The 144,179-nt window shown below is 28.2% G+C and overlaps 3 protein-coding genes across 9 annotated transcripts; 2 read left to right on the forward strand and 1 right to left on the reverse strand.

Moving 5' to 3' along the window:
• Positions 1 to 760: 760 nt before the first annotated feature.
• Positions 761 to 12,580, forward strand: LOC107436637 (acylphosphatase-2). The gene is made up of 4 exons (XM_016048409.5): positions 761 to 906; positions 3,708 to 3,724; positions 5,460 to 5,569; positions 12,367 to 12,580. The coding sequence occupies exons 1-4, from the start codon at positions 843 to 845 to the stop codon at positions 12,479 to 12,481; spliced, it is 306 nt and encodes a 101-aa protein (XP_015903895.1). The 5' UTR covers positions 761 to 842; the 3' UTR covers positions 12,482 to 12,580.
• A 4,153-nt stretch (positions 12,581 to 16,733) lies between these two features.
• CRMP (Collapsin Response Mediator Protein) lies at positions 16,734 to 106,217 on the forward strand. Of its 7 annotated transcripts, XM_016048419.4 has the most exons (16): positions 16,734 to 16,872; positions 20,361 to 20,561; positions 80,623 to 80,717; positions 83,370 to 83,443; positions 84,209 to 84,319; positions 86,976 to 87,137; positions 87,261 to 87,400; positions 88,320 to 88,388; positions 92,831 to 92,951; positions 94,933 to 95,089; positions 96,455 to 96,596; positions 97,994 to 98,077; positions 98,155 to 98,334; positions 100,725 to 100,808; positions 102,806 to 102,995; positions 104,532 to 106,217. In XM_016048419.4, exons 2-16 carry the CDS (start codon positions 20,397 to 20,399, stop codon positions 104,615 to 104,617), a joined length of 1,860 nt encoding a protein of 619 aa, XP_015903905.1. In that variant the 5' UTR covers positions 16,734 to 16,872; positions 20,361 to 20,396; the 3' UTR covers positions 104,618 to 106,217. The 7 variants fall into 7 exon arrangements, with proteins under 7 accessions (XP_015903905.1, XP_015903907.1, XP_042896229.1 ...); XM_016048421.3 differs by lacking the exons at positions 16,734 to 16,872; positions 20,361 to 20,561 and adding an exon at positions 39,628 to 39,785; XM_043040295.1 differs by lacking the exons at positions 16,734 to 16,872; positions 20,361 to 20,561 and adding an exon at positions 40,227 to 40,256.
• Positions 106,218 to 124,459: 18,242 nt separating this feature from the next.
• Positions 124,460 to 127,009, reverse strand: heca (hdc homolog, cell cycle regulator). The gene has a single exon (XM_071188294.2). The coding sequence runs from the start codon at positions 126,394 to 126,396 to the stop codon at positions 125,158 to 125,160; it is 1,239 nt and encodes a 412-aa protein (XP_071044395.1). The 5' UTR covers positions 126,397 to 127,009; the 3' UTR covers positions 124,460 to 125,157.
• Between the last annotated feature and the right edge of the window lie 17,170 nt (positions 127,010 to 144,179).

Genomic DNA, 144,179 nt, shown 5'->3' on the forward strand with positions numbered 1-144,179 from the left:
GCTCGTGTCGATCAAATTTCACTGAGAAAATTTATGATTGAAACAAGTTAGAGCCTAAATTTCGAATTCAAAACATGATGTAAGTTTTTGCTGCTTTGGAACAAAAACATTAAAACCATACTGAAAAATATTTGACAATAAGAAAAAATTTCTTTAAAAATTATTACAGATTGTTATTAAAAAATTAAGAATAGTAATATTATGCGTAAAATAATTTTAATAACTACCAACTACAATTCTAAGCAACAATAATACTTAAATTTTGTTGCATTGAAGCTGATGTGCAAAATAATCATAATTATTTGTTAAAAAAAATTATTAAATAGTTTTTTTTAAAATACCACTTACATATAAGTGACAATCATAGAATTATCTAGTTAAATTATTAATAAATCATCCAAAATTCCTAATTTTTCTCTAAATAGAAAATAGCTTTTATTGGAATGTAAAAATGGAAATAACTTTAAATATTTTTTGGGAGGAGGAGAAAATTTTCCCAAACTGCCCTTACATAAAAATGATTAATCATAAAATTATTTCTATGAAAAATTAATTAATTTTCATTAAATAAAAAATATATCTATTATAGGATTTAAAAAAAAATTAGTTTAATTTTTTTTAGGTATTGAAATATTATAAAAGGGGAGGCACGTGCATTTTAATTAAGTGGAGTCAACTGAATCAAAACAAAAGAATTATTTCTTAGAGTGGGATCGTGACCTAAATTTTATTGTGAGACGAGATCGCGAATTCATCTGTTTTATTTTTAACAATGCCGACTGTTGCCCCTTTCTCTTTCATCCTTTGTTTTTAATTAGAAGGAAGTTAACCATTCAACTAAAATGACTTCAACAAAGGGTCCAGTATTGGTACAAGTGGAATTTGAAGTTTTTGGTGGAATTCAAGGTAAGCGATGAATGCTTTTTTTAGAACTATATATAAATTTTAAGGCTTGTTAGAGAAAAACTATTGAAAAATGATTTTATTAACATTTATTAGTTTAATACAGCATTTAATAAAATATAGTATGCTTTAATGTCTCCGAAGGACAAGTTTTGCTGGGGGAAAAAATAAATAAAATGTCTTCACTTGCATCAAATAAGGCAAAAAAAAATTAACCTGCAATATCAATTTTATTTCAACTCATCACTCTATTGGATTTAGATCCTTCAGATGTTATAAAAAGTGTAACTTTTGAAACGAATCCGAAACGCTATTGGATGGATTTAGAGTGTATTGGACACATTCTATTGGATTTAGATCTTTCTGATGTTATAAAAAGTGTAACTTTTGAAACGAATCGGAAACGCTATTGGATGGATTTAGAGTGTATTGGACGCATTCTATTGGATTTAGATCTTTCTGATGTTATAAAAAGTGTAACTTTTAAAACGAATCGGAAACGCTATTGGATGGATTTAGAGTGTATTGGACGCATTCTAATAGATTTAGAACTTTTTGGTTTTGTAAAAAGATGTAACTTTTAAAACGAATCGGAAACGTTATTAAAGAAACAAAAAGAAATATGTTGATGTTTGAGCCTTTTAATTTATCAGTGCAAACGTAATTTTTATATTTAAGTCAAAAACGAACAAATATGTAAAACTTTAAATATGCTATCACTCATTTATTAAAATAAACTCATAGCATTTTATTTTTCCTAAGTAATTTTTCGCATGAATATAATGTTTTATATGAATGAAACAGCGCATTTAATTCAATGGCTTAGCTAAAGGGGGGCAAGAGGAATATCTGTCTCTGGGCACAATCTTAGAGGGGTGCCAAATTCATGAAAAATATTTAAAATGAAAAAATTAAAAATTTCAGAATACAATGTTTTTTCTCTCGTTCAAATATCCTTAGTTGAGCCGCGATGGCTCAGGGGATAGAGCGTTCGCCTTCCAATGAGGTAAACCGGGTTCAAATCCCAGTCGATACGAATTCCGCATCCAGCTTGCACCAACTACAGTGCTGAAATGAAATATCCTCAGTGATAGATGGATCATGGGTTAGAGTCCCCTTGCCATCAAGCTAACCGTGGGAGGTTCTCGTGGTCTTCCTCTCCATGTAACACAAATGCGGGTTAGCTCCATCAAAAAGTCCTCCACGAAGGCAAATTTCTCTCAATACTCGATCCAGGAGTTCCCTTGTCTTCTGAATTGGGTTCAAAATTACAAGGCTATGGAGTTGAACATAGTGGTAAATCCAAAGATTGGGTCGGCTGTTCAACGACGGTTATAAAAAATATCCTTAGTTTGATTAGCTCGTTACAAGCCTGATAACTTACCAAATTTTTATCCAATTTTCCTAAATGTTGAATAAAATGTTTACTATAATTGCAGGCTGCTTTAGATGAAGGTTATTTGAAAACGTATTTTTAGCAAATTGGCCACATATTGAACGAAAAATGTCATTAGTATAAATGCTTATCTTACTCGGAAATTTTACTCTGTAAGTCTGACGGCAAGGAGAGTCTAACCCGTGATCCATCAACTACTGAGGATATTTTACTTCAGCACTGTAGTTGGTGCGAGCCGGGTGCGGAATTCGTATCTATCAGCCATCGCTGGGATTCGAATCCTGTTCACCTCGTTGGAAGGCGAACGCTCTATTCCCCGAGCCACCACGGTTCTCGAAATAATAAACCGGGATAGTCTAGTTGGTAAAGCGTTTGGTCCATGTCCAAGAGGTCGTGAGTTTGATCCTCACCGGTTGAAGACTTCCCGTGACAAAATGGTGTTTGGTGCATGATAAATCTATTGGGGTCACAAAGTCCATTAAGTTTCCATAACAAATCAATACCTCTGGGGTACTAATCGGATATTAATCACTCTCTGGTTGGTTCAGGTCAAAATTACGATCTGAGGATGAATGGATAACGTGTGATTCAAGTACTGAAATTTTTTTTCTTCTAAATATCAAAACAAAAATCAATTATGAGAAAATAACTTAGGATTACAAAATCGAGAAGTTCTCTTCCAATAATTTGTTGACATTTTGATATTTTAAATTTTTTTCTTCAGGAATTGAAACTTCATAGATTACTCTAGGTTTGCCTGAATTCACTTTTTCTATTTTTCAAATTTTAAATTGTCCCGCAGTGGACTGATCGTTAAGACACGGTTCCCAGCAGATCACTGAAGTCAAGCATCACTGGCTGCGGTCAGTGTGCGGGTGGGTGACCACTTGGATCAGTCTGCTTAGGGACCGAAGGTGTGCGGTATTGGTCCTCGGTAAACTATTCTACCGTAAAGTGCTCAACTTTGAGGGCAAGTCGTCGGGCTACCGAAGCGGAGGTGTCATCCCCACTGCAGAGAATCAAAATTGTGATGGTATGTCTTCGGATCATCCTCATGGATGTTTCCCACACCGTTACTAATAGCCCATTGTACAGCTCTAGTGCGACGTGAACGAACTACAAACAAACAATCAATTGCAACTAAATCTTCAAACAAATTGTAAGTTACCAACACTAAAAATATGTGAATGATAGTGCTATCGTTGTTATATATCGTTGTTATAAAGCAATCATGAACAAAGCAAGTTTTGCGACTTCCTATTACTTTATTTGGTTATTTTTGAATACTTTTTACGAAATAAATTTCGAGCAATGATAGTAATAAAAGATTAGTGTGTGAAAAATTTGTATTTTCATTGTCGTAAATAAAGCTTAAATTAGAAATAATGGTTGGTATTTTATTTTTCAGGTGTTAACTTTTCTAAGGTGAGTTATTAGAAAATTAGTAAGATTTAATTAAAGTCTCAAGAAAACAAGAAAAGGGAAATGATGATTTGTTTCTTCATAAGTATATTTTTCCTTGTTGATTAATTAATTTCGATTTCAATTTTCTACTGTCTGATTTTATGTTGAATATATTGCAATAAACAATAAAGCTTTTACTATTTTGAAGAATAAATTGCATGCAACTGAAAGAAGTTTAATATTAGATAATAAATTATGTAAAATAAATTCAAACTTAATGCATAAGAATTTGATAAAATCATGTGCTACTGAATTTATTCCAAAATATCTTTTCGTGCAGAAAACATTTCATAATCATTTATTTATTTATATTATAAAAATCATATTTCTTAATGTGTTAACTTTATAAAAAGTTTACAATTATTGAAATGTACAGGTTGTACCGTAATGACCACTCTTACTATATATTTTTAAAAAAGTTGTCAAAACATAAGTGAAAGAAAGTATACAACTTAAGGGACAACAAATTTAAAACAAAAATGCTATCAAAATCTAATGAATTACTACTGGTGAGAGCGGGACTGAAAATATCAAAACTTGTAATATTGCCAGATGAAACAAAGAGGAGTTGAGGGGCAATAATGAGAAGCACTTCATTAGGCAGTTAAACTGGTTTTCCTGCTTTTCATCTAGTCTTACTTACTAATGATTCGATAAGTTTTGACAGAATTTTTTTTCATTTAAATATTATTATTTTTTTTTTGCGACCTTCAATATCTGTATTTTTTTATTTTATATTTTTGTCGAGGATTCTAAAAATACGTATTAGGGTGGTAATTACGGAACACCTTCCATAATAATTTCATTAACGAAATATTTCTTTTTGTATTAATATGTTTATCACTTTTTTGAAATATGTTATAATTTAATAAGAAATATGTGTTACTACGTGAAAGGGACAATTTTGTTAATGAACTTATTAAGCTTTCGTTGTTATAAAAAAGTAATTTTCTTTCACTTTACATTCATAAGATAGCCAGTAAATAAAATTATTCATTTCGAAATTTTTTGTTGTATAAATTTGAACAAATATAAAACCATCAACATAACAATATAATTATCATATATCAATTATGAGCCGTTGTGTCTCAGGGGATAGAGCTCGCCTTAAAATGAGGTAAACCGGGCTCGTATCCCAGAAATGGCTGGTTGATACAAATTCCGCACTCTGATCGCACCGACCACAGCGCAGACGTAAAATATCCTCAGTGGTAGACGGATCATGGGTTACAGTCCCATTGCCGTTAGGCTAACAGTGGGAGGTTTCCGTGGTTTTCTTCTCCATGTAACGCAAATGCGTTAATTCCTATCAAAATGCTCTCCGCGAAGGCAAATTTCTCCTAAATCCAGAAGTTCCCTTGTCTTCTGGATTGGGCTCAAAATTACAAGGCTACGGAATTGAGCATTAGTTGTCGTAAATCCTAAATTGGCTCGGCTGTTCAATGACGGTTATAAAAATATATTAATTATACTAATTAATGTATTAATTATGCAAAGCTTTTTATCAATTACACACTTCAAAATATCTGTCATGTTTATAAATGTCTATAATGTTTTCATTGTGAAATCAATTTATAGATAATCGAAAATTAAGTATTTTCCTATTTAGGCAGGTGTTAAAAAAAGTACATTACATTTTTTTCTTACTTCATGTAAAAGCCATTTTGTAAAAATTGCTCCCGTTTTTGTTTTACAGTATTGCAAGCAAATGTGTGATAGATTTGATTTAAAAGGATGGACAAAACCTTCACCCTATGGAACTGTTTTGGGTATTATCCAAGGAGAAAGGGCAAATGTTGACGAAATGTAAGATCATTTTTCGTTTTTATAGCATTAAATGAGAATTGAAAAGATCAAATTAAGCACCCTATGGAACTGTTTTGTGTATTATTAAAGGAGAAAGAGCAAATGTTGACGAAATGTAAGATCATTTTTCGTTTTTATAACATTAAATGAGAATTGAATAGATTAAATTAAGAAGCATTTTAGTTCGTATAAGGAAATGAACTGAATAACTTTTGATCTAATGATTAGATCTTCGCGTTCTAGGACTCATTCTTAATGGTTTGAGGGGTTGACCTCAAATATGCTAATTAATTAGTGATGACGATATTCTAAGTTACGAAATCAGACACAAAAACGTACTTTCTCTAAATAAACATAGCTTTTTTTCGCCGTGATTAGCTTTTTTTCGCAACGGATTTTGATTTCTGACCCCCCAATTATTGGTAAAATATAAATAACTAGTATTAAAATGTAAATTATAGTTTGGTCAAGAGAGCTGTCCAAAGTTTGGCCCCAATGTTAATCTATTTTTTACGTATTTTGCTATAACTCGCGAACTTTTTAAGTGAATTGAAAAAAAATTGCATTTAATTATAAAATTTGTTTATCCAAAGCTAGTCTTTGTATGCCAAGATTCAAAGATAATTCCATGCAAAAAATGACTTTTTGTAAATATTTACTATTTTATTTAATAATAGTTGAAAAAATTTTGGATTGCAAGATATACGATTTTTTACATTATTTTGAAGAATATAATTATAAATGGCAACATACAAAATTTGAGCGAAATTGGTTGAATAGTTCCTGGAAAATCTAATTTTAAAAATACGACATTTTTAAAATTCGATTTCTCCTTTGCTTTTCGACCGATTTGGCTCAAATTTTTTATTTTCTGCATTGTAAATTTTGTATTGTAGGCTGTTTTTTGAAAGCTCTCTGGTCATATGCAGTTAACGCTTTTTAGGGAAACATTTGCTATTTTTATAGTAGATGTTAGTTTATAATAGTTTCGCATGACTATTAGGTTAAGATTTGTCAATCTTTTTACCAGCACCAACTATGCTAAAGATAAAAATGACAAAAAATGACATTTTGTAGAAATGAAAAGCGTTTGTTTTCTATTTTTTCAATATTTGAAGAGCTGCTTCAGCGTTGCATTGTTTGGGCCTATAAAAGTAAGCATAAATTGAAAATTAATCATTGGTTTTAATAAGCTTGATTTAAAAGAAAAATTCCACTAAATTGGTGGATATTTCAATAATATTTTTTTTCTCAATATTTAGGTTAACATTCCATTTTTTACATATTTCGTTTTAATTTCCCTTCATTTCTATTCAGTGAAGCCGTGGTGGTTCAGGGGATAGAGCATTTGCCTTCCAATGAGGTGAACTGGGTTCGAATCCCATCGATAGCTGGTCAGTACGAATTTCGCACCCGGCTCGCAACGACCACAGTGCTGATGTAAAATATCCTCATTAGGCTAACCAGGGGAGGTTTTTAAGGTTTTCCTCTCCATGTAACGCAAAGTCAGGTTAGTTCCATCAAAAAGACCTCCATGAAGACAGATTACCTCCAATACTTGATCCGGGAGTTTCCTTGTCTTCTGGATTGAGCTCAAAATTACAAGCTTGCGGAGTTTGAGCATTAGTTGTCGTAAACCGGAAAATTGGGTCGGCTATTCAGCGAATGTTGTAAAAATATTTATAAAAAGCATTCGTACTGGGGATCGAGCGATTATAGTATATGTCTCATTTTTATAATTCGGTGCCATTTTACAAAGACTTTTACTGAAGATGCTAGAAGTTTTGCATGATTTTTCTTTATTACACAGACATTAGTTGACACTCTTAAGAACAAAATAAATAAATAAAAGAAATTATGCCATATTATTTCAAAAAGTAATGGTACTTCAAAGAAACCAGTTGAGAGAACTAAGTATATCGCCATTCTATACATAAAATATTTTTCTTATATTCTCTTTCCAGAAACGAAAATTTATGCTCTGTTATATTTTACAATTTCATTAAATATTCTAAATTTCATTCCTAAAAATATATGTAAGCTTTTGCTTAACTAAGTACAGTTGATGTCTGTCTGTTACCATATCTTTATTAATCTTTTTAAGACTGCACAATTAGAATTTATGAATGGTAACCCATGTTCACCAGTAAGGCAGTCTAGAAAAGAAAAATGAGTAACCAGTAAAATGTTTTTTTTTATGTTAACCATTTGAAACCATTTGGTAGCACTTTTTTGTTTGATGAAAAAGGAATTTTATAGTGTTAAGTACTGTTTTACCTTGTCTGTTATCAGAATTAGTTCTATAAAAAACATTTATTTATTTCTTCAACTGGATAATCTAGTTTATTAGGTTCTTAATCTACATCAAATATAATTTTAACATTTAATTTAGACTTACATTATTTTGCTGAAATTTGAGGGATTAAATGTTAGAAAAATGTCTGTTCACAGACTTGACAATTTTCATTGTACTTAAAATATCATTAAAAAAGGTCTGAAGGAAAAACCTTCAATTAGCATAAGAGATATGGGTGTGTATAGTTATATTTGAGAAATATTCACTTATAGTTGTAGTGTTTTATTTACGTCACACATTACGTCACTGGCTGCACAATGGGATATTGGCGACGGGCCGGGAAGCAGCCCTGAGGATGTTCCCAAAACATGGAATTACAATTTTTATCCTGTGTAGAGAGGAGTGCCCCCCACGCTTTGGTAGCCTGCGTTTGAAGTCCAGCACTTTACGGAAGAACAGTTTAACGAGAACTGATACCATGCACCCTTGGCTCCTTCACAGGGTGATCAAAGTGGTCACACACCCCACTCACTGACTCCCCGGTGATGCTTGACCACTGGGAACCGTGTCTTATTATGGGACATTTATCTGACATTAAAAAATAAAGAAAAATCCTTCTTCAATTTTCATATGACACTAAATTATAAAAAGGACCCATTTAATTGAATGATTTAGTGGAAGAACATGCTAAACAACATATTGAAACACTCAAAGTTCAAGGTCAAAGGGCACTTTCAATTTAAGAGAAACTAATTTCAAAAGCTTTAAACTTATATCAAAGCTTTAATTCTCAGCTTTATATATACTGCATCTAGCTGAATAGAATTTCATTTTTATTACCGACTGGTTAGAGCCGACCCACTTTTGGGTTTACAGCTATCAATGTTCAACTCGGTTCATTTTTAACCCAATTCAGAGGGCATGGAAACTCCTGAATCAAGTAATGGGACCAACTTACCTCCGGGGAAGAGTTTTTGATGAAACTAACTCGCACTTGCATTACATGGAGAGGAAAACCACGAAAACCTTTCATGGTTAGCCGGAAGGCGAGTGAATTCCAACCCATATAATCTGTATACCACTGAGGATACTTTAACGTCAGCACTGTAGTCAGTGCGGACCGAAGCAGAATTCGTATAGACAAACTATTTCGGGAGTTCGAACCTGGGTCATCTTATTGGGAGGCAACTCCTATACAAAATATACACAAATATACACAGATACTCATATGCGACACATATTACCATTCAAAATAAATTTTGTTCTCATGATCAGATTTTAATCCTTTGGCACAGAGGGAACAACGATGTATGTTTTAAATATTTTTTTCTGACTCTCTAATTTAACTCTCTAATATTTTGGAATTTTTTAATTATAAAAAACAGTTGAGGCGAACCGGGCTCGAATCCCAGTCGATACGAATTCCGCATCCGGCTTGCACCGACTACAGTACTGATGTGAAATATCCTCAGTGGTAGACGGATCTTGGGTTAGAGTCCCCTTGCCGTCAGGCTAACCGTGGGAGGTTCTCGTGGTCTTCCTTTCCATGTAAAGCAAATGCGGGTTAGCTCCATCAAAAAGTCCTCCACGAAGGCAAATTTCTCCCAATAGTCGATCCAGGAGTTCCCTTGTCTTCTAGATTGGGTTCAAAGTTACAAGGCTACGGAGATGAACATTAGTAGTCGTAAACCCATAAAATTCGGTCTGCTGTTCAACGACGGTTATAAAATATAAAATATAAAAAACATTCCAATAGTTTCTGAAAGAAATCCACTGTATTACCGGAATTATATTTGTTCTAAAATATGAAGTAAAGAAAAGTAGTTTGAATTATTTAATTTAATTTAAAAATTATTAATTTAAAAAAAATTATCAACAATTGACTTTGCGAATTAAAGAAGTTTCAAAGTCGAATTATTGTTCATCTTAGATCAAAACAACTGCAAATAATTGCAAATTTGAAAAATATATTGTTTGAAAGGGAACCATGTTTGGGAAATTTTTACCATCAACGCAAAAAGAGACACCAGTGTACGCTGTTGTGTTTTATAAACAAAAAAACTATTAAAATGCTAATGTAATATTTTTCGTCTATTCTGTTCTAAATTATTACAAAATACTGAAAAAAGTATGAGAAATATGTTTAAGGAAATCTGCGTGTCTAACCCTTTATATCTCAACAACTCTGATTTTAATAAAAATTACTCATACATTAGAATACATCATTCTAAGCATGTAAAAAATAATAAAAAAAATTTACAACATAAAATAAAAAAAATTATTTGAAAAAAATTGGTTGTTGCATTTCTGCAAGCTTATGCAAAATGACAAAAAAGTGCTTGCTGCATTCCTGCAACATTGTGAAAAATGGCACTAAGATTGAGAGATTCAAAAATTTTAATTCATATGAAAATTTTTAAAACAGTTGTTACTTTCGTTGTAACAAAGTCCTACACCACATTTCTCACAAATAGTTTGTGTAAATCCTTTGCATTTTGGGTATTTGCATCTGATTCTTTTGTTAGCCCAATTAAGCCAGTGCCTTAGCCCAATTAAGCCAGTGCCAATTTCATCTTGGCGCACTAGTTTTGGCCGACAATCGCCGAAATCGTCCTTCAAAGTTTGTTGGGGCAAAGTCATAGGCCTTTTATGTATGTTGCAGATATGCAAGGTGATATAAAGGGCTAAGAGTTAAGTACTATTTAAAGGGGCTTCTGGGAATTCAATGATGAGCTGCATCAATTTTTAAAGATGGAATTCTTACCTAAAACTATTCCTTAGTATTGTTTCCAAATACATTCTTTATGAGATTCTGTGATTTGAAATAGATATCTGCGCAAAACACATAAGCGGGGGCAGATCAATCTCCAGAACTGTTTGAAAATGCGGTTTATCATTTATATTGCTCCAAGATCTTCAATTCCAAGAAGCAATCGTAATGATTTTAGAACTAATTATGAACTTCGATCGTTAGATCAAAAGTTCTCCAGGGTATAGAATTTTTATTGCGAGCACTGTAGCATCGTAGTATGTGAATTTTAATCACTAGATCAAAAGTTCTTCTGGGTATAGGGTAAACTAACCAGTGAAGGAACACTTAAGCATCGCTTGCCTTTTAAAAAATCATATTAATTTCAAAATTCGTAATTTTAGTTAAATGACAGTGTCAACATATTTGTTACTAATTGGAAATTATGTAAAAAAATTTTAGAGAACTTACATAATATTGTTTTAAAGTTTTGGAGGTTCAAATAACAAGTAGTAAGAAGACCCAGTGAAGGAACAGCTTTTACCAGTGAATGAACACCCAGTAAAGGAACACTTAATTTTGGTTATTTTTTAATGCTCTTTATGAATTTATAAGCCATACAAATATTTAAAAAACAAGCTTATTCTTGAAATTATAACATATAAATACTTGGAAAATGTTAACTTTTTTTTGTAATCATGAATTGAAAATTAACATACTCGTATACATACTGTTCATTCACTGGGAAATCTATGCCCAGTAAAGGAAGATGCCTGTTCCCTCACTGGTTAGAAGTTGTTTTTCGTATTTTTAACATACTTTTGATGCGGAACATCACTAAAGGTACAAGAAAATTAAAGTTTATCTTTTATTTTCATTAACCAGTAAAGGAACACTTGTTCCCTCACTGGTTTTTCATCGTTTGGTGATCCAGTGAATAAACACCCCCTTATCTCAGTACTTTATTATGCTATGATGCTTTAAAAAAAATAAAACGTAACTTCAATAACTATATTTTGAATTCTCTTTTTCACAGTGAGAAAAATAAAACTATTACATGCAATTAATTCCACTTCAAACATATAAATACAAACACTCGCCTTATAATTTTTTCAAAGAAACAAGGTGTTGCAGAGATGATAACAAATTCAAAAATTTTTCCAGAGAAGTCTATTTGACCAGGTAATCCAAAACATTGCTAAATGACTTCCTATTGTTTGGCAGTAAGCTATTGTTACCAATCAATCTAAAGAAAAACTTTCAGATTCTTATTTTTAATCAATATATATGAAATGTTTCTTCACTGGGTAATGTTCCCTCAATGGTTGGTTTACCCTAATTTTTTTTTTTATCGTGAGCACTCGTAGTGTGTGAATTTCGATCATTGGATCGAAAGTTCTCCAAGGTGTAAAATTTTTTACCGCGAGCACTGTAGCAACGTAGTATGTGAATTTCGATCTCTAGATCGAAATTTCTCCAAGGTGTAAAATTTTTTACCGCGAGCACTGTAGCATCGTAGTATGTGAATTTCGATCTCTAGATCGAAAGTTCTCCAAGGTGTAAAATTTTTTACCGCGAGCACTGTAGCATCGTAGTATGTGAATTTCGATATCCTGATCGAAAGTTCTTCAGGGTATGAAAATTTTTTATTGTGAGCACTGTAATCAAGTTATATGCATTTAAAAAAAATCCAATTTTTTTAAAAAAACTTTTATGTATGATTTAGAATTATAAATTGTTTATGTTTTTTAGGGCTATGTGGTTACAGCATCAAGGTAGTCCTGGATCTCGTATAGAACACTGCGATTTGAGAAACTGGCAAATATTGGATAAACTAGATTATCGAAATTTTAATGTCCGTTTTTAATTTTACATGCTGTGCATGATGTCATTATCTATTAAGTACTCTGTTATCCTTTGTATTAAAAGTGAGATTCCATCAATAAATTTGATATTTTTATCGTAATTATATTTATTCAATTGAATTTGTAAAAGAAAATGTTTCAAAAATCAGTTAATGAAACAACATATGTGTAGTCTTTTTATTGCTGTAAATATCAAAACCGTTATGATAATATAAGAATGTTATCTATTAAATTAATTCCTAAGGTATCCGACTTGGTGAAAACTATCAACTTCGACGGAAATTTCGATTTTTTTTTTACTGTCTGTATTTGAACTTTTATTCATTTAATCGCTTAAATTGATTAAATTCATGTAATTGCCTTTTCAAATCGCTTTGAATGGAGAATGAGTGTTATGATTCTTATTATTTTGTTCATATAATATAAGTTGTTTTAATATTTTTTTGGCAATTAATTACTGTAAATGCATTTTTTTTTCTTCGGAAAACGTTCGTTTTGAGCCATTCTCTTCACGCTAACACACATTACAAAAACATTTATAATACAATTATTTGAAGTTTTGAAACTGTAATGTTTTTGTTATGCTTTCAGTATTTAATTTTTATATTTAAATAAATTATATGTTTAAGACAAATGTAATTCACTTTCAGAAATTAATTTTTTAACAATTATTTATTGATTTTTTGTCAAAGTTTTCGTGCATTTTCTTGCCTTTTCTAAAAAATGTTATTTTGAGAAAATTTCTTTACGCTAACACGCGTTACAAAAAGAGTTTACAATAGAATTCTTTGAAACTTTGTATGCAGATTTTATATAATGTTAGCTATGATTTGAACAAAAAGCTAAGGTCTAGGGTTTGAATTTATTATTTTTATCACGCTTTCAGTACGAAAGTTTTGAATTTAAAGAAAAATCAGCATTGAAACATGTATTTTGATCTATTTAATGTACAGTTCAAAACACAATGTACGGTATTTAATGTGCAGTATTTAGCTTAAAACACAGGTAGCTATATTTTAGAAAAAAAAATTTTGATTGTAAAGCTGTTAATGTAACATAAAAAAATTTGTAGTTTTTATGTTCAAATTTTCCCTCCTTTGGAAAAAAATATTATTAAAATTTTCAATGTTTACTAGTTAATGTTTAAGTTTAAAGTAGGTTAAGTTTAAGTTTAAGCTAAGATTTATTATATTGGAACCCCTGCTTACAGAAAATAAAATAAAAATTTTAAAGGATTTTTTAAAAAAAAAATTTAGTAGTACCTAGTCGGATTCCTTAAGGGAATGAAATGTTTTAACAGGTTAATAATTTTGTGGGGAAAAACTGCTAAATCGACTGCTAAACTTTTATTGTGTGTGTGATTTATTTATTTATTTGATTACCTTGTTATGGAATACATTTTAACACAGGGGATTGGAAATATTCCGTCGTTTCTTTTATACAAAGATATAAAGTAAACGCTATATCGCTCTTTGTAGTTTTTTCTAGAAAGTTTTTAATGATTTTCCAACAAAAAAAATACATTTTATTAAAAAAAAATTGTTGGATTGTATTATTTACATTTAAAGCTGTTGGATTGTGTTATTTTATTTCGACAAACCTCTCAAGTTTTAATTTCAATTTCAAATTTTAGAATTCCCAAATTTTCATTTAAAAAAACGTTGAGTTAAAGCATTATGAAAAAGTGAAAGATTTACCATGTAAAAAGTTTCTGAAAATTTATTCTGTATCTGATATAGTAAACATGAGAACTTGATCAGAATCTGAAACTGAAATCTAATTTAATGGAGAGAAATTTTATTTTTCATTGAAGGAATATTGAGAAATTTTTTTATTTGACCATGCCAAATTAAGTTTTCTGTAAATTTGATTAAAAGAAAATCTGAAAGTCATTATTTAAATAGTGTCCCAAAATAAAACTACCCGTTTCCAAAAAATGCACCACTGTGTCTTTTTTTTAATCCATAAACAAACGTTTGAAACAGAAATTAAAAAGCAAATTTTATAACAAACTATATGTCTTACACTGTTTGAGATGAAAAAGTGTTTTTTTATTTTAATTATTTTTGAAGAAAGTCATAAAATTTTTTTGTTTTAAATTAATCATTAAATGCTTGTAAGTTGTACGTATTTTGAAAACCAATTTTAATATATTCCCAAAAAAATTGTTTCTAGGAGGAATATGAAGTTTTGAATTTCTATATGTTAAGATTAAGGGATAATTATACTTTTACCATTAAAACTTACCTTTTGAATATGTTAAAAATAATTACCATTTGATGCACTCTTTAATCAAAAGTTACTGATTTTTTAATTAATTAAGCTTTTATAAACTCGAGTTTCTCCTGATTCAATTAAGCGCAAAAAGAACAAACCTTCTTCACAAATATTAAGGTGCTAGGTTTTAAAGGTAGAGTCATGTTTTGTGTAATATTTTTTAATATAATAAAATAAATAATTAATTATTTTTAACTTTAAGCATATGAAAGATAAGGATTTGAACAACATTTCATAAAGCTTTCATATAAAAGTTTTGAAAATGTCATATAAATAATTGATTTTCGGAGAACCCTTAGAAAAGAAAAATTTTCGGGGTGAATGCAAAATCTAAAAAGCTAATGCATACTTAAATACTACACACTTCTTTTTTAGATAGAATTACCGAAGCATAGAAAACGAAATAGAAATTTGAATTTTTGGAAGAAAAAAATGCTAATTGTTGCTTTAATGAATTACGGGGAAAAAGAGTTTTACTCTAGTTGACATGAAAGTTAGGAAAAATATTCTTAACATGTTGTACTATAAGATAAATGTTTTAAAAAATGGATATTTTGAGTACTCAATACCTATCTAACCCATTAGAACAGTTATGTTCAACCAGCTAAAATATATTTAGCCACTGAAATATTTCTTTAGAATGAATTCTATTTATAAAGAAATGAGGATTTTATGTCGGAATACATATGTATAAGAAAAAGAACAAAAAAACTTTATTACACAAAAACTTTACTTGCTCTCGTGTTTTAAATCTTCTTCAATTAAGAAACTTCAAAAGCGCAGTCTTGATTTAAAAAAAAAACTAATAACTAACAAGTTTTAAAGCTTTCCTTAAAATTGTGTTTTTTTTTCTACGTGGAAAATTACCAACCTTCTGAACATGTAAGAGAAATTGAACTGTTTGATTTTCGTAATTAAGAGTTCAAAGAATATTAAAAATCGTTTGGAATTATTTTATTTAGAAAAAATCCAATCTCTTCTCACTTGATTTTTTCAACAATAAATAAATAAATAATAGTTAAATATATTTACTCAAAAATTTTTTATACTTCAAACGATTTTCAAATTGCTTAGTTTAAAAAACGATAACATTTAAAGGCATCGAAAAATAAGAGTTCCAAAGCAAACGATATTAAAGCTATTTAATTTTAATTTTTCTCTTAGGAAAAAATAAAAATATCGAACTTTTGATGCAATTAGCTCAAGTTCAAATCCAGGATATGATTTATTAATTCAAACGGTTATCACAGATTATTACTCATAAATTTAATAGTAAGTATTACTAATGTTGTTTGTGTTGCACTTAGGATGTTTATAAAATTAATTTCAAAAAATTGAGAAGTATATAACAAAAAATGGCAACAAAAAAATTCCAGAAAGAAGAAGTCAGAATTTAATCATTTTAAAGAGCAACACCATAAAAATTGTCTTTTATTTAAATAATAATGTTTATTTTTCTGTTCACCTTAGAAACACATATATTTGCTTTAACATTAATCTACACTTTTTGGACTCAATTTAAACTAGTTATTAAAGTAAATTATGCGAAATGAAATACGCAATATAGCCGATAGTTCAAAATTTCTTTTAAAAAATATCAGAAAACAGAAGATACGGTAACTAAATCAATCCTAATATGCAACGATAACTACTGAGTTCTACTCTCAAATTACTTTAAAGCAGTCATTATAAAAAATTCTAGAAATACATTTGTTCTCTAGATTTTATTCTTATTCAAGATCAGGTTAATCTAAGTTCTTTTATTCGTTTCGCACAATTGTTATCGATTATAACGTTTCTTCTCTGGAACCTTATTAAGCGACCTTGAAAATATTAACAAAAAATGCTGGGGCAGTCCTAAAATAAAATCTCATTACATTACCGTTATGTGTAAAAGAAATTTTGCCCCCTGAAGGGTTGCCACACCGTAACAAAGTTTAGAGTCATCGAACCCAGAGTACTAGACAGAAGAAATTTGCGCCATTGCGCCAAAGACCAATCCGTAAAGCAATCCATACGGTCACTGCAAAGTGACGTCATTTTCTAACATCGTCTGCTGGTCGCCTCTGTTTGGGTACGAGTGTTTGAGTTTACTTTGTGAGCAATAACTGTGGAAGTAAGTTACTTTTACGTCTTTCGTCATTAAGTAACCGGTATTTTATTTTCAATTGTTTACTTTTAAAATATGTTTGGAATTTCGTCATTGTTTATGTAATTTGACCGGTAAATTTGAAAAGTTATTTAAATAAAATGAGTTAATTTCGTAATGAAAAAAAAAGTTTTGGTATATTTTATTTTTATTCTTTTTTTATTAACGCACTAAACATTTAAAATTTTCTGTTAACATTTAAAAAGTTTTCCATTTTCACGTATATTATTTCTTTGGAATTATATTTAACTTATTAATTCCATAACTTGCGAAAAAGACGAACGATTTAAATAATAACAACGAACTTTAAAAACGAAACTAACACTGTTTTTGTTTATTCTTTTTTAATACATTTTATGCGTGATTTTAAATGCACATATTGTTAAATGTTTTTCGAATAAAGACGCATTCTCAATTTATAATGGAACATGATTCAATATACCGGCATTTAGAGGTGTAGGGGAAAAATCTATTTTTTATGCTTTACAATTTCTAAAAAGAAGTTAATTTAATAATGACTAATGAGACCACCTTCAAATCATGTTATTTTCATGTGATGTTATTCGGGTATTTTTTTTAATGTAATATTTTTGCGATCCTAGAAATCACTTTTACTTGCAGCCACGTGCCTAACTTAGTGGTTTGGGGAGTAGAAACCAGTGCTGTGGAGTCGGAGTCAAAAAATATGCTAGACTCCGACTCCGGTTAGTTAAAAGTTAAGTTCATGTTGAAAGAAGAAACGAAGTTATTAATAATATCAATATTATTAAAAAAAATATTTATTATTGCATTTTCTGAAAAGATATTAATTTAATTATGACTAATGAGACCACCTTCAAATCATGTCATTTTCATGTGATGTTATTCGGACTTTTTTTTAATGTAAAATTTTTGCAATCCTATAAATAACTTTTACTTGCAGCTATGTGCCTAACTTAGTGGTTTGGGGAGTAGAAACCGGAGCTGTGGAGTCGGAGTCGTAGTCGCTCGTCTCCGACTTCGATTAGTTAAAAGTTAGGTCCAGGTTAAAAGAAGAAAATAAGTTTTTAATAATATAAAAATTATTCAATAAAATATTCATTATTGTATTTTCTGAAAAGATGTTAATTTAATTATGACTAATGAGACCACCTTCAAATCATGTCGTTTTCATGTGATGTTATTCGGACATTTTCTTAATGTAATATTTTTGCGATCTTAGAAATCACTTTTACTTGCAGCTACGTGCCTAACCAAGAAGTGGTTTGGGGAATAGAAACCAGTGATGTGGAGTCGGAGTCAAAAAATATGCTAGACTCCGACTCCGGTTAGTTAAAAGTTAGGTCAAGGTTAAAAGAAGAAAAGAAGTTTTTAATCTTACGAAAATTATTCAGACAAATATTTATTATTACGTAAACTAAAAAAAAATGACTCGGTTGCGTATTATGGCAATCATTTCAATTATAATTTATTACCAAATCAATTGATTACATTTGAACATTTTTGAACCTATATGTGATTTAACTATTGAAAAAGAAAGAGGAAAATTATGGAAAGTATTGAAAAATCGAAATTTCGAATGTAAAGGGCTATATAAGGTTGCACTTTATCAGCACCCTCGGCTTTCATGGGGTTGTTGATGTCTAATTCTTTGTTGTAAGTCCCCAAATTTCTAAGGCTTCCTACAAGGAACCTCTAATATTTATGTAGGTAAAATTGATTTTTGTAATTTCATAAAAGTGTATTAGATATTTTCAAAAGTAATGCTTTAAAATTTTCTTTTAAAATAAATTATGAGAATTTGGAAAAAAAAGGGAGGGAAAAAACCATATTTTGGTCATGTTGTTCCCTCCTATCTTTTATCGAACTACCTAATTTCACACAATATCATTTTGTGCTTGGTTTTTTGTAACTGTCTTCTAAATACTTAATACAGTATACTTTCGATATCACAAAGTTGATGGGACGCTAAAAAAAATTCGAGATAGCGAGTTTTCGAGATACAAATTCAGAACTAAATATGTTCTTAAAAGTAGGAAAACATATTCTAAAATATTACCCTAAAAAGTGGAATCATGAAACATAAGATTACTACTATTAATTACGTATGTAATGATAGTTGACTGTAAGTCTAAATACAACGATGATAATTTTATTTTTAAAAGTAAGACAAAAATAATTATGCATTAAATAAAAAATAATTGGTTTTGCAATGAACTTACATTGTGATTTTTGTGAGAAAAATTCGTTTTCTATTTCGAAAAAAAATTCGACATAGCAAGGTTTTGAGAAGAAACCCTTTGACCTAGAAATTCAAATTAACATTAGGTGAATACGTATTGCCAAGGGGAAAACATATTTTTGTTGACATAACGAGGTTTTCGAGGTATCGAAGTTCGAAATATCGAGAGTATACTGTATTTTCTGGGGTTGCTTGGTGGGCAAAAATGTAAAACGTTTAGTTAAAAACGAAAATTTTAATTTGTTTCTTTCGATTTTTAAAATTTGTGTGTTCGGTAGTTCGTAATACTACTTAACATTTATAATTTCATACAGGATATTTTTGCTCATATAGAGAATGAATCGTAATTAAATGTTTCAGTAAAACATACTCGACTGGAAATTAATTTCATAAAATGTTTCTGATAGGTTTATATTTTTAAATATCGCTTTGTTTAGCAAATTCAGCATAAGTAAATCCCCAAGTTACACATAAGCCCCATGTCCCACCATATCTTACTTACCCCTAGCAACAGTAAATATAGATTCTACTCAATGGTTTACCTAGCTAGACTTCTGTAAATTATTGCGAAATTTATATTGTTCATGCCAAGACAAATAACTTAAGTTGTATGTGTGTGTGCATGTTATTTTTAAGCAAAGTGAATAACAGGAGATTTTTTAAATCGTTGTCATATTTCCATTTGAATTTCAGCTTCTCGAATAATAGAATACGTTTTTATTTTTATATATTTATTTATTTTTGAAAACTTTAAATAGAATCAATTGCTTCAAATTTCGATTAGGCGTTTAAATTAAAATTACATTTTATATCAAACCTAATTAATTTAGTAATTTAATTAAGTTTGTAAGCAAATTAGTTAAGTAGTAGTAAGTGATAATTTAAATAATTATCATAATATTCATTATGGCTATAGTTTTGTACACTTCATTGTTAATGTTTATGTAATTAATTTGCATAAAATCAAAAATTTATTTTCCTTATTTTTACACATGTAGGACCTAAACTTATAACTTACCAGAGTCAAAATCGATTACTATTATCGCAAAATTACTCTCGAATTTACAGACTCAAAACATTCTTTTCTTGAAATGCAAAGTAAATTCACGCTAAAAAAACCAAACCCAATTCTTATGAACATTGAACTTTTATCTGAAAGATAGCAATAAAATATGAGATAATGACTTTTCTTAGGATTTATGAGATTCTGTTATGTTTATTTAACCCTCCACAGGTACAGCTCGGAATACTTTGATCTTCATTATCTCTCATGTCTGTCTGTAATGGTGATGTAATTGAAAGCCCAGTTTCGGATACTAGTAGCAAAAGAAAAGGAGGTGTTCGATTTGGTTCTCAAGACATGGAAGACGATATAGTTAGCGTACGTTCCTTAGCCATTACTGAGGCTAGACCATTTAATGACAGTTCTTCGAATGTAAGTGATCTATTTCTTAGTTTTAAGCTTCAATACTACCTTACTGTCTAGCTAACCGTGGGAGTTTTTCGTAGTTTTTTTTTTCTTTATGTAGCGCAAATGACTTTTATTCCCGCCAAAAGTCCACCACGGAGGCAAGCTTGGCCCAATTCTTAATCCAGGAGTTCCCTTGTCTTCTATGTAAACACTGTGGGCCAGAAGACCATGATCTTTGGCCAAATGTCAAAAATTAAATTTTCAATTAAAATATGTGTATGCAGTTTTAATATAGCCCAAATTAAGTATTCATAATCATTCCAAACGTTATAATTTACTTTTTGGACCGACGAGAGTACAATGTAATGAAAAGTATGGTAAAAAAATTTTTTTTAAATGTAACTTTTAAATTTTTATATCAGAAATATATATAGGAATTTCACCTTACTGTTACATTTTTATCAGAGTAATTAGTCTGAAATTATATTACAATTTTTCAATTTGTTGGATTAGTTAATACTCTTGACAAACTTATAGTTTATATCTTATCATTTGACATTTTACAATGTTTGAATGACTTTCGAAACTTAGTTTCAAAAAGTTTCACGAGGTAATTAGCTAAACTTTTTTTTTTGTTGTCTTCCTTGATGTTTCTTCTTTCGAAAAAACCTGCCCCATTTTACCCGTATTGCAAAGGTGGACTAAATATACCGAAATACAAAAATTGTGTTTTTTTTCTCTTCATGTTTTCGCGTTATTTTGTAATATTACTTCGGAAATGTAATTTGCTTTTCATTTTTAATGTGAAATTATGAAAATTATTATATTTTCATTGCTGTATTTAATTATTTAAACGTACTATATTATTTTTTTATTTTTGCTCGCCATATTTCAACCGCCATTTTGTTTTGTTTTTTTTGGGTATTTTTAGTGTATTTCAAAATTTCAACTATGAATTCAATTTACCTGCACATAAAAACCCCCAAATTATGAAACAAATTTTATCGAAATACTAATTTTGGCCACGAAACCTTGGATGCTGGCCCACTGGTAAGGTTCAAATTAGAAGGCTACGGAGTTGAACATTGACAGCTGTTCCGCTCCGTTATGAAAAAAGAAAAGAAAAAAGTTAATAAATAAAACAACTTGTGAGAAGCGTTTGCTCAGATGTTAGACCTTTCAATGAGGGGACGTCGAGCAGTGGACAGCTTGTTCAGACAGGATTCCCGGGAGAACACCGAAGTCAAGCATCATTGGTTGCGGTCAGTGAGCCGGTGGGTGACCACTTTCATCAGCCTGAGATGGGACAGAGGGTGCACAGTAATGGTTCTCGATAAACTGCTCTTCTGAACTGTTAAGTTCTTAACTTCGCTCGTAGGGTCATCGGGCTACTTAAGCAGGGGAGCAATCTCCTGTGCAGATGATCAAAATTGTGATGGCATGAGCGCTAGCCCCCCAATTCGCATGTTTTCTTTCCTTATACAATCATATTTCGGTGTATGAACGTTCATTATTAAGTATTGTCATTCATTATTTAGTTTTGTCTTTTGATAAAAAATAATATTTGTAGAAAACCCCTTATCATTTTGAGTTTCTTTTAAAAAGTACAAAAACTACTTAGAAAATTGCGTGAAATTTTTAAATTTTTTAAGATATTTAAATCGAATTTTTTTTCTTCAGTTGCCAAATACGATTAACTGGAAAATTTAAAAGAAAAAGTCCTGCTGTGGACTGATCGTTGAGACACGGTTCCCAGCAGATCTACGAAGTCAAGCATCACTGGCTTCGGTCAGTGTGCGGATGGGTGACCACTTGAATCAGTTTGCGTAGGGACCGAGGGTGTGCGGTATGGGTTCTCGTTAAACTGTTCTATCGTAAAGTGCTTGACTTCTCGTGCTGGTCGTTGGGCTATCGAAGCGGGGGTGCCATCCCCTCTGCAGAGGATCAAAATTGTGATGGCATGTCTTCGGATCCTCCTCAGGGATGTTTCCCAGACCGTCGCCAATAGCTCATTGTGCATCTCTAGTGCTACGTAAATGAACTGCAACAACTGCAACAACAAAAAGAAAAAAATTATTATTAAATTTTTTCCGTGCATGCGCAGTTAAGAAGAACTACTTTAATTGTTTATATATTGCACCTTTTTCGAAGATTTTTTCTTTCTTCAAATTTTAAAGTAATAATTTTGTAATGAATTTTAAATTGCTCTAAAAATTTTGTTTCATTTTATTGAATATTTTTAAAGTTATAGCAAAAAAAAAAGAAAGAAAAGCAGAAAAATAAGTTGTTCATAAAAATGTCCATATCTCCATGAATATTTAAGCTAAGCTTACGAAATTTTCTGTAATTATTGTACACAATATCCAAAATAACTGTCATTAGCTACAAATCTATTGCTGTAGGTTTTGGTGTTCAAGAACACTATTTCCCGTTTGTAATTTATTGTCGGTCCCTCAATCCTCTAAAAGCTTTTAACTTCATGGATAAGTATGAGAAATCGCATGATCTAAAATATCATGAAGTTACAAAATTATTTTCTTATTATTTCTTGAGAAATATGAAAAATTTTATTAGCAGAGAAGTGTTTCCATTATTTTGTCCACCCCCTGTATATGCCTTATTATTCTAATGCAATAAAATAGAATAAAATAAAAAGACTTGAACTGTTATGGAACGAAAATAAAAATACAACGTCCTATTTTTTATCAAATAGGAAAAATAACACAAGCATAATGCAATAAGACAGCTATTGAGTAAATAAAAAGAAGTATGAGAATTAATAAAGTCATTATTTAGAAGATTTATTGGTAATTTTCTTATGCTTCATTCCCACAGAATTAATCTAATGTCTTAATTAATGTAAACGTAGTTGTTGTGTATAGATATTAAAGCATCAATTAATCAATTAATTTAGTATGAAGCAGTTGGCCTTTAGTTCCGATGAATTGAAAGAGGAATTAAGAAGCATATATTTTTGAAATAATTTTTTTAAAAGAAATTTGAATTGAAATTTATCAAATTTCGAATTGAAGTTTGAAAGAAACTTTTACTGAAATTGGAAGAAATTCGGTTTAAAATTTGGAAAAAAATTTGAATTGTAATTTGAAAGAAATTTGAATAAAAATTTGAAAGAATTTCCTGAATGAATTTTGAAATAGAGAAACGAAGATAAAGTGTTTGCAAATTTTAAAAAACAAAATTAACTGATAAAGGCAATGAGAGGAAAAAAGAAAAAAAAAGCCCAATTTTCTTCTACTCCATTGAAATTAATATCGAAAGTATCCTTTGTATCCTAACAATTTAAGTCTCTTTTTTGCCTAAAATAATTAAGCATTCATTTGCTATTTTTGTAAAAATTTATTATTCAAATACTTAGTGTATACCTATATTTTAACGAATGACGCACGTGGAAATTATTACTGTCCTAAAAATTCAGTCTTGGCGGTACAAATTTATGGAAATAATTTCTAAATTTTTTGTATTCTTGCTATTTTAGTCGCTTTCAGACACGCACATTCGAATGTCATTTTTTTGAAAAAAGTTACTAATTTTTTGCTAAATCTTTGGTATCATTTTCAAGAATGATGCACGTATTTGAAAAATAGAAAATGATTTCAACTAGCATTTTTACAATATAAAATTACAACTTGAATGCTAAATTAATGGATCTATTTTAATGGTTTACATACTTAATTATTTATATCCTAAATATGGTCTATAGAGGTATAAATTTGTAAAATTAATTTTTAATGTGTATGCATTTTTTTAATTTTAGTCGCATTTTCTACCTATTTGACCTGTTGCTATAATATGTTATATCTATATGTCTATATTTGTTATTACTCTCTATAAATAAATATCAATTCAAGATAAGATTTATGTTTTTTTTTAAATTCTGCAAAATTTTTTTTATTTTAAACTTCTTTTGCGATCTCTGAGATTTATCTTAAGTGGAATTCAACATTATTTAACAGGCTTTGTCAGATTTTAATAACATTATTATTTATTCAATTATTCATTTGTGACTCTTATAAGTAGGCCAATGGCTTTCCATCACAGATTTTAAAATTATGTTAAGGGTGGTGATTTTGGAACACCATAAATTTAATATCAGTAAAAATCTACACCTGGTACGAATTTAAATATGATCTGGAATGATAATTTCCAGTAGCTAATGTGGAAGATATTTTATTAATTTGGATAATTTGGAGCATAAGCATTAATGCATTGGATAATTTGGAGTATAAGGAATGGATAATAAGGAGGCATTGGATAATTTTGTCCGTTTCGCTACATTTCGAATATGATTCCAGTGCTATATGAATGCTCCTATTAGTCCTAAATAAATTAAAATTAACATTCTGGATGGAATAAATCCAAAATAACGTAATCCTCCAAATCATAGGATAAAAAAGGATAAGCATACAAAAACTTTTTCCCGTTTTTTTCAGAAAAAGAAATTAGATGTAGAAATAAAGGAAAAAAACATTTGTTATTAATTATTATTATTAACACATCTTTATTATTATTCATTATTTATATTTATTTATTATTATTATTAAATTGTTATTATTGATTATTATTATTATTTCACATTTAATATTATTATTACATTGTTATTATTTATTATTATTATTTCACATTTATTATTATTTATTATTATTATTACACATTTATTATTACTTATATTTATTTATTATTATTGTTACACATTTATTATTACTTATATTTTTTTATTAATATTATTACATTTGTTATTATTTATTATTATTATTACATATTTGTTATTATTTTTCATTATTATTACACATTTATTTTTATTTATCATTATTATTACTCATTTATTATTATTTATATTTATTTATTTATTATTATTACATTTGTTATTAATTATTATAAAAATTATTGCTTTTAAATATAATCGAGTTTTAAATTTTCAAAATAATAAATTTTTTACATGATATTTTTTAATATTTTTATTCAAAGAACCAGTACGCGCCGTAAATTTGATCGTCTTATATTGAAATCGAATGGTATATGAAGCAATTGAAAATGACACATAAAGCTATAGAAAATGATGTATGAAACAATAGAGGATATGATCACAAATTTCTTTACACAAAATAAAATCTTTTTTTTTTTAATTAAAAAAATATTTCAGATTAACTATTTGTGATTTCAACTTTTCAAGTTATTTTTACGTTTTTAAGTACTGGTTTAAAATTTGGGAAATTTGAATAACTGGGTATGCAAAACTTTTAAGAACTTGTATGCACGTACCGGTGTCCGGTGTGTATCTACTGAATCGTATCACTTTTAATAAAATACACAACCGCATGAAAAGGGGGAATAATCAAATCGTCTTTTGCACTACTGAAAACAACTCAACCGATAAACGAACTCCGGATATCTTGTCACGCTTGAATATATCACAATATGAACGTTATTCAAAAACGTCATTTTTATTAAAGAATTGTGTACATAACCTATACCTTTTGCTTCCTATATAAACATGAATTTAAAAAGCATTTTACCTAGTGTATTTAAAAACAGCTTTATTAAGTATTTATATAAACATTTATTCGATGAACGAAAGAATCATTATACTGAATTGTTATTAATCTGATGATTTTCTGAATCTAACGTACGCACTGTTGTGATATTTACAAAATAAGTATAGAGGGAATCTTGTATGAATTTGAACTAATTATTTTTCATGCAGGAAGTAAAAATTCAAAAAACTCTGGTACTTTGGGGAAAATTATAATTTTTTATGAATGAATTCTGCCATACAATTCAGAAAAAAAAAATTTTTTTTAATGAAACAAAATCAGTCCTAGGTACTACATATGTAATACTATAGATACAAAATATTAAAGATTCTGATATTAAAGACGCAGATATTGCATGCTTATAGGTGCAACATGGAGAATATTATAGATACAACATGTTTAAAGTACTAATATTAAACATACAAACATTGCATGTTTTTAATGTTTCTAGAAATTTTTAACGAGTTAAAAATTTCTATCCTTTTCGCAATTAAAATTTTTTTTTCCACCAGGGAGCATTTTTCTGTTGTTTTTATTAGTCAATATTATTAGACAAAATGCAAAATTGGAAATAAATTTATTTATTTCTGTCATTAATACCAAACCAAAGTAAAAACTAACATGTGTGAGAGACCATCGGCTAAGTTATACTCCTCGTTGAAAAGGAAAAATTCTTCAGCTACTTTTAAGAATTTTCTCGCACTCTTCAAAAGAATGCCCCTTATTTTCCTTCTGTACATCTTGCTTTTGAAATCAAAATACAGTGTAATGATGTCAAAAGCAATTGCATTTCATTTCATTTTTTCCCCTGCCAATTGTATAAACTCTCGGTCCAATTTGCAATCTGTATTCAAAAGCAGTTTAATTTAAATATTTTTTTAAATCAAAATACTAATTAATTTTAATTATAGTAATTATATAGTAATTATAATAATTTATTTTATCTTTTAGTCTATTTATTTGTTTATAAGGAGAACCACCTTTAACGACAATTTCCTCTGCCACTTTGAATTATTATATCCGACCTTTACTATATGAAGTCGAATGTAATAAAAATCTAGTTTATCTTCATTGTTATTTTAGATGATCTTTTCTAATGAGTTGAGTCTATTTATTTGCTTATAACGGTAAGTTTATTATAAGGACGATTTCGTTTGCTATTATGAATTGTTTTATCAAACGTTTCTATATGAATGTGGTCGAATGTAATGAAAATCTAGTTTATCTTCATATTTATTCTAGATGATCTTTCCTAATGAGTTGAGTCTATTTATTTGCTTATAACGATAAGTTTATTATAAGGACGATTTCGTTTGCGATTATGAATTGTTTTATCCAACGTTTCAATATGAATGTGGTTGAATGTAATGAAAATCTAGTTTATCTAGTTATTCTAGATGATCTTTCCTAATGAGTTGAGTCTATTTATTTGCTTACAACGATAAGTTTGTTATAAGGACGATTTCGTTTGCGATTATGAATTGTTTTATCCAACGTTTTTATATGAATGTGGTTGAATGTAATGAAAATCTAGTTTATCTTCATAGTTATTCTAGATGATCTTTCCTAATGAGTTGAGTCTATTTATTTGCTTGTAACGATAAGTTTATTATAAGGACGATTTCGTTTGCTATTATGAATTGTTTTATCAAACGTTTCTATATGAATGTGGTCGAATGTAATGAAAATCTAGTTTATCTTCATAGTTATTGTAGATGATCTTTCCTAATGAGTTGAGTCTATTTATTTGCTTATAACGATAAGTTTATTATAAGGACGATTTCGTTTGCGATTATGAATTGTTTTATCCAACGTTTCAATATGAATGTGGTTGAATGTAATGAAAATCTAGTTTATCTAGTTATTCTAGATGATCTTTCCTAATGAGTTGAGTCTATTTATTTGCTTACAACGATAAGTTTGTTATAAGGACGATTCCGTTTGCGATTATGAATTGTTTTATCCAACGTTTTTATATGAATGTGGTTGAATGTAATGAAAATCTAGTTTATCTTCATAGTTATTCTAGATGATCTTTCCTAATGAGTTTAGTCTATTTACTTGCTTATAACGATAAGTTTATTATAAGGACGATTCCGTTTGATATTATAAATTGTTTTATCCAACGTTTCTATGTGAATATGGTCGAATGTAATGAAAACCTAGCTTATCTTCATAGTTATCCTACATGATCTTTCCTAATGAGTAGTTTAGTTTTATTTATTTGCTTATAACGATAAGATCTCTATAACGACAATTCCATTTGATGATATGAATTGTTTAATCCGATTTTTTCCTATATTTATGTGGTCGAATGCAATAAAAATCTAATTTATCTTCCTAGTAATCATAGCTGATCTTTCCGAATGAGTTTAAATGAGTTGATAAGAGTTAAAAATACTATACATTGAAAGGAAAGAAATTTCCCTCTCATTATGAAAAAATAGTAACGTAATCCCTAAAAGAGGGATAATTGACCTTTTTTACTACAAGTAACTTGTTGTTTCCTTTTTCTCTGCTTACATCTGATTCACTTGTAAGCAGATGTTGAACATCTCTCTGTCAGCCATTAGTGAAACATCCTGACCTTGATGACAGAGATGTTAACAGGATCGACACACAATTATCAATTTTAAAACAAACATTATTCAACATGTATATCGTAGTATATGATTTTAGGGGATGGTAAAAAAAAGAAAGTTTGTAAATAAACTGTTCGGTATTTTTATCACTTGTTAAAAATAAAAAAAAATGTGAGTATGTTTTGTATGTTCTCTTGAGACCCAGCGTCCAATATATCTGGCTGGATATGGTGCAGCGTCCAATATATTGGACTAGATATGGTGCAGCGTCCAATATATGGACTAGATATGGTTCAATTTTATCACACACGCAAAAAAAAGTCTTACTTTTTTTTTTTTTTTTTTTTAAATCCTAGCGAGGCAGTTGTTTATGTAAAAGTATGATTGAATTTACCCTCGATGATCGAAAATTTTAAATAAAATGAAAAAATTATAAAAGAAAAAGATTAGAAATTCTATTCACCTTTTGGATAGTCTTGTGACTTATTAGTATTTTATTATTTGAGTCTAGTGGTATATTCTCTTGAGACCCATCGTACAATATATCTGGCTAGATATGATGCAGCGTCCAATATATCTAGCTGGATATGGTGCAGCGTCCAATATATTGAACTAGATATGGTTTAATTTTATCACACAAGCAAAAAAAAAAAAAAAAAAAAAAAAAAAAAAAAAAAAAGCGTCTTAATTTTTTTTTTTGTATTTTAAAGCCTAGCGAAGCAGTTGTCTATGTAAAAGTATGATTGAATTTACCCACGATGATCGAAAATTTTAATCAAAATGAAAAAATTAAAAAAAAATTAGAAATTCTATTCACCTTTTGGATAGTCTTGTGTGACTTAGTAGTATTTTATTATTTGAGTCTAGTGGATTTTGTTTTATAACCTAAATGAGAAGAATTACACTATAAAAATATCTAACAATATGCAAAAAATTCAACAAATTAAAATTTATCAATTTTTATGTAATAATTATAAATAACTAAAAAAAAAGCTAATTTAGTACAATTAATTGCATTAAAATATTTTATCGCATTTATACGTTAACTTTCTTCGAAGCTGTAAATTTCTACACAAAAATCGAATTTTCTACCATTATTTAAAGCTGGTCTAATAATAAACAAAAAAATTCCAAATCAAATGCATGTATTTTGTCTAATCATTATCCAAAATGAATTAGTTAAATAATGTATGTGTTTTAAGTATAAACATATAAATTTTAAGGCAACTTCATATATTTTGTTTTTTCATCATCACAATATGACAGTCTACATGGAGGATATCCGGGTCTTAATCTAATGCCTTGTGTAGTGTATCTACCACTACAAAAATATAATTCCAATTCAATAGTGTATAAGACATGTTAACTCGATTCTATGGTGGGGTTCCTTTACATAGACGAAGCAGACGTCGATACATTGTCGATAACAACTCACTCTCCCCATTGGTGACCCGGACGTGATCACGCCTACCTTGACAGAAACTCCCACTTCGAATTGAACATGCCTTCTTTGATGGATTCTCCACATTGAACAGTTGACTTGCTACTTGTGACTGCGACATTATCCTCCTCCTCACGCTGTTGCTACTCAGTCTCGATCACACATAACGTCGACAAGTGTTCACTCGACTGCTAAAGGCAACACAGGTGCGAGCACGATCGTGAACTTAATACAGCTCTCACGAACAGCACTCAAAAAGTACGGTAGTCTTAATACAGCTCTCCCGTCTTCTCACAAAACAGCAATGAATCAACTAGTGGTATCCGTTCATCGAATTCTATCATCGTATTCTATAATTCTGGTGGGGGAGTACTGTAGCGTATCTACCACTACAAAAATATAATTCCAATTCAATAGTGTGTAAGACATGTTAACTCGATAATTGGTTCCTTTACATAGACGAAGGTTGACATTGTCGATAACAACTCACTCCGCACACTTTGCAATTTTATAATTTTTATTAAACCCAGAAAAGAAATGAATTGCTGATTCGAATATCGCATAGAACTTACCTGTGTGTAGGACATTTCTATTTACCATACGCAATAAAGAAAAAAAAAACATTTGAAACTTCCATGGTTAGTTCAACGGCAATGACCATAATTCCCTTTCCTGACATATACAAAGTGTATATTTTTAGAATCTTTGAAAAATTGAAGCATATTCATTAAAAATCGCAAATTAATATTTTAATTAAGAAACACTGAAACTTTATTGAAATTTAATGAATCACAGCTGAAGACGAAATAAAAACATTAAATCCAGTTTGATTGTGTGATGAAGTGTTACTAATAATTGCTTTTCAACTCATCTAGTTCTTCCGGTAAACAAACAGGTTTTAATATTTTCAGTCCCGCTTTCCTCAGTAATGTTTCGTTAAATTTTGATAGCTTTTTCATTTTTCTTCACTTAAATATTAATTTCAGACCTATTTAATGTATAGTTGCTTTAGTCTATCCTTAACAAGATATTTTATTTATTTATATGGAATGCAAGTGCATATTTTTTGTGTGACTTAATTAAATGTAAAAAAAGTTATTAATTTAACTTAAATACAACCATGCGTAATTTTTTTAATCTTATTTTCGATGCTGAAGGGACATTCTATTCGACTTAATATCATTTATTTATCTTTTTTTTAAATTTTACTTATTTTTTTTATTTTTTATTAATTCATTTATTAGTTTATTTTTATTTATTTTATTTATTAGTTTATTTTTATTTATTTTATTTATTAGTTTATTATTATTTATTTTATTTATTTTATTTATTTTATTTTATTTTTTTTTTTTAAATTTTATTTAATTTAATTATTTATTTAATTTTATTTTATTTTATTTATTGATTTATTTTTTTAGGGCGAAAACGAAGCAATTAAAACTTTCAATACAAATTTCAAAGACGGATGAATGTAATATAACGGACGGATATAATGTTTTAATATACGGTTTAAAAAATAACATTATTTTAATCGGCGCCATCAAACATAAGATATTTGCCATGATTTTAACAAAAATGCCTTTAAAAAGTGTAATAAACTAAACTACTTATTATAATATTTATACAACATTTTGAGAAATCAACGATATTCAAAGCATTTTTATTTCATCGAAACTGGTTCAGAAGGTAATTTAAAATAAATAAGAAGTCCAAATAAGAAAGAAAAAAATCGACATCTTACACAAACTATTCTAACCTATTAATTTTGAACATGAAAACTTAAATGTTCTAAAAACTCAGTACTTTATTACTCGCTAAGAGTAATCCAATTGCTGCTGACATCTATGAAAAGAAATGTAAATGAATTTCACCAAATCATTCTCTCTTTTTAGTTCTGAAGAAATTCAGTTCTTTTAAAATGTTTTTTTGTTAGTACGTACATCAATTAAATTTTCAAAAATTAATATTATTATTTAATTATAAATTAATATTAATATATAATTAATATTATATATAATTATTTATATTATTAATTATTTATATTATTAATTATTTATATTATAAATTAGTAAATAATATTAATTAATATTATTTATTAATTTATTGCTCATTTGTTTTTACTCTACTACTAGACAACAAGTTAAATTTTGTTTAAAAATTTTTTTTTACTAGTCGAAACTATAAATTGTTTTATTAGTCGAAAATATTGACTTTTTGGCTGACATTTTCACGCTTTTTTCAAAATGTTGTTTCTATACTCGCTCACAAGATAACACCTTTAATTTTTAACTGTAAATTTTGCATAAACATTAAAATAAGTAACATTAATGTATTTTTATTACGAGACATAATTTTTGCGACAGATATAGTAATCTGAATTAGTTAAATTCTCAGCATATTTTGACTCCAGCCCCTTCACCAAGAGGGTCCAGGTTGGGCTCAACATCACGTAGCAGAGACATTTGCGCCCCCCCCCCCACATTTTCGTAGAATATTTTCAACAAAAATAATGTTTTATGAAATAAAGTCAACTCTCTCATCAATTCCCACAATTATTAAGATTATTTTTTATTTCTTACGAGAAACATCATAATTTCATCTAAATTAAAAACTAATCAATTGAAAATCCCAAAATGTTTTATTACTTTAACACATATTTATTTCACTGATTTATTTCAGTATTCTATGAGATATAAATTTATACCTAATTATTTTCTAGTTTACCCTTGAAACGATTTCCTTTTTACGATTTCCTATTTAAATTAATTATTTTATTTTTGGTTGTCACGAAAACTCGTTAAATGTTTTTTACCAATGAGATAGCTTTGTAATTTTGCTAAAAGTTAATTAAAAGTAATGTTTCATAACAACTTCGTAAGCATTACTGTAATTTCATGTTATGACTAGACGAAGTTTACACAAAGCTTATAATAAAAATAAGTAATTTATTTTCTGTTTAATAAATTGCGAAGGTTTATAAGTTTAGATGTTTATTACATAAACTGTTACGTAGTAAAATAATGTCATAGTCATACGATTTAATAATAATGAAACACTTCTTCGTGTTTTGTTCGTATTTGGTTTAATAATCCAGTTCAAAAGCATAATAATAGAAAATATTAAGAAAAGATCATAAATTAAAATTACATTTAAATAAATACTTTTCCATAAGAAATATAAAATATATTTCACAAGCTAACACATTTATGATTTGTATTAATTTTATCCTAGCGATAACCAAAGGAACTGAATCTTGTGAAGAAAAAAAACTGCTTCAAATCATGCAATTTATCTGTCCAAACATTATACAATGACCTGCCATCGTTTTCTCTTGATATTGATACTTATAGTAATGCTAATTTTTATATTTATTTATGACAATAGTCAAAAAACGAATATAGATGATGTATTAAATATATAAGCACATCTATATTGAAAATCTATGATTTAAAAGATATCTGATATCACCTCTATTAATGATGCTTGCAAAAACAGGATTTCCACTTGAACAGAAATTCTGACTACGGGCCAGTTCAACTGGAATACCGCAAGAAATTTATACTTTACGATTCAAGAAATTGATGAATTATTAGTTTTATGAATAATATTTTACTTTCATAAATATAATTCATAAGTACGTTGATAATCTTTAGTATAAATCGTAATTACTTAAAAAGAAAAAAAAAAAACTCTACAGTACAAAGTATACAGGAAGTTAAAGACATGACGATACAAACCCCCCAAAAAAGTGTGTAGAAGTTAGAAATTTTCACTAAATGTAGTAGTTTGCAAAAAAGAGTAGAAAAATTTAGCCTGATTAAATTAAACATTAATAGTTATGTTGTTAGTGAGAATACAAGATAATAGTACAAATTTGTACCTTTTGTCGTTACCATGCTAATATAGTTGTAGTTTCCAATTCTATGACATTCAATTCGTGAAAACTATAATTGAAACTATGAAGATTTGAATCCAACAATTTGTAAGCAATTGAAACAATCTTTCCACAATTGACACAGTTTTTTTAATTTTTGGCACTTGTGGAAAGATTATTTCAATTGCCTCCAAATTGTTGGATTCAAATCTTTAGGCAGTCTAGAAAATTAATCGGTATTTGATATCAAGAAGTTTTACACAGTTTTTTTTTTTAGTTTTTTTTTTAAATTTTCTCGAAAGTGCAGATTTGTAACGTACCCCTATTTAACATTGATCGCTTCAATTAAAAAGTGTATAATGTTGAGTATTTGAATTTGGTTATACAAGGTGTTCTGTAATCATCGCCCTTACTTTATATGTATTTTCAAAATCATTGTCAAAAATAAGGTAAAAAAATATACATAGTATAGCTTTTTAATTAATATTTAAGTTAGGGAAGAACAAAATCAAAACTGAGAAATCGAGATTAAAATCGTCTAACACTATTTCATTGCCAGAGAAAACAAAGCAAAGATGAAGCGTGATAACCTTAACACCTTAACCAGCATTGAACACCTTAAAACCGCAATCAAACAGGCTTAGATGTTTTTAAATACCACCTTTCTCGATAATGAAGCGTCAGACTTTGATATTATATTCGTTTTGTATTTTTCTCTTCACTCAGACATTAATTCACGAAACTTAATATGTATTTTCAAATTTTTTTGGCAAAAATTCTAAAAATATAAAAATACACATAAGAACCTCTGGGAAAAAACAACCTGGATACCCTGGATAATATTCAATAAATTATGAAACTAAGATAATACTTATTTGTACTTAAAAACTAAGATGCAAAGTTATATTTTAATAGTTTGAATCAGATTTCTGCAATGTGTAGTGCTAAATAGTGAAGACGACTAATTAGTAAAGTACAAAATTAGACGCAAAAGATTAAGTTCTCTGAATAAACATCCTTTTTCTCTTAAACAGATTAGGAGTACAAGAACTTACTTTCTCTGAATAAACATCCCTTTTCTCTTAAGCAGATTAAGAGTTGAATTAGAACTCGGTCAAAACTCAGACCTCCTTAATATGTACTATTTTCAAGTTTTACTTTTTTATTTTCAATATCTGTAAAACTGACTGAAAAATCGCCCGAATTGAAAGAATTTTGCACACAATTATAAAACTTGCCAATCCCACAGTAATTTTCTGCAAAATATGAATATGAATAATTATTTAGAAAAATTATTAATTTTCGTAAATATTTATTATTTTATTTAATAATAGTCGAAAAATTTTGAATTGTAAGGTATACAATTTTTTACGAAGTAAGTACATTGCAAAATACAAAATTTGAGCGAAATCGATTGAAAAGCTCCTGAGAAATTTAATTTTAAGTAAACCGTGCTTTTAAAATTCGATATCTCAGAAACTAGTCAAACGATTTCGCTCAAATTTTGTATCTTGCAATGTAAAATTACATTCTTTAAAGTGATATAAAAAATTTTATACCTTACAGTTAAAAACTTTTTCGACTATTATTTAACAAAATAATAAAAAATGACAAATATTTATTAAAATTTATTTTTTGCTTGGAATTATCTTTGGATAAACTAATTTTATAATTGCGTGCAAAGATTTTTCAATTCGCTTAAATAGTTTTCGAGATATGGTGTAACACGGATAAAATAAAGCTAACATTAAGGGGTTCAAACTCCTGACCAAACTACGGGGATCACATTTCTCAGATTGCGGCTACCCCCTATATTTTGGGGGTTAGAAATTCGAATCAGTTGAAAGAAAGGTATATTTATTCAGAGAAAGTACGTTTTTGTGTCTGATTTCGTAATTTGAAATATCGTCTGCAACAATTGATTAGCATATTTGAGGTTACCCTCTTGAATATTAAGATTGTGTCCTAAAACGTGAAGATTCAATCATAATTTATTCGAGGTGGTTCATTGTTTTTTGTTGTTGATACATTTATTAAAACAGCAAGCTTTACATTATAACTGCACTTTTATGCTGTGCATTTATAAAAAAAGCAAGCGATTTCTCAGAGCATCTCCTCGAGCAATTTTTTGTACATCAATTACATCGTTTTCTTTTGAGCAATTTCTTTGTACAGTGCACAAAATAAAAAATGAACCACCCTTAATAACTTTTGATCTAATGATTGGATCTTCACAATCGTAATAACTCGAGGGGCTGACCTCAAATATGCTAATTAATAAGTGCAGACGATATTTTAAGTTACGAAATCAGACGCAAAACCGTACTTTCTCTGAATAAACATACTTTTTTTTCAACGGATTTGGATTTCTGACCCCCAAAATATAGGGGGCAGCCGCAATCTGGGAAATATGATTCCCATAGTTTGGTCAGGAAGGCGCTCCTAAGTTTGGACCCCTTAATGTTAATTTTTCTTTTTGCGCATTTTGCTATATCTCGATGACATTTTAAGCGAATTGAAAAAAATTTGTACATAATTATGAAATTCTTTTATCAAAAAAGAATTCCATGCAAAAAACAAGTTTCAGTAAATATTAACCCTTTTCTATTATTTTATTTAATATTAAATGAAAATAATTTGAATTGTAAGGTATATAAGTTTTTTCATCATTTTAAAAAATATAATTTTTTATAGCAAAATATAATATTTGAGAAAAATGACTCTTTAGAAATTCGAATCAAATTCTCTCAAATGTTGCATTTTGCCATGTTAGCATTATTCTTTAAAATAATGAAAAAAAATCGTATACCTTATACTTAAATTTTTTTAAGGGAGGTCCGTTTTTTATTTTGCTCACTGTTCATCAATAATATTAACGTGAATAAAATGTTTTCTGAATCTCATTCTTGTGTTAATTCTTTAAATATAACATTGAAAAACTTCCCTTTAACTTCTCACTGATTGGGTTTGCGATCATACATTCCATGACGAGGATGATCTCATAGAAAAATGTGATTGTCTTGCTCGTGAGTTCTATCACCCAGTAAAGTTTCACCTTCTTCAAAATGCCGTCTGTATATAGGCTTCCTCTAGCATTCTATGACGAGGATGATCTCATAGAAAAATATGATTGTCTTACTCGTGAGTTCTATCACCCAGTAAAGTTTCACCTTCTTTAAAATGCCGTCTGTATATAGGTTTCCTCTAGCATTCTATGACGAGGATGATCTCATAGAAAAATATTATTGTCTTACTCGTGAGTTCTATCACCCAGTAAAGTTTCACCTGCTTTAAAATGCCGTCTGTATATAGGTTTCATCTAGCATTCTATGACGAGGATGATCTCATAGAAAAATATGATTGTCTTACTCGTGAGTTCTATCACCCAGTAAAGTTTCACCTTCTTTAAAATGCCGTCTGTATATAGGTTTCCTCTAGCATTCTATGACGAGGATGATCTCATAGAAAAATATTATTGTCTTACTCGTGAGTTCTATCACCCAGTAAAGTTTCACCTGCTTTAAAATGCCGTCTGTATATAGGTTTCATCTAGCATTCTACGACGAGCATGATCTCATAGAAAAATGTGATGGTCCTGCTCGTGAGTTCTAGCACCCAGTAAAGTTTCACCTTCTTTAAAATGCCGTTTGCATATAAGTTTCATCTAGCAATATTTTGGAGTGTGCATATTGTCGAAATATCTAAAAATGTAAAAATATTTTTTTTTCAAAAACTTCTTAGTTGTGAACTGAGGGAACTTCTTAGTTCTCTCAAAATAGGAAGAATAAAAAACGAAAACTAACATTTCATTTTATTAATCCATCGTAAATAAAAAGGAGATAAATTAGGATTCTTTTTGGTGAAAATAAATCTAAGGAGCTTTCGTAAATCGTTCTTTTGTTAATTTTGTTAAAATAAGTTTGCCAACTACCACTACGTTAAAACAAGATTATGCATCATATGAATTTCTCTGCTTTCGAATATAAAAAAAAGATTTTTAAAAGTGTTTTAAGTTTGATATTAAATCGTAAAAAATGAACAGACATAATTAAAAAATGTTTAAATGGATCTAATAATATTTAGAGCAACGTCGTCTGTGAACGAGTTTTTTGTTGGACCACCATTAAATTATTTTATTGCTTATTGATCATTATTAAATAATTATAATAAAAATTTGTAGCATTAGTAAAATATTATTAAAACAAATTTATTTCGAATCAGTTTCGGGTTTGAGTTTGAAAACTTAAAGCTTAAAGAGCAAAAATAGAATTAAAAAAGATAAAATGTGACGGATGCAATATTTTTACTAAATATGATGTAAATAAGATTCTTACAATTTTATTACATTTCAAAGCATTTTTTCCACTTTCAAAATCCGAAGCAAGTCAGGCAAAAACTGTTTTAACCAATTTTTCCTGTTAAAAATATGCCATAAATAAATAAATAAAATATTTGAGGAAATAGGCCATCTAAAGCTATTTAAAATATATGTGAAGAAGGCAGTAAAAGAACAAAAGCCTACTATTGGCTGTAGTACTACTACTGGTAGTAGAAAAATAACTTTATTGGGTTTTTATGCTCATCATTGGAGTGTATATCTTGTCATGTTTTACTTATTTTTCTGGCATGAAATTGTCTATTAGTAGCCATGATCCAAGATTATGATTACAATTGGCGCTTACTTATTAAATATATTTTGGTACTATATTGGTACTAATCTGCATTAAAATATATTTTCTTGATTTAGGAGAGTTGTTAACATTGTAATTTTTTGACAAAACATTTCAGCACTTTCTAGTTTTGATTTAAATGAGAAATAAAAACAATATGAAATAATGAGAAATAAAAACAATAATGAACATCATAATAATTGTTATGCTCTAATCATAATTTTAAAAAGAGTGTTTTGAATTAATTTTTTTTCCTACTATTTTCATTGCTAAATTTCTCTTAACGAGGTAAAAATAAATAAATAAAAAATATTAGGTGCAATATATTTTTGTATCATAATTTGTACAAGATTACCGAAACATAGTTGTTATAAATTTACTAGAAATAATGCAAACAATTTTTGAAAAAGTTGAATAAATTATAAAGCACTATTTTCATTGCTAAATTTCACTTAACGAGGTAAAAATAAATAAATAAAAAATCTTAGATGCAATATATTTTTGTATCATAATTTGTACAAGATCAGCTAAACATAGTTGCTATAAATTTACCAGAAATAATGCAAACAATTTTCGAAAAAGTTGAATGAATTTTAAAACAAGAAATAAGAAGTTTCAATTTTCAAAATCAATAGCAAAACTGTCAAAATATGTTCCACAAATATTAAAAAAAAAAAAAAAAAATACGAATAAATAAATAAAGCGGGACTTTTTGTACTGATCTGTATGACAACTTGATGACAAAAATAAATCATTTTTTTCCAAACATAGAAAGAACAAACAAAAAGGATAAATGTTCTCGTTTTTTTTTTCTCGTAAAAATTTCAAATAAAAAAATAATAAATTTTAAATCAGTAGCACCTTTTCAGTCACTTTTAAATGACGTTGAAGAAAATACGCGACAGAGCATCTACCTCAAGTTAAACTTTATTGTCTAGGAGTAAGTAAGTAACTTGGCAAAGTTTTACAGCGTTTGAGCCAAAAAACAGTTAACTTAAAAGTAAGTCTGCTGAATCTTAAGATTGGTCCTACGAATTCTCTTTTAAGACAGAAGATTTTTTAAGACTTTATCACTTCATTTAATTCTCACCACTCATTTATCCTTACATCATTTATGAAAAAGATAATGGTAAGTGAAAATTTTTAAACATTTTAGTGAGATTATCTTGTTAATGTTTTGAGTCATAGATTCAAAACTCGATTGATGAGTACAAAGTAACAGTGCTGAAATATCGTTTTTCGTTCACCACTCATTTATTCTTACATCATTTATGAAAAAGATAATGGTAAATGAACATTTTTAAACATTTTACTGAGATTATCTTGTTAATGTTTTGAATCATGGATTTAAAATTCGATTGATGAGTACAAAGTAACCATGCTTCAATATCGTTTTTCGTTCACCACTCATTTATTCTTACATCATTTATGAAAAAGATAATGGTAAATGAAAATTTTAAAACATTTTAGTGAGATTATCTTGTTAATGTTTTGAGTCATAGATTCAAAATTCGATTGATGAGTACAAAGTAACCGTGCTGAAATATCGTTTTTCGTTCACCACTCATTTATCCTTACATCATTTATGAAAAAGATAATGGTAAGTGAACATTTTTAAACATTTTAGTGAGATTATCTTGTTAATGTTTTGAGTCATAGATTCAAAATTCGACTGATGAGTACAAAGTAACCGTGCTGAAATATCGTTTTTCGTTCACCACTCATTTATTCTCACATCATTTATGAAAAAGATAATGGTAAATGAACATTTTTAAACATTTTAGTGAGATTATCTTGTTAATGTTATGAGTCATAGATTTAAAATTCGATTGATGAGTACAAAGTAACCGTGCTGAAATATCGTTTTTCGTTCACCACTCATTTATTCTTACATCATTTATGAAAAAGATAATGGTAAATGAAAATTTTTAAACATTTTAGTGAGATTATCTTGTTAATGTTTTGAGTCATAGATTCAAAATTCGATTGATGAGTACAAAGTAACCGTGCTGAAATATCGTTTTGGTTCAATTTTTAAATTTTTATTTACAATATTTATAATAAAAGTAATGAGAAATGGTAATCAAGATCGTAGTATATGCTAAATATTCCTAAATCTACGAAATATATTTTAGAATTAAAATCTTGCTATTATCTTAACACTAAACATACCAACACGGAATATATACCTATTTCTACCATAGCCAATCAAATGACCAGAATTTTTGTTTTTTGATTGAATGTATGAAATATGGATGTTAGGAAGGAAATAAGCTAATAAAACTTTATTATAATTAAACAAAATTGTATATTGTCAATTTTTATGTATTACAAATACAAAGAATAAGAATTTTCAATTCTTTGCTCAACGTATTTTTTACATACATATTTCCATTGTACATTTTCCGCAAACATATTTCTTCTAATTATTATTATTTCTATAATTATTATAATTACTCTTATAATTATAAGAGTATATAAGAAATATAATTTTTATAATAAATATTATTTTTTCTAAGAACTTGTGCTGTCTTGATTGTTTCGACATTTTTCTGGGTAAAAACTAACAGTTAGTTAAAAATGAAGTAAAGCTATCAAAATAGAATGTAAGCTACTTACCAAAACATTTAATTTTTGTACTTTTCCGTACAAAAAAAATGCAAAGCTAAAATTTTAGGTACTTTCTTGAAATTTGAATTCACAGTTATTCTGATTGAACTAACTACGCAACCGTCTTTGTATAAATATACAACTAATCGAATGCAATACGTTGAACACGCATTATATCGTAATTTCTGATCTGATAACCATATAAAGCAGTAAATTGTTCTCCCTGTTAAATTACCGGTTGCGGTAAAAATAGGTATACTACAAGTATTATTCGAAAACAACAAAATACAAAAAACATAATGATAATAGAATATCAACTGTATATAATTGTTAGAAAAAGTCATGAAGTCAAATGTGCAAATACGATAAGCGCATTTTCAATGCAATGTTTTTATTTTGAGTCATTAGCCTCTAAATTAAATCATTGACTTCTAACTCATTTCATTCAATCATATAATTTTAATTCATAATATTTATTACGATAACATAAAAGAAAAACTTGATATTGTTTTGTTAGTTTTATCAGGAATCAAAATTGATTTACGAGATAATTAATGTTTAATATAGTTTTCGACTTGTCATAAAATTTTGATTTACAATATTTATAATAATTTCGGAAAGTGAAATTTTTGTATTATTATAGTGATTTTATTTTGATATTCTTTTGAGAAATCGACTCAAATTTGTGTGAACTAAGGTTAAATATCGCTCATTTGACTTTAATTTATAATATTTATTAGAATAATGGAAAGTAAAACTTTTTGTAACGGTATTTTATTGATATTATTTAGTAACTGTTTTGAGTCATAAACTCAGAATTGAATCACTGAGTTCTAACTAACTGGGAAAAAATATCATTTTGGTCTATTCATATAATTTTAATTCATAATATTTATAACGATAAAATGTAACGAAAACCTTTTTTTTTTTGTAAATTGTAATTATTTTGTAATTGTTTTGAGTCGTAGAAATCGAAATTAAATCAAGAGATAACTGATGAATACTGTTTTCGATTTGCAGAAAATTTTGATATTCAATATTTATGACGACATTGGAGAATGAAAATTTTGTAAATGTATTTTAGTGATTTTATTTTGATGTTCTTTTGAGTAAATGACTCAAATTTGGATCAGTGAGATTTAGGTAACTGAGGTGAAATATCGCTTTTGTTAACTCATTGAATTTTAATTTATAATATTTATTACAATAAAAGGCAAAAAATAAAACTCTTTGTAAATGTACTTTGTTGGCATTATTTAGTTATTGTTTTGAGTCATAGACTCAGAAATGAATCACTTAGGGGAAGAAATATCGTTTTCGTTTACTCTTGCAATTTTAATTCTTAATATTAATTATGATAATAGAAAGTAAAAATTATTGTAAATTAACATTATTTTGTTATTTTTTAGTTATAGAATGAAAGTTGGTTAGGTCAGGTTTATTGTTCTGTAACATGTTCTGGTAAAAATAGAATTTACGGTAAAAGGTACCGACACCCTGAGTGCTGGTATTTTTTACCGTAATTTAATCCGAAATTTTTTGCAGTGTGGGTGTACAGGGAGGATGATGGTAAGAAATGTGTCTTGTTATACCTTTCATTAAAATAATTTCAAACTTAGAAACCGTCCTTAAACCTCTCAACTTTGAATTCGTTTATCATTTTTAATTTGATTATTTTTCTTAATTTTGATAAAATATATTCAAGAATTAATTGTAAGAATTAATTTTAATAATTTGCTCACAACTATATATATTTTGTAATGAGTTATCAAAAGACATTGTGAAAAGATTGTTTGATTCTTGAACAATGACTATTTTTTGTCAATTCGATTACGAATATTAATCAATTTCAATTTATTGTGTTTGCTTAACGCCATACATGGCAATACTTTTACTTTCGTTACTTGTAACGAAAGTAAAAGTAAAAAGTACGTACTTATACTTGTATTTACTTTGCTTTTTAAATTTAGTACTTTTACTTGTTTTTTCGTTACTTTTTTCGGAAAAAGTGCAAGTATTTGTAACAAGAATGTCTAAAGAAATCATTACTTTTTTTGGAAAAAGTTCAAGTATTTGTAACAAGAATGTCTAAAGAAATCGTTACTTTTTTTGGAAAAAGTTCAAGTATTTGTAACGAGAATGTTGGAAGAAATCGTTTCTTTTTTCTGAAATTTTTAAAACATTTTCCTTTTCAAAAAAGTTTTTTTTTAAATTTTTAAATTAATTTTTTTAATTTATAAATTTAATGTATTATATATTCTTTAACATCTAACTTCTTTTTTCAAACATCTTTAAGGATTGCAATTTCCCGAAAGGGAGAGGGCGGCTGGTGGGAGGGACCGTGAAACCTTTAATGGTTTTTACCTGTATATGAATACAATTTTTTTACCTATTTCTTTAAACAAAAATCATAATTTTATCGAATTTTTTCAGCAAATTAATTTGTTACAAAAAATTAAGAACAAAAAAAACAAAATTTCTGAAGATTTAATTGTTTTAAAATGAACATAATTTGAAAATTCCTTTCCACATGCAAACATTGAATTTTGATTTCTCGTTTGGTTTCTTTCAACGTGCACTATTTCTATAGAAATTTGTAACATTTTCCTTCATTTTAATGTTTTATACCTTTAAATTAAAATTTAATACATTTTAAATAAATTTTTTTAATGAAATTTACGGTTACTTAATGTAATTTAAAATCGTTACTTTTTTTTGTTTCGTACTTGTTCTCTTTTCTTGTTACTTTCAAAAATCAAGACTTTTTACTATCGTTACTCTTGCTTAAAGTACTTATACTTTTACTCGTTACTTTTAAAAAGTAACTTACTCATATATGCTTAACACATTTATTAAAATAACTGTTACTCTTAAACTGTTTCTTAACAGATTTAATAGAACATCGGAAAAAAGGATCTTATTTTTGAGTTCAAGTGCAACTTCCTCATCACTCAAAATGCTAAAAATAAAAGTGCTTAAAGTGGAATCTTTCGTTTTTTATTTACCTATTTCTATTAGTGTTCCAAAATAAATAAAGGGTTTTTCTTTTCTTTCTTTTAACAAATTTTCGCTGCTAAATTAAAACATTTTGAAATCGATAGCTTTATAATTATTAAACTGGGAATCTGATATTCTCATTTCGTTTAAATTTAAATTGACTTAATTGTAATAATTTAATTGTTTCAATTTAAATGATTTAGTGATTATCAAATATTTATTTCATTTTTAAATCTTAAGTATTCTATTCAAACCATGAAGACTACAATCTAGAACACAAAAGTCCAATTATTAAATCAGAAATTATTATGTTGTTCGTTGATTTTTAATATTTCCTTGTAGGTAGACTTTTTTCTGTTGACATGATTAAGAACATTATTAGTTGTTAACTTTTAATGAGTAGTAGTTTTTTGCTCAAATAAAAGATAAATAGTAATTAACTCTTATTAATTAGTTGTAATTGTTAGATTTGATTATTAATGGTAGAAATTAACTCAAATGAATAGAAAACAAAATGATGAATAATTTTCTAATTATTAATAATTTAAAATTATTAACTATCTAGAGCAATTGTTTAAGGGTAATTTATTTTTTTATCCATAGATCGAATTGTTGTATGCATTATTTCTAAGTTGGCAGTTTTCAAATTCCTTAATTACTTTAATTTGAGCCACGATGGCTCAGGGGACAGAGCATTCGCCTTCCAATGAGGTGAACCGGGTTCGATCCCGGCGATGACTGATCGATACGAATTCCGCATCCGGCTTGCACCGACCACAGTGCTGACGTGAAATATCCTCAGTGGTAGACAGATCATAGGCTAGAGTCCCCTTGCCGTCAGGCCAACCGTGGGAGGTTCTCGCGGTCTTCCTCTCCATGTAACGCAAATGCGGATTAGTTCCATCAGTAAGTCCTCCACGAAGGCAAATTTCTCCCAATACTTGATCCAGTAGTTCCCTTGTCTTCTGGATTGGGTTCAAAATTACAAGGCTATGGAGTTGAACATTAGTAGTCGTAGAACCAAAAATTGGCTCGGCTGTTAAACGACGGTTATAAAATATAATAAAATAAAATAACTTTAAGTTGAGCCGTGGTTGCTCAGGGGATAGTGTGTTCGCCTCCCAATGAGAGGACTCAGGTTCTAATTCCAGTGGTAGCTGGTTGATACGAAATCTCCTGGCTCGCATAGACCGCAGTACTAACCTAAAATATCCTCAGTGGTTGACGGATCATGGGTTAGAATCTCCCATTGCCGTCGGGTTAACCGTGGGAGGCTTCTGTGATTTTTTCCCTCTCCATATGAAACAAATACTGATTAGTCCTATCAAAAGGTCATCCATGAAGCCTAGTTTCTCCCAATGCTTGATCCAAGAGATTCCTTGTCTTCTGGACTGGGTTCAAAATAACAAACCTACGGAGTTGAACATTAGTAGTCGGAAACTCTGAATTGGATTGACTGTTTAACTGTTATCAAATGAAATTACCACAAGGAATAGAAGTTAATGAAACTGCCCTTCAATTTCGGTGATTTTTATTTCAAATTTTTACTGTCTATTCTTTCTTCTCTTTCAATTCAATACCTTAAGTATTCAGCTCAAATCATGAAGATTGCAATCTAGTACTTCAAAATCCATAGATTAGAAAAGTAATTCATTTGTTCGTAGATTTTAATGTTTTCTTGTGGATTACGGTTTTTTGTGATATTGTTACATTATGTAATTAGTAATGACTTTATTTAATGAGTATCAGTTTTTAATTTTAAGATTAATAATTGTTATTAACTCTAATTAATGATTTGTAAATACTTGTTTTAAGTAATAATAGTATTTATTAACTCTAAACACTCAACTGTTCTATCTTTAATTGCTCGACTTCACGCGTAGGTCATAATAAATTATCACAACTGTTACTGTAAATGACCAAAATTGGTGGTTGTTGACTTGCAACGGTGAATATTAACAATCACATAGTCGCTTTGGTAAATGTCCGAAATATATACTAGATCTAGTTAAGTGCCACTGTCTCGTATGCATTTGCCCGGTATGCCCTACATCAATGTTTTTAAAAGCCAATTGCCACTGCCCAGTATGCATTTAATCAGTACTCCAAACACTGATGTTTCTCCAAATCTATCATCAGCAAATGTTAAAATATCGAATAAATATAGTAATATCAACGAATAAATTAGTATCAGATCGGATACTACAAATATTTCGGACATTCACCAGTGAAAGTCGACATTCTCTTGATTTCTATCATTCACGATAACACTACTACTCAAAATGCTATATCTTATACAATTAATTATAAATAAATAAATTTTAGATCTTCTTCCAAACTTTTTCCGATGGATTCGGATTTCTCACAATTATAAAATTCCTTTATCCAAAGATAGTCCCATGTAAAATGTAAGTTTTAGTAATTATTTATTATTTTATTTAATGATGGTCGATAAGTTTTTGAATAGTAAAGTATACAGTTTCATTTTAAGGGATGTAATTTTAGATGGCAAAATACAAAATTTGAGCGAAATCTCAGTTCCTCATCAGACAGTTCCTAAGAAATCGAATTTAAAAAATATGACTTTTTCAAAATCTCTTGATTTTTCAGGAACTATTTAACCGATTTTGCTCAAATTTTGTATTTTGCCATTTAAAATTTCAATCTTTAAAATTATGTAAAAATTGTATATTTAACAATTCAAAATTATTTGACTGTTATTAAATAAAATAATAAAAAATAATAGATATTTACTAAAAGCTATATTTTGCATGGGATTATCTTAGGATAAACGTGTTTAATATTTGTGCGCAAATTTTTTTCAATTCGTTTGAAAAATTCGCGAGATACCGCGAAATACGTAAAAAGTAAAATTAACATTAAGGGGTCCAAAATTTAGACCGTTCGAAAAATTCGCGAGATACCGCGAAATACGTAAAAAGTAAAATTAACATAAAGGGGTCCATAATTTAGACCGTTCGAAAAATTCGCGAGATACCGCGAAATACGTAAAAAGTAAAATTAACATGAAGGGGTCCAAAATTTAGACCGTTCGAAAAATTCGCGAGATATCGCGAAATACGTAAAAAGTAAAATTAACATTAAGGGGTCCAAAATTTAGACCGTTCGAAAAATTCGCGAGATACCGCGAAATACGTAAAAAGTAAAATTAACATGAAGGGGTCCAAAATTTAGACCGTTCGAAAAATTCGCGAGATACCGCGAAATACGTAAAAAGTAAAATTAACATTAAGGGGTCCAAAATTTAGACCGTTCGAAAAATTCGCGAGATACGTGAAAAGTAAAATTAACATTAAGGGGTCCAAAATTTAGACCGTTCTCCTGAACAAACTATAGTGACTATATTTCCCAGATTAAAGCTACTCCCTATATTTTGAGGGTTAGAAATCCGAACCCGTTAGAAAAAAAGGAATGTTTATTCAGAGAAAGTACGTTTTCGTTTCTGATTTCGTTACTTAAAATAACGTCTGCGGTAAATAATTAGCATATTTCAAGTCACCCCCTCGAGCCTTTAAGATTGAGTTCTAAAACGTGAAGATCTAATCATTAAATCAAAAATTATTCAGGGTGGTCCGTTTTTTATTTTGCGCTCTGTAAAAACTTAAATCTAAAAGCAATGCTACGGACTAAAAGTTTATTACCTTAGAATTGATTTTTTTGTCAGTTATTTTAATATCTGTGGTTTTTCCCATTTCGTGAGATGATTCATTTGAGGTGCGTGAGTAGATAACAAAATAAATTAAGAAAATAAGCCTTTTTGACCAAATCAATATTTTGAGTCATTTTCAAAACCCAAAAGAGTATCTGTTTCATTTGAATTTGAATAGTGTTCACATTTGTTAAAAAAAGTTCTTGAATTGTATTTATCAATTTGACGCCGGTTTTTTATGAAGCATATTTAAAAATATGTTTCATAAAAAATCGGAAAAATATCGGAATATAAGGAAAAATCTGAAAAAAATTAAACATATTTAAAAATATGTTTCATAAAAAATCGGAAAATATGGAAAAATATCGGAATATACCGAAAAATCGGAAAAATATGAAACATATTTAAAAATATGTTTCATAAAAAATCGGAAAAATATCGGAATATACGGAAAAATCGGAAAAATATGACACATATTTGAAAATATGTTTTATAAAAAATCGGGAAAAAGTATTAAAATACTTTTTTCATTATTTTTTATTAATTTAGTTCAAAATAAGTGAAAAATATTATATTTAGCATTTTAATAATTTACGATTATAAAATACATCATGAAACACCTATGTCTTTTTCTGCGTTAAAGGTAAAAGTTTCCAAACACGGCTCACAGCCAAAGAATAATTTTTCAAATTTGCACTTATTTACTGTTATTTATTTCTAAAACAACAGTTAGTCAATATCAAAATGTCTTTAATTTACAAAACCAATTGTAGATAAATTTTAAATCTACATGAAAAAAAGAAAAACATTTATCAAACTACTTTTTTGAATTTTATATTTTAGCAAAAATACAATTCCAAAAATCTAGCAGCGGTTTTTTTTTCTGCTGTGGAACCCTAAATGATCGACCTTCTTTTGGCGGAACCCCGATAATTAAGGAATAAATTTCATTAGCAATTGCGGAGAACTGTGGTGGCTCTGGGGATAGAGCGTTCGCCTTCCAGTGAGGTGTACCGGGTTCGAATCCCAGCCATGGCGGGTCGATATGAATTGCGCACCGGGATCTCACCGACTACAGTGCTGACGTAAATTATCCTCAGTGGTAGAGGGATCATAGATTAGAGTTCCCTTACCATCAGGCTAACTGTGGGAGGTTTTCGTGATTTTCCTCTTCCTGTAACGCAATTGCGGGTTAGTTCCATCAAAAAAGTCCTCCACGAAGGCAAATTTCTTCCACTACTTGATCCACGAGTTCCCTTGTCTTCTAAATTGGGTTCAAAATTACAAGGCTACGGAGTTGAGCATTAGTAGCCGTAAACGGAAAATTCGATCGGCTGTTCAACGACGGTTATAAAAATGATGAAAATAGAGGAAAGGTAAAATTTTCAGAAGTATTAAGTATAGTGGAATAGAGAAATATTAGGTTATTTTGTGATAAGATTGTTGGATTAAAAATTATTTCAGAATTCTATTTTTTTTTATCTATTTAAACTGTACGTTAATTAATAACGTTCATTTTGGTTTTATTAACCAAAATTATGTTTTTTTAACCAAAAATGTCATTACCTCACAGTACTGTAACTTTACCAGAATTTTTTTCTCCCTTTAGATTTTCATTATGGACTTTTTAATACTTACAATCGAAGTAAAATTCAAATGTTTCGAACATGTTCGAACAACTTAAAATAGGTATAATATTCACAAAAATCAAAATATCATGCTAATTATTTATATTATAATTCCATAATTAATATCGTCATACTCTTTTTACGCGGAATAAACAGGTTTAAAAAAAATTTCATTCGATAAAAATCGTGATATAACCTTTCAAAAAAATCTTTTTTTCGATAAAAGTGCTTTTAAAATTTGCCAAAATTTATTCAAGAGACGCACTGATGAAGATGCATTTTATGTATGTGCATGTTCAATCATGTATACAAATATTTAAACTTAAAAAAAAAATTTTTAAATAATCAGCTTAAAAAATGATCATCGATGTTTTACTCACTATCTTAAACCTCTGATTTTCTAAACGTAGCTTTGCAAGAGGTATTAGCTTTCCCATATAGTTAAGAAAAACTGTGTGTGCATTATTTTAACCTTATCTGTATGCATAATACATTTAAATAATAAAGATAAATATAAAGAACTTGATGAATTAATATGTGATCAATAGAGATCAAAGAAAAAGAGTTACTAAAGGTTACATTTGCTAGCAGTAAAAATATATCATGCACAAACAAATAGAAAGATCAATGGATAAATTGCAATAACAATAGAACAATGAAATGTGATATCAGTGAAAATGCTTTCAAACTAATAAATATCTTAAATTAAATATAACATGTTTCAAGGATTGACCTTTTGAAAAAACATGTTAGCTAATTTGGGAAAGGGAAAGAAATTAATATCATTGTTTGCAGAACAACGTGAACTTTAAACGTCAATGAAGGCAAAATTTTGAAGCAAAAATAGTCCCAGGATATTGTTACTGAATTATTTCACTTTAATTAAAACAAAGATGCAAAAATGAATACAAATATGTTTTCAAACTTATAAACTTCGTAACTGGAATCTAAGTTAAATATAACTAAAAAACACTTATTGACAATGGAAAAAGTTACTCGATATTGCTACTGAACTTATTTTAATCTGCTAGGTAGAAGAGGAATACGCGAAAAAGTTACAAATAAGTTTCAAAACTAATAAATATCATAAATGAAATATAAATTAAGTATAACATGTTGCAAAGATGGACCTTTCAAGAAAATCTGAGTGAGAGTTTTCTTTTTAAAGAAAAGATCGAAACATTAGTAACATTATAACAAAACAACATGATCTTTTAGTCATGTCAGTGTAGGTTGGAACTGATAATTAAAAAACTTGCACGATGTGTGTATTAAACTCATACTGTTAGAAATTTCACGGAAAAATTAGTTTAACAAGTTTATTTGTTATTTTATCATATTCCACCAAAGCAGTCAAATAACCGTAAAAAGATGGAATTCAAACTGTTTACGGTGAGAAAAAAAATTTTATTGACTGTTTTTTATCTAATACAATTAAATAACCATCATTTTATCAACGTCAGCAAGGCTCAGAGATAAAGTGAATTGAGCTCACATTCTTCGAAAGCTGGAAGCTAAGCCATGTGATAAGGATTGCGAATTCACATTTTTTCCCACCATCAGATGCTTAACATAACAGCGGATGCCAAATAATCTTATTGTTATAAGTGTGTGGTGGGCAACTTACGAAGCCACTTAGTTCCTTGTTTCTGGGTTCATACTTTAGCCAAGAAGGCTTATCTATCAATCCCATGGCCGACTGATCAGGGGTTTAAATTCCAGGGATGACACCACGGTATTTTTTATTCCTTACACATGAGGATTTTCAATGTCCTGTACTCATTTGGTGACCCAGGACTTTTGAAAAACGAAACTTTCTTTCGCGCATGAATGGCTGTACCTCAGTGCTTCTTTTGCACAAAAAGTCTAGTATTTTTCATTTCTCTCGATAAATGGAGCCACTAGATAAACAAATTAAGCTCCCTTCCACGATTCACTTGACAAAACACAACTCAACCACAACCTAACTACAATGTCCATTGCCTAACGAGAAGTCTAACGTGACCCAAATCCAATATTCAGTTAAATTTCCTTTTTGCGATTTTAAATCATGCTAGTTGCAAACAATTACGAAACCGTTTAATTTTGAATTCACGTTTTTCTCCTTATTATTATTACCTAAAATTTTTTCACCTTTACGGGTGTTACCAAACCCGTAAAGATAAAGAAATGTTCCTAACCATAAACTTGATTGTTGAATGGATGGAAAACTGCTGCCGGTTGTTTTACCTTAATGTTTTCTTGAACTTTCTAACAGTGCAGAGAGCAAACAAAGGTGCGATAAATAATTTAAATAAGTTTTCAAACTATTAAATAAATTAAGTCAAAGCTAAATCAAATATAGCGTGCTCCCAAGATTGACCTTTTGAGAAAATCTGTTCGCGAAATTAATGAAGGGGGAGAAATTAGCACCATTTTGTTGCACTGTAACATGAACTTACAGAGGTCAATAAAGGTATTATACGATATTGCTGCCAAATATATTTTACTCTGAACTCTCAGGTAGTAAGCGAAAATGCGAAAAAAATAATACAAATACATTATTAAGTGAATAAGTATAATAAGTCGAACCTAAATTAAATGAAACATGTTTCCAAGATTGACCCTAAGATGAAATTCCTGTGTAAAACCAAATAAAAGAAAGAAATTAGCACTATTTAGTACAGAGAGCTTACTCGAACTTTCAGAGGTCAATGCAGGTAAAGAACTGTCAATTATCAAAAGAAGATGCTGAAAGAAAATCCGGCAAGTGTTTAAACTACTAAACATCAAAAGTCAAAGATAAATTAAACATAGCATGTTCACAAAATTGAGCTTTTTTGACTTTTTCACGAAAATCTATGCATGAAAAAAAGGAAAAGAAAGAAATTAGCATCGTTTGTTGCAGAGCAGCATGGACTTTAAAAGGCCGATGAATGCAAAATTTGGTGATAAAAAAAATTTTACGATTCTTCTACCACATTTATTTTTACTCTGATCGATCAGGTAGCAAACAAAGATGAAAAATAAATACAAATAAGTTTTAAAACTAATAAACATAATAGGTCAAACCTAAATGCAATGTATTTTGTTTCCAAAATTGACCTTAAAGAGAAAATCTCTGTGGGTAACCAAGAAAAGGGAAGTAACCAAGAAAAAGGAAGTAGCTAAGAAAAAGGAAGTGACCAAGAAAAGTAGGTAACCCCAGAGGTTAATGCTAATAAAATTTGTTTATAAAAAAGTTGTGCAATTTTGTTGCTAAATTCATTTTATAAACTAATAAACACAATTCGGAAATAGATTAAAAGCAGCACGTTCCCAAGATTAACTTTTAGCGAAATCGCTGTGCAAAACTAAAAATTAAAAAAAAAAAATAAAAAGGGAAGAAATTTGCATCATTTGTTGCAGAGCATTTGTTGTGAACTTTCAAAGGTCATGGAAGGAAAAAAAAATTTATAAAAAAAGTTGCACAATTTTGCTGCTGAATTCATCTTACAAACTTATAAACACAAGTCGAAACTAAATTAAAAGCAGCATGTTCCCAAGATTAACTTTTAGCAAAATCGTTGTATGAAACCAAGAAAAGGGAAGAAATTAGCATCATTTGTTGCAAAGCAACATGAACTTTCGGAGGTCAAGGAAAGTGAAATTTATTTATAAAAAAGTTGCTTAATGTTGCTGCTAAATTTATTTTACTGCTAAATTTATTTTACTGCTAAATTTATTTTACTGCTAAATTTATTTTACAAACTAGTAATCATAAATAAAAACTAAATTAAATGCAACATATTCCCAAGATAGACATTTAACGTAATCGCTGTGTGAAATCAAGAAAAGGGAAGAAATTAACATCATTTATTACAAAGCAACATGAACTTTCAGAGGTCAAAACAGGTAAAATTTGTTAATAAAAAAAGTTATACAATGTTGCTGCGAAATTTATATTACTCTAATCTATCAAGTAGCAAACAATGATGCAAAAAATCCTTAGATTACTACATATATAACATTATTTCCTCCACCTTGATTGAAATGATAAAATTCTTTTCTTCTATGCATTAAATCAAACATATCATTTGGAAGAAACTCTTCCGCTTTTGGTTCAACCTTTTCCGCTACATTTACCTCAGATATGCTGTTTTCGGAGCTTCCCAAACTTATTTTGAATTATGAATTTTCCCTAAAGTTACACTTTACCGAGCAGAATCAACCGAACTACCCATCTGTATCAGAAAACTCCCAGTTGAACACTTTCTTGCACTTCTCACACATGGGAAGGCATAATTTCGTTTTGTATATCTTGAGAGAAAAAAGAAAAAGGCCGCTAGTACCTGTTAGTGTCAATCGTAATGCAGTCAGCCGAGCGAATCCAAAAACGGGAAAAGAAAAAAAAAGAAAAGTGCTCATCTTCATGCGTTTCATTCATAACACAGTCCATCACAGATTATCATCAAGTAAAGAACAATAACAATGAACTTTATAGTCGATCGTCAACGAGTATTTGAGTACATCGTAACATAGCATTGTTTTTCACTGAAGGAATCTATTCAAGAATATAAAGTAGAATTTGTTGCTTTGTGTGAAAATTTTACTCAAAGATTTTGTTGCTAAAACCATAAAATTTTGGTTGATATGAGAGAAAATATGCATAGGAATAACGGAAATAAGATTGAGGTAAGTTAATACGATTTTAAGTTTTATTGCTGTTTTGATTTTAAGTTAAGGACCAGAAAAAAAACATTTCACTGCTTAAAGTAAATTAACTTTACTACTACTTTAAGAATAAACATTTTACTACTTAAGGAATTAGAATTTAGTAAAAATAGAATTTAGTAATTAGTAGAAAATTAGAAACAAAACTTGTTGCTTGATGTGAAAAATTTACTATATTTGGCAAAGGTTTTGTTATTAAAACTATACATTTTGGTTGATGAGAGAAAATATGCATAGGAAAAGCAGAAATAAAATTGAGGTAAGCTTGCACGATTTTTAGTTTTATTATTGTTTTGATTTTATATTAGGGACTAGAAAAAATAACATTTTACTACATGAAGTAGAAAAATTGTATTTAGTAATTAGTTGTAAATTTAAAGTAGAATTTGTTGCTTTTTGTAAAGAATTTACTGAATCCTGCAAAGACTTTGTTGCTAAAACCGTACATTTTTGGTTTATATGATAGAAAATATGCATAGGAATAACAGAAATAAGATTGAGGTAAGTTAATACGATCTTAAGTTTTATTGTTACTTTGATCTTATGTTAAGAACTGGAAAGAAGAAAAACATTATACTACTTAAAGTAAATTTATTTTACTTCTACTTTAAGAATAAAATTTTACTGCTTAAAGAATTAGAATTTAGTAATTAGTAGGAAATTAGAAACAAAACTTGTTGCTTGATGTGAAAAATTTACTATATTTGGCAAAGATTTTGTTACTAAAACTATATATTTTGGTTGATGAGAGAAAATATGCATAGGAAAAACAGAAATAAGATTGAGGTAAGCTTATACGATTTTTAGTTTTATTATTGTTTTGATTTCATGTAAAGGACTAGAAAAATAACATTTTACTACATAAAGAAGAAAATTTGAATTTAGTAATTAGTTGTAAATTAAAAGTAGATTTGTTGCTTTTTGTAAAACATTTACTCATTCTGGCAAATATTTTGTTGATAAAACCATAAATTTTTGGTTGATTTGAGAGAAAATATGCATAGGAATAACAGAAATAAGATTTAGGTAAGTTAATAAGTTTCATTGTTGTTTTGATTTTATGTAAAGGACTAGAAGAAAAACACATTTTGCTACTTAAAGTCAATTAATTTTACTACTACTTTAAGAATAAACATTTACTATAAACATTTTACTACCTAAAGAATTATAATTTAGTAATTAGTAAAATTAGAATTTAGTAAAAATATAATTTAGTAATTAGTAAAATTAGAATTTAGTAAAAATATAATTTAGTAATTAGTAAAATTAGAATTTAGTAAAAGTATAATTTAGTAATTAGTGGGAAATAAGAAATAAAACTTGTTCCTTCATGTGAAAATATTTGTCAAAGATTTTGTTACTGAAACAATACATTTTGGTTGAGGAGAGAAGATATGCATAGGAATAACAGAAATAAGATTGAGGAAAGCTTATACGATTTTTAGTTTTATTGTTGTCTTGATTTTATGTTAGAGAGTAGAAAAATAATATTTTACTACATAAAGTAGAAAAATTGAATTAAGTAATTAGTTGAAAATTAATAGTAGAATTTGTTTCTTTTTGTAAAAAATTTACTCGATTTCGCAAATTATTTTGTTATTAAAAACGTAATTTTCGGTTTATATGAGAGAAAATATGCTTAGGAATAACGGAAGTAAAATTGAGGTAAGTTATACAGTTTTACGTTTTATTATTGTTTTAATTTAATGTTAGGGACTAGAAAAATAAAATTTTACTACTGAAAGTGAATTCGAATTTAGTGATTAACAGGAAATTAGAAGTAGAATTTATTGCTTTGTGGGAAAAATTTACAACATTTCGCAAAGTTTTTGTTACTAAAACCATAATTTTTGGTTGATATGAGAGAAAATATGTCTATGAATAACGGAAATAAAATTGTGGTAAGTTATAAAATTTTACATTTTATTATTGCTTTGATTTAATGTTAGCGACTAAAAAAATAAAAATTTTCTACGGCTACTAAATGTAAAATAAAGAGATAGTTTTTATTATTACTTATCAAGTCTAACGAGCAATTATTTTACACCATTCATTATATTATTCGACATAAATGGAAGAAAATATGCATATTGATGCATTTTTTATTTTTATTGCTCCTATAAGAAATAATAGGAATAAAATTTAACTAAAACTATGCAAAATAAGGTTTGGTTATAATTTTTTGTTGGTGTTTTTGTTTTGATTATCATGGTGATAAAGTTCTGAGAAAATGATACATTATTGTTACTAATAAGTACATAATATAAAGTTACAATTATTATGAATGAAAATTTTTGTCTCCAAAAATTTCTATTTTCGATTGATACGAAAAAAATAAGCACGCAGAAATAATTTTCCATGCCAGTTCGTTTTGTTATATTTAGTGGAGCATCGTTTATACGACGCCGAAGGGACCACCGAAAAACGTCGTATAAACGATAACGTCGTATAATCGATTTTTACTTCTAAAACTGAAACTAACTCTGTTTTCAGCTAATTTTAATGTTTAACGTGCTGATTTACATAAATTTCTAAATTAGACAAAGCAAAACAAACAAATAACCAAAGGAGAAAAATTGCAGTGAGCCATTTGAATGTATGTTACCTTCAATTATATTTTCTTGCTATTATTCTCTACAATGCTTTGAATAGCGAGTTGAAGTTACTGCTTTCTATGATGCAATTTTAAATTTCTAATCACGGCCAAATCTAATGGCTGAAGCGCACTTGTGCAATTTGCAGGAAAAAAGAGAGCTTTTACATTTTCCAAAATAATTAGTATCGATGGGTGCGCTGGACATGGGTCGATGATAGCAAAATTTTCGTTTTTTCCTCTTCATAACATTGTCTAGTTTTTTCAGTCATCTAGTAAAAATTACGGTCGTCATCCAAGCATTCTTGTTGACACCCTTTTCTGTATCATTCATGTTGGCAAATTCCGCCCTTTTTTAAAATACACAAGAAAAAAAAAAAAATTAGATAAAGAACAAAATCTAAAAATCGACGTATAACCGATTCTGTGCGTCGTATAAACGATATATTTTTACATTAAAAAGAATAGGAATGATTTGGGAAAACACTAAAACGTCGTATAAATGTAAACGTCGTATAAGTGATCGTCGTATAAACGATGCTCCACTATTTAGTTTGCTTTCGGTAGCTTTATGCAACAGGCTACATTGTTGAAGATTCGAGAGTATGTTGAATTAATAATATCTTTCAATTTTGCTGCAACTTATAATATGGCGCTAAATTAAACCATATTATCTTACGTCTTTTAACTTAATTTTTCCATATTGTGTTTCAAATTAAAATGGAAACGTGGCTTAATTTACCATCTTTATTGAGGTTGAAGCAAATTCACACCGATTTTTTTGTTCAAGGTATACTGAAAAAATTAGGGTAAAAAAGACTGACACTCACACTCTGAGTGCAGCATCCATATAATTGCCTTAAAATCTATATGTCCCTTAAAATCCCTTAAAATCTATTCCTAGTATAAAATCAATTTTTACCTTATAACTTATTTTTTATCAAAAAATTTTACACGCAATTTTTACAGTAATATTTATTTAATTACAGTGGTGATTTTACAGTAAATATTACTGTATATAAAAATGTTGGTATATCAGATTTTTTTGACCCGTAAAATTTTACGGTAAAAATGGATTTTTACTGGAATTTTCATCCGGAATTATTTTTACAGTAGCGATATGGTTCAAGGTTAAACTGATTTTTCTGAATGTATAGAAAAAGAAGAGTTTATTGTCCCTTATAAATGTAAAATTTAAGAACTTATTATGATTTTATAGTAAGTCAGACGCGTAAAGGTTTTGTTCTAAAAGTCAGTATGCATATATGACCAAACTAATGGAAAATATCCTTAGAAATGGAAGAAAAGCTGTTTTAAGTATTTTTTTGATTTCATATTTCTTAAGAGATTTATCATTATTTTTTATTTAATTTTTATTTTAGAGATACGTTTGCATAGATATATTCAAATACATAGTGGTTATACTTAATTTTATAAACGGCGTTGAACATAAGACCCAGTTTTGAGTTAACTACTATCAATGTACAACGCTATAGCCTTATAATTTCTTACCCAACCCAAATGACAACGGAACTCCTGGATCAAGCATTGAGATAAACTAACCGTCGTGGATGATTTCTTGATGGAACTAGCCTGCATTTGAGTTGCATGGATAGGAAAACCACGAAATCTACCCATGGTTAACCCTACGGAAAGGTGATTCGAACCCATGATCCATCTACCACTGAGAATAGTTTATTTAAGCTCTGTGGTCGGTGCGAGAAGGGTGCGGATTTTGTATCCATCGACCTTCGCTGGATTTTGAACTAACGTCATCTCAGTGGGAGGCGAACGCTCTATTCCCTGAACCACCGAGGTTTATACATAGTGGTTTTTTATTTTTTATTTTATAACCACCGTTGAACAGTAGACCCAATTTTAAGTTTATGATTACCAATGTTCATCTTCGTAACCTTATAATTTTGAACCCAATCCAGAAGACAAGGGAACTCCTGGATCTAGTATTGGGAGAAGTTTCCCTTCGTGGAGGACTTTTTGATAGAATTAACCCGCTTTTGCATAACACAAAGAAGAAAACTTTGAAAACCACCCAAGGTTAGCCTGGTGGTAAGAGGACTCTAACCCATGATTCGTCTACCACTGAGGATATTTTACGTCAGCACTGCTGTCAGTGCGAGCCGGGTGCGGAATTCGTATCGACCAGTCATTGCTAAGATTCAAACCTGACCACCTCATCGGGTGGCGAGCCCTCGCGAACCCGGGTAATAAAAATGATGGAGCACATAAATTTTAAACATTCAGAAATGTCTGCTGCAAAAATGGTAGACTTTGGCATGTTGTCAATAATTAAAAATATTTTCTTTTTACATTCATTAATTAAAATTTTAAGGAATTTTGTCATAATCAGACTTAAATTATTAAACTTTTAATTATTTCTATTTATTCTATTTATTTATTCTATTTTTTCGCACCCACCACAGTGTTAACATAAAATATCACTAGTGGTAAAAGAATTATGGATTGCTAATCCCATACTTTTGAGCTAATCGTGGGAGGATTTAGTAGTTTTGCCTGCTTAAATAACACAAATGCGGATTAGGCAGACTCATGTAGTTCTCAACGGTGACGAGTTTGTTTGAATGCTTGATGCAATAGCTCTCAGGGTTGGATTTAAAAGTATATTACTACGGAATTGAATATTCATAGCAATAAATCCGATATGAATCAGTTTTTTAAGCACAGTTATAAATAAAATTAAGCCTAACAGTTTTTATTCGTGGTTCACTTATGATTTTGTGAACCATGAAAAGATGAGACTAAGTAATTGTTTTTTTTTTCCCTTTAGTGATTGAGATATTACAGTTTTAAAAATATCTTATGATCTCAAGTTTTTTTTAATGTTCATATTCTTTTTACGCAGAGCTTAAACTCGAATTAAAAATTGGGAAAACTAATTTAATTTGTTATTATAATAATAAGAAACTATTTTTTTTAATCAAATTTAGATAACATGTAGTTAGTACACGTCTTTATTTAATATATGAATCCAGTCAGATTCATTATCGGATACTTTGTTGGAATTCTCATTCTAAAATTGTTTGCTAAAATTGTCAAGTTTTTTTTTAAAAAATTTCATATTCTTTTCACGCAGAGCTTAAACTCGAATTAAAAATTGGGAAAACTAGCTTAATTTGTTATTATATTAATAAGAAACTATTCTTAAATCAAATTTAAAAAACATGTAGTTAGTACACGTCTTTATTTAATATATAAATGTAGTCAGATTCATTATCAGATACTTTGTTGGAATTTTCATTCTAAAATTGTTTGCTAAAATTGTCAAGTTTTTTTTTAAAAAAATTTCATGTTCTTTTCACGCAGAGCTTAAACTCGAATTAAAAATTGGGAAAACTAGTTTAATTTGTTATTATATTAATAAGAAACTATTTTTAAATCAAATTTAGAAAACATGTAGTTAATACACGTCTTTATTTAATATATGAATCCAGTCAGATTCATTATCAGATACTTTGTTAGAATTTTCATTCTAAAATTGTTTGCTAAAATTGTCAAGTTTTTTTTTAAAAAATTTCATATTCTTTTCACGCAGAGCTTAAACTCAAATTAAAAATTGGGAAAACTAGTTTAATTTGTTATTATATTAATAAGAAACTTTTTTAAATCAAATTTAGAAAACATGTAGTTCATACACGTCTTTATTTAATATATAAATGTAGTCAGATTCATTATCAGATACTTTGTTGGAATTTTCATTCTAAAATTACGTTAAAATAACCGGAATCAGTATGTCCATTCGATTAACCATAAAGTTTACGATTAGGAACATTTCTTTACCTTTACGGTTTTGAAATCTTTTACAACTAGTGTGGTTTCAAAGTCAGAAAAATGAAATTTAACTGGACATTGAAGTTAAGTTGTAGTTGAATTTTGTATTGTCAAATGAACCGAACATGTCCCCATATAGCATGACCCCAACTATATCATCTCATCAACTATAGCATGTGCTCAACTATAGCTAGGCAGTTTCATAAAGGTGGACCTAACTGAGGCGGATAAAATTCTGGTCGTTTAACCGTAATAGGTGAGAACAATCAATTAACTATTTATCTTACTGTTAACAGTTTGAATGCCATAGTTTTTTTCTCCCGGTTATTTAACTGTTTTGGTTGAAAATGGTAAAATAACAATTAAAAATTTGTCATTTAACCTTATTTTCTAAGACCATTAATTTAACCCTTTTTTCTAATAATGTATATTTTTTTTTAAATAAGCTAACGCTTCTTCACAAGTTGATTATATCACGAAGCTTGTTTATCGCTCTTATTTATTTGTTTTTATCATTAAGACAATAGTTTATTAGCAAATTTGTAAAACGTTTTTAAACTAAATTTCCGTATTTTCTAAATTTCCGTTTCTTGATAACCAGCCCTAAAAATATATGTTTAAAATCCTTGTTAAAAATATATCCATAAATTATGCACATTATGGGTCTAAAAATCAATTTTTAAGCAATGAAGAAACGAAACCCTTATCAAAGTTTATCGATTTATCCGCGAGAAAGACTAAGTTAAAGTATCAAAACCTATTTAATTGCCGAGTGGAGGAAAAGGTGACTACGCTGAACAACTTCAAGTTTCATCAGACAATCGAATTAACTTTGATTTTTTTTAATTCCACTTTTCTCAATAGTGGTTTGTCTGATATTGATAACATTTTCTTTTCTTTTACTTAAATATCATGTTCTGACTCCTAATGTGCATAATTTTTAAACTATTTTTTTTAAATTTCCAAAATTATATATTATGGTTGTTGATTACGATTTACCCTTTATATATATATATATATATATATATATATATATATATATATATATATATATATATATATATATATATATATATATATATATATATATATATATATATATATATATATATATATATATATATATATATATATATATGTATATAAAACAAATTATTATTATTGTCTGAGCGTCATGCATTAAAGGTTGAATTGTAAAAGTTAAAAAAGTTTTAAAAGCATTTAAATGGGTCGTAGATATTTAGAAAAACCATTTTAATTAATTAAAAAGAGTAATTGCCACAACTATGGCAAATCAATATGGCATATTTCATTTTGAAGAGCTTTACATTTTAAATACCTGCATTCTAAGTTTTTAATGAAAGGAATTTAATTGCTTCGCCTTTCAACTTTCAGCGCATCGTCAAGCCGTATGCTAAGAATAATTATTTTCTAAGAGTATTACATTTTAAATACCCCGGATTCTAAGTTTTAAATGAAAGGAATTTAATTATTTTACATTTCAACGTTCAGCGCACCGTAAAAATGTATGTGCTGAGAGTAATTATTTTCTAAGAGTATAACATTTTAAATATTCGCATTCTAAGTTTTTAATGAAAGAAATTTAATTATTTTAATTTTCAACTTTCAGCGAACCGAAAGCGAACCGTATGTTAAGAGTAATTATTTTCTAAGAGTAATACATTTTAAATACCCGCATTCTAAGTTTTTAATGAAAGGAATTTCATTATTTTACATTTCAACATTCAGCTCACCGTAAAGCTATATGCTAAGAGTAATTATTTTCTTAGAGTAATGCATTTTAAATACCCGCATTCTAAGTTTTTAATGAAAGGAATTTAATTATTTTAATTTTCAACTTTCAGCACACCATAAAGCCGTATTCTAAGAGTAGTTATTTTCTAAGAGTAATACATTTTAAGTACCCGCATTCTAAGTTTTAGTTTAAAGGAATTTAATTATTTTGCATCTTAACTTTCAGCGCACAGTAAAGCCGTATACTAAGAGCAATTACTTTGTTTTATCCGACAGGTTTCATACATAAAAAATATTAAAATGTTTGACTTTTCCGTGATGCTTCTTCTCTAATATTCTAAAATTGCATCGCGGCTCTGTTCCTTCAAGCAAACAAAAACTCATCTATTTTTTTAATGTTTTATATCAAAACTTAATTTAAGGGCATCTTCCCACCCTCTTCTGTCATAATTAACGCCCACGCCCGTTGAAGAAGATAGAATGAAGAGGAAACTACTCATTAAATAGAGAGGATAAAACATCTCATCTTTTAGCTTCTTGCTCGACCCAATTTTTTTTTTAATCCGAATCCCTAAACAAAATGCACTTCCGTTTGACTCGCACAACATGATTAAAGGAACGCGAAACGAGATTTATTTAGATGGAGCGTTGTTTTTTCCCATATTAAAACATTCAGAAAAATTTTCTAACGGTAATAGTCACGTGACAACGATGGTTTCCATGGAGTGAGGCAGCTCGCGGCCTCAGACGTGCTGACTGATACTGCGCGTCTACTATCGATCCGCTCTCATCTAGACGGTATACCGCTCTACGAGAGCCACTGTTTGAATTTATTCTCATCTCTCCACACATCCTGCTTCACTTTCTTCTCTCCGGAACTAGAAAAGCAGGCAAAAAACATTTTTTATTTACTTTTTCACGGACTGCACAACCAGGAAGAATAATCATTTGATAGATATGGTCCAGTATACTTTCTGAAAAGCATCTGGAAACTCGTTAAATTGTGACAGCAAAATCCGGATATTTCTGTTTGACTGCAATTACAAAGCTGATTATATTTATTTAATCACCATGTCATCAAAAAACACACCTGTGAAAAAAGTACCCATTCACTTACAGGTAAGTTCTTTCTTTTTCTTCTATTGAGCATCAAGATGCTCATCCCTTTGAGGCCTGGATCCAACAGAACACCGGGAGGAAAAGGGAAAAATCCTTGAGGGTCACTGACCTAGAATGAATAAATTTCCCTAAATCTCTTAACTATATTAAATAGTTAAATTTCTCATCGGTGTTTATTAGAAAAATACAATGTTTGTGATTTTAAAAGTTTTGATAATTATTAAATTTGAAAATTTTATTTTTCTAGACGTATTTTATTATAATAATTAGTTAATAATATAAAATATTAACTCACGTTAAGTTTATGTGCAAATAATAGGAATAATGTTTAGGTTAATTTAATTTGTAAAATATTATCAATTTATGAAATGTCTTTATAATAATCTTGATCGTGCCCCGCCCACTGTAAAATTCTTTTGTAAAGTTTGCGATGGAAACTATTGGTTGAAGCATATGTTTCAATTTTTAAATTGTAATTTCTTCCTTTAAACCATATTTTAAATTAAAAAAAAGGAATTCTAAGTTTCTTTTCTAATTTGAAAATTAACTTATTATAAATAAAACTCCTTATAGCTTTTTATAAATGTTCGTATAAATGTATATTAATTTATGTATAAGTTCTTTTTATGAAACAAACGTATAGAGATTGGGGAAAAAAATCATGCAATGACATTTTGTATGCGTTTTTGAAATTAGGAATGACGAAATTAGGAATGAAATTAGGAATTTGTATGTGTTTTTGAAATTAGGTTTTAGTTTAAATTGGAATATTTGTACTTTTTAATTTAATGTAATAATTTCCGAAATTAAAAATTAATAACTGTATTTTTAAATATATTTTATTAGATAATAACGTTAATGACATCAAAATACGAACAAAAAATTCTCATTTTCATATAAATTCAAATTTTATTGATTCTTTTAAAACATTATTTTAAAAATTATCAAAACTGGCTTGTTAAAAGAAATTTCGTCTGTTTTGACTTTTAAATTCATATCAATAATAATAACCCTGTCAAGTAAAAAAAGAAATCTAAATAATAGTTTAAGGAGAATATTGCGCAGTTTTCTAAATTTACTTTATAATTTATATATATTTCTTCATAAAAATGTTTATTTTTTAGAACAATTGTGTTGTTTGTTTATCTATTTTTATAGATAATGAAAGAATGAAAATAAAATGTGAAATGATAAACTTTGGTTTTATAAGGTATTTCCGGTCGATAAGACAATATCGATAACCGATATTTAACATGTTGTTAAAGTACTAAGTAAATCATACAGAAATTTTAAAAAAATATTAAAACTATTGTTAAAATATGTCTAAAATAACGAGAGTGGTTTAACATTATTTCTTTTTCATTTATGTTACATTTCATTTAAAGCATGTAGATTAATATCAAAATAAATATGCATGTTTTTACATATTATGCATACAATAAATTATCAGGCCGCTGTTAACAAACATCTCCAGTAACAGTGTCTATGGTATCAGTGTCTCCTTTTAACAATGCTGTCTTATTAAAAAGTTAGTTTAGTTTCATATAATTTTTTATTAACTATTTTAAGTATAGATTAAAGCGTTTAGATTCATATAAAAATAAATATATATATTTTTACGTATCTTGCAGGTGATATGTTTACATAAAAGCATCACATAATTCTTGTTATTAAATGTTTTTAGTATATATTAAAATGTGTAGTTTCATATAAAACTAAATATATATGTTTCTACATATTATGCAAGTAATATGCTTACTTAAAAGTGTCCTATAATTTTTTTATTATTAAGTATTAAATTTTGATTAAAGTGTGTGGGTTCATATAAAAATAAATATATATGTTTTTACTTTTGCAAGTGATAAATTTACTTAATATTAATTTCTATAATTCTCTTTAAATAACTATTTTAAGTATAAACTAAAGTATATAGGTTGATATAAAAATAAATATATATGTTTTTACTCGTTATGCAAGTGATATTAATAACATATATTAACTTTTTTATGTAAAATTTAAAGTGTGTGGTTTCGTATAAATATATATATATATATATATATATATATATATATATATATATATATATATATATATATATATATATATATATATATATATATATATATATATATATATATATATATATATATATATATATATATATATATATGTTTTTACTCGTTATGCAAATGATATTAATATCATATATTGACTTTTTTATGTAAAATTTAAAGTGTGTAGTTTCGTATAAAAATAAATATATATGTTTTTACACATTTTATGTTCGCTTACAAGAACCAAGGACAGGGATTTTTTCATGTGACCACAATGGTGGCTCCCGCTTAAACCTGTTGCATCGCTGATTGCGGATTCCGTTGGAATTGCCTTTGTTTCGGGAAATTTTCGAGTTAAATCTTATTTATATACAGCTGTGCTCACGAAACATATTGAGGTCACAGTTTTCACCTGTTAAACTCTAAATAAGAAAGATCACACTTAATGCTGTTACTTTTCGTTCAATTCATGCGTTTTGTTAAAATCGTGAGAATCTTAGAAACAACAGTAATTATGTTCTATGTAAAAAGAACTTGTAAAATGATATGCTTATAATTAAGTGTTTATTCGATTTAGGAAAAAAATAATTGCATGAAATAGTAGTTTATTGCATTGAACAATCCTATTGAATACTTGGTTCTTAGTTTTTTTTTAAATATTTTTTATTTAGTTTATTTTTATCATTTTTACTTATTTATTTTCTTTTTGCTGACTCTTTAAACAAATTGAGAGATTCTAATTAAAAACAATTATGCTATTTTTTTCTTCACTTTTTGTCAAAACGTTTTGCATTTTTTCGAATTAATTTTATTTTGAAAGCGCACAAGCAAATGTAAATACTGAATTATAATACTTGTTTAAAGAAGGAAATTTTTTAATCATCAATTAATTTATTTATTTGAATAGGTTCTGCTTCTAAAATTAACGAAAACCTAATGATTCAGATCAATACGAGATCAAATACAAAAGATTTTTTTTTTTAAAAAAAAGTTCTTTTTAAATTTATTTTTTAAAGAAAAATTTTGGCCTCATTTTCAACTATTATTAATCCATTGTTGGAAAAACTTGTCCAAAAATAAATAAATAAAATAAAATAAAAATTTGATTTGCTATTTCATCCTTCCATTTTAACTCCACTGCTTTTCTAATTGCATTAGACCACTTTGTTTGTGATCACTTCCTCAGTCGTTTGGTATCACAAGGATACAGGATACCAAACCAATATATTACCAGTTCTTCGAGCTATATGGTTAACCCATTGCTATTTTTTACCATCTGATTTTCTCGGTGGCATCGGAAATTTCTCGGAAAAAATTGTTAAATAACAATTTATGTAATTGTTATTTCACCATATTCAACCAAAACAGTCAAATAACAGTAAAAAATTATACTCAAAGTGTTAACTGTGAAAAAATGGTTAATTTACTGTTTTGATCTAATTCGTTTAAACAACCGGAATTTTATTCTCGCCAACTAGGCCTACGCCCAATCAGAATCAAGCGTACGTTCTTTAAAAGCTGAAAGTTACGCCGTATGATAAGGGTTACGAATTCATATTTTTATTTTCCGTCATCAGATACCTTATAATCTTATAATAATAAGTATGTGGAGCAAACATCATATGAAACCACCTAGTTATTTGCAGCTGGGTACATACTTTAATCGAGAGGGCTGATATGTCAATCTCGTAACCGACTGAACGAGGTTTCGAATCCTAGCGTTGATTCCACAATATTTCCTCCATTCTTTCAAAACATAAGGAGTCCAGTGTATTTCACTCCTCAATTGGTGACCCTGGACTATTTGTCTCTCATTCATGCATGGATGGCTGCATCATGAGCTGCTTAATACATATTCTAGTATTTTCTGTCTGTCGCGATAGATGACACCACTAGATGAACTATTTAAGTCCCAATCTACGGTTCAATTGAAAAAAAAAAACACTACTCAACCACAAGCTTAATAAAATAACGAGTTTAATGCATTTTTTGTGGTTTTGAAACCACCCTAATCGTTAAATGATTACAAAACCATATAGTTTTGTATTCACGTTTTTTCTTTTAACCATACCAGCTTTAAACAGTTTCAATCCCAGGAAGGTAACGAAATATTCTCAACAGTAAATTTTACGGTGAATAAAGTGTACAAACGGTTGCCGGTTATTTTAATTGCTGGTTAAATCTAACAGTGTGTGCTTATTGGGTTACTTGTGTTTCCCGCTTTCTTTCTTTTCTTGTTATGATGAATAAACAGCTTTCCATATTTCTTTCAGTTGTTTTAAGTCTTAGCTTAGATATTCTGGTGCAAGTTCAAATTTCTGCGCCTTAAGTTAATGCGGGTAGCACACATCATTGAAAACTTTCCTCTTCAGACAGATTGGTATAATACTCTTCGGTAGGGTGCTATTTTTGCCAAAAGAACTTTAACCTATTTTGATTCTCCAGTTAATTTCATGCATGATTTTGTTATCCATTCTTAATTCTTGTCCTAAATAAACATAATTCTTCTATCTATACTCCATTAATTTTGAATAAGCATTAAACATGACTTATTTCTGAAACAATTCTTAATTAAATACTATCTTCTGATAAATCTAACTGGTTGTTTTTCCTCGTTCCATATGGTTGCCTGGGATAATTTAAAAAAATGCGTCTGCAAGAAAAGGCTAGTGATGGTGATAATAATAAAATTCGTCAAAAATTTACGCAGAAATAAAAATATTTTGATCTATGAAATTTGTCATATAGAAAATTGTCATGAATATTGTCATATTTTCAAAAACATTTGACCAAATTTAATTGAGGGTGAGGGATGTTTATTGTATCTTCTGTAATCCTGTATCTCCTGTAAATATCTAAGAATTTACAGACTTCATTTTAATTGGTCTGACGGTACGTGCTCTAACATTTGTGATTGTTCCGAATAATTTTTTCTTGTGTTAGTTAAGTGTATCAAAAATGTTTGAAATTAATTGAATTTTTATAAAACTTTAATCGAATATTAAGAATAAAACCATTGATATTTTGACTGTTTAATATATGTTTTTTAATATTATTTTTCTTGGAAGGTCTACAAAAAAATTTTTAATTTTAATTTATTCAAATATTGGAATTAAAGATCACTATCATCATGTATTTTTATGTATACATTACCTTTTGTACCACTAGCAATGTTATTTTTTTAAAACTACGGAAATTCCGTAGTAGTTGGAGGGTATAACCTAAGTTGGCCCCAACCAGTTTACCCCTATCCCTTTTTTTGTCAACATTTCTAATCAAAGCAATTGACCAGTTAAGGGATTAAACGCGACGAAGCAAACTCTATTTTTCCTTTAAATATTCTACAAGCTCAAGTATCTTGTAATTTAATTTTTAAGTTCCTTAACAGTTATTCAAATTTAAAAATAAATAAATAAAAAGAATAGTATAGGTCTGTAAAAAGCCCAATAGATCTTATCTTTCAAGATGACGTGCATTTTAAAGCCTTTAACTTTTTTTAATATATTTAAGTATTTATTTGTTCTCTTTTAACTACGTGATTAAATGAAAGAAATCAGTCCTATAATTAATCTTGGATTAAATTTTGAAGTATTTCATGATTATCTCTCAATTATTCATGATGATCATATAAACAAAAAGTAATTTGTTTTCCTTATAGATGCAATTTGTTTTATTAGCGTAATGACTTATTTATTATGAGTTATTCAAAATCTCCTACTCAGTGAAGCATATCATTTTATTTTTAATTTTCTTTGTTTTTTATTTCTCAATAGATATTTAAAATTTTCCCCATCGATGATTCTTTATAGATGTTATGATTGATAAAATTAACAACACTTAATTAAATTATCACGAATAATTAACATTCGAACAATTAATACAGTTAGCAAACAGAGTAATGAGATCATTATTTTGAACTGTTTAAATATTTATAACATTTACGACTCCCTGGAATTTTTATATTGTAAAGTAAAAGGAAAATAGCCTAGTTTAATCTTAATTTTTACCATATCTGTAATTTTTACCATACAGACATCTCAACTTGCTCCGGACAGCAAATAAATATTTTCGAGTGGTAGTTTATTAATGTGTAATTCTTTGTTTAATAAATTCTATTTATTTGATTTTTATCCACCACTATTTCTAAATAATTCGAAGGCTTATATAATTCGCCACTTTGTAAAGTCACGCTGCACCGTTTAAAAAGTAAGTAAAATTAGTCAAACATTTGCACATTTTAGCTTGTTCACCGTTTTATAACTTATTATGGCGCGCGTCCGGAGCAGTTGGCATCTCTGTGTAAATCCTTATTTGTACAGTATGTATCATTTTTTCACCACATCTGTCATTACAGCCATAACTTAAAAATACATTGTTGTTGAAATGTTAAAACCAGGTTTTAACATTTCCACATAATAATTCTAATAGTAGTGAAACATTTTAGTTAAGAAATAAAGATTTAAAAACGTTAATACGAAAACACTTCTCTGTATTTACACTTATTTCACTTTATTTTCACTTCATTATGACTCATAAAGTTAAAAAGAAACCACAAGTTTATCCTTTTTTTACTATGTTGTGATAACATCTTAGAGCAACTAATAAGATCACATTTTTTTCACCACATCTGTCATTACGGACATAACTTAAAAATATATTGTTGCGGAAATGCTAAAACAACGTTTTAACAACTCCACATAATAATTCCGATAGAAATAAAGCATTTTAGTTAAAAAATAAAGATTTAAAAACGTTAATACGAGAACACTTCACTTTATTTGCACTTATTTCACTTTATTTTCACTTCATTATGACCCAAAAAGTTTAAAAATAAAAAAATTTAAAAAAAAAAACACAAGTTTATCCTTTTCTACCATGTTGTGATAAAATCTTAGAGCAACTGATAAGATAATATGCATGTACATCAGTTGAAAATAATATTTTTCTTTAAGAAATTTTGAGCATGTTATTTATAAAAGTATAAAACTCATCCTCTAATTTATTAAACAAGTTTCAGAAATTAATTTAGTAGCATTTCCTAATAATAATTCTAATAATAATAAAATATTTTAGTTAAAAAATAAAGATTTAAAAACTTATTTCACTTTATTTTCACTTCATTATGACATAGAAAGCTTTAAAAAAAAACAGAAATTTATCCTTTTTTTACTATGCTGTGATAAAATCTTAGAGCAAATGATAAGATAATATGCATGTACTTCAGTTGAAAATAATATTTTTCTTTAAGAAATTCTGAGTATTTTATTTATAAATGTATAAAACTCATCCTCTGATTTATTAAACAAGTTAATTCTTTTAGAGCTCTGACGATATCTAATGTTATTATCCTTTTTAGTTGAAGTTGTAAACATTCTGATTAGAAACGCTGATTGGAAAGTTATAAATACCCTATAGTTCTAAAGTTTTTTTGGTCACTATAGCAACCCTCAGTCAAATGAAATGACAGTCTATCGATCACACTAACTTTTTCCATCACGTGAAGCTTTAAAATTTATTCTAAAAACATCTTGTTTTCATTTTGTAGTATAATCTCAAATTGTTGCCCCACGGGTGGTCAACTTACACGAGTTTCACTGTGCCCATTTGGAATATCTTGCTTCGTGAACCACATTTGTCATTTATGTATATAGTGTGTTCCGTAATTTCCTCCCTTAATATATAATATTAGATTCTTATTCTGTAAGCAAAGAAAACTGTAATTACAAAGTTATCAAAATTTGACGGATTGTTAATGAAGAATATGAAATTAAATGTATCGCAACCTGTTTGATTATTCGAGGAAACTGAGATGTTAAAGGAGATTATTAGCTCCACCTTTAAATTGAACAATCAAGCGGGTTTTAATGTCCTTAAAACCACCTCCCTGACTAGTGATTCGTCAGATTTTGATAATGTTTCTCTTTTTCCTTCACTTGAACATTAATTTGCGATCTACAATTTTAACGAAATATTTCGAATGGCTTCTAAGTTATGAAATTTTAAATATATGACTTTTTGAAATTTGATCACTCAGAAACTATTCGACAGATTTCTTACAATTGTTTTTATTTCGTAATTTAAAATTATCTACTTTGAGTAAACGAATTTTATAATTGTCTGCAAATACTTTTCGATCAACTTAACAGATGCTCGAAATATTGTGAATCATACAAAATGTGAACATAATATTAAAGGGTCCAAAATTTTTAATCGCTCTCCTGCTTTAAGTATCGGGACTCATTTTTCCGATTGAGGTTGCACCCCACATTTTTGGAGTCAGAAATCCAACTCAGTCGAAGAAAATTCAGCCCTAGATTGTGAAAATCAGATCAATAGACCGAAAGTTATTAAGGTGTACGCTTTTTTGCTTTGCGCACTATACATAAAGCCCCTTTTGCTTCTTCTAAAGATGAACTGATAAATAATATAGACTTAAAATTTAAATTTTTTACTAAATCAACTGATTTGATAAAATAAAATAAATAAATAAACTTTCATTTAAAGCCTAAAATTTGGATTTTAAAGTCTAAGAAAACTTTTATCCGAAAGACCACCCTTTAAGGCATTGAAGCTACTACTTTCCTAGCAGAGTTTATTTTCGTTGCATATTCAAAATCTACTATTTTTTGTAAGTAAGCAAAAAAAGTGAGCTTAGCTTTTTCCCTCTTCAATTAGTGTCAAAAGGAAGCACATTTAAAGCATAGAAAACTTAAAATGAAATAAATACTTTGCTTTCCCAATTAAGAACAGCCTCTTTTTTTAATAAGTGTGACATTATCTGTTAAAGATTTCTTTCTAAAACTTTTTTATCTTCTACAGAGTTTCCGAACAATCTATTGAAGATCATGGACATACTTATCTCTAAAAATACTAAAGAGAACTTTATATCAGTCAACCTTTTCAATATCCTTTTCAAACAAACATTTACTCAGCGGCAGTAAACCAACTACTGATAATATAAAATTAGCGATGCCGATCTTCGTTGAAGTTTTTATAAACATTGTTTAATCGAACACTAAAAAGAAATATACGGATAAAAAAAAATTGCATTATTTTCTTTATTTTCACTTGCTGATTCTTTTAAAATAGTTTACTTGTAGTAGTTTTATTACTGATTCCTTTAGAGCAGTTTCCTTGCTGATTATTTTAAAATAGTTTTTTAATGATTCTTTTAAAGTAGTTTCCTTGGCTGATTATTTTAAAATTATTTTTTGATGAGTCTTTTAAAGTAGTTTCCTTAACTGATTATTTTGAAATAGTTTCCTTGTTGATTATTTTAAAATAGTTTCGTTGCTGATTCTTGTAAAGTAGTTCCCTTCGCTGATTCTTTTGAAGTAGTTTCCTTAGTTGATTATTATAAAATATTTTTTGATGATTCTTTTAAAGCAGTTTTCTTATTAATTCCTTTTAAATAGTTTTCTTAGCTGATTTTTTAAAGTAGTTTCTGTTGATTCTTTTAGAGTAGCTTTCTTATTGATTCTTGTAAAGTAGTTTCCTTAGCTGATTCTTTTGAAGCAGTTTCCATAGTTGATTATTATAAAATATATTTTGTTGATTCTTTTAGAGTAGCTTTCTTATTGATTCTGGTGAAGTAGTTTCCTTATTTGAGTTTTTTAAAGTAGTTTTTTGCTGATTCCTTTAAAGTGGTTTACTGACTAATTCTTGCTGAAGTCTGAGAGGAGGCGTCGCAAAGTAGTTTTCTTATTTTTAGTAGCGTTCACATATTCTACATAATTACTTTGTAGGCTAAAAATGCAAAACAATTGCTTTATTAAGTCAGTTCGCGTTGAATTGAAGGGTACAATGCTAAAAGTTGTAAAATTATTTTAATGGATTGTATAGTTAGGGTGCAGTAATCCATTCAACCATTGAATACTTTTTTACTTTCATTTTACATATGAATTCTAAAAATAAAGTTTGAGGCTGGTCTTTCGGGAATACCTTGCATCTGAAATTTTCGAAAGATTTTATTATATTTAAAGTTATAACAAAATTATGCTTTTCTTTTTCGTTCATATCGGATTTATAAAATTATATTAACCACCATTACTTATGAATGCAGATATTTTGGTTTAAATTACCTATCTAGAGTAGAGGGCTTTTGTCAACAGATTATAAACTGAATTGCGTTGTTCTGTACTTAATGAAGGGTAGACATTTCTACAACAGGAATGCTTAACTACAAGTTTCCAAATCGTAATAAGAAAATTAAATGAAGTGCAACGCCTTTTGACGCTATTGATAACAGGGAATGTTGATATTAGTAAGTTATCATGGATAAAGAGCATGATTGATATGTGCTTAATAAAAGACGCATTCTTTTGGATTTCTAAACGAAGCGGGAAAATGGTTCTTTTGCTGGGAAGAAGATAAATTAGCCCGCGGTCGCACACACATTGCTTTATTAAAATAAGAATTTAAAATTGTACGGAGTAAATTATGTTCATTTTTCTCTTTCCTGTATTGATACCACAAATAAATTTTGAAAAAAAGTCGTCAATTTAAACCTTTTTCCAATAATATTGCTCACTTAAAGATCAGAAAAATGCACTTCCTCAAAAATCATTGTTGTCGTAATAGAGGCAGTCTAGTATTTTTGACTCATTATAAACATAACATTTTTCGTATTTTTAATATTAGGTCGATATAATTTGCCGTAATAGCGAACTTCTCGTATTATGCCTTATACGTTATATCGAGCTTATACTGTATATATAAACACAATATATATATATATATATTATATATAGTATATATATATATATATATATATATATATATATATATATATATTATATATAGTATGTATATATATATATATATATATATATTATATATAGTATGTATATATATATATATATATATATATATATATATATATATATATATATATATATATATATATATATATATGTATATATATATATATATATATATATATATATATATATATATATATATATATGTATATATATATATATATATATATATATATATATATATATATATATATATATATATATATATATATATATATATATATATATATATATATGAGGGAGATAGTGCAGCATAGGAGTAAATAATGACGATAATTTAATAAACATAACAATTTAATAGAAATAAAAGGATGGAAAGATATAACAGTAAACGTTTGATGTAGGTTTCAATACCTATATATATATATATATATATATATATTGTCATTTCATAACTACTTGAGAAAATCCTACTTAAAAGTTGGCAGATATGATATTGTAATACCGGGGGGAAAAAAGAATAAACGCTAAAATCAGGATTAAACAAACAAAAAAAAAAAATATTTTGAACTACTTGAAATTACTGCGGAAAGTTTTTCTTAAATTGCCTAAAATCAAGGATAAAGATTATGCTGAATAAATTTATTCCTTCCATAAAATAAATGTGACGTATAATTTGTAAAATCTATTCAACATTACTTATTCTTCAACACGTTTTTGGAAAGACTCCAAGCAATTGTTTTAACTAATCATTTTATCTCTCGTTTCCTATTTTCTCATTTTTAGAAGCAAAAAACATTGAACTTTATTGAATTTTATTTAACACAATGGTTGAAGCAATTACTCTGATTATGCTTTTTCGAGAAATATTTCATTGTTTGGTGAGTGGGGTAATCTTTAGTGTTATCATCCTGATGTAAATAAACAGAAATATGTTTTAAATTCTATTCAAAATGTGAAGTTATAAACATAAAGTTCGTCGAAAATTTAAAATTTCATTCACAATTCGTTCCAGGTGTCATTCATGTCTACAATTATTTATAAACAATTCTTGCCTTAATCGTATATAAGCGGTGAACAGAAATACTAGCATTTAAAACCTTCAGAAATTTTTTAGCTTTATTGAGTTATTACCAACATGTGTAGTTTAAAAGTAAGTTTTTGATGAATTATTTATCTCATAATGTATTATACTGCTTGAATACGAAAGTTTATCAGAAATTCTTATTCATATTAAATTTATGTTTAATAATTAATTAATTATTATTATTTACTAATTCATATTAAATTATTAATTAGTTAATTATTGAATTATTTTAAATATTTTATTAATTATTAATATATTATCTTATTATTGAAAAATCTTAAATTATTAAAATCTTTTATTAATTATTAAATTATTTATTATTAAAAATTATTTATTAATTCGTATTAAATAAATCATTTTTCTTCTCCACAATAATTAGTAAAATCTAACTATTTTTAAACTTGATGATAAATTAGCCCTTTTTTCTTCAAAAGTATTTTTACTTATTGTTAGTTAATTTTTTTTAATCAAAAATCGGAATTTTTTTATATATATTAACGAAAGCAATTTAGTTTTAGTTCTCAAAATATTAGATAGTATCATTTTCAGATTTCCTAGTTGTAAAACTTTTAGAGCTACTTAACTTCGAGTTTTTTTGCATTTTTTTAAATTTATTTTCTTTTATTATTTTTTATCAGATACTTGAACTGACTGATAAAAACTGCAGATTAAAAAAAAAACAGTAACAAGTACAATTCTAATTCTGAATTTTATCAAATTCGTTTCTTCTATCATAAAACAAACCCGAAAATGTCATTTTGTTTCCTTTCTACTTAAGATTTATTTGGTTTTCTACGATAATAAAATATGACATGATGATATACAGCTGACGTTTACTATAAATTATCCAGCCTTATTTTTTCTTTGCAAATTTTATATTTTTAAAATGAACTTCATAAAAATATATAATTTCAAAGCCTGCACAGTACACATTTGACCAAAACAAACTTTTTTCTTATTTTTTATAAGCCTGTTTTTGTATGTAACTCTTGCAACATGGTGATATTCCGTTAAAATTAAATCGTTTAAATATATATATATATATATATATATATATATATATATATATATATATATATATATATATATATATATATATATATATATATATATATATATATATATATATATATATATATATATATATATATATATATATATATATATATATATATATATATATATATATATATGTATATATATATATATAAATTTTAATTTATTTATTTAATTTTTTTACGAACAAAATTCATGTTTTTTCATCTTATGTTGGACTTTATTTAACTGAGCATAGCTTGAATTAACTTTTCAAATATTCATTGTAAATCTCGTTATTCATACTTTGTCATCATCACCATATTGTTGATTAACCGTTAAACAATGTTAACAAACCGATAATTAATGTAACCAATATTAGTAACTCTTTCAACCTGACGAGATTCCGTTAAAATTAAATCAACACCCTTTTTTTTTAAATAAAAAAAAATAATTTTTATTCATTTATTATCAGTTTCCTTCATCTAAATTGGATTTAATTAAACTGAACATCGTTTCTGATATTTATCTGAATTTCTTGAATTAACTTTTCAAGTATCCATTGTAAATCTCGTTGTGTTCACATTTTGTCAGCATTACTATATTGTTGATTAACCGTTTGATTATTGTTATTGTTAATTATTATTAATTATTGTTGATTATTGTTAATTAAATCACGCCGGATCGAAAAATATTTTAAATTAGCATAAAGTTCTTTGCGATAAAAATTATTTAAAAGCATCTGCTTAATAATTCGGTTCTTTTTGAAAACTTCAAAAGCAATAACTTAAATTCTAAGATTTAAGAATGAGTACTGTCTTTACTGTAACAAATCTGAAAATAAACTAAATTGATTTGAAAGCAAATATTTTTATATATTTAATGTAACACTAATGAAAAAAATTATTGAAGGAGTTATTTCTCTCTATTCAACTAAACCAGCCAACCTTTAAGATAAAGAGAAATAATGTACTTCTGCTTTTATGCCCCAGAAATGTGCTATAACACCAAAAATACGTGAGATTTCAATTTTTCTTCCCTAAATAAAGGCATAACATTTTTATTGATGTTTTTATGCTACAGCCTGGATCTGCATTTCTTATTTTCAAGCTCATCAACCGCTTTTCTTGTTCTATATTTTCTAATAAAAAAGAAATATGTTTCATCTAATTATATATTATTCTGAATAGTTATACGCTATATACGTGTTACTTAAATGTCTAAAAATTAAATTTAGTAAACTTAATTTTTTGTTCTTCTAACGTAAATTCGAGTTATTAAAGAAAATAGATTGATAGCAATAGCTGTTTAGACTTATATCATGTTGAAAGCGAACATTTAAACATATTACAAAGTGTTTTCATTAAGACTTCTTAACTTTTACTTTTATCGTTATTTTGAATGAGTACTGAGTTCCAATGAAGATTCATTTCTGATATTTAACTTAAGTGTTTGAATTAACCTTTAAAAAAATTATTAGAATTCTCGATGTTTATATTCAATCATCGTCGCCATATTATTCATTAACTGCTAAGTAATGTTAAAAAATTTTTGGCAACGTTATTAACGATTATACAACTGCAATCGTAGGTTTTTAACTTTTAAGAAGCAAAAACCGGTACTAAATTTGCCAGAAAACAGTTTTTAAGGATATAACACATTTACCAAAATAAGTTCCATCGTTTATCTGACAAGGTATATTCTGTAAGGAAATTAATATATTTTCAGTCATTAAAATAAAAATTAAATAATGAAAGTTGGAATCAAATGTCTTGTCTTAAAAATGTCTATTTGAATTTTTATCTTTTTTCCGCTTTAAATAAAAAAATTTAAGAACGTTTTTTTTTTTTTTTTTAAATTTAAAATCAGTGAAATATAATAAAAATTATTTATATGGTTTAGTTAAAATTTATTTAGAAAATTTTAATTAAAAATTAATCTAAAAATATAATTTGTATTTCAATTCAAATCATATATTATTCATAAAATGTGATAATTAGTAATGTTATTTAATATTGTTTTATTTTGAAAATTTGTTACAAATGAAAAAAAGGACTAAGTAAGTTAACTTAAATGCATGTATAAATTATAAACATTTTTGTCCCTAACATTATTCATACATCACTGATATGTTAGTATGACTAAATGACGTCTAATTCATGACTTTTTTAATTATTAAGCATAAATAAAAACATAAAAGAACAGCTATGTCTAAGCTGACGCCACTTCACTTTCAAGCCCACTGGCAATCCATCAAATATCAATCAATGCTAGAGAGCAACTAATAGGAATGCGTTTTTTTTGGGGGGGAGGAGAATACGAACTCGTGCAATCTGATCAATTTAAATCAAAATTTTGATAAAATACATACTCGTCAGAATTAAAATCTTTTTGGTTTTTCTTTAATTGTTTTACACTTTAATCGTAAGTTCTGGATCGATGATTGAACTATATTAATAATGATTTTTAAGATTGATTAATTATTTGTTCATTTATTTGATTTTATTCGAAATAATAATACCGATCAAGTTTACAATGCATTTTATTATAATAGTTGAAATCTCATCATAATCCTCTAGAAGTTTTCATTAGTAATCATTTTCACTGTATGCGCTTGCCTTATCTCTATCTGATCACCGTCAAAAGAAAAAGGGAAGCTGATTGGTGAGTTTTTCGCTGGAAAATACAAATGACATAAGTGAATTTATTTAAAACTATTTAAAACTGCATCAAACATAGTTCTAAAAGAAAGCGTCGACGAAATTGTAAAAAATATTTTTAACATTTAATTACGAAAAATATTGAGAAAAGGGCAAATATCGTAATAAAATCTGAAAGAGAAGGATTGGGAGGGGGGAAGAGTCAAGACATGGAACCAATCTTCTCCCCATATGGCGTATTCGAGCGTAGCAATAGCGAAATCTATTTGTTTTGAGTTCGATTGTTTCATTGAATTGAAATTTAATTTTTACGGCTACTCCGCACGTGAAACAGCTCTTATGACGGGCAGAAACAGAAAGTATAAACCCTTTCATTCCCCTAATTTTATTTTCGCGCTTCTCAATTTAAAACAGTAAATATTTCAATGAGAGAAATGGTAACTTATTCAATTACTATTCTTGATTTTAATAAAAATGAATCTTTAAAATCATCAAATCTAAGTTTTTGATAATTTTCGCTTTATGGAACTTTATATCAATCTGAATTTAATATCAAATGATGCATGTGTGTTTTGTGATTTTATGTTTATTTCCTGTATAATTGTATCTTGATTATAAATCACTTCTTTTAACATATTAAGATGCGAATTTTTTATTAATATTTATTTCAAATTTTGTTAAAACTGTTGAATCTGTTTTGAGATTTCAGATTTAATTTTTAATGGTGAGATAAAATAACCAGTTTTGATTTTCACTTTTGTTATTTTTCTCACCATGTATTTATCATATAATATTTATCTCGAGTCCAAATGAGTTTAAAAGAAGTAAAAAGTGGTCTTGATTGTTGTGGGTCTAGCAAGAAGGGATACTGAAATATCCCATAATTTGTTAATTTTCCTTATTGATCCTAATGCATTCTAGAAACTGTCGTTCTTTCAACAAAAAGCTCTACCTTTCTTTCTCATATTATTTATTAATTTATTTTATGAAATGCTATCTGTATTAAGAAATAAATAACTTCTTGACAGTATAAGAAAAAGAAATTTGAGTATATTTTGTAAAAGCTTGTTGATCATTTATATGTGATTATCATAAAAAGTAGTCCATAATGATATAAAAAATTCTTCACATTCATCAAAAAAGTGATATCTGTATTACCTCAGCAATACTTTAATGTTAAGTTTATTTATAAGATTAGTGACTAAAAGGTATATTTTTAATTTTAATGATTATAGTATTATGAGGAAGTTTAAGTAAAAACATATTTTGGGATTTGAAATAAATTAGTATTATAAATATATAAGAAATTATTTAATTTATTTTCAATACTTTTTTTACTTCTAATAATTTGATCTATTTTAATCCATTCTAAAATTTAGTTTTAACTGAACTATTGTAAACTTATCTACTTTAACTTAATCAAATGCAGTTTAAAAGTATTTATATATTAACAAAATTAAGTTTCTTCTTTGAAAAATTCATATGTTTGTTTCATTTCAGAGTTCATCATCAAGGATGCTTATCAAAAATGGAAAAGTAGTGAATGATGATTTATTTTTTGATGCAGATGTTTATATTGAAGATGGAATTATCAAGTAATATTCTTTCATAAATATAAAAAAAAGAAAAAACAGTTTCATTTTTACTTACTTTTCTGGATTAAATTTTAAAGAACTATTTGTTATTCATGAACCCCGTAGCAGCATCATGGCAGCATTGTCACAGAATGTTACATAGTTTTTAGTAGAAAGAATTTTCCTTTAGGAAGTATAAAATTTTGGTTTCCTTTTCTGCAAATATGTTAGAATTTTTTTCTCAAAAATTACATTTAAAAGAAGCCTTTTTCGCACATCAGAAGGAAAAGAAATATTCATGATTTTTCTATTCTTATTTGGAAACAATAAAGAATAATAAAGTCAAGAAATTTTAGTTTCCTTTTCTACTGAGATTGCCAAAAGATTTTTTTTCTCTGGAATTATTATATAACAATATATATTGTATAACAAACTTTTATTTCATTTTTCTAAAGATTCCTTTCATGTGCATCGGAAGAAAAAGATATGCTTGTGATTTTTCGATTCTTATTTAAGATTTAAAAAAATTGATAATGCATGGATTTAGCTAAAATTTCAATTAGAAAAATGAGATCTCAAAAGATGAAAAGATCATTCTGTTCTAGAAATTGTGTTCTTTCATTCATATTCACCTTATTTCACATTTTAATGAAATTTGACTGTAAGTGAGGATTTTGTGACTTATTCAGATTTGTAACAAAATAATTTCCTACTTTTTTTAAAAAATTTGGTTAAAATAAAGTCAATTCACTATTATTTTTTAAAAAAATTATGCACCTAAGAATTTTAAATAATGCATTTTAGTTTTCACTCACAACTTGCGCCAATTCCGTTGTAATGCAGTGTTTTAATTATTTTTTTTTTTTGAAATCCCGATGTCTTTCATTGTTTCTTCTCAGTTATTATTTACATTCTTGTGAATTTTGGAAAATGACTGATACTATTACGACACGCAAAATTCGAATCGCGAATTCAAGAAAGCATTCTTTGGCACGCTCGTTTTGTGCCGATATTCTCATTAATCCATGTGGTATTTTAATCGTTCCTTCAACAGTTATTGCTATGAATTTTCACATTTAAAAAAAAAACATCTAGATGTTTTTTATGCAATTTAATTATACGAGAGACTCAAATAAATTATTTAATTTTAATACCAGGATTTTATCGTTTTTTTTCTTCAACTTTTTATTGCTAGTGTTACTGAATTCCAGAGAGTTTTTAATTGGTTAACAGTTAAAACTCTTTTGAAAGAAATTAAATGTCCATAAACAGTTTAATATTTTTCAAGAAATTCTGGAAAACTTCCTCTTTTAATTTGAGTTATTTACGTAATTTCATTATTTTTTATAGGCTTAACAATATATTAATCATTCAGTAAAAGTTTTCTCATCAGACCCATGATCTTATTAAATCAGCACTCATGTTTAACAAGTTTGACTGCAGTTCTATTTGTACTTTTCATGCAATATTCTTATTCTATGCTATTTCTTACTAGATAAATAACAATTGTGAGTTTTATTAGAAGCAATAGGTTTTTTTTTAAAAAATAAACATTTTGTACCCTAAAACAGTACTAAAACTTATATTTAAATACTTGTGGGCTGCGCCCCCTGCTCGCTAACACTCGCCAGCCCCCAAAAATTGCTACGCAATATTATATGGTTTGCTTCGCAAACCAAGCTCGCTTCGCTCGCTACTAACTTTGGTACATTGCAAATGAATAAAATTCTACGAATTCTAAACAATCATTCAAATCCATATAACAACTTTTTTTTAAAAACAAAATTACATCTTTTTTGTAAATACTAAGTCATTTAAATAAATTTCAATTCAAATAAATGACATGTAATTCGTTAAACCTATTAGAAATGTGCTATAGTATAAAATCTTAAGATAAAATTTCCAAAACTGATATCTCTTTAAAAAGGTTAAAATTCTGGCTATAATTAAGTCTATAAAAAATTGTAATATATAAATTCGTGAAGGAAAAAAAAACGCTTTCGACAAAATACTAAAATAGAGATCTATCGACAAAAACTACTCACTTCTGCCTTGCTTAATAGTATGAGATTGCCGCAGCTGAATTGAACAACCTGATAGGGTGAATTTTGGAAGAGATCACATTTGGTGAGAATGCTCTCTCTGATTATTTCAGTTTTTAAAAGCGCTGTATGTTGAGCCACCTCAGCTAGATTTGGCATATGACATTTTTAGCGGCAATCATTGGTCGATTTTCTAACGTTGCCATTCGGGGAGTTGTAATGAGGCTTTTTTTTGTCGCCATGTAAGAGAAATATATATATAGATAGATTATTTGAATTAACAGAGAAAATTTTCAAAAACCTAAATAAAATGAGAATTGCATTTGTAGGTTGTGGATATTGTTCTGAAGGTGTTATTAAGTTTCAATAAATAATAAATGGTGTCAAAATGTATGACATATGTCAAAACATTTAATATTTAGTGCATCAAAATATTTAATATTTAACTAACTGAATAAACTCAGACAATGACATCTTTAATGATGCGATTTAGTTTGTTATAAAGGCTATACTTAATCAACTTTTATTTATGGGAAATTTTAAAATATTTATTTTGTTATACACTTATGTATAATATTTGTTTTGTTATTTTGTTACACTGAATTTTGTTAAAAGAGATAAATAATTTTAGGCAAGTAGGAAAAGATCTTGTCATTCCTGGTGGCACTAAAGTCATTGAAGCAAAAGGGAAAATGGTTATTCCAGGTAATTATAATTAAACTTCTTATTTTTTTATAATATCATAGAAGATTTTTAACTATTTCATTTTTAACTGATTTAACCTTGTTAAGGGTGTTGAAACTCTTTCTCCGAGGATAATGAAAAGGTCCCATTTCTGCCTTTTCTGCACTAAAACTCAAAAAACTTCTGCAGTTTTAAAATGTTTAAAAATTTTGTACCTTCTTAAAATTATATATCTATACACATAATTGTGTGAGGATACACTCACCTTCTTTGCTCAAACAATGACATCTTGAATTTACCGCACTCGACCTAATTGATGTTGTGTGTCATTAATTAATGCAAAATATAACATATTAAGCATCTGACAGTACAGAAAAGGCGATTATGTTTTTCTACTGTTTCAGATTTATTTAACTGTACTGTATTTCACTTGGGAACACTGTATTCTGATAACTACTGTTCTGTTGATTCTGTGAGTAAGGAATAAAATTAAAAATGCATTTTAAGAAATTCTGCATTCTAAAAAGTTACAGTTGACTTGGATGAACTTAATATTATTATATCTATGGTAATAACTCTCAAAAGCCAACACGTTTCAAAATCTTGCCAACCAAATTTGAAATTAGTTTTATTTCCATGTGTCTTTTTGGGGTTTTTCTGCTATATGTATGTAGCATGTTTAATTATAATAAGAATATTCTTTGCAACCTGTTTTAAAACACTATTTTTATTTATGCTTTATCATTTTGTATAATTCCATAATTTTTTTTTTCTTTTTTTATCAAGGTGGCATTGATACTCACACACATTTCCAGTTTCCTTTTATGGGTACAGTATCAGTAGATGACTTTTACGTAGGAACAAAGGCTGCTTTAGCTGGCGGAACAACTATGATAAGTAATAATCAGCTATCTTCATTTCTCCGGAAGTTTAGTTTTTTAATTGATGATTATACTTTTGATGTTATGAATTGATTGTTTAATTAATTTTTCTTTATTAATTTTATTACATTTTGAATGTAAATTATCTGGATTCTGATCTACAAGCATTTTAGTTTCTTAATTTTTCCTAGTTTCAATTCCATTAGTATATTTATAATCTAATTACATTAATTGAATCAATAAATTCAAATAAAAATAATTTCCTTTGTAAATCCTCTAGAGATGAAATCCACTCATTTATTCAATTTATTTTAATGCATCTCTACTGATTCTTACTACATTTTATTTTACTTTATCTAAGGCAGAGGTCGCCAAAGTGGTCTATATAGACCCCCAAGGGTCTATTTAACAAAAGCAGGGGTCGATCTGAGACAGGGGGGCGAATGGGGGTCGATCCAAATCGGAAGGGTCAATTGTGGGTCGAAAAAAGAAACAGCTCTCAATACGCAAATCACACATACCTAATTAAGTATGTAAAATTTGTGAATTTTTTTTATAATTGACTCAATATCAGTTTCTTTATAAAACATAAATTAATAAACGTATATTTATTGGGGTGAAACAAGTATGTACGTACCACCGCGCAGTGGCACGAACTCAGCGCAGTTTATAAGTCATACGCATATATGCGCTTGTCCAAATGTCACGCGTGACGAGCATTGACGTTACAAATGCAAATATCATACGCAGTTTCAACTATCTTTGCAAACTGTGTTGAATATTTGCAGTGTCATTATTAAAACTTTTATAGTTTTGGATAATTAGTTATTGTTTCGATAAAACCATTCATTTGGTTTAGATATCAATTTTAATTATCAATGCACAAAAAAGAAGGTAAGCATTAATGATATGGATTAGTACAGCCCGCGACAAAACTATAGCACACTTTGTATTTTTTTACGAAAATTGCAAAATTGACCAATTTTGACAAAAATTAAAATTTACCAATTTTGAACCCAATATAAGCGAACCTTGCAAAAAAACACCAGGCCCACCCATCTTATTGATCAAGAAGCAGTAAATCTTTATTTACTTTACTTATTATATCTACTTATGCATAATTACTTATTATTTAATAATAAGGTATTTAAATTTCAATATTAATATATTTTTCATAAAACTATTGTTACATAATGTACTATTACTTTAATAAATGCTTAAAATCATAAAATAAATGTACAAACATAGTATCTAATAGAGTTTTATTTTAATTAACAGAAAATTACTTTTGCGGGGGTCGATGGAGATTTCGAAAAATTATATAGGGGTCGATAATCAAAAAAGTTTGGCGACCCCTGATCTAAGGGTTTAAATAACCACTACTAATTTATTAGATTCTGCAATTTATCATCAAAATTCAAACATTATAAATGTTATTGGTGGTGCTTTTGTTTAATTTAAAATAGAAGATAAATGAGTTTATTAACTTCAACATTCTGTTATTTAGTATAATAATATGTTAAGTTTTATCTTTAGGAAGGATTTTTCTCAGTTATCTTTGATAAAAAAGCTTCTATAATTTGTTTGTGTTTTAAAGTAATATATAATACAAGTGTATTTTAAAACTTCTGTTTCTTCACATTTAATGACTTATTCTCTATGAATATTTGTTTTTTACAAATTGTTAACCTGATGTCTCTTACCTGATATGTCCCGCTGTGTACTGTTCGAAGTCAAGTGTCACTGACTGCTATCAATAAGCGGGTGGGTGATCACTTTTATCAGCCTGTATATGGACCGAGAGTGCACGCTATCGGTCCTCGTTAAACTGTTCTACTGTAAAGTGCTTGACTTTGCACACTGGTCGACGGGCTACCAAAGCAGGGGAGTCAACCCCTCTGCAGAAGTTCAAAATTGCGATGGCTTGTCTTCGGATCATCCTCAGGAACGTTTTCCTGACCCTTGCCAATAACCCATTCTACAGCTCTAATGTGATGTAAATAAAGTACCTACCTTTTTTTTTTTATCAGTTATTAAAAATTCTGAGGTCTTTAAACAAAGTATTTATTTTTATGTAATTATTTTATGTGTTGCTATGAATAATTTCTGTTTATTTTTTGGAAAGTGAACAATTAAACTTAAAACATGTTTTTTTTTTTTTTTTTTTAATATTTTGAGAAATGAACAATTAATTTTTATTTTTTTATTAAGAATTGTAAATGTTCATTTTTGTAAGACATTTTATAAAATAATGACTTTATACAAATACAAAAGAGTTTTAAGCGCCATAAAGATTTTTTTTATAAATTCGCAAATAGTGAAATTGAACATAAAATATTATGGCAAAGTTTTATACAGTTAACTTGTGCTTTGACATAATGTGTTCTATTTTTTTTAATCCTGTGCAATTTTATTAAACTTATCAATACCCTGCCCTTTAAGCTTTAATACATTAAAATATAATGAGTTTATCTTCCTGCTAAAATTTTAAAAAAATCTGTAGTAAGAGTTACCCAAGTTGAGAGTCACTTTTAACATAGTGAGTTTTAATAGAATTAAGATCGAAAAAGCATCTGCTGAAAAGGAAGAAAGACATTACATTTTAGAAAATGTTTTTGTTTAAACATTCAAATTTAATTTATTTTTTATTCATATATTCTAATCTTTCTCAGTGGACTTCGTTTCAAGTAAGGGGTCTTCCCTCCTAGAAGCTTATGATAAATACCGAAGTTGGGCAGATGAAAAAGTTTGCTGTGATTATAGTCTCCATATGATAGTTTCAGACTGGAATGATAAAACTGAAGAGGAGATGGAAATTTTAACCAAAGAAAAGGGTAACTATATTTTAAAGGCTCTGTATTTAACCATCTTAAACTTTTTTTTTTAAAGTTATGTCTTATGTTTCTTAATTGTTTTACAATTTTTAAAATAACTTTTCTTTAAAAAACAATTTCTAGGTATAAACTCATTCAAGATGTTTATGGCATATGAAGGTTTGCAAATGTCTGATAAAGAACTTTTAAAAATATTTGAAGTCTGTGCTAAAAATGGAGCATTAGCCCAAGTGCATGCTGAAAATGGTGATGTCATTAATACAGTAAGTATAATTGTTTGAGAAGCAGCTACACAAATTATCGATCATTTTGGTATTTCAAAGGCTCAATGACTAAAGCAGAACAATTGTTATTAATTTGTCCTTGATGTGTTAGTGGTTAATTTGCAAAATTTTAATTTGTGACAAATCAAGTGTTAATCTGAAATTAAATAATTGGTCTGACACTGTTAATCTTCTTTTCCGACCTAAAATGCAACTTAACTAAATTTTTAGTTAATTAAAAAGCTTTTTGTCACATTGTTTCTTAGAATTTAATTTCACCTGTACAAAAGATCCTGTACAAAAATGAAATAAAAATCATAAAAGCTTAGAAAATTTTATAGTGCATGTAAATGCTTTGATTTAATAGTCACATCCTTTATTAGAAAATAAATTTCATCCATGTGATCTACATTAAATAAAACAATATAAATTAAAGTGTTTGTTGTTCCTACAATACTAAAATGAAATCCTATCAACTGTTAAAAAAAGGGAAGTAGGCAAGTACTATCTTATTTATTACTTAACTAAAGTATAAGTTACAATATTTGTTATAACTGTATATTCAGCTTCCTTCATCAAAAATTAGAACAGCCCATAGCTTTTTTCAGGGCTGCAAATATAAAATGCTGGTATCACCAAGCTATAGGAATAAAAAAATTATTAAGTAGTGTAAAATTAAAATATGTGTTTCAAGTTAATTTTATTCCAAATAATAAATTTTTTTTGCAAATATATGAATTTAATATCTTTTTTTACATTTTACCTCTTTATAATTAGACTGTTCTACCTGCTAAGATTAAATGATATTATTTTAATTGAATTTCTTCCTTTAATAAGTTTGATTTCTGACACTGCAAAGACACATTTTTTATTCCATTTCCATGCACAAGTTTTATGTCTTCTTTTTTTATGTTCATAGAATACAGAAAGATTACTGAAGTTGGGTATCACTGGACCTGAAGGTCATTTGTACAGTAGACCTGAAGAGGTAAAATATTAATTTTTTTATTTATTCGATGTAAGAATAGTTTAAATTTATTACTATATTTTGTTGGATAACTAACCCAATTCTGTTTTAATGTGAATATATCTTGGCATTTACTTAGTATAAAATTCTACATCATTTTGTAATTATCATATTAAAATAAGTTAACAAGCAAAGTTTTTAAATTATACAAAATATTAAATTGATTCCACAAACCCCTCAATATGCTTTCAAATGTGTTGTGAAAAATGATGTTATTATAAATTTTCATTATTTATCTAATTGTGTTTAAAAATATTTTAAAAGTAGGAACAAGGTATTAAAACGCTGAAGAATAGATTTGAAACTATAGTTTTTTTTTTAATTTTATTAATTTGACTTTTAAATTTGTACTATAATTTTGATATAAATTTGACTTATTACTTTTAATTTTCATTAATCTCCAAATTTCATTTATTACTTTTACAGGGATGCGATTCTTCAGCAGATTCGTGGATTTCCGCCTTTTTTCAGATTTTTCCCGCTAATTTCAGCAGTTTTTTTTTTTGCATAAGTTAAAATATTTTGTGAGGAATTTAATTTTCCGCGGAGCGAAATTATTGAAGTCCTCATTCCTCCCTCTGAAGTTTCTCTAAAAATCGTTTCCTTGGGATAAAACTGGTTGGCCTTTATACAGGGATGAGATTTTTTCGCTTTTACCTCTCGAATTTCAGCCTTTTTTTCAAAACCTCCAATTTTCTAAAAGTTGAGTTTTTTTATTTTTATAAATATCCCGCTTTTTTTTTTCTTTGGAAAATTCAGTCATTGAAATTAAATAATTATATTTATTTACGATTTTCAAAGATAAACAGAAAATTCAAACTACGTCCCAGCTGCTAACCCTTCCGCATTATTACTTATATTAGCTATTTTCTCCGATTTCACACACAGAAAATAAGATTTTCCGTATTTTTTATCCGTCCGCCGTTTTCGTAATTCAGACGTCGCTGCTAGCAAACGAAAAAAAAATAGAGATGGATTTGCTGTGAAAATATTTAATTGCTCATTCAATTAATCTTGTAAATTTTTATTTATTATGTCTAAACAAAAACAATACAAACAAGCCTTTTAGAAATCCAAAGTCCAGACTCTGCAAATATCTTGATTCTTATTCACGCAATTTTAATATGAATAATCGATTTTTGTATTTACCTGATTTAAAAGTTGCACATTGTGATTCTTATTTACATTATTTAAATATCGTACATTATGAGTCGTATTTACGAGATATAAAACTCCAATATCGTGTTTGTATGCATCTTTAAAATCGCAATTTTATTATCAAGCATCAATCTTCGTACTTACCTGATTTAAGAGTTGAACGTTGCGATTCTTATTCATGCGATTTAAATATCGTACATTGAGATTCTTATTTACGAGATTTAAAAATCCAATATCGCGATTTGTATTTACGCGCTTTTAAAACCCTATGTAGCCAAGTAATCCAATGTCGTGATTCGTTTTTGCAGTTGTAATATCAGGCGATTTAAAAATTATGCAACGTAATTCGTATTTACGTGATCTAAAAATTACGCATCATGATTTTTATTTTCACGTTTTTTAAATTCGAAGTAGAGTTTCATATTCACATGATTTAAAAGTCTCATATCGGGCTTTATAATCATATGGTTTACAAGTTTAAAAATCGCACTTTTTTTTGTCAAATTTTTGGATATATATTTCTTGGATTTCCTCTTTTTTACTTTCTGACTACTCTCATCCCTACTTTTAAGATTTAAGAATCTCTGAGTCTATCTTACAGTTTTCAGTATATGAGTTACAGCAATCCTAAACTGAAAACTATTTTTCATAAATTCTAAACCCCCTTAATTTTTTATACTATTTTTTTTATACATGTGTCAAGTTTTGTGCAATAATGAAAATGTTTCTCCCCCTGTTTTTAATTTGCAGAATTTTTTTTTTTTTTTACATATTCTAATATATCTAATTCTTTGTTAGTCTATTATAAATGTTGCCTTTTACTTTAAATTAGAGCTTTTAACGGAATGCAACTAATTTATTTGCCAAAAGTTTTTTTTATACAATCTAAATATTTTTTTAGTGTGTTATAATATTGTTTTATACATTAAGAGAAATTTGTCACTGTAATGACAAAATATAATGTTTCTACTATAAATTTTGCTTAATTTATTACATTAATTGAAAATATATCTAATTAAAAATGATATCTTCAAAATATTAATCATATTTTGCTTGTAAAATCCAAGAATGTAGTCTAATCCCTTTTGACTTATTTCTTTGACCCTTTAATTTTCCAACCCAAACTCATGTTTGTAAAAAACCAAGATGCTTTTTTTCTTCTTCTTTTTTTTACTTATTCAAGAACACTACTAATCAGGAAAATATTTCTAGTTAAAAAATGTCCTAGGATGTTCAAAAGTTAAAAAAATTAACTTGTATAGAAATAAAATTGTATAACAATTGTGTCACATTTGCTAAATGTAGAATTTTTAAATTATGAATTATTTTTAATATTAATAAATAATTTTTGATGGAACGGTAGCTGAACAAAAGTTTTAGTTATAAGCAAGGGTAGTCCTAACTTGTTCACTTAAAATGTAGTCAAAATGGGAAAATAATATTTTAATGTTAATATTTCTGCTTATGAAGTTTAGTATGATAGCACTATTTAACTACTATTCTATTCTATCGGTTGTACCAGCCTTAAACAAATGTATGCTAAAATGTTAGTTACTTGAAAACTGCAGACATGTCATTTACTTTTAAACATTAACTTATTTAGATGTGTGCCCAAATATGATTGTATATATATATAAAGGCATTTATTGGAAAATAATTTAATCTTCTCACAAAAATCTACTGTTTTTTTAAAGATATATAATATTTAGAAGAAAAAAATTATGTAAAATGTCATTGTTTAAAGTATACTAAAATATTCAAACTGTTAGTAATATTTAAGTGATGCTTAATATCAGTTAGTATATTTGGCATCACTAACATAAACCCTCTAGCTGTCCTTCCTGTAGAAGTCTGTCTTTGACACTATCCTACATAAGTGCTTTCACTGATTAAATTTATCCTGTTTTAAAATATAAAAATATTTTGAAGTTTGAGTTGCCGAGTAAAGTTAGATAATGTTCATAAGACTATTTCAATTGGTCAAAAAAATTGCATTCATGGAGTTTATCTTTTGCTTATAGATTCCATCACTCTGAGGTATTCTCTAGACTTTTCCTTCGTTTTGGATGTTTCCTCATTCCTCTCCTATTGGTTTTTGACATAATTGGCATTATTTCATTTTTATTTCTTAAGTATGTAATGTTATAAGTTTTTTTGCCTAGAGTTTGGTGGTTTATAATAGCAATCTCTCAGTGCCATTGAACTCCACCTTTAACCCATTCCAAAAAAAAAAAAATTAAATAAATAAAAGAATAGCACCATTACTCTTTTAAAAGATCATTTACTGTTAAAATTTGTTTTCAAGTTTAGTTTTTGGGTTAATTTGTATGTTCAATCAAAGATAATATCAACATTATACCGGTTGATATATGTGTCTCCTTAGAAATTTCTAGTAGTCCTTTTCTAAATTACAGTCAAATAGAGAAAAACTTCATGCTTTTTTCCTTATATTAATATAGCTCATCAGAAGCAAGAAAATTATTAAAATTATTAGTCTTTTTGCAGAGATGTAGCAAATTTAAGATTTTTTTTCTTCTTATGTGTGAAGTTTATAGAGCTGTGACTGTTTACCTTTATTTTGTCCCCCTCAAAAATAAGGCCCTTGTTACTCTTATGATGCAAATTAAGTATCCCCTAATTTTTATAAAAATATGTAAGATTCACTATATTAAATAAAACATAAACATCATTGAATTTGATTACATCATACCAATATATTTGTAAAAAAAAATAAAATTAACTTTTTCTGTTTGTGAAATTCTGTAAGAAAGTTTTCTAGATTAATATTAAGTACAGTAGAGCGCCAATTATGCGAACTATGTCCAAATTCTTTTTTTTTAAGTTTAGAATACTTTTTAACTTATAGACAATTTTTCTAAATTTAGAAGAATAAATAATATCCACTACATCTGAAGACTATATTTAATTTACGACCTTTTTTAGCAGTTTTCTTATAGTAGCCATACATACATGCATTGTTATACCATATATACATACCTATTGCCATACATGCATGTATTGTTGCATAAATAATAATAATTTAAACTAGATTTTAAACTACTTTCCAAATATCCTAACTTTTCATTATCCGAACTACATTCGGTCCCGAACAGTTCGGATAATCGGCTCTCTACTGTACTAACTTGATATTGTTTATAATTTGAAATAACTTTTGAATGACTCGTTTTATCTAATTCTTTTGAAATTTATATTTAATTTTCTTTTTTTTTAAAATTTTTTATTAGATTGAAGCGGAAGCTACAAACCGAGCTATTGTTCTTGCTCACCAGGTTCAATGTCCCTTGTATGTTGTGCATGTTATGAGCAAATCGGCTGGAGATGTCATAGCAAAAATGAGACAAGATGGTACAGTTATCTTTATTTGTTATTTAATAGTTCAGCTACTCTTTCTATTTGTGTAATTGTCTTTCTATATTCTTTATAGGTCATTCATGTCCTCAGTATCAAATAATAATATATGGTTGATCCAAATATAATATTTTCTTTTTTGGAACTATTTTTATTATAAATTAAATTTCTCTACAACACCACAGCAGTAAATCAAAGACTATTTTTGCAATAATTAGGCTCAAAGTAACATTTATGTAGTAAAATTTCAAATTATAAGGTAGATAAAAATAATACACCATAAAATTATGTTCTTTAAATTTAGTTTGGATTTTTAACTAAATTTAAAAAATGGTATAAATCCCTCGCCTGGCTTTTTTTTTTTAAAGAAACGTTTCATTTTTAAAAATGTTGGTTAATCAGCAAACATTAATTGGAATTTTTGGAAATCAACCATATTGTTTAGTTTATGTTACTATAAATCATTTTTTAGTTTCAATTTTAAACGTTTTTTAACTCTTCAGTAAGTTTTGCTTAAAGAAAAGCATAAGTTCCAAGCTACAAGCTCTTAATTTATTTATTATGTTTAAATTTTCTGTTATTTTAAAACATTTTCTATTTCTTCCACACTATACAGTTCATTTAAAACGCGATCTTTTGACTTTAAAACTTTTGAGTTCTGTCTATTCTTGAAAGCAATGCTAATAAGATCACATTAATATTATTGCAGTACTGTGTATATGTATTCAATTCATATTGTTATGATATATATGTTTTCAACTTATAGTCTTACTATGCATGTTTATGTGTAATAGCTCTGTAAATCACATTAAAGATCTACCTAGATTTGTAATTCAGATTACAAAAGGGTTTTATCCTGAAGGGCATGTTTTTAAATACAGTACAGAACCCGTTATCCGGAAATCAGAAAACCGGAAAACCAAAAAAGCGGAACGAAATTCAATATATTTTCCCGCCATTTTTAAAAAAAAAAAAAAATTTTCCTCATAAGATTTTAGGATTTTTCTTTCTTTTTTGAAAGATGTTTACCTTACCATCATTTTGGAAATAATCATTAGTGTATTACTTCATCGTTTTTTCTTCTTTTTAAGATTATTTCCAAATATATTTTTTTTAGTTGGGTTTAACAATAAAAAGAACGGCTTTTTGTAGCGATTCAGAAAACCGGAAAAATCAGTTATCCGGAATAGCGATTGTTCCGGGTAATTGGTTCCCTACTGTAATATAATTTGTTTTTAAAAATTACTGAAAATGTCACTAAAAAATTTTGTCACCACACCACATACATTTTAGTTTGTATTTTAAATTATTTATTTTTTGAGCTGTAATGATAAAATAATAGACTATCTAAATTTTCAAGAACTGAAACAAATTGAACTAATTTTTTGTTATTAGTTGTAGAAATACATTGCATTACAAATTATTTGAAAACAATGTTAATAAGATCACATTAATATTATTGGCCAATAATTAAGCTGAAATGTTCATAAGTTGCATTGCATACTCTAAATATCTGACAAATTATAATGATAATTTTTTTATGAAAAAGCCCACATGGGTTGGGTTTTCTTAGGTTTTTGCAAACCCTGCTTTATTATGAGCTGAAAATCAAAATTATAAATTTTTGGCCCATTATTAATAATTGGAACTGATTTCAACCGAGATTTATATTGTCAAGTATTATGTTCATAAAATTATTATCAATTACAAACAAATACTGTTTAAAATTCTACAACAATTATAAAATAAAACCCACGTAATACATTATTCGTCTTATTTAAATGCCATAGTAAAGATATGCAATCTTATTCATACTCGACTAAACATTTTAATCAAGTTTCTTTTCTTGTTTTTATTTTGCTTTTAAGTTGCAGTTACTAATGCAGATTTGAATCTGTGTTTTTGCATTAATTGTAGACAATTTTTCCTTTCCATTATTATTTTTGTACATTTTTTCTTAAGAATAGTATTTATTCAGGTTATCATGTTTATGGAGAAGCAATTGCAGCTGCTTTGGGTACTGATGGAAGCCATTACTTTCGTAAATGTTGGCAACATGCTGCTGCATTTGTTATGTCTCCACCACTGCGACCAGATTCTTCCACACCTCGATATTTAGCCCAACTTTTGGCTAGGTAAATTTCTATATTTAATTATGCTGTTATTTTCTATTTTTGTAAAATTTATTTCTATTTTTGTTATATTTTAAATGATTTTTTAATACTGCTTTAGGAAAAACTATGAACCTATGAATTCAAATAATTGCAAAATCAACTACATTCAGTTAGAATCCATTAAGTTTACAAAATATATTCTGAAATGTAAGCTTTAGAACTTGTAAAAAAGTTAATATGTGTTATTCAGAGAACTTATAAAGTAATTGTTTAAATTAATAAATAAGGCTTAGCCTATTAAATTTATCTATTAAAATTCTTTTATTTCATTTTCTAGAAATTTGCAAGGAAACAATACTTAAGAATTTTTGTAAAATTATTTGAATAGTATTTTGAGATGTAATTTTTGAAGTACATACTTGCAAGCTTATGCCCCTTTGCTGCTATGGTTTAAATGTTAAATTTTTTTAAAGCATTATATTTTCTGATTTAAATTACTCTTTCTTTGTCAATATAAGATAACATTATTTGGCTAATTGCCAAATATTTTTAATATAATAATTTGGAATAATACATAAATGAAATGCATAATGTTTAATTAAAATATCATTCTAGGTTATAAATTTGAAAAGGGAAAATATGTTATGGTAAAAAAACTCATTTCAATTTTCATTTATACATCTTTTAATGAAGCTTACTTGTCAGTTTAAAATTCACTATTGTGATAGATTTGCATACTTCTATCTTTTTTCAGTGTTACCTACTCTTCAGAAAATGCTGCCAAAATAACTTTCATTTCTTTAGTAGCATAAATAGGCTAAAATTAGAAATATTATTAAATGTTATTGAAGAAATATTATGTAATATTTAACATATTGTCATAGAGATAATATATAGATATTAGAGAAAAGTTTTGTGAATCTTTGTTGCCAATATTTTGAGTTAAACATTATTTTTAAAATCTTAAGGTTATTCATAAAATTATAGAATTTATTTTAGTTTGAAATTATTTAAAAAAATTAATGCATGGTGAATATTTTTTAAAATTTTGTATTTATGTATGATTAAATATTTTTGTTTATTTGATCAGTTAGTCACTTTAAAATGCTAATTTTGAGTTACAATTCACTAAACCTGGTGTTTTAAGGAATTTGCCTTAACAGAGAAAAAGGCATAACATATGTACAAAAAAGTGAAACGTGTAGATATACAATATATATAAACTGGAAAAAATGTGTATTTATATTTTTCTCTTAAAATCTGCAATTCTTGTTAAGATAGAATTTGTTTTAACATTGTAATGGAATACATTTTCCTGAGAAAGGTTTTTATAAGTAATTTTTTTTTTAAATATTCAGTTATTATATTTATATATTTCCTTTAAAGTGGAGCATTGCAGGCAACTGGATCAGATAATTGTACTTTCAATTCTGCTCAAAAAGGCCTTGGATTGAAAGATTTCTCTAAAATTCCAAATGGAATCAATGGTGTTGAAGATAGGATGTCAGTTTTATGGGAAAAGGGTGTTGTAAGTATATTATCAGTTTCCTCTTGTCATTTATGTGTATAAATTCTTTTAAAATGTTGATTTAGAAATAATTTTTTTTAACTGACGGTCAGTTTATGTTTTGCAATGCTCATAGCTAAACTATTGCAGTTAAATCTGAAATATGTAAGGCTAGACCATGAAAGTAACAAAAATAGTTTTTCAGTTCTATTTTCTTATTATTAACTTACTTTAAAACTAAAATGCAGCTTGTATTGTACAAATTTCAGAAGGAAAACTTATCTCTATTTTTATATTATTGTGGTATTTGAAAGTTGCAAACTATTAAATTTTGAAAGAGAACATAATATAGCTTGTATATACTACTACACTTTTTGCAAAATATTTTACAGAGTGGCAGACAAATAAAAATTAAAGCTTTCAGAATTTTTGGTAATTTTGCCAACATTTTAAGAGCCTCACCACAAAAGTGCTGGAACAAAATGGTGTTTCATGTAAACTTTTGTATCATTTACATGTAGTGGTGTAAAAAATAATTCTACACCAAATTTATAAAACAATAGAATAATAGATTAAAACATAAACTTAACTACCACTGGAAGAAATTTTTCTGAAAAGTGTAAAAAGTTGGTAGTAGTTACTGAACATTTCTAATTTTATGGCTTATTTAATTTCAGCTGTGTATGTTTTAATCCTGTGTGCATTAGTTCCAACTTTTTCCAAACTTTAAGCCAGTGACATTTCTGTTACAAAACTATTTCCTTCCCTTGTTATACAGTAAGAAAGTAGTGTGCAGAGAGAAAAATTCTTTACATATTTCTCCACAGTCAGAATGTTTAAAGAGTTAAAGCATTAAAAGTAGCATATCACTCACAGCTCTATATATCCAATAGTGCAGCTGTAGTGCTACTTAAATAAAATACCTACCTACAAAACATACCGAGTAGTTTTGCAAACCGATACAATAGAACTATAAGTTAACCAAGTTTTATTGTATTTCAATATTGTCACCATAGAATGCCTTCAGCAGCAACTGTCCGAAGCCTGAAGAAATAAATCAAAGTCTTAATTTAAAATCCTAATTGCACTTTCTCACATTGCCATATTTTTAGAAAAATGTAGTTAAAGTTTCAATTCTTTAAGTTTTGCTTTTTCCCTTGTCGTTCAAAACATAGATTAATAAGTGGTAGAACTTAACAAATATGTGTAAAAACTATTTCTAATAATGTAAAATACAATTTTAGAATATTCTTTATTAAATCTATTAAAATTTCCCCACAGAAAATAATTTTCCAAATTATACTTTGCCGAATATTCGTTACATCCCAAATAACATTTTTAACTTCCTTATTAATAAAGTTACTTTCATTATTTTTCTAAAAGCAATTTAATCAAATGAAACTCTTTTATTTTTACAGATGTCTGGTCTTTTGGATCCATGCCGCTTTGTTGCTGTTACTAGTACAAATGCTGCCAAAATATTCAATGTTTATCCTCAAAAGGTATTAGTTATTTCTATACACCAGTGTTTTATTTCAACAATTTCATTATCATTTTGACAATTTTTCATTTTTCAAAGGGTCGTATTCAAGTTGGATCAGATGCTGACATTGTAGTATGGGATCCCCATTCAAGCAGAATTATATCAGCCAAAACTCATCACCATGCCGTTGATTTTAATATATTTGAAGGTATGGAATGCCGAGGAATACCAGTTCATGTGATATCAAGAGGAAAATTAGTTGTAGAAGATGGTGAAGTAAGTGATAATCTTTTTTTTTTTTTAATGAAAATGTCAAATTTTTATATATTTATTTATGGAATGGTTATGATATAAGTTACATAATTCATTCTAGTTGACAGACTTTGATTAAATATGATATATGCATTACATGGATCATATGGAAGACCCTAAACTTTATTTAATCTTAGCATGTGTTCATCGATTGTGCTTTCCATTTTAACGAAACACATTTTTTATAAGCATCTTAGTAAGTTAAAACATAGCACAAAAGATTACTTAATCTATTGCAGCAATGTGACATGTTATGCTTGCTTTCAAGTCAGTTTCATTTCAAAGCCTATTCCGTGAAGCAAATCTCTAATTACTCAATCTTTCTTCTGTGATGACATAAAACAAAATTATTTTATGGTAGTGACCACTGGCTTTTTAAATTGTTTCAAATTGCCTTAACACCCTTCCTTGTGTAAGAAAAGTACCACTTATCTTTTGAAATGTGAACTATTTTTATTGTTAGTACCTTTTTCCATGGTGAATATGACAAATGTACTAAACATTATCAACATCCATCCACCAAAACGGATGCCACATTGGTAATTGCAAGATAATTGCAAGATAATGCAAGATAATTTTAATAACCCTCCTCTAAATTATTCCAATAATCAAATTTTAACTTTTTAAATGCAAATCTTTTTTATTCAGAGTTTTTAATAATTAGTTACAAACTTAAAGGGAAATGTGGTGAAATAAAACTTTTTCAACATTTATCAAGAGTTACAAAAGGAAATCAGGGGGATCTTTTTATATAATTAAATCAAAATACAGAATACGAAAGCTCTAAAGCTATAAAAGTTTTAAATTAGATCTAAATATATTTTGAGATTCAACCTTTAAATAGTTGTCATAAAAATTTTTAAGTAATTGATTGTAACCAAATACATTTTGCCTGATTTTGATGCGAACACAACAATGTGTAGGATTATTTTAAGAATTTTAAATCAATAACATTGAAAAATATACTAAATCATAATGTGAACATTTCATTAAATGTTTGCAATTAACTTTATACAGTATTGTGTGTTACTATTTTAATTCACTGACAAAGAGCCTTAGGAACTCTAGAATATAATCTTGTTTTTTAATCAAACGTATGCTTATAGTTAATGTTTTATTAAAAGTAATTCTTGAGAATTTTTAATTTCAGGCATTGCTAAAGTCTTATACAAATTTTCAAAAGTGTCAAATCAAGTTTCCATTATTATCAAAGAGCAATGTCTATAAAAATATATCTGTCAATATTAAATAGCATTAATTTCATGTTTTATCCAAAGATACTAAATTTAATTTACTATTTTTTGTAACATAAATTCTTATTAATCTGATCCTTCTCTATTCAATTCATGGCTTATTAGCCACTAAACTCAAACCAAACATGTAGGTATGGTTTTTGTAAGAAAACTCTTATGTCCTTATATGCTTGGGGACAATAAATAAGTTTGATAAGTCACCTTTCTCTTCATCTAAGCTTAACTTTCATAGAGGTCATAAAATTAACTTTTGTGAAATTCTTAAAAACAGTGATTTTTTATACTGTTTCCCTTTCTAAGAAAATATTTCTTGATGTATTTAGCTACAAAATGTTATGTATTTAACCAATTAATGCCTGAATTTTTTTCAACTTAATATTCTGCTTGATTGTCGTTAATGATGTCAGAAAAATGTAAAAAATACTAAAAAAATAAACTTTGAAAATAGTTATTTATTTTTAAAAATAATGACCCAAATTTGGGATATTAGGCATTAATGGGTACAGGTTTTTCCCTATATTAAGATGAACCCAATTTTGACAGAACCAGATTATAACACTGTGGAAGTGCTTTATTGTTTCAATTTTATAGCAGTAAAAATAAAATAATAGTTTTGTGTTAGAAAAATGAGATGTAGTTATTTTGTATAACTAATAGTTTCAAAGAAGATAAGCACATATGTATATATATGCCACCATTTCTTAAATAACTCAAGTGGGATATGCATTTATATTAACAGAAAAAATAAATTTTCGAAGGCCAAAATATGAAACACGAATTTCATATCATATTTGTAAATATTTAATATATTATAAAATTTAATCATGTTAAACTTAATTTCCTCATTTCTAATGTAACAAGATAACAAAAATTTTTGCTACGTTAAAATCTTCTAAAATTATAAAATATTTTTCTAATTCTCACTATCTACATTGTTATAGTTTGCTTTAAAATAATTTTATGATTAAATAAGAATGCTATTATAAAACAGTTTTGAAAACATTGTACCAACTTGTTAAAAAAAATATTCACTTCTTTTAGTAACAAAAAGTAAAATTCACAAAATGAAGAAATATACATTTATTTATGTATTTATTTTAGCTCCATGTTTCTCAAGGATCTGGACATTTCATTCCTAATCATCCATTTTCACCTTACGTATTTGCTTGCCTACAGCAACGAGAAGTAAGTAATTCTATCTTGGATATAATTCTATCTTCCTTTAATTTTATCTTGGAAATAATGATTCTAAGTGAACAATTCTAATTTGTAATGACTTTTAAAATTAAGTTGTTAATTTTCTAAGTGTGACTCATGCTTTTTGTTGTTTTTTTTTTTCTCCTAAAATTTTTGTCCTTATATTCAATCTATGAAAATGCAGGCTTTGCAATAGTTTAATCAGAGATTCCTTTTATTTTTCAAAGCTGTGGGATTCCTAAGAGAGTCGGAATATTTCACAGCATTAAGGTCCTATAATATCTATTAATCATATTAGCTTTAAATATACACATTTCATATTTATGGTAAAAAGATTAGGAAATTGAATTTTAACAAAAATATAAGCATGGTTATTACAACTCATATGTAGAATTCTCAGTAGTATTTTAATTACATTTAAAATATATATATAAGTGTGGAAAAATAGAAAGCAAATATTATACCTTCCACATGCTTTGAAATAACTAATTTCCTGAAAGATGTCCCTCATACATTGGATATCTTACATTAATATTTCAGTTAGAAAAAAGTAAGAACTTTTTAAAATTTTGACAAATCATTATTGAAATGTATGAAATATTGAGTCAGGATTAAAATCATCAAGACCGATTTATCAGGTGAAACTGAAAGACATTTCTAATTATAAGTTTTTTTTGCTTTTCAATTCAATCCTGCAACTAAAATGGTTTTGGCTTTTTAATCTTGCCATTTTGATTATCTTAATCAAAATTTGCAAGTTTTTTGTACTGTTTTTTTTTCCTTCTCATTTTAATATTAATTCTTAATGTATATATATTTCCTTACTAATAGTATATTTTTTGCTTAAATTTTAGCAGTTTCTAGTAAACTCATATTTTGCATTATAATAATTTTTAATTTTACATTTCTCTCAACCCATTTTTCATTGGTATATTTTTGCAATTCTAATCTAACTTTTAATCTGTCTTCTTCTTAGTCTATTTTTCTAATTTAGAAAATTGTATTGAACTGTAAAGTTTTCTAACAGCAAGACCTCAAACACCTCTTATTATACAATAATGTCGAAGCTACAAATAAGTTCGTAACAGACAGTGGTTTTTGTGCTATAAGATAATACTATATGTAGATGTGTCTTGTCACTGATGATGGCATTTAAAGATAAAGGGAAAAGAACGGTTTGTGTCCGTAAAAGCTGATTTTGAGAAAAGACAATTTTAAATTTTTCAGACTCATGCATTTGATTGATATCAGAAAAATAAAAAGTACTTATACATGAATATCTTCCGTGGTTTTTTACATTCCCGAAAAACTTTAAAATAAAATTTAACATTTTTGAAATTGAAGAAAAAAATTGAAAATCGGGTTGAACAAAACCATTTTTTTCTTGAAATTCATCGCCAATCAATACTTCTTCGCTAGTATTCCCATCATCTTCTTCACTATGCTTTTCTTTGTTCTTCTTGTCTACGTGTTATCAGGGACCATTTCTCCCCATCGTGGCCCCTCTTTACTGTGTAATACTCTCTGGGAGAACCGATTTTTCATGTTATTGATTGAACAAAACCATTTGTACCTTAAAATTCATCACCAATCAATACTTCTTCACTAGTATTCCTATCATCTTCTTCACTATACTTTTCTTTGTTCTTCTTGTCCGCGTGTTAACAGGAACCATTTCTCCTCATCACAGCCCCTCATTACTATGTAATAATTCTCTGGTAAAACCGATTTTTCCCGTTATGTATTTAGCAAAACTCAGTATTCTTCAAAATGAACAGATGGCGATTCAATCGTCATTTTTATGAAAAATAGACTTTAACTGTTGTTCCTTCTTGGTCTTCACTTGTTTATTTGTTTTCATATTATTTTATTTACAGCGTAAAGAGCACTTTGCTTGAGACTTATATTATGAACACACCAGCTTTTTCTGTAAAACATCCTATTTAAAGAAATAAGTAACCTAATTTGATTAAATTTTCTTAAAGCTTTTCCCCCCTGCTGTACAAAGAGAAGATGGAGATGCTCCAGATGGGGAAATTCCGACAACTCCGATGAGTGCATCTATACCTCGTGAGTATGTAATGCATGCAAAGAATAGTCCAGGGGAATTTCATACTCGTCCTCCAACCAGAAGTGGTGGACGTAATTTACAAGATTCATCTTTTAGTCTATCAGGTTAGAAATTTTATTGCAGTATTTTTTTAAAGTTTAGTTCGACTCTCAGCTATCATAGCCGCTGTGTTTACCTAAACATAAATTTATATTACAATATTCATGGTGATTGTAAAATAACTTAGCCGCCATATAACTCCCTGGCGAGCATATGGTTATAGAAAACAAAATAACAGTGTAAGTAAATATATTATAAAATGTACGCTGAAGAATAGTGTTAAATTAATTATCCAGCTTTCGTGGTTACGATGACAGAAATTCAAAAAGCAACAACTGCTTTTTCACTATACAGTAGATCTTTATAATGCAAATCTTGAAACTCAAGGCTTTGCATTATGTAGAATTTTGTGTTAGGTAGATCATTTCGCATGTTAAACTTACTTACTAAACATTGCATTATATATTTGGCACAGATAACCGTTTAAATCTTTTAGTGCAATTTTTGGATGTGATATACTTTAAAACACTAAAAAGTATTTCTTATGTAGCGGGAAAAAAAGAACTGAAATTGCCAATAAAATAGCAAAATTATTTATTAATTTTGATTTGATATAGAGAATGTTACCTCATTCTCTATTTTTCTTGCAGCTTGTGAGCAGTTGATAGTTCTTATTTTCAGAAATTTCTTCAATATAATTTTCATTGTTTACACCTGGTAAAGGTTAATGTGGTTTTTAGAGAATTTCATTGTTTATTTCTTCAACTGAAGTAGAAAAGCTTAACATTAAGTTTGAACAACAACATAAATAGTGGTGATGCAGAGATGCCAACTGCTCCGGACATGCCAAAATAATTTTTAAAAAAAACGTTAAATAAATTCAAAGTAAATTTTGCAAATATTAGACTATTTTTACTTGCTTTTTAAAGGGTATAGCATGACATAAGTGCTATAAAGTGGCGAATTATATAAGCCTACGATTTGTTTAGAAATAGTTTTGGATAAAAATCTACTAAATTTAATTTATTAAACCAAAAATCACAATTGATAAACTACCTACTGCTTGTTAATATATATTTGCTTTAAAATATATATTTGCTGTCTGGAGCAAGTTGGCATCTCTGGTGATGCTAGACAGGGATGTAATGAGCAAGATGCAGCATATCAGTGTGTGATATTCTTGCTTTTCTTTGTTAAAAGAGAGCATTTACTTGAGTTAAGTCAGTGACATGTGGGGAATTTGAAAATACTATTTTCTTCATCTCTGTAAAGCACTGCCTTTTTTTCATGCGGAAAAAATTCGAACTCAGTTTTAAATTTTTATTTATTTTTTTTGTGAGATGGTTTGATTTTAAAACTACTTTCTAATGCATCTCTTATATACTTATTGTACACAATATTATGTTCTCTCAAACGGTATGCTTTCCATTATATGTTGTCAAGGCTTTTTATAATTATCCTTTATCCATATATTATATTTGTATTACTCAAGTGCTTAAATTGATGATGATAAATTATGTTTTAAAAAATTTAACTTTTTTGTAAATTTTTTAAAATATAATTTATCATAATATTTAATATGAGTATTTTTTAATACTTAGGTGCTCAAATTGATGATGCTAAAGGTCACCGTTTAGGCATTAGAGTAAATAATCCACCAGGAGGTCATTCTTCAGGCTTGTGGTAAAATGATTTTAAATGTACAATAAAAATTACTATTTGAGTTTTAAATATGCTGCTCCTTAAATGACATTGGACTGATTCACTAAATGTAGCAGCTTTTTTTTTGTATAAAATAAACACATTTTCGCTGTCTACCAGAACTTATTTCACTTATCTAAATTGATGGAATATTGTTTCTTAAATTTATCATCTTCATTTTGTATTAATTTGTTGTTGTAATTTTACCCTGTTGATTAGTTTCAATTTTTAACGTTTGTTGAATGGCAACTTTGTTATTCAGTTCTCGCTGTTTTATTTGTTATTGTATATTAGTATTATGAAACATATTGTGACGAACCTTTTTATAAGCTTTCTAGTTAATGTGATATTTCTGTATAACATGTTAATTTAAATTAGAGAAATAAAACAGTTTTGTTAATTATATAATACTAAATGCTTGTAAATCTGTGTTGTAAACCTAATGTTGCATTTTTATATCAAGTTTTTGATAGTGCAGTCTTAAGTCATATCATAATTATTTACATCAAGCTTAATTATTCCTGAACTCTTGTTCTGCACAAGCTAAAATACCTTATTGTATTACTAAAAGTTTTGTTTGCATGTTTATTCTTGTGAAATTGGTGCTTTATATTCAACAACTCGTAGTTGGCTTGCTATATGTTAATTTTTAAGTTTTAAATAATTGCTATATCTAAATATAATATACTATTATGCAAAATGTTTATCAAATTGTCTGTATAGATTGCTTTATTTATAAATTTTTAGCTTTAACTGACTAAAGCACATTTTGTAAATGCTAACTTATCCAATTTTATTCTCATGAAATTGTTAAGCATATTTTTTAAAAAAAAAATACAAATATATAATTTTATGAATATTGACAATATAAAATTACTGATTGTTTCGATCTAATTAAGTTTAACTTTTGCTATCAAGAGGAACAATTTTTCAGAATTATTTCTTTTTATGTCAATACTTAAAAAAAAAAAATTTAACAATTATGTGATTCTGTTTAATATTGGTTTTAGAAGTACTTCATAAACTTTATTTAGTTGAATATAAAAATTTATGCATTTTGTTAAAATATTTCTTAATGATAATAAACTTAACAAAATAATGGGAGAGAAAAAAATTCAAGTGAAACTGACTAAATTTGATGAAATTATACAATTTAGCCAAATGTATTAACCACGGTAAAAATTACATTTCATCTTAAAAATAAATTATTTGCTTTTTTTATAAATACATTAAAATTGTTTGAAATTTAATTGAGTGCAAATTGTTATACTTTGTTGCTGTTCCGAAAATGTTTGTTCAGTTTCTTAAAAGTATTATGCTTGTTCAAAATTATGAATACTATAGAAATTGTTATTTAAATAAAAATAATTTAGTATTTAATTTATAGCAAGTCACCATTGTCTTGTTAATTGAAATCAAAATTTGCAATATTTTAAGAAACTTGATATTGAGGCAAATTTCTGTCTTATGGTTGCATTTATTTCTTACGTTACAAATGTTTGTTTGTGTTACTTTTTACAATTTATATAAATACTATGCAAAAGTGTTATTCTCCTGCTAATTGCAAAATAAATAGAAACAATGTCCTTGTGTGTTTTATTTTCAACCAAATATGCATTTTTTATTGAAATTCATAACTCTTTTTCTTTCTCTGACAAGGGAACAACAATCTTCAGTGTGGGTTTCCTAAGTTCTTTGTCTTTGGGGGAACTTCTCAAGACCTTAGCATTGTGGGGAGGGTTGAAATCGACAATGCCAACCATCATCTATCAAAAGATACCTCAAGATTGAATCGAATTAGCATGTCTTATATACTAGTGAATTGATGTTTAATAATCATAATGGTAGTTACGCCACAATACTCCCCCACCAGAATTTTATCTGGGATAGAATTCGATGAACGGATACCACTAGTTGCCTTATTTGTGAAAGACCATGAGAGCTGTATTAAGTTCACTGGATTTTGTGCTGAGAGCTGTATTAAATTCACAGTTGTGTGTATTGTCTTTTCTGTGTTGCTATTAGCAGTTGAGTGTGAGCAGGATCCCATTAAGTTCACTAGATTTTGAGCGTTTGTGGTGAGATCTGTATTAAGTTTGGGATTGTGTGTATTCCTATTCGCAGTTGAGTGTGAGCAGGATCCCCGTTATATGCAATTAAGACTGAGTTACAAATAACAAGTCAACTGTTCAATGTGGAACATCCATTGAAGTAGGCATGATATGATCATGTCTGCAGGTCACCAATATGGGGATGGTAGAAATCAACGATGACAACCATCATCTATCAAAAGGTACGTCATGATTAAGTCGAGTTAGCATGTTTTATATACTAGTGAATAGTTGTTTAATAATCATAGTGGTAGTTATGCCACAGCAGCAAAAACATTATTTGGGGGGTAAAGAGTTATCTTTCCCCTCCCTAGCCTTAGAAATTTAAGAAAATGATATTTCGAGTAATATTTTAATATGCATAAGTCTTTGATTGATAATTAAACAGTAGCGAGATATCTATTGTCACTTATCATAAGTTTTTAAGACAAATTTTAAATTAACATATTGCAGCAAATGATGGTGATAGTGGTCCTCAGTGTGTCTACAGTTTCAAACAAAAATCTCTTCTAAGATGTTGATTGCTGCACGTGTTAACAGTAAAATCTCCTTCAGGCCTCGAGTACCGCTGTACGAAGCATATTCTGCTAAATACTCCCACTGATATTTTAATGATACGAGTCTCTGGTGATCACAAGAATAATATCTCGCTCTGTTTGGTATGGTATCACGTCTGTTTCTCACCTTGCCACTTATTGTAATCAGTTTGAATCTTTGCCTAGTAAAGAGGAGTTAACTTAAAATCTTAACCCTAATTCATTGAAAATTCGAAAAGAAAAATGGAAAACATATTTCTTAGTGAGTCTAATAGAATGAAAGAATAAGAAAGCTTTTACAAGACTCACGGTAATTTTCTTAAATCATTTTTGTGTTATTTTTGTAACAATTCAATAGTTTTGTTACTTCATGTGAAATCATCATCATAGTTGGCCAGACAGCCCAATGTGAGCCAATGCCTTCCTCTGAAGATTTCTCCTTTAACCTTGTTACGAAATCCCTCATGTGAAATATCTTTTCAAATACATATGAATATCCTTCGTAAGTAGTCAAATAGGCGTCACCTCAATACAGGTGATGCGGCCCGATCAGAAACTTGGGTGTCACCCGAATATGGGTGATGTGGCAGTCAATGTGTTAATGGATCTGTTAATTACTTCTTTTTATAAACTAATTCATCTTCCTCAATATCAGATCATGGAGAAATTCTTGTAAATCATCAAATTTGAAATAAAGGTCACGAGAATTTTTGTAACTAATAGAGACACCCTGGTGCCGTGCATAAGGATATCATTAGTATAAAGTGCAGTAATGTGTTCTTATAGAAAAACTAAGACAAAATACTATAATTTTCATTTCCTAACATAAAACTGGCGCTTTATATCATCTAGTGGATGGGGGGGAAATTTGTTTCTAAGCATAATCGTCAAATTAAAAATGTACTGCAACTACAATTAAAATGTTCATTTTTAACCTGTATGTGTTCTTTTATTGTTATCTTACAAGACTTGTGCTAATTGTAAATTTAAATACATAATCTAAATAAAGTGTAGCAAGTCAACTGGCATGTCAGACCTGCTACTGCTGGCAGGTTTTAGACCCTTGTTCAACAGCTTCTAAGGGAAGCTTTTTGTTAAAAAAATAATAGTAGGGAAGATGAATAAAATCTGTACAGGGGTTACATGCTTAAAGCTCAGAACACTAGCGTAAACAAAAAAATAAATAAATCCATCTACCCTACATGTCTAAGCAATATAAAGCAAAGATGCTCTCTATTATAGTAACTGGGCAGTTGAAAATGCTAGGTTTAAAAATAAGTTTCTTCCGATACTTCCAATAGTAGCAGTTAGGAAACGTTTTAGAACTGATTTAGATTTAACTTTTAGTATTGAGCCATGATGGCTCAAGGGATAGAGCGTTCAACTTCCCATAATGTGAACCGGGTTTGAATCCCAGCAATGGCTGATTGATACAAATTTGCTTGCACCGACCACAGTGTTGACGTAAAATATCCTCAGTGGTAGAGAGATCACAGGTTAGAGTCCCCGAGCTATCAGGCTAACAGTGAGAGGTTTTTATGGTTTTCCTCTCCATGTAACGCAAATGCAGGTTAATTCTATCGAAAAGTCTTCCTCGAAGGAAAAATTTTTCAGTAAGGCAATGCTAAAAATTCTAACATTTTATGCACATGTATTTAGACAATGTGGAACGGTGGTTTGTATGTGGCACACTTTTAATTTCATTAAAAAAAAATAAAATCACCCTGTACATAAGTCCCTAAATGATCGATTCTTTAGCGGAACCCTTACTATACATAAATTAAATACATAAACATAGAAACAAAACTAAGTGTAGTAATTATCTTGAAAATATTTTATGAAAAGATTTTTTCACTGTTTGTGCTTTGAATTTGTTTTTGGTACATGCATAACTTGAATATAAATGAGTAGAAATTTGGTTTTCATTGAAAGGAAATTAAACATTGAGAATGGTTAACAGTGAAATATATTTCTTCATTGTTGAATTTAGTTATTTTTATTTTGAACTGAAAATTTTGAAGAGAAACACTAATGTAATTCTTTAAAAATGTACACTCTTTTTAATAATTTATACAATATTAGAAAAATTTTTGCATTTTCTTTATGTTAAATAATTTTATAAAAATAGCCAAATTATTAATTTGATAATAAATTTTTGATTGAATATAAATAAAATTATATGTTATAAAAATATTACGCCTGGGAATCCATGTGTTTCTTCCATAACTTAAGGGAACTGCTGCCTTCATATATCACCTATAATGTCATATAGATTAAATCCGTGAAAAATAAAATAGCTACATTGAGATTGGATACATTCTGATTTTTTTTTTTTTTTTAAATATTCTTTGCTTTTAACCTCATTCTGATTAAATAAAGAACCTAATCCGAAAAATAATTGATTACTGTAAAACTTGTACGATTTGCAATTAAAATCAAGGCTGAAATAATCGCTATATTCAATCTTTCAACTCTGTAAACCACATCTATTTTCATTCTTAAGTTGCAACTTTATTATTTCATAAATTATTTTGTTTAATTAAATTGTTTTTATTTTTAAAAAAAATATTAATAATAAATTGAGTATAAGTGTCATAATTGAGTCAAACGTTTATCGAATATTTCTTCACAGAATATTTACACAAACTAGAAAATGTGAAAGGGTTGGTACAGGTCCCGAGTGTAAAGGAAAAAGCAACATTTAGGGGCAGAGCAGCAAAAGTTTTTCTTGAAACGGGTTTGTATCTACCTCTTCTCGCCAATTTCTATTAGAATTAGGACGAAGGAATGATTTATTATTCTGTTGCTGCATTTTCACACCATTCAAAACAGTACTGTACTGTTCATTAAAATATTCCTATGATCCATGTTGATTATATCTGCTAGCACATTTTGTGACAGAACAAAATAAATTGGCAGGAGGCAGCATACCCAACGAATAACCGGTTAAAGTGACATAGCTCCCGACTGTCACTTAACTTCTTGCGTGCATGTGCTAAATTTTAGTACAGTGGGCAAAAAAAAAAGGCAATCACCCTTAATAATTTCGTTTATCTAATGTTTGGATCTCCATATACTGAGACTCAATCTTAAAATTACTCAGGGGTGACCTGTACATAAGATTCTCTGCTAAACCAAAGTATCTAGCTCGCCCTTTAATGGGCCATTTATTTCTAGTAAATGTAAATCAAAGTATTTTTGGAATTGAAATTGTTTTAAGAATAGTAATTGATATAAGAAAGAAAAACTCATTTAGTTTATAAAAATGCCATTTTTTTGGTGGTAAATATATTAAACACGACCTATCAGGAACTAATTGACTTTTATTTTTCTTTATTTATAAAATAAATTTTATAAATGCTACAAACTTCAAAAGGAATTGTGTATTTTATAACTTTTATACGTTTTTCTTTAAACTGACAAATGGTTACCAATTTTATTCAAACGCACTTCAAGAAAGCTGAAGCTATTAACAAATGGAAACCTAAATTAAAAGTAGTGGTAAGTATACTTCCCACGGCCTTCGAAAGGGTTGTTTTTCTGGTACAGCATCCTATACTGAGCACTTCTCTATATTAGTTATGTATTCGGAGAGCTGGATTTCTTTCTATACTTTTTTAACCTACTTGCATTTAAACAATATCCTTGGAACCAAGTGCAAAACTTTAAAACACATTTATAACATTTGTTTAGCTTAAGATGATTTTATGAGAAAAATAACATAATGTGTGGTAAAAATTGTGAACTATTAGGGAAGAAAATTTAAATAATTTATTTCTGATAAAACATTCTATTTCATAATTTATAAATTTTTTTTTTTGGGGGGGGGACTATTCAACCAATTAATTTTAAAGATTAGACTTTGATATTTAAAATTATATAATTGAACAAAACATATTTATGCCGTATAATTTAAAAATACTTGAACCATTAATGAGCAAAAATAATAATAATTAAAAATTTATTTTGCACGAAATTATCTTTGGTTAATGAGTTTGTAAATATTTGAATCATAAAGTTAGTGGTAGATGGTGAAAGTTCTGAATAAATAAAAATATTAAGTACATTTTAACTACTGGGGAGAAATGTTTTCATGCTGTTACTAAAGTATTTTGAGAATTCAGATTATATTGAAAAATTGCCATACTAGAGTGATTAACAAAGAAGTTGCTAACTTGTGGTACATGGACCTCATGTTGAGAAATAGATTTGTTAGTCACTGTAAGAAATCGAGAGTTTTTAAAGATTCTTTTCAATTCATAATGTGTTTTTTTTTTGATAGATAGTGATTGCTAGCGCATTGATCACATTGTTTTACCTTTAATGAAGCAATGCCACCATGATCCCACAAAAATCTAATATTTGAGGGGCAAGTTATATTACTTTTGTCAAATAATGACTTGGTCACTTTTAGCAGTAAACCCACCACACGAGTCTAGGAGTCTGCAGCATAGGCGTAGAGTCGGGGAGGGGCACGTGCCCTCTCAATAAAATTTTTTTTTAAAATTATCACATTAAAAGAACTATTTTAAATTTAATAAATAATTAATAACTTAAAGTAGTTTATTAACAATTTAACGTAATATTTATCATCTTTTTGCGTAAGTGTTGTCTTAAAATCCATTTAAATAATTTTTTAAAATTTTACTTAACGATTTTGTTGCTGAAATCGATAAGTATTAACGTACCTGTAGTTTATAAACGTGGTTATTAGTTATTTAGTCTAATTTATGCACAATATACTTCTTTTAATTACAATAACATTGTGTAAAATTTTTAAAGACCGGTTTATTTTTTGTAACTGTCGAAATATTTTCGCATTGTTTCAAGAAGTTATTTTTGTTTCATAGTATTAAACAATTTTCAGCTTGTTTGGAAATTTAAATTTTTAATTCTAATTTGTTTTAAGTTTAAGTTTTTAGGTAAAATGTGATAAAATACTTGTTTATTACACATATATTTTTTAACCAACAAGTTCCATTTCATACAAAATATCCCTTTTACATAACTGATTGATTTTAAATGCAACGTACCAATTTTCGGTGTTTCAGTAGAATGCGTTCTGAACTATTTTATTTGATTATCATATAACTTTTGAAAATCAACTACCGAACTTGAAATACCAGCTTGCACAAAATGCTTAAACTTGCACTTTCTAAGTCGTAATAGAGCTGCGCAATGAGCTATTGGCGACGATCCGGAGCCAACATACATACGTCACATCCCGTTTTTACAGGGAGGACACATTCACACGCCATCCAGCTATCCACTAATTAATTTTGACCCGAACCTGAGCATGATCAATATATTTGTTATGGGAACTGACCTATAGATAAAAATACTTAACTTAACGGACTACCTATAGATAAAAATACTTAAACGTGTCACATTATTGTACATAGTAAAAATTTTAATCTTTTAGATTTCAAGGAAATTTCATATGAAGGAATTACACTGCTAAATAATAAAATTAAGTACATTATGATGCATCTGATATTCTCATAATCTTCTGCGTAATAATAATAAATCTGTAAAAATTTATTCTCTCTGCACTGAGGGTTAAGCGATCATACCACTAATTACAAGCCTAGATTAATTTTATTCATGCTACTCTATTATTAAAAATATATTTTGTGACAGTTACAGTTGTATCAGATTTTGTAATATTTTTCAATCACAACTTCTAGTTTAAAAATTAATATGAAACACGATTCCCATAAAACAATTTCTTTTCATTTACTTGAAGAATTAAATGCTAGTATATATTAGAAAAATATAGGAATGAAAAGTGAAAAAAATCAATAAATTTTTTTTTTATAATTAATTATTTCAAAATACACTTAGAAAAATCAAACTTCTATTATTTTCATTCCTTGAAATAGAATTAAAGAGTGCTAAAAAAAATGAATGAATAATTAATAATAACGGACCACCCTGAATAAATTTCGATTTAATGATCGGATCTTCACGTTTTAGGAATCAATCTTCATTGTTTGACGGGTGAACTTTCACCTCCTCCATCAGAAAGCATCCACGCGGTATTTTATAAATAGTCTGCGCAGACTATTTAAAAAGCGAACCAGTAGTGCGCATGAAACCAATTTCTATTTTAAAAGTAATTGAGAGAAATGTATCATATGTATATATTTGAGAGAAATGTATCATATGAGAGAAATGTATATATTCATAAATTTTTAGAAATATATTTACTACCACCTTCAATTTCTAATAGATTTTGTATGAAATTGCTCTTTCGTAAACTGGTTAACCTTCATAGTGGTTTGATCGGACTACCTATAAAAAACCAGAAGGTAATTTAATTTCTCAAATCAGACAGAAAAACGCATTTTTTCTGAATTAACAATTAAAGTTTTTGGCCCCCAAAATACGGAAATTGCGGAAATATGGCCCCAAGTTTGTTGGAGCACAGGTTCTAAGGTTGAACCACTTAATGTTGATTTTACTTTTTGCGTATTTCGCCATTAGTCAAGAACTTTTTCAGTGAATTGAAAATTATTTTGTTCACTTTTGTTTTGTAAAAATTAGTTTATCTCAAGATAATTCCATGCAAAAAATAGCTTTTAGTAAATATTTATTAATACTTTATTTAAAAATAGTCAAAATAAATTTGAATAAGGTATACAATTGTCTACACCATTTTAAAATATGTAATTTCATAAAGAAAAATACCTAAATTTGATCGATATCGGTCAAATAGTTCCCGAGAAATTGAATTTTAAAAACACGCCTTTCTTAAAATTTGTTTTTTTCAGGAACTATTTGACCGAACTTGGATCAATTTTTTTATTTTGTCACATAAAATTATTTTCCTTAAATTAAAGTAAAGTATTTTATACCTTGCAATTAAAATTTTTTTCGACTTGCACTAAATAAAATAATATTTTGCCATGTAAAATTACATTCTTTACTATAATGTAAAAAATTGTATACCTTCCAATCCAAATTTTCTTCGACTGTTATTAAATAAGATAATAAATATTTACTAGAAGTTAGTTTTTACATGGAATTATCTTTTGATAAACGAATTTTATAGCTATGTACAAAACATTTTAATTTTGTCTAAAAGTTTACGAGATGTAACGAAATGCGCAAAAAGTAAAATTACTTTTTACTATCTTAATTCTTTTAATTAATTTTTTCCCCCTTTAAGAAGTCAACTTAGCTATATATTTGCATAAAATAAAATTCTTAAAAATGTTAAAATTCCTTCAAAACTGATGCTTAAAAAAAAAAATCTTTTTATCAAAAAACAGGTTTGATGAAAAAAATATTAAGAGGGGGGGGGGATTTTTATCATTTTCTGTGACACAAACGTTTATTTTAAAATAAATGAACTCTAATGTTTATGAATAAAAGTTAATATTTTTTTGAGTAACAAATGCAAATTAAATATGATTTAAAATAAAACAAATTAATTACAGCTCTAAATAGGATTCAACATTCAGTTGGGATTTAGTTCAGTATATTTTTAGAACATTTATATTTAGTGACTTATAAAAGATTATATGAATGTTAAATCGTAAAAGGTTTTTTAAGCACTTCAAGTTTAAAAAAAAATAGAAAAAGTTCAAAAACAGTAGATAGTTTGAAAAACTCACGTTCGAATTTCGCGTGTCATAATAATATTGAATTAAAAATATCGAGTTTTAAATAAAATGTGGAAATATCTAGTAATGATTAAAATACCCGATTCATAAATCTTTTTAATACCGGATTAAAAAATATCAGGATTTTCGAACCCTGCCTGTAACAACTGTTGAAAGAACAATAAAAAAAATTTCAAATCTGCGAGGAAATCGGTAAAAAAAAAAAAGCGAGATTTTAGTGTGGTATTAAATATTAAAAATATCGGGATTTACACAACCATATGGAAATGTGTAGCATTAAGTGATGAAAAATAGAAAATAATTTAGAGAAACGATACGATATTTAGAAAAACGAGTAAAATTCAATATTTAGTAATGAGATAAAAACTTAAATGCGCAATTTAAAATTTGATATTTAAAAAAAAATTATTATTATGCTCAGGTGCTGCCGCCAGTCGCATATCAAAAGCAAATTGTGCTCTCCTATCGTATTAATTTTGGATTGCGCGCCCTTAAACCTCGCGCACCCCCCCCCCGCGGGGGTGTTGTTTACGCTACAGAAATCTTTAATTAATTTAATAATCTTTAATTTACGCTTTGGGAGTCAGAAATCCGAATTCATTGAAAAAAAAGTTTCTGAGGAAGTACTACGAATTCATTCAGTACTACGAATTCATTCAGTACTACGAATTCAAAGGTATGTTTATTCTGAGAAAGTACGTTTTTGTGCCTGATTTCGTAAGTTATAATATCGCTTATTCTAAGTATTTAACGTCGATTTTGATGTCACCGGCGGGAACCATCAAGATTGAGTCCTAGACAGTAAGGATGGATCATTAAAAAAAGTTTTTCCAGGTGGCCCTTTTTCTTGCGCATACATAATACATCAATCTTTAACTTTTACAATTAGTGGTTTTAAATAAGAAATTTTGGCATAGTATTTTTAATTTTAAGAAAATAAAATGTCAAGATTTCGCAAAATTAACTGAATACATTACAGAATCCGTCATCTCTCACGAAACTTTTTATTATTGCCAATTTACTAGTGATTAACTCCTTTGTTATATACAGAAAATTACTGTTAAAGAAATTTATAAAATTTTCAAGGGAATTTCTTTTAGTATTTTAATATATATATTCTAATTAATAAATTCAATCGAAAAAAATACACGCCCCCTCAAAAATTTCTTTCACGCTATGCCTATGATTTTAAGTGTAAAAGTCACTTCCACAACTACGCTCATAAAGAATGTAATATTTTCACGTATTCGATTCCATGTTAAAATAAACTTTTTTTAAAACATTTTCTACCTTCACATAATAATTTAATCTACAGGCAGACCAAATTACACATTATCACCTTATAGTAATGTCAAATGAACCAAAAACTGTTTACTTCAAAATTACAGAGCAAACTGAATATATTCAGTGTCACGAAGATCATTCCATACCTGCCAACTCTTCCGGAAGATTTTATTATCATATTTAAAGTGGTAGTAAATATATACTATTTTTTCTTTTATAAACTTACTTTTTAATGATTTTAATCACCACTATTCTTACAAAAATTAAGCAGATATATTAATATGCGTTACTATCATGGTTGTCATCTTAAGTTTTCTCAAATACAACATATTTGTTTGCTTAAAATTGAAGTTTTAATTCCATTTTAATACCACTGGGAAAAATTATAATGGAAGGGATTAAAAGTTGGCAGGTATGTCATTCGAACCAGTTACTGTGGTTTTTATTCACATAGACTATTAATTTAATGTTTTTCATATTTTTTAAAATGCCATTTTTTAAAGTTATCTTCATTCCAATGCTGTTCTTTCACGGTTTTTTCTTATGAAATAAAACGTTTAAGGTATAAAATACTATTTTAATAACTATAGTGCAATGATATAAGTTATTAATACCTGATAGGTTAAGATTTGTCGATATCACTAGGTGGAAAATCTTGCAAAACTAGCAACTTCTCGACAACAAAAAAATAATAATAAATAAATAATTTAAAAAATTATCTGTCTCTTTTAAAGTCCAATCAATTCTATTTTCAAAATCGTCATACATAGCTTAAAATAGAAGCTTTGCTTTGAATTTAAGGCCCCAAAAATGGTGAATTTTTTTTTCATAGATGGTGATGTTAGTTCTACCTTGACAAAATGCTGCACCTTTTATTTTAATTTTTTTCTAAGATGTATATCAGAATTTGTTTACAAAAACAATTATAATAATTGAGAAGTATAACATGTATTTCTCACAAAATTTCCAACTTAATTAAGTCGTCCCTTTTTGCAAAAAATAAATAGAAAAATAATTAAAAAAGTTTAAATTAGTTCAAGGTCCCCTTCATAAATTTTTTTTTAAATAAAACTCCACCATACAAAATCAACTGAAAAATTCTAGTCTAATCAAGATAATTGGTTCCATTCCCTCAGTTCACTATGGTTATCACAAACGTCTAATTGATTCCATTTATTTATTTAGAAAAAAAAAATCACTCCTGGCTTTATATAACCTTTTAAGTTGTCTCCCTAAAAAAAAAGAGAGAGAGAATGTTATTAAATATAAAAGCAGATTGATTGTCAAAACTTTCTAATTTTGATTTATTATCTGCTTGGCATGTTGAGCAAGCAAATAGTATCAAATATTAACATTTTTACACAACTTAACATTATTTAAGCAAACAATTAGCACAAACATACTTATCATATTCTGAAATACTGTATTACATTGCTTACAACACAGTTATTGATTGAATATGTGAGTAGCTTACAACAATATCACTTGACAGAAATGTATGCTAAGCAAATACACAGAAAGATTTAAGTGTCAAGATTAAAATATATTAATGGCAAAATTAAAATATCACTACATGAGACAAATCTTTGTGCATAGGTCATTTAGATACAAAAACAATGGCAAATAATAAATTTGCAGACATTATAGAAAGTTGAACAGCAAGTACTTTCAACCAACAATTAAAATAGAAAGGAAAAAAAAGGTTGACAATCATATGTTGAAAATATATTGCAACAATCGGTCTAATCCATTTATCATCTCGTACAGAAAATATCAGTCAATATTCTTTCTGGACGGGTATCACTTTCAAAGTAGGAAAAATTATCACACATTCTGCTATGTTTGAAGTTATTAAAACCACATATAAATCAGTGAAATATTGTTGAAGCAAAATTACGTTTTGAATGTATACTGCTTTTATACAGATTTGACTAACACATTTAAGAGAAATATAATATTTTGGTACAGTGTCAACACCTAAAATGCAAAAAGCTGCAGAAGTTATGGAAATATCACTGTACAAACAGCCTTAGACATAAATTTGAAGAACAGATCTAGAACATCAAAGAGCTATTTACACATGTACAACAGCGAATTATAAAACTTTTTGGGATTCATCTATATATATCAGCCACCAAATAACAATTGACATTTTTTTTTGCAATACACAAATGCTTTCTCTGAATCCAAAGAAAACTAAAAATAAAAAATTACATTCTATAAAAGTCAAAGCAAGTCTAACTAAAAATTCTTGTGAAATACATACTTAAAAATGTTAATGATTTTATAAATAGAGTCAACATTTTTATATTTCGTATATGTAATCTGTAGGCAAAAACTAAAGAATAGTCAACTTGATCGTTAAGTATTAAAAGACCAAAAAATAAATCTTTCCAATAAGTGACAGACCAAATGAAAATAATTTAAAAATTGGTTTGCTATCTCTCTAACCAATGAATTCCAAATTTTTTGCTGGAATTTTTTGCTTATTAAAAATTTTCAGTTCAACAATGTTTTAAGTATAGAATGCAAGAAATTGTTTTTATTTTATTACACTAATTCAATTTTATTATATTATAATAAATGATGGAAATTTTTTTATTTTATTACCATGATTTGCATTTGCTTCGCTATCAATTAAAATTATAGTAATAAAATTTTAGCCATTTAACCTTTAACACAAATATTTTGGTTTCGTTTTTAACTAAAGATTACAAATACAAAGTATCACGAACATAAATTTTGGTCTATCCTATATAATGAATTATATTGAAATGAAGGAATAGGCCATCTCAAACTATCTTGGAAAAGTATTTCTATACTAAGTTTAAGTATTACATTTAAATTTAAAATGTTTTGACTGTTACCCTTAAGACAAATAAAGAACAGAAGTGTATTCAACATAAGATAATAAGGATATTTTTAAAACAGGTAAGTTGAAATGTAATACTAATGAAGAATATTTAATATGATAGGCAAAAATTATGAGCACAGAGCCAAGTCTATATTTACACAAATATTCTAATGCATAACTGTCCAACATCAGTAAATAAAACTTTTTAAAAGTGAATTTTAGAGTAAGATTTTTTAACTAAAAAATGTCCCATAGAATGAAAATATGAGTGTAGCTCAATCAAAAAAAAAAAATATATATATATAACTAAAACAATAGCTTTACAATATTCGATAAGCTTATATTGCAGCATATTTAATGCACTGAACTAGAATTACCAAATTTTGATAAATTCAGTGTTCTTATTTTGATAAAATACAATAATAATTTAAAATAATATGACAATTTTAAATACAACTTTATCAAAGATAATAGACAATAAAAAGATTTAAAGTTAAAGAATGTGGAAAGAAGTAATATACTTAATTTTTTAACTAATAAAAATTCACCTGACACAATTCAATTTTTTATGTAACTGAATTATTTTAAAACTATATACCAAAGAAAAACAAAATCTTATCATACTGTCGTTTATTTCTAATATCTTATTTAGACAATCTTATCATACAAGTAAGTACTCACAGCTCATACAAACCTCACATGTCAAAATACAAAACACTCATTTCCATATAAAATATATCACATCTCAATTACCAAATTAAATACAGTAAAAAATTATCAAAAATCTTCTCCATTACAAGCACATCAAAAAATATGTTCACTAGTATGAACAACAATTACAAACATCCTTAATTCCAATCACAGTTCTTTCAAACAAATCTTTTAATAAAAAATCACACAATTAAGTAAAAATTGGAATTTTTTTTAAAAAACACATTTATCTATCAGCAAATATGCTAATAAATCAATATTGTTCTAAAACTTCACTTAATGTTTTATTTACAGCGCAATTTACAATTTTAAACTTAGGTAAATTAAAATGGCTCTACCTACTTACAAACCCAAGTACCTTTATTGTAAAAATAAAACTTTTCTTTTTTTTAAAAAATTAAATAAAGTTTTTATTATACATTTGCTTAATTGAAAGACATAAAATAATAAGAAATAATTAAATTTATTGACATGATACACCTTTGTAATTACTACTTAGAGAATAGACCTGATACCCATAAATTTTAAACTTTGCCCAGGTTGTTCCATATTAGTTTCCTTTAATATATATATATTTAGACTTGTTCCAAAATAGTTTCCTTTAATATATATATTTAGACTCTTTGCTAAAAATAAAGCTAAGAATTACTAAGAAAGGTTGGAATGTAAACATCAAAAACTATTTGAGTGTCAGAGGAGATAAAAGGCGATTATTAGAAACTCCACTAGGTTTGATTAGGCATTTAAGCTAGTTTTGACGTTTTACATATCACCTTTGTTTTGAAAGCTTTCAATTGCATCATTATTCTTTCTGATAAAAGTGTATAATTTACAGAATCCCTGAATTAAATTTTAGAGATCCATTCATAACTTTCTTCTAGATAAAAGTGGAAGCCATAAGCAAGAAGTTTAAGAAATGGGTTCTAGTTCATTCGATTTCCTTACAAAAGGTGCCCAACTAAGTCTGGAACCACCATCAACCTTTGAATTACTTCAGCTATAACAATGTTGTCTAGATATAGTAAATTGGACATGTGAATTACTGTAAGATATTGTAAAGTGCTACTCGTTGATAAGCAGAGTTGTACTTGGTGAGGAGCACTAGTATGTACTGAAGAGGTTAGACTTCTAGGTCTGAAGAGGTAAGACTTCTAGAGTAAAAACAGTTTTAACAAAACAAAGCACAAATATACAAAAGATAGTAATTAATGGTTAAATAAGTAAGATAAATTTAAAATTATAATTGTAACTAACTTTTTTGAAAAAAGAAATTTTTTTAGTAATAAATGAAGTGTAGCAAAATTTAAAAACAAGTGCATAACAAAATATCTAAAGGTACTGGGGAATGTAGATTTACATAGCAGGAGCCAAACAAATATTACATTTAAATGCATAACAATATATCAGCATAATATTAAAGATGAATGTCCTAAAATTATAATCAGGACTTGCATTCTTTGTACTTTATTGGCTCTGTTTCAACCCAATCAAGCTGAGCGAAGATGAAAGAGTACATTTTAATAGCCACACAATTCTTTTGTACTTTTGGTCTCTATTTTTTTGTTACTTTTACATATGTACACATACAGGACATAATATTTAATAAAATATAGTTACTAAAAGTGTCAATATTATGTAATTCAACAGCATTTTCTTATGGAAAGGAACACTTTTAAAATAAAAACTGTTTAAGCACAAAGACAATCCATTTATGATCAAAGCTATACTTAATATTTTACATATTTTAGCTAGTGTATTGAGATATAATACACCACAATAAAATTACACTAGATATTTAAGTCTTATTTGATAGTTACCCGTACATTTTTCTAAACTTAACAAAAATGATTAAGAACATTAGCTAGTCATTAATGTTAAAATTCATTGAATATTTTCTCAGAAATAGCTAAACTTTACTTTATTCTTATATACTGAGCAAAGAAAAAAATTATTTTTATGCTGCCAAGTTTCAGAAATTTATTAATTGATAATAAGCAAGGGTTGATAAACTTTTTGTGAAAGACCCTGTTTTGTGTGAACACATAAAAACAGGTTTTAAAGGAATTGCACTTTTAAAATTATGAATAATGACATCAGACTTCTTTTTTAAAAGAAGAATTTTGTGAAGTGTTCATTTTTAAAATGAAAAATATTGAGAACAGTCTATTTTTAACACTTTTTCGCCCATCAATTACACATAGAAATTATGTCGTGACACCAGCTTTTAATTTACAATTGAATATTAAAGCATATTATTTATTATAAAGCAGGCATGACTAATGATGCATTAAAGCTTTTGCAATATTCTATATTGTCCTGGATTTTATTAATTTAAACAGATAATGCAAATGTAATGAGTAAACTTGTAATCAGAGGACAATGTGTTATATAGTTTGTAAATATTTTGCTAAGAGTCTGCTTTTAAAGTAAATCATTTATGAAGGGTTCGTTGTTTCTGCGAAAGATAAAAAAGACTTACTTTTAAACAGGTTCTTAAATTAATATGACATACATTTTATAAAAGAATTTTGTGAGGGGCCCATTTTGAAAAAGAAAAATATTGAAAAGGGAATGTTTTTAAGAAAAGATATTTTGTGGGGGAAGGGGGTCAGTTTTTACAACAAATATTTTATGAAGGGTCAATGGGCACAATTTTCTTCTAAACAATTAATGGGCACAAATTTCTTCAAAACAGACCTATAATAAATCTAACAAAACTTGTATGAGAATAACTAATTTAGAAATAAATGTTAAATTTAATGACAGCTTAAAAAAATTATTAATATTCCCAACTTTCATGTTTAATTTAATATTTAAAATAAAAGAATTTGATCTACAAATTGTTTTAATATAATCACCATTTTAATAAATTTATAAAAAAGATAATTTTTTACTTAATGTATATTTTGTGAAAATTTGTAACTTTTCAAAAGGCAAAAATAATAATTGGTTCATTCAAAGTTACCTTTATTAAAAGAACATTTATTCCAAAAAATTTAACAATGCTTCAGTTTCATTAACGGCTTCGGCTTCATAAGAAGCAAGTTTCAAATCAAACAAAGTTTATGCTTAGCATAAATATTTCCAAAACTGTAAGTTAACTTTATAAAATTAAATTAATGCATAAAAAAAAATGCGCAAAAGAATTTATGTATGGACTCAGTATTAAAATTAAATTAATTACGTCAAGAATTCGAAATGAACCAAGATTAATAAAACTAATTTAAGTAATTAATAAAAATAATTTAAGTTTCAAAATCATTCAATTTGCAATTAAGCAATACGAAGTCCCATCAATAACAGCCGATAAGATTACTACTGTTATCTATGAAATAAAGCTAATAAGATATCTAAATAATACTATTTAAAAAAAAAATCCAATTTAGTTGAATTCTGCAGCAAATAAATTAAATTGGAAAATAAAAATTTCCAAGATCACAATCCAATGTACAGAAAAACAACAATTGTTTTGTATACATAGAAAATAATTCACGTAGATATGCCATTCTAGAGTATTTTTAGTTAAAAACTGTCATATTATTTACAATAAGAAAATCGATTTTAGCACACACACATATAAGTTTAAAGAGTATTAAAAATAGCTGTATGCCAAATTAGTTTAAATACTTTTCATAACAATCACAGGACTATAAAATGTTAACCACAATAAAACTACCAAATCCTTCACTTTATCACATCTGCTGTAATTTGAGCAAAGTAACTAATATACAAGAAATTTTTTTAAAGGAAATAACATTTTGTGTGAATATACAATGAAATCTGTCAGGTTGACCACCTTCGTATCTCTAAGTTGACCTCAATTATTAAGAACCAAAATTATCCTGTTTCATAAAAAAGAAGTAATCTTTATAATTTGACCACCATCTTGTATGGAAACCAATGAAATATAAGAAAAATCTCCCTAATGAAGTAATTAAATGATATTCATAATTTCAAAAAAAAATTTGCAGAAATTTTCTATATTATTATACATAATAATTTCACGCTATTGGTAAAACAGCATTAAAATGTAACTTAGCTGCATGGAAAAACTTATAATAATAATTTTAAAACTAATATGAAAACCTCTTAAAATGCTACAAAAATAATATTTCAAGTTCATGCCCATAAAATCTGTGGAGTTTTTGCAAAAAAAAAAAAATTATGTATATTTTGATTTGAAATGAGTATGAAATATGTAAAAATAACATATGAAATGATAAAAAGAAAATTATCCCCTCTTTTAAGGTATACAATGTAGGACAAGTGGTCAACTTAAATATGTTTCAATTCACTAATAAAATGTAGTTTTTTAAACTAAAAAGAATTTCAACGTTGATCATCATTCTTTTTCATCCAAACATTTCCTCCATTTTTTAATATTCATTTATACAAAATACTTATCTTTCTTACAAATAAAAAAAAATAAATTTATTTCATGATGACTAAAAGTGAAATAATTTATTCTCGTAATAGTTGCAATAAAAAAATTCTTTTATATCATTCCTTTGAATTGCTAAAAACTATACTTATTTGATAATGGTTGAAAAATATTTTTAAAAAAAATTCATTCTGTAAACATTTATTTCTGTAAACAGTAACTGTTTACAGAAATAAATTACTTTTTATTTTCTCCATAACATTTCTTTAATAAAACATTTTATATTATTAAGATAGAAATTATACAAATAAATATCTATTTAATTTTGATCAATATATAAATAATAGCATTATACAAAACAGAAAATTTAATCCCTTAATTTTTTCAGCAGCGACTATTGTTAACTAAATAAAATTTTAAATAAACGAAATGTATTCTAACAATTTTGGCACTTAAATAATTTAGCTTCAAAAAGGTATGTACTTTAACATTGAAATAGTAATTATACATAATATATCTGTATCAAATTAGAAAATCTATATCAAAATCAGTATTATATCAGCAGTACTTGATAAAACTGATTTTAAAAATAATTAATTTCTCAGCTTTTAACAAGTTAAAAATTACAACATAACAAAAATGCAAACAAGTAAAGTTATATTTTATATCTATGGCTTAACATAATGCAAAACTTGTTTATGCTAAGCACATAACTATCAAAGATGACTTCTGAAAACAAACAAAAAAATTATTTAACAATATAACTATAAACAGATGTAAAGTCACATTTACAAACAAGTTAACAGCATTAGAGTATTCAACACTAAAAAATTATTAGATCAAAGCAATTAACTTTCTATAAACATACAAGTTTTAACAGACACTAAGTCACATTACTTTGTGACCAATAAACTTCAAAACCAAAAAACATGACATTAATAAAAAACAGTTGTATTATTTCGATTTGCAGCTAATACCCTGCCATCAAATATATCTAATCATTAACTAAACAATACTAAGCTTAACAATTATTTTTAACCAAATTATAAGATGCCAAAGGTTTTATAAAATGAAAATCAACAGCACTGCAATTAGAACAGGGAATACTACGACTGTAATCACTAAAAAACTGTAATCTACGATCAGGCAACATAATTATTCTCTGACAATTATTGCATCGTAGCCTTTCTTGGCAGCAGGGTATAGCTGCTATAACATCATAGGAATACATTGTGCCTAGAATCAAATCCCGACCATCCCATCTATTTTGACAGTATTTACAAATAAGCACTGAATTCCAGCCTTCTAAACAACCCATGCATACAGCATTTAAATACTGTAATTGACAATCAACTTTCACTGGTATAGAGCTATTGCAGTATTGGCGTGGAGAAATGAAAAAAGTTCCATCAATTAATGGATAGCGATCAAAAATTAACATATGGTTGTAACAGAAGATGCAATTTATTCCAGATTTTTTGTTAGCACTTAAAGTTGACAAAATAAAGCACCTTATTTCATCATTACCTTGATTTCCTTCATCCTCTATTTTTATATGGTAGGAATTAATTTTATTAGGTGGCAAGGTATTAAATGAAGAGTAATCCAAACGCCGGCTGAAGATAGTACCGCTGGCATGCCGTTCTTTTCGTTCAGGTAAACAGCTTTTAGTACCCCAACTAGGCGAAAGCGGACAATCAGACGATGCAGAATTCGGGGGGCTACCAGATGTAGAACTGGTGCTGGATATGCTTGAGCTACGGATTCGATTTACAGGAACTTGAGGAACAATTGTCAGGCCAGGTTTTAAAATAGGAGTTGTACCGGTAATTGACAGTGATGGTTTGTCGTTCTTTTTCTTACGATGTTTCTTTCGTTTTTGATCATCAATGGGTATAGGTGGAGGTAACCAGTCCAAATCTTTACGCAAATGACCTTTACCACATTTACAGCCACAAGCTTTGTAAGCCAAATCGTACCCTTTTTTGGTCCATAAATTCTGTAAACGCTGTTTTTCGCTCCAACTTCGAGCGCGACCGGTCGAACGAAGAAATGTCAATACAGTGTCCTCCCATTGATCAAAACACAACTTGTGCATATATTGCCCCTCTCGACAACTTTCATTATTGCATATAACTTTCACAGCTTCGAATAATTTTTCTAAACCTATAGGTTCCCCAATATGACATATAGTCGGCACGCAGCATATGGTCATAGAAATAGGATCGAAGTTTTCATAGATCGCTTGGCGCTGCTGCATTTTGACAGCTCCCGCATATAACACACAAACAAAATAATATTCGAATAAAATAAATATATACTATATCAAAACATAAGTTCAAGCGAGAACAACATATCGAACGATTTTGCAGCATTGGCAACACTTGACATACCGAAATAATAATGAAAACAAGACACTAGATTATTTGTGACACAACACGCATAACTGTTTTGTTTCGTTTACGATTTCTGAAAGCAGCATCCTCCACTACTGAGAGTGGCGGCAAAAGCGAGCTCGTTGATTGGTCCATCGACTGGGTTGGGTGGATCATAATAGAAGCATTGCGCATGCGTCTTTTTTTCTTCTAGTTCAGCTTCCATTATTGAAAATCGTAAACAACACTCGAAGATTTTTTTATTTTATTAATTCATTGTATGACTTAAATCACGTAATTCCATTCCAGAAATGAATGCTTGATTTCTAATTTTGCATTCTACGAAGCTTGATTTTTTGAAGGGTGATTATAAGTAAAGTAATTTGAAGAGATAGCTTCACCTGCGCAGCACTAAAATACATGAAATAAATCGGCACGTGCCGCATGTTTTGACCTTGAGCGACTGCCACAAGTTGGCCGCTTCGCAAAAAGAAGTTGGCTCTTATCCCAGATCACCCGGCTTGGGGGGCCGACGTCAGATTGAGTTGGGGCGGAAAAGGAAGTAAAAATCTGCTCATTAGCAGAAAACCGGACTTATTTCTTTTATTACGCGTTGTTTACAAACTTAAGCTGATTGAATAATAATAAATCATAATTGTGAATATTTTTAGAAAGGTTATTCCGAGAGAAAATATTTATCGAACATTTATTTTTTTTAAATGATATAAAAATTTGTATTTCTATAAAAATATTAAGAATTCGAAGGGGTGGAAAATTCTAAATATGCTTTTAACTTTCTTTATATAACTTTCATAAATAAACTAATGATGGATATTACTGTATTTGGAAGCATTTTATGATATATGTAGACCGTCTCCCAATCACAAAATGACATATAAAACTGCGATATTTTATACTCTCTAGTTTCTATTAATTTTTTTTCCTGACAAAATTATACCATTACAATTCTGGAATAAGTAGTTTTTGGAAGATAATTCTACCGTTTCTGTCTGTTTTTAGATATAAAACATGCGATATTTTATACTCTCTAGTTTCTATTAATTTTTTTTCCTGACAAAATTATACCATTACAATTCTGGAATAAGTAGTTTTTGGAAGATAATTCTACCGTTTCTGTCTGTTTTTAGATATAAAACATGCGATATTTTATACTCTCTAGTTTCTATTAATTTTTTTTTTCCTGACAAAATTATACCATTACAAATCCGGTTGTTGTTGTTGTTACTTTACGTCGCACTAGAGCTGCACAATGGGCTATTGGCGACGGTCAGGGAAACATCCCGGAGGACGATCCGAAGACATGCCATCACAATTTTGATCCTCTGCGGAAGGGATGGCACCCCCGCTTCAGTAGCCCGACGACCTGCGCCCGAAGTCGAGCACTTTACGGTAGCACAGTTTAACGAGGACCAATACCGCACACCCTCGGTCCCTACGCAGACTGATCCAAGTGGTCACCCACCCGCACACTGACCGTAGCCAGTGATGCTTGACTTCGGTGATCTGCTGGGAACCGTGTCTTAACGATCAGTCCACTGCGGGACTTACAAATCTGGAATAAGTAGTTTTTGGAAGATAATTCTACCGTTTCTGTCTATTTTTAGCTATAAAACATGAGATATTTTATACTCTCTAGTTTCTATAATTTTTTTTTTTTTTTTTTTTTCCTGACAAAATTATACCATTACAATTCTGTATTAAGTAGTTTTTGAAAGATAATTCTATCGTTTCTGTCTCTTTTTAGATATAAAACATGCGATATTTTATACTCTCTAGTTTCTATTAATTTTTTTTTCCTGCCAAAATTATACCATTACAAATCTGGAATACGTAGTTTTTGAAAGATAATTCTATCGTTTCTGTCTGTTTTTAGATATAAAACATGCGATATTTTATACTCTCTAGTTTCTATTGGTCCCGCAGTGGACTGATCGTTAAGACACGGTTCCCAGAAGATCATCGAATCACTGACTGCGGTCAGTGTGCGGGTGGGAGACCACTTGGATCAGTCTGCGTAGGGACCGAGGGTGAGCGGTATGGGTTCTCGTTAAACTGTTCTACCGTAAAGTGCTAGACTTCGCATGCAGGTCGTTGGGCTACCGAAGCGGGGGTTCCATCCCCTCTGCAGAGGATCAAAATTGTTATGACTTGTCTTCGGATCATCCTCAGGGATGTTTCCCAGACCGTCGCCAATAGCCCATTGTGCAGCTCTTGTGCGACGTAAATTAACTACAAATAGTTTCTATTAATTTTTTTTCCTGGCAAAATTATACCATTGCAATTCTGGAATATGTTGCTTTTGAAAGATAATTCTATCGTAACTGTCTGTTTTTGGATTATAAGTAAATACATTCATTTTTTGTGCAATTAACGTTTAAAGAAATTTTAAGCATTATTCCTAACGATTTTCATCAGTTTAAACTGTAATAAAAGTAAATAAAATGTGTAGTTTTAAATAACGTACTCGAAACCACAAATTTTATTGTTTTACTGTTTTCAGGAAAAATCCATAGAAGTTCTAATAATTATCAAGTCTATTAATAATTACTAATAATAATTATCTCCTAATTATTTCCTACTTTTTCCATTAAAGCTATTGTGCTTTTGAATAATTCTGCATCGTCAAAAGTTTGATAAGTACACACAAAAATATCAAGAAAACTCTAATAAAAAATATTACCTAAAATTCAAGATGGCGAGACCCTTTTAGATATTCATGTAGAAAAGCAAATGAATGAAATGAAAAAAAAAGTGTTCGGACACTCGCACCTAAACTAAAAGGATATTTTCTAATGTTAGCTATCACTTTATTTTCAAAAAATTAGTAAAGAAGGTCGGATTCCCGTGATTTTTCAGGTGAAAATGAAGTTTGATTCTATTTTATTTTATTTTATAACCATCGTTGAACAGCCAACCCAATTTTGGGTTTACGGCTACTAATGTTCAACTCCGCAGCCTTGTAATTTTGAAACCAATCCAGAAGACAAGAGAACTTCTGGATCAAGTATCGGGAGAAATTTGCCTTCGTGGAAGACTTTTAATATGGAACTAACCAGCATTTGCATTGCAAGGAGAAGAAAACCACGAAAACCTCTACCTACAAGGCTACGGAGTAGAGCATTAGTAGTCGTAAACCCAAAATTGGGTTGGCTGTTCAACGATGGTTATAAAATAAAATAAAATAGAATCAAACGACGGTTATAAAAAAAAATAAAAATAATGAAAATGAACACGTTTCATTTAAGCTGCTTTACTTTGGAAATTTTTTTATAAATTTCTTTTTTTTTTTTTTTTTTTTTTTTAAATCGAAAGAAGGGATTGAAATAAAGAGTTCTTATTTATAACTTTTTCTCTTAATCTCAATTTCTCATTCATCCAAATCATTTTCTTAATAAAGTTTTTTTTTATTTGTTTGTTTGTTACTCCTCTTTTCAGTGATTAGAAAAATATTGAAATTCTCGATTCTTCATCTTTTAAAATATTTTAAAAGGGGATAGGAATTTTCCTGCACATAAACACCATTTTTTTGTTGCAACATTTTAGTTAAATATTTTGATGCGAATATATAGATAAACTTTTTTGGGGGGAGGGGGGTTGTGATGTTTTAGAACTGATAAATAATTTTAGAGGACCTTTCTTTTTTACACATCTTTTAGATACTTTTTTCTTTTGAAGTTTTAGACTTGTAGAATAGTTTTGAAGGACACTTTTTATTGATTTGGGAGAAAGGCAATTTTTTAAAATCATGGAAAATCATTTTTCTGACATAACTACTTAAATCTGTTATTCACAACTTAACGATTACAAAATAATAAATCAGAAAATCGTGTCTTTAACAATTGGTGTGGTTGGAACTAGATGCTTAATGGGATAGGAGCTATTATTTGTAATCTTTACTTATTTATTTTAGTCAGAGAATTTTTTTTTAAATATTTTTTTTTGATGGGAGGGGAATATATTTTTGTTATTTTTACTATGTATGCAAGATGCATTCGACTTTGCAATAAAAAAAAATTAAGGCACATTTATAAATTGTTCTTTTAAAACAGCTCTTTTAAAACATTTTTTTACTTAAAATAATTTATAATAAAATCATTACAACTGGCAAAATTATAAATTTCGTTTATTCAAAGATAATTCCACGCAAAACATAAAGTTCAGCAAATATTTATCTTTTTTTATTATTTTATTTGATTATAATCGAAGAAAAATTGAATTGTAAGGTATACAACCTTTTACGTCAGTTTAAAGTATGTAAATTAGCGTGGCACAATAGAAAATTTGAGTGAAATCGGTTGAATAGTTTCTTAGAAATCGAATTTTGAAAAAGTCTTACATATATGAAATTTAATTTCTCATTAACTATTCAACCGAATTTGCGTAAATTTTGAATTTTGTTATATAAAATTAAATACTTTAAAATGATTTAAAAAATTGTGTGCCTTACAAGTTAAAATTTTTTCGACTGTTATTAAATAAAATAATAAAAAATAATAAAACATTACTTTTTTGCATAGAATTAGCTTAGGATAAACGAATTTTATAATTGTGTGCAAAAATGTTTCATTTCACTTAAAAAATTTTCGCGGTGTGGCGAAATACGCAAAAATAAAACTAACATTAAATGGTCAAAGCTTTGGATCGCTCTCCTGACCAAGCTATGGGGACCGTAATTCCCAGATTGTGGGTACCCTCTTTGTTTTGGAGGTCAGAAACCCGAATCCGCTGGGGAAAAAAAATATATGTTTATTTAAAAAAAGTACGATTTCATAACTTAAAATAACTAATTACTTAGCGTATTTGAGGTCATAATCTCGAACCATTAAGAATGAGTCCTAGAATGTGAAGATCTGATCATTAGATCAAAAGTTATTCAGGGTGTTGCGTTTTTTATTTTTTGCACTGTACTTTTATCACTAAACGATCTCAAAGAAACAAAAAAAAAAGATCGGAAAAAGTGATTGATTGCTTATTTAATTTAAGTCACCACTTTATTTTTTTAAATTTTTTTATTGACTCGCAGTGTGAAAAATGGCGTCTAATAAGCAGAAGGCAGCTATCATTTTCCACCTTTCTCTAATTGATTTTTAAAATTGTTCTTTTTTTGTGGGATACAATGTAGATAATGTATCTTTGAGGTGTGACCAAATCTTAAGTATAAAAATTTAATTCAATTTATTTATATTAGTCTTTTTGCGTAATGGATGATTTATCAAATGATAAAAAAAATATTTCCCAGCATTATTATAAAGGGAAGCAATATTTTAAATATTTTAATTTGCCAAGTTGATAAAGAAATTAGGTAATGATCATTTTTTGCTTTGTGAGAGAAAGGCTATTGTCTTCAAAAATATAATTCGTCATTTTCTTTCTTTTTGTGAGAAAAATCAGCAACTTTCCACGCTACTTATAAGTTTTTCTGTAAGAGAGGCAAGCAATGTTAACTATACGCATTTTTTTCTAGAAACATTTTTCACACTTAAATGAAGTAAGACAATTAAATGACGCTGTTTAGTTTTTTAACAGCTAAATTAAATGTTATAGTTTTTTAGTAAAGTAATAACAATGTTGGCATTGTTTTTTTTATTATTGTTTACGCCATTAAAAAAAAAACTTTATATGTCATTTTTTTAAATCAAAACCCAGATATTATGGGTTTTGGGGTTAAAAAAATTATTTCTTTGGAATTTTACAGAACTATTTTAAATCTTTATTCTTAAGTCTAAAAACTTAAGTTCGATCCTCAATAGCTGCTCGAAACCCACCCGCTAATTTACAAACCAGAGGCCTTTGACGACTAGCTCTCTTTTTTTAAAAATATTTTAAATACTTTAGGAATATACTTTAGGATAATAGTTTAGGAATATTTTAAATACATAAGGATAATAATTTAGGACAATAGTTTAGGAATATTTTAAATCGTTATTCCTGAACCGTGGTGGCTCAGGAGATTGAGAGTTCACCTTCCAATAAGGTGAGCGGGTTCGAATCCCAGCGATGGCAGGTCGATACGAATTCCGCATCCGGCTTGCACCGACCACAGTGCTGATATAAAGTATCCTCAGTTGTAGACGGATCATGGTTTAGGGTCCCCTTGCCGTCAGACTAACCGTGGGAGGTTTTCGTGGTTTTCCTCTCCATGTAACACAAATTCGGGTTAGTTCCATCAAAATGTCCTCCACGAAGGCAAATTTCTCCCAATTCTTGATCCAGGAGTTCCCTTGTTTTCTGGATTGGGTTCAAAATTACAAAGCTACAGAGTTGAACATTACTAGTCGTAAACCCAAAAATTGGGCCCGCTGTTTAACGACATTTATAAGAAAATCTTTTATCCTAAGTCTAAAAACTGGAGTTTGATCCCCAGTAGCGGCTTGAAGCTCGCCCGCTAATTTACAATCCAGCGGCCTTTAACGACTAGCCCTCTTTTCTGGAGAATTTCCTCTTGGCTGTAGTTGGTTCCAATTATAATATAAGCTTTCATTTCTTTTAAAATTTGTTTCCTGAATTTAAAAAATGTCAATTATCATTTTTTTTAATTTGAAAAAATGCTAAACAGAGAGCGGGTCGTTGAAGGCCGAAGCAATTGAAAATCTCAGCCTGTCTAGCTTCAAATCGATAGGAACCAATTTGCCTGGAAAGTAAATGCGGCCTGTGCGCGGTGCTGAATGCATTGCCACAATCATGCCATTGGCCACTAAAATGTTGAACCTCCCTGGCCCACAAGGGGTTGTAGCGGAAATGCTTTACTTTACTTTTTTTATTTTTTATTCTTAAATCTATATTGTGTGAAATGAGATTGAAAGAAAACATCGACATACAACATAAAAGTTATATGTGTAGTAACTATTGTATTATTTTTAGTGCTTAGCATTATTTTATTTCGTATCAACCATTTCGTATTATCTTGTATTGTACTTTGTTATCAAACATTTTGCTCAACATAAAAAAAATAATGTAACCAAACAATGGCAAGGTTAGCTATCGTTATATCTGTGTTTTTTTTTCTTTTTCTATTCTTTAATTTATAAATTATGAATGTAGTTTAAAGAGAATTTGTCCCGAATGGTTTTATCGCGGTATTATAACGTCCGATTAACTTGCACTGTAAAAAATTTCGGATTACGATATGAAGTATCGGCACTTTGGGTGTATCCTCCGAAAAATCCATTTTACCGTAAATCCATTTTTAAAGTAATATTTGTTCAATTAGAATGATCCAGTGAGTTTACGGTAATTATTAGTGTAAAAATTACGGTTCGTAGATTTTTTGTTGCTTAGCATGTTCCAGTAAAAATGAATTTTACGGTAAAAAGTACCTGCACCCTAAGTGAGTGCCAGTTCTTTTCGTCGTTATTCCATTCGTAACTTATTACAGATTGCTTAAATATAACTATATAATTTTGAGAGCTTTGATTTAGTTTCAATGTTTGCAATGAAATTTAATTTACTACAAATTTGTTCAAATAATTATTTTTTTTATTGTAAGTATTCTTTTTTTTTAATAAACCTATAAATGTACTGCTTGTATCTATATTTGTTTAGTTTGTTCAGTTATTTCCATTCATTACTTTATTTATTTTTATTATCTACTCTTGAGTGTAGGAATTAGTTCTGCACTTGTGAGTCATACATTTTAGCTTCAAATGGAAGGACGGGATAGCCCGGCTACTTGGGCGTTTGGCCCATATCCAAGCGGTCGTGGGTTCAATACCCGTCGGCAAAAGTTCAGTTAATGATGACTGGTGAGCGTTAAACCTGTCGGGTCACAAAGTCCTCCAAGTTCCCATAACAAATCAATACCTCGGGGGTACTGAATAGGAGATTGATCGCTCTCTGGTTTATATCTAAATAACGATCTGCGGATGGATGATGGTGTGGGAATGTGTCCTTCCTGTAGAACGGGATGTGACGTATGTGTGTGGCTGAGTTTATATTCTTCGATCTAGATGACGCCACTGAAAAACAAGAAGCGCTCCTTCTGCCTTAAATTCGCTTGGTTTCACCAAGCTGGCTTGATGGTATTGGCAAGTTATCTGGACGAATAAACAGCGGACAAGTAACTTAAATATTTTAAGAGTTATCAAACTTTTTTAAACATCGCCAATTTGGCGACATTTTCCACCTGGATGAAAAGCATCAGAATCACTGCCTTATTCTGAACTTTTGCAAATTTTTATGAGCTCAGGTAATACAGCATTGGAGTAAGTTTTTAAATATTAATACCCGAGAAATGCACAATTTGTACCGAAATGTCTTTTTATAGTATTCTTGTCTCAGATTATAATTTTTAAAAAAATTGTGCTAAGTCTAAGATAGGGCGCATTTAAAAATCTTGTTGGGGGCGCAGATTAGTCTATGTACGCCACTGCGAATCCCTATAAATTTGAGCCTCTGAGGACAAAAGCATTCTTAAGCTAAGTGTTCTATATCTTCATGCAAATAAATGCAATTTTACAAAAAAAGAGTTTTAGCAAAATTTACATCAAAACTTTCATTTCCCATTTGTAGCAAATTTCCTTTTAAAATGTGCCTTGAATAATGCTTTGCAACTATAAAACGCTCTAGAAGTAATTTTTTAAAATAAAAACTAGTTTTCTAATTTTTTCTTTCTTTCTTTTTACTTTTTTGAACCTTATTACAGATCGGAAACAATAAATTTGTCAAATAATAGTGCTTATTTCGATGCATAAAACCACCATACAGTTTAAAAGTATCACTAAAATATATCTCAGAAAATTTACAAAGTTTCTAAATTACATGTTTATACAAGAAAGAATTATAAATTTCACCTTTTGACACATATTGCTTTCCTTAGGAAGAAAAAAAAGGAAGAGAACACCGACGTACGACGCTTTAAATTTGCAACTTAGAATGAACAAAACTTATAATTATAGTCAAAGAAGAAGATAGAAGAGTACAGCAAGAGGTCGAACAAACTGGTTTCTAATGTTCTAACTATATTTAACAAAGCATAAGGTTTAAATACAAAATTATACATCTTAAAACGTGAGGATTTTTTCAATATGCAAAAGACCTAAAATATTTTTTTTCACCCCCTCCTTCAACTCTTTCTGCAAGGTTGATTTTGTAAATTAAGTATTATTACAGGGGAGTAAATGGTTTTGGAACGTTAGTTTAGGTGTTTTTTTTTCTTCCCCCTCCTATAACAGGGGAGAAAGAGACTCAAATCATTTTTTTTTTTTAAATTTAATTATTTCATCAAAACTACTACCATGATTTACATTACAAAGCTATAAAATTTTTTGCATTCATTTTCAATAGTAAACCGAGAGAAACATGTAAGAAAAAGTTGCTAAATTTTAATGTCTTTTAATAGATTTTTGCCATTTTTTACATTTTTAGTTGCCCGACGCATTTCTTTTGCAACTCAGCCCTGACTGTAACAGCAAGTAACGCTCAGTTTTCGTTAAGGACTTAATATTAGAGATACGTAACAGTTTTAAAAATGTACTTCAATTTTATTTTCCATTGCTTCATTTATAAATATACACAACTTTTCTAAAAACGTACTAAACATTAAATACTTAAAGGATGCACATTTTTCTTGGAAAATGTTAAAAGTAAAACTTGCTATAGTAAAAATAAATAAACGAAATAAAAAAAAATATTTTTATCTATAAAAAAAAACTATTTAAAAATTGACTAGTTTTAATTTTTACACATGAAATATGCTGTTAAATATTTGAACATTAGGAACATTGATAAATATAGTGTTAAGTCACACTTTTGTTAAAGATGACATTTTTTACATCAGACAGTTCTTTAGTAATTTTTCTAAGTAGTTACTTTACAAATATCTGGAATTTCTACAAAATGCAGAACATCACAAATCCTGTTGTTTTTAACCGAAAACACTCAATTAATTTAATAATACTACATATCTCTACACATATTTCACCATGAACAGAATTTTTTGAAATGTTAAAAATTGTCTCAAACTTAAGAACAATTTTTACTCTTTTTGATAACTCTATCATTGATTTAAAGGACAGAATATTTAAGAGACCTCTACCCTCGCCATCTTGAATTTTAGGTTAAATTTTATATATTTTGTATTTAACAAAATTTTGATGGTATAGTATAATTCGACAACATAATTAATACCTTTTTGGAAAGGGTAATAATAAAGGGATCGCTTTGTTAGATATGAGAAATAGCGCTTTATAATTTTAAAACAATTCTGATATTAATCAATCTATATAAAAGGGCTGTTTCCCAGACAGTCGCTAATATCCCATTGTGCAGCTCTAGTGCGACGTAAATGAACTATAACATCACCAACAACATATAAATAATTCTGCTTCTATAGATTTTCTTCTAAATTTTAAGGCAATAAAATGATGCGATTTTTGATTTTAAGCCTGCAATTTAAAACTACACTTTTGTCTGGTTTTAGATTTTTTTTAAATTTATTTTTATTACAGTTTAAACTGATGAAAACTGATATGGATGATGCTAAAAAATTATTTTTAACATTAATTGCAAAAAAAAGTAAAAAAAACTCTCTATAACGATAATTACACTTGCTACTGTGAATTATCATTATAATGAACTTTTACTGTATTTATAAAGGACTTTCAAAATTTCGTTGGAAAATTCATTTAATATCATAACCGCTCGGAGAATTGTACTAAAGATTCCTCTAATATTTAGACAAATAAAGTCAGAGACTCTTAATCAACAGCCAAATATATCATCAGACACACCAAAAAAAAAAAAAAAAGAAAGAAAAAAAACCCCACTATAACGATAATTCCACTTGCTACTGTGAATTATCATTATAAAGAACTTTTACTGTATTTATAAAGGACTTTCAAAATTTCGTTGGAAAATTCATTTAATATCATAACCGCTCGGAGAATTGTACTAAAGATTCCTCTAATATTTAGACAAATAAAGTCAGAGACTCTTAATCAACAGCCAAATATATCATCAGACACACCAAAAAAAAAAAAAAAGAAAAAAAACCCCACTATAACGATAATTCCACTTGCTACTGTGAATTATCATTATAATGAACTTTTACTGTATTTATAAAGGACTTTCAAAATTTCGTTGGAAAATTCATTTAATATCATAACCGCTTGGAGAATTGTACTAAAGATTCCTCTAATATTTAGACAAATAAAGTCAGAGACTCTTAATCAACAGCCAAATATATCATCAGACACACCAAAAAAAAGAAAAAAGAAAGAAAAAAACCCCACTATAACGATAATTCCACTTGCTACTGTGAATTATCATTATAATGAACTTTTACTGTATTTATAAAGGACTTTCAAAATTTCGTTGGAAAATTCATTTAATATCATAACCGCTTGGAGAATTGTACTAAAGATTCCTCTAATATTTAGACAAATAAAGTCAGAGACTCTTAATCAACAGCCAAATATATCATCAGACACACCAAAAAAAAGAAAAAAGAAAGAAAAAAACCCCACTATAACGATAATTCCACTTGCTACTGTGAATTATCATTATAATGAACTTTTACTGTATTTATAAAGGACTTTCAAAATTTCGTTGGAAAATTCATTTAATATCATAACCGCTCGCAGAATTGTACTAAAGATTCCTCTAATATTTAGACAAATAAAGTCAGAGACTCTTAATCAACAGCCAAATATATCAGACACATTTTATCAAAATTGAGCAAGAATGTCTGTTAGTGGTTTTCAGGTAAGAGTTTTATTTTATTGATAACAACAGTCAACAATGAGTTCACCGAACTGAATGACTTTAAAAACAATAAAATTTTGCGCAATATCGTAGACCCAAGAATTTAAAAACGAAACAAATGTATTGCCTTAACGTTGTTTTTCGAAGCTTTGTCTCCAAGGAAAATAAAAAAGCCACAGTTTAAGTGCCTTTTACTTGAAGCAAATCGGTGATTTTAAACTGTCTATATATCATCTTGCTTAAAAGAATAATCAGACTTTACAAGGACAAATAACTTAAATATTTCAAAAGCTATTTAACTTTTTAAAAATTCGCCAATTTGGCTACATTTTTCCACCTAGATTAGTGTTTCCCAAAGTGTGGTACGCGTACTCCCAGGGGTACGGGAACAGTTCAGCGGGGGTACGTGTTCTTATGCGAAATATCTTGCAACAAACGAAAATTTAAAAAAATATTATTTAAAAACATGAACATGAAAATTTACGATTACGTATTTTTCGATTGGCTATAATTAGTGGCGTCAACAGCCAGTTGTGATTTTTAACTTTTGTGCAATTTTTTTTATGTAAAAAATACATTAATTTTTCTTTATTAGTGGTACACAGCGTTGCAAAAAATTTAGAAAGGGTACACAAAAGTCATAAGTTTGGGAAACACTGATCTAGGTGAAACGTATCAACATCATTGCCTTATTTTCTGTTTTTGCAAATTTTATGAGTCCAGGTAAAGCAGCATTGGAGTAAGTTCTTAAGTATTAAAAAATTAGACCACAAACTTCTTTCATTTTCACAAAACTATGGCTTTTCTCCATGGACGTTTTCATCATTTTCAAAATAAGCATAGATAGCGCTGGCATTAGATAGGCTTAACTTGACCCAACTGTCATGAGTAATTTATGTAAACATACAGCAGTTATAAAAATTGCACATCATTCTCAAAATAGCATCAATTCATATGATGACGTAGCCTTCGAAAAACAACCTTTTAAGCCATGGCTACCAACTTTTACGATCTTTTCTTAAAATTTGCCTTAGTGGTAATTGCATAGCAGAGTAATAGTATCAGGGATTTATTCAATTTATATTATTATTCAATTGTAACTATCACCATGAAATGCATTATAAATAATTCATATTTAAAGCAAAAAAAAAATCTTTGCAATCACCTCCAATAGTTTTTTTTCCAATGCCCACCTGGAGAATCACCTAGGCCATACAGGTATCTGAAGGGCAGATTTGTTGACCACTCTTTCAGGGGCACCATATTAGGTGGGCCAACGTTACTCCCACAGTAAGGACAGATAGTACTCCATACCTTGCTCGGGATTCGAACCCAGAACCTTTCTGATGCAAGGCCAGCTCCCTGACTCCTACACAGGGTAGTCGGTTTACCTTCAACAGTAAACTGTTGCTGTATTTGCAGTTCATTTAAGTTGTAATAGAGCTGCACAATGAGCTATTGGCGACGGTCTGGGAAATATCTTTGAGGATGATCCTAAGACACGCTATCATAATTTTGATCCCCTGCTGAGGAGATGGAACCCTCGCTTCGGTGGCCCGATGACCTGCACGTGAAGTCGAGCACTGTACGGTAGAACAGTTTAAGGAGGACTAATACCGCACACCCTCGGTCCCTACGCAGATTGATCTAAGTGGGACTTCGGTGATCTATTGGGAACCTTGCCTTAACCATCAGTCCACTGCGAGACCAAAAATTCCAAAAATTTTCAGTAATAAATACATAAAAATAAAAAAGAGGTATTCAAATTATTGGGAAAGTTTGGAGTTTCGTGTGTGGAAATAAGCTTTATATTTAGCAGTCTCAATCAAATTCTTCAGTAAACCTTTGGATTTAACAATTGTATTCAGGGTTTTTGAATATTTAGGTGGTAACAATCGTATTCAGGGTTTTGAATATTTATTATATTTGATGGTATATTTTTAAAAAAATGAAATTTATGCGATATATTATTTTTTTACAAAAAAATTAGCATAAATAAAGCTACCTAAGAGATAAAGAACATAAGAGGAAACAACTTTAAAAACTCTCACTTTTCTTATTTTTTAATACTTAATGCAATATTGTTGTTGGAATTCATTTACGTCGCACTAGAGCTGCACAATGGGCTATTGGCGACGGTCTGGGAAGCATCCCTGAGGATGATCCGAAGACATGCCATCACAATTTTGATCCTCTGCAGAGTGGATAGCACCCCCGCTTCGGTAGCCCAACCACCTGCACGCGAAGTAGAGCACTTTACGGTAGAACAGTTTGACGAGGACCCATACCGCACACCCTCGGTCCCTACGCAGACTGATCCAAGTGGTCACCCACCCGCACACTGACCGCAGCCAGCGATGCTTGACTTCGGTGATCTGCTGGGAACCGTGTCTTAACGATAAGTCCACTGCGGGACCTTAATACAATATACTTGATTACTTTTAATATTTAAATTTTAATACTTAATTACATTTTGTTAGTTTCAGTAGAAAGTAATACGAAAGTATAAAAAAAAATTCTAATGTGCACGAGCCCGTATTGTCCTTCTGGGGCAAATATAAGCAATAACTGACATAAACTTTAAAAAAAAATGTCACAGGAATTGAAATAAATCAGTTAATACTGAACAATATTGATCAAACTGATTCAAAACTCCTGAAGTCTCAGAAAAGTAAATTTTTTGTGTCACAAAATTAATTGCATGAATAAACTGCTGATATTAATCGACATAGTCAAATGTAAAATGAGATGAAAATTTTCAACTATCAGATGAAGCAAATTTTCAACGAACGCAGAATCAAAAATAGAAGGGCACGTGCCTATTCTCGTGACTAGTGTTTTTAAATGTGTCGACGTGGAAATCATGCAGGTGTTTAAAAATATATATTAAGGTTGATGCGTATATAATTCAGTTAAGACTTTTAATTAATTTGTAACGAATTACACTAAAAATTACACACAAAAACAGAGATCATAAGTTTAAAAAAATGGGATCTTGTAACGATTCATTTAAGGCAGTGCACAAATATGATTTTAGGCAAAATTTTCAAAATTGTGTTTATTATGAATTTAGAATCTCGGTACTCTTAACTTTCTAAAAATATTTTACTTTTGTTTGTACTCTAATTATTTACCAAGTTATAGCAGTTTTTGTGCAAGGTGAAAACAGTGGATAGACTAGTGATTTTAAGATTTTTAATGCGTTTATCTCAAAATCAATTTTTTCTTCTTCACATTTTACACCATTTTAAATATAATACCTTATGCTGTTTTTAAGATAATTGTCTGCAGTTTTTTATGAGGTTTTATGATTATAGCAATGATGTGGTCGAAATTGCGTACTGGCCACTTTACTTCTCAGACAAGCTGGTGTTCATCGTGCTGAATTTGAGTGGGTTTCAAGCCACTATCAGGGATAGAACCGTGGTCCTTCATCACGATGACTCAGTAGAAGAAATTTTAAAAACGTATTTTCACTTGCAATGTCTTAATAGAGTTCGTACGGTCCTTAAAAAATTCAAAAAGTGGTGTCAATATTGTGATAGATAAATTACAAAATTACTTTTATCAACTTTTATATTAGAATTAGAAATTTAAAATCGCTGATTTCGCAACTAGATACGTCTTTTTCGAAATATTAAGTATATGGATGAGTACGAACCTATAAAAATACATCTCATTTTTTTTTAATTTTTACTACCACTTTTGAATTTTATTAAGGACAGTACGAAACCAATTTTAAAGTTTCAGAGGTAAGGCAGAACACAATGTAAAATTAAGATTCAGGACTACCAACTTTCTACGCTCTTTGTGAAAATATTTTCTAGTGGTAGCTATATTTATGCTTTAATGTATTATTTTTTATTCATTAAAACTGTAATGGTTTTACTACCAGCTCTTCCTCTTTTCTGTCTCGCTTTCATCCATGATACTTGGATACAAACTACTCCGCTTTCTCTAATAGTTTTTATTAAGTGGTGTAGAGTATTAAAACTTGTAAAATGTAGCTGTTTTTTATGAACTTTTACAAAAGCTTTCCACAAGAAAGTGGCACTTCTCTAAATGTTTTATTTGTTTATTTGCAGTTGTGTGCAAAAGAACTTTTAATGTAATTTCTTAAACCAATCATGCGTTATCAAGAATGCCACAGGCGACTAAAACTGTAAAAAGTGGAAGAAATTCAATTCATTTTTATTTATTTATTGTCTTTATTTTTTTAGTCATTTATTGTCTGGTTAGTTAAGATTGAATAATTAAAGAATTATTCAATCTTAACTAACACTACAACCTACATTTCAACTTTTAGAGAAAGTGAATTGTCTTGACAAAGTGAGTACCCTGTAATTTTGAACCCAATCTAGAAGACAAGGGATCTCCAGAATCAAGTATTGGGAAAAAATTTGAAATTTGGGGAAGACTTTCCGATAGAACTAACCCGCATTTGCCTTACAAAAAGAGGAAAACTATTAAAATCTCCCACGGTTAGTCTGACGCCAAGGGGATTCTAACACATGATCCGTCTACCACTGAGGATATTTTTACGTCAGCACTGTGGTCTGTGCAAGCTGGATGCGGATTTCTTCTAGTGGTAGCTAAGTTGATTTTTTATTGTATTATTCTTTGCTTTGCAAATTTGATTTAAAATTATTTTCCACGGCAGTAAGTGCAAGTGATTCAAAATTTTATATGAAATCCTACTTTGCTTCAGCTCTCTCTTTTTCATGATCATCTAGTAACTTCACCTCTGCATTATCATCAACTCAACCAATCCCAGGGCTGCCAACTTTCTACGCTTACTGCAAAAATTTATTCTAGTGGTACCTATTCTAGTGGTATTTTCTCTAGTGGTAGTGGTAAAAATTTATTCTAGTGGTTTTGGGTTTAATTGTATAGATTTTTTTTACTCATTTGAACTTATTTTCTACACCACTACATATAAATGATTTAAAAGTTCATATGCAACGACACTTTGTTCCAACTCTTTCGTGGGGAGGTTTTTAAAATGTTGGTAAAATTACCAAAAATTACGAAATCTTTGGTTTTTAAATGTCTAACATTCTATGAAATATTTTGCAAAAACCGTAGTAGTTGGCAGCAGCGATGCCAACTTGCGGCAGCGGATAAATATTTTCGAGTGTCAGTCTTTTAATACATGATTCTTAGTTGAGTAAATTTGATTTATAGTGTTTTTAATCACCACTACTTCTCAATAATTCAAAGGTTTATATAATACTCAACTTTCTGTCCATTCACCCTAGCTCAACCTTCTAAAAAGTTGGCAAAATTAACCGATTTATTTTTATTTATATTACCAAATTTTATTTTGTAGTTTTCTACTGTTTTTTAAAATATTTTGTCGAATCCGGAGCAGTTGGCAGGTCTGTAAACTTTAGTTTTAAATTATCTACCAATCTATAAAATAGTTTGTAAAGTGCGTAGTAGTTGGCAGCATTGCGAGTACTTCATTGTATCCGATTTCGAACTCAAAAAATCGTTTGCACTAATTAGTTAGCATATTTCAATCCTTCTAACCCTTTAGATTGCATCGTAGTATGCGATAATCCAATCATTAGAGCACCAGTTATTAAGTTGTTTCATTTTTTATTTTACGCCTTGCTCATAAACGCCTGGTGTAATTATTATTTTTGCGAGATAAATTACCACTTGAAAATATTTCTCAGCGTCTAAGCAGTGCTTCTCTAGAATTTTTAAGTGGGGCCTTGGGTTAACTCATGATTTGCCGATATAATTCCGTCTGTTGGAGGAAAAAAAAATGGGATGTAAGGCCTAATTTATATTAGAACCCTAAGGCCATCGTGTTCAGCTGTATCTGGAGAAACTACATTTCAGCTTGACTGAATAGAGCTGAATATTTTCTTAATTTACAATCTATCTCGTTTAGATAAAGATGAGAAATTGACCAATTGCAATACGAAGGTATCGTGGG

Source organism: Parasteatoda tepidariorum, chromosome 12 (assembly GCF_982258835.1).
Source record: "Parasteatoda tepidariorum strain Cologne lab strain chromosome 12, Ptep-v5.0, whole genome shotgun sequence".
Classification (NCBI taxonomy): Eukaryota; Metazoa; Arthropoda; class Arachnida; order Araneae; family Theridiidae; genus Parasteatoda; species Parasteatoda tepidariorum.

What these genes read in the sequence shown, in the direction of transcription:
- LOC107436637 (XM_016048409.5), top strand. Translation starts at nt 843, where the DNA reads ATGACTTCAACAAAGGGTCCAGTATTGGTACAAGTGGAATTTGAAGTT. An exon ending in AGGGCAAATGTTGACGAAAT is followed by an intron (nt 5,570 to 12,366) that starts GTAAGATCATTT and finishes TATGTTTTTTAG; the next exon opens with GGCTATGTGGTTACAGCATC.
- CRMP (XM_016048419.4), top strand. Translation starts at nt 20,397, where the DNA reads ATGTCTGTCTGTAATGGTGATGTAATTGAAAGCCCAGTTTCGGATACT. An exon ending in AGCAAAAATGAGACAAGATG is followed by an intron (nt 92,952 to 94,932) that starts GTACAGTTATCT and finishes GTATTTATTCAG; the next exon opens with GTTATCATGTTTATGGAGAA. An exon ending in TTTTATGGGAAAAGGGTGTT is followed by an intron (nt 96,597 to 97,993) that starts GTAAGTATATTA and finishes TTATTTTTACAG; the next exon opens with ATGTCTGGTCTTTTGGATCC.
- heca (XM_071188294.2), bottom strand. Translation starts at nt 126,396, where the DNA reads ATGCAGCAGCGCCAAGCGATCTATGAAAACTTCGATCCTATTTCTATG.